We start from the raw sequence: 102,590 nt of genomic DNA, 5'->3' as shown, positions 1-102,590 counted from the left end.
ACAAAAAATTTACTTTTTCAACTTAAATTTTGAAAGTGTTCCGGAAAGTCTGACACTTTTATATATATCTTAAATTATAGCTAATGTAATTTACTTTATTATGCGAAAAAAAAATTTCGGACTTTATTTTATCTTCACGGTGAAAATGGCTACCGAATGCTATTATTGTGTGAAAATTCTCGATTTTATGTTTTACATTTTTAACTTTATTATGCTATAACTTATTGAAAAGTGTATGGATCAACATTATTTTTTTATGAGAAATAATATTTTTTAATAATCCCTCTTACTAGCAGATCATGTAACTTTTGGAATAGTCCACCAATTTTTTAAAATTAAACAGTATCTAAAGATTTGCATCGAAGCGTTTTTTTTTTATAGTGATTTTAATCACTGTCAGATATCATTATACTTGATCCATCTATACCACGTCACCACTGTGCGGCAAACCCCCTGTGCTGGGTTTTTTTTAACTTTATAATGCTATAACTTTTTGAAAGATGTATGGATCAATATAATTCTTTTTTTTATAGATGCATGAATTTTTACCAATTATTTGATATATTTTTTTATAAATTTGACCCTTTACCTGCCCACAGGGGGGGATTTAAAATGACATCTTTTTCATCTTAACATTTGAAATTGTTCCGGAAAGTCTGACACTTTTATATATATCTTAAATTAAAGCTAATGTAATATACTTTATTATGGAAAAAAAAAATGCTATTTCTGTGTAAAATCCTCGATTTTATTTTTTACATTTTTAACTTTATAATGTTATAACTTATTGAAAAGTGTATCAATCAACACAATTTTTTTATGAGAAATAATATTTATTAGGCATTTATAATAGAAATAACTTATATATGTCTTATACCTTTTTTTTTTTTGTTTAGCTTAGAATTATGAAAGTAAAACTCACGTTAAGGAAATTTTACAAGAAATTCAAAAATAGTAGCGTCAATGGCGTTTCTTTAATAAATAACTCGCAAAATTACTACACACAGTAAAAAACATGTAAAAGTCTTAAAAATATGTTATAACTGATTTTATTTTTATTCTTCTGAAAACGCTTATTAGGTTAAAAAAAATCTAAAAATTTAGTTAATTATGCCAAATATAATAATTATACTAGATAACCATTACCAATTATTTTATTATTAATTTCAAATTTAATTTCCTGTATTGTTACGTTTATTGGTTAGGGAAACTAATTTATTCATTGGTTATCAGTTATGGTTTAATGCATTACTAACACTAATTTATATATATTAGATATCTTTCATTTTATTGAAAATCTAATCATTAATTAATGTACTCAGAGAAAACATACTCATCACATCAAAATTTTTGAAAATTTTTAAAAAACTGTCTTTATCAAACCAACAATAAATTAAAGACCATATAATGTACTTTAAGATAAAAAATTTTCAGATATTTTTTTAAATGAATTTTTTAAGTTAATATATTTTTTTCTATTTAATTTTCTTATTATACATCGATTTTTTTACAATTTTTTCATACCTGATTATCAAAGAATATTCTTATATAAATTAAATAAAAATTAACTAACATGAATAATATATATATTAAGTATAGTAATAGTAGGATCTATTTATGAAAAAATTAGTATGCTCAATTTTATAACCTTTAACGGATACTGGTAATAACAAATGTATATAGTAACTCTTTAAATAACATTACCTCCTTTTCACAAACATATTCTACATTGAACTCTAGACGATGTCCTAATCTAAAATATATCTTAGATCATTAGTTTCGTTACCTTTACACATGGATCAAATTATTCGAATTTCATTATCATTTCAATTTAAAAATGAAATTTAATTTAAAATTTTATGTTACAGAATAATGTTTTACTACTCTTCTTCCAATGTTATCTTTAAAATCACTATTTTTCTAAAGTTTTTAATTAATGGTTATGTGTGAAAAAATTGCCAGCAATATTATCAATTAAACAAAATAATTTTTACTTAATATTAGTGTATTTCATACTAGATAATATACCAGAAATCGCTTAATTATCTTTTAAAGTTTTTAATTGTTTAATTTATTAAACGAAGATCTAATATCATTTTTTTTAGATAAAAGTCTACCAGATCCAGTGTATTGCCCAAATAGATGTGGACGTTGTTATAAGGGATTAAGACGAAAAGGAAATCTGAGAAGACATCTTAACAATGAATGTGGTGTACCTAGAAAGTTCCAATGTTATTACTGTTGGAAAAAGTTTGCCCAAAGATATGATTTGAAGAAACATTGCATTTTTGTCCATAAAATAATCGAAAAATAAAATAATAATATTTGTTATCGGTCATTTCAGGAACGTTTATGGTATTATAAACATTAAAATATATATTGAATTGTAAAAAATACTGCAAAACATCCAAAAACGATTTTGTGTTATGGATGTAATATTAAAATTTATTGTTGTTATTTCATATTAAAATTGTCTTATTAAAGTCTTATTAAAAAGAATAACTTATATTAAAAACATTTGCTAACAATAGGTTGTTGAAAATTATAAGAATTATTATTAATATTCATAAGAATTTTAAATTCAATTATTTCAGGTATGATATATTTTTACTTGATACAATATTCATGTTTTAGCAAATATTTTGTCTATAGTGAAAAAAATAATCTAAATTTTATTCTATAGCCAAAATTTATTTTGGCTCAATATTTTTGAAAATACTAATACATAAGTAATGATTATATCATTACTGGCATATAAATTTGCTAGAGTATGTTTTTAATAAATCATCCTCGAACATCAATTCTAATGGGCTGTGAAGATCACCTGTCTTTATTTACTTAATAATGCAATTATCACTAAAAAGGGAATCAAAATAATTAACGATTTGTTGTAGTTTAAAGTAATTTATCCAAGTAGCTATGTAAATAGCGAAATCCATTATGTATAGTATTTCACAGAAAAAATAACTTCTCCGAGTATTTATTTTATTATCAAGATAAGTGTATTGACACAAATATGAAGCTTATCCCCTTCCTAGACGAAGAAATTGTATTCTAGTTGCACCAATCGATATATACACATTTAATATTTAATATTGAAACTTTTTTATTTTATAAAAGTTATGAACTTTCAAAATATGAAATATGTACTATGTACTATTACCAAAAAGTTGATTATCTTCTCAGTTATACAGTGTATACTTATATAAAATGCGTGACTGAACTTGTTATATAAAACTACCTTGTTGAATTTTATATTAAAAATTTTATTATCTATCAATTTTGAAAATAGTAAGTAAAATGAAGCATTATTTCATAAATATTTTTAACTTCGTCTAGTAATAGATACTAGAAAAAAATTAACTTTATTTTAGTTTGATATGATTGATTTTAAGTTAGTTTTCTATTCTAGTTAAAAAAATAACAAGTTAACAGTACAATCCCACAGAAATTAATCAGCTACCTAAATTAATTGAATTAAAACTTAACATTCTAACTTTTTAATGTGTTGATGTTTCAGCCTTAATATTATATTATTAATATGGATATATTTTATTATGTATCATTAACGATTCGACATACAATAATACTTATATCTCTTAACCCTTAAGCAGGCGTGTACCTATTTTTAACGTTCATAGTCGCGTGGGGGTCTATTAGACCCCATTTCTAAAAAAGTATAAAATATGTATAAAAAAGTTCATTTTTTTAAATTCAAAGACATCATTTGTTACCATATGATATATAAATATGGATAACAATTAAAAAATTAAAATTAAAAAATAAATAAATGACAAAATTATGTGCATTACTAAAAATTATATTAGGAAAAAAAAAACTTAATTTTCAAAATTTCATTAAAAAATTTTGGTTTGTAAAAAAATTATTTTAACTGCAAAATCTTATTTTTAAGATGGTAAATAAAAGCTTTTACTATTACAAAATGTATTTTTATTAATTTTTCTTGTATTTCTTTGAGCTCAAACATGGCTTATATTTACTAGTTTTATGTGTATTTACATTTACATAATCATTTTTCTGAATTGAATTTTTTTATTATTAATATTACAATACAATTTAATTATTATAATACGAGTAGGGTCAAGAGGGGTAAATGTGAATAGTGGTAATTGTAAATGAGGCACCGATAATCAATGTGTCCACATTGCGACGGGATGTATTTATTACATGTTTTGTTCGTATTTGTTCCGTATTATCGAGTAGTGGAAATTCTCAATAGATTATTTATTTTTAAAACTTAATTGCACAGAAGGTGGCAGATCCATATAATCCCAATTCCACAATATTATATCGATTATAACATTGCATTTACGATAAAACGATATTTTGAAAAAAATACAAGTCCAAAAAAAAATTATAACGTTCATAATCGCGTGGGGGTCAATATGACCCATTTCAACTTTGATGGATATTTTTAAGTCATACATTTTTTTTTCGAAAGTATTTATTTATGAAAATCTATTCAATATTACTATAAAAACCATCTTCTAAATTTATATCTATGTACACCTTTTATGCAATATAATACATCCGTTTTTATTTATGTGGGGGTATACTAGACCCCCACGCGACTGTTAAAGGGTTAATAGATTGTTCCAATTAGTTGCCATAATTTAATATCAATAAATATTATATTATGATATTCTTTAATTATTAACTGAATTTTAAAAACTTTACTTCAAATAAATGCTACTCAAAAACAATATAATTAATACCTGTAGAGGCTTAAGTCGTGTGCCGCGCTCTATGCGCGAAGCCTGCACCTATACCTAGACCGGTCACATGGCCTTTCACACGCACTCTCCCACTGTAAAATAGGTTAAGATAGTTTTTAAGTTGTAAATAAGTCAGTGTATGTTTAACATTGAGTGAGATGTGTATGTATATCTTTTTGTTAAGTAATTTTTAAGTAGATATCTACTATAAATTTAAATTCCTATTTATTTTATTTAGTTATAATTATATTTTTAAAATTGATTATATATTGTTTTAAGTTTAGTTAAATTTATTGTTTATATAGTTTTAGGTGTTCTTGCAGCTGGTCTATGTACGCACATATCAGCGGTACTGTGAGTTTTTTAGTATTTTATCTATGTATTTAAATTTATAAGCAAAATATATAAGGAGTTTTTAAATTGAATTATTACATAAGTGTTAATATTCAGATTGGCCATTAATCATCATCTAATTCTAGTCATCTCACCTTAGTATTAATAGTCATAAAACTGTTAAAACATATTATTTTTATTTTTTCATGTTTTTCTACATATTTTTTTTATTTTATATTAATTGTGACAAAATGGCAATTAAATTATTTGAATGTGTCAAAGGTACAATTAATATTGAATTATCGCAAACTATTATTGCAGTTAATTTACTTAAATATATTATTATTTATTACTATTGTTTTATTTAATATAGTCTGTTATAACTGCATATAGTTATTTTTATTCTCAATAGTTAATTTACTTATTATTACCTGACTCGCACATTTTCTGTTTCCTGTAGGCGACCCCTTTGGCTTCAATTAACGTAGTGTGAGAACCAATGATCTATATCCACACTCCAATTGATCTTTATTTAGTTTTTCAGATGCCGGGGTAAGCATCATATGGCTTGAGGCACTCCATATACCATAATTTAAAAATTAAAAAAATAATTAAAGATACTTAAGGCGAAGAAGAAGAATTAAAGATTTTTTAAATAAAATATGTATTTATACAATTATCCTTGTAAAGTGTAGTTTTCTTGGGTAAAATAGAGGATTTACATTCTGTTCCAGTGTTTCTGATAAATTCTAAAACTTTTGATCGACTATATATATTTTTTACTTTTATTTTTAAATAATTTTACAGTTTTGGACTACGTTAAAAGTATATTTTTCATTAATAAGAAAAATATATAAAAAATTATTTTTTTCAAATTTCAAAATATTTTCTTACGAAAATTTATAATAGATTGTTAAGAATTTAAGAATAAATATTTATTGAATTACAAGTATTTTACACTGATCTGTGCGTACAACTCGTACTGGTGTATGTGCATCTAAAATATGTTTATGTAAACACAAATATGTTTTAAAGACCGTTTAATAATATTTTTAGTTTCTGTCATTATTTTCTCAACAAAATAAATAAATATACATATTATTGAAACTTATTTACTAGACATAAAAAAATGTTCCAAAAACCATTTATTTGCAAAAAGTGATATTTCGTTCCTATCCTGTTTGTCAAAACAGGTTGGGATTCTGATTAATGTACAGGGCGCGTCTGGCACTTAGAACAGAAAAGATCTAAATGACAAAAATTAATTCTGAAATAATTGAAGTTAAGGATTGAAATTCATATTTTATTTTACACTTATAATTTTTTTATTGTTTACATTTTAAAAACTTTAAATAGCTAAATTTTTCAAAAAATATTCCGTGATCTTAAATTATTTTAAAAAAATTATGGCTTCAATTTGACAACTATTCGGCAACATTTTTAGTTCTATAAACAATTTATATGACTAATAATATGTAATTACATTTAAATTTTTGTTTAGTATTACCAATCCAATAATGTAAAATTTTGTATTGTTACAGGCTTTAAATGATTCCTATATAAACTTGATTATTTATAGAATAATGTGTCTCTAACGCATTATATTTATTGAACGAAAATAAAACCCCGAATCGTAAAAATTATATAATTTTGACCAAATCCCTATTGAATTTATCATTTCTTAAAACACAAGAACTTCTTATAATTTTTACCATTTATGCCTATATTAAAAACATATTTATTTGCTATAATTACTTAATTTAAAGTAATAAAACTCATAAAAATACTTTTTTTTCACGTGAACTTTTTATTTTTATTGATTATTTATTTTGATTGTACTGCAATTTTTTTTGAAAATGTATACTAATACGCATATTTTATAAACTTTAATCCTTAGTTAAATTATTTTTAAAATTATTGTAAGTCTATTTAACTGCGGTCCCCTTTGAAAATAACGATTAATACCATTTTTTTTTTATTAAGATGTAATAGGTAAAGTGTTTAAAAATTTTAGATGTTAAAAAATATACACGTTATAGTTCCTTTACAATGAAAATATTTTGAGCGATAGTATTAAACTATATTATGTTTTTAATTACAAAGACTTAGATGAATTTTTTTTTTTTTTATTTAGAAGATAAACTGGAAAATGATGAGAAGTTTAAGTGTATGATATCTTTAAGCGCAAATGATTGTGGTCGATATTATAAAAGAGTTTATCAAAAAGCAAGTTTGAGAAAACATTTGTTGTTGTAAAGATGTGGTTAAGAAAAAAAGTTTAAATATCATAAACGATTTACAGACAATTGGAGGAAGAAAAAATATTCATTGAATATGCATAACTTAGTTTAATCACCTTTTTTTAGATACAAAATATATTTATAGATACAATAGTATTTCTTTTGTTACAAGAATTTCAGTTTTTTTACATTATATGTTTTATATAAATATAAGTATGAAATTTAAATGAGTTGAATTAACACACAAATATTCTGTAAAAAAAAATTTAGAATAGAATTTTATATTTTTTAAATTTGTAACAATTCTTAGTTTAATACGTTTTAACGTTAATTATTATCATATCAAAACATGTTATAGATTTTATTTGAATAAAAATATAAGTTGTTTCTCTATATGCTATTATCTATTTTATAATTTTTAATAGTCATTAAAAACTTTGTTTTAATTCGATTGTAAAATTAATAATCAAATAATTCTTTCCAAAGTCTTTCGTATCCTTTTTAATGTACTCAAGAATGAGCGCATTGTAATATTTTTATATTTTATCATTCAATAAAAATTAGGTATTTCAATTAAATAATTTTTTATGTAAGAAAGAAATAGGTTGATAGTAAATCTTCTGTGGCTGAATAATTATTAACACATAATAACTTCATTAAAACTATAACACTAATTAAAAACACAAATAATTTAAAAGAACTTATTACGTAGAAAGTAATATAAATGTTAAAAAATTAAAAATAATTGAATTGATTGGGATCTAGGCCCACTGCATAATACTTTATTAAACTAGTAAAATGCGACTAAGTTATAACATCACTTAGAGATTACTTCACAAGGGAGTATTTTTTGAATAATTGTAGAATCATTACAAATATTTTCATTTCATAATTATCTATTTCTGATTTTAATTAGTGAAAGAGACGTTCAGAACTAAAACTTAAGATATACTATATACGTAAGGTGCTTTAATTCTTATTATGAATGACTGATACTTTATTTAACCTTCATATCAAACCTTGATTTTTTTCTTATTGCTAATAATTACTTATTTAATATCTTTCAGATATGAATTGTATAAATATCAAAGGGTTTCTTACTGAGACGTATGGTAAATCATATAAATTCAATCAATTTAAAATTTATTTTAATATATTCTTTTTATAATTCTATTTTAGGACATACTGAGAATCATATGAAAATTCAACGGTACTTTTGTCCTAACAGCTGTGGAAAGAGTTACAAAGCTATGAATAATCTAAATAGACACATAAAATATGAATGTGGGGACACCAGGCTATTTAAATGTCCTTGTTGTTTCAAAACTTTTAAACAAAAAACCGCTATGCAAGCACACGCAGCATCTATACACAAACATCTTGTGCGTTAAAAAATAAAGTCCAAGGAAGATCAGTATCAATAATTAAGAGTACTAATTTAATCATTTTTTTAAAACTACTTAATTAACTTGGTACCTAAATATAAGTTCATTTAAACAATTCGTTGTTAAAATTTGACCAAAATATATACCAATTACTAATTATTATGAATTAATTTAGTTGTGTTTAAATTAAGCTATACTAAGAATATTCGTTTTTTTTTTGTATAAACATAATATGTAAAAAAAATTTTATTTTTTTAAATTTACATTTAAAAATGCCCTTTTTGTATAAATATCTTTATTGAATTTATAAAAGATTATTATAAAATGTTATAATTTACTCGTTGATCTTGAAGTTTTATTGTTTTTGCAGATTTGTTTACAGTTACACTACTGAAACTTAATTAATTTTAATAATATGATATTTTATTATTTAAAACTGTAATATTTTCAACTTAAAAATTTTAGCATTCACAAAAGAATTAAAGGATTTCTATATTTTTACGTTGAAAAAATATAGCAAACATTTATAGAGTCAGTGGCGCTGGAACAATTTTTGAACCGTGGGGGCTGAGCACAGCTACAAATACAGAGGAAGGGAACTGTCCGTGAAGGCTATGCCCTCACAGAATTTTTCCCGTGGGGGCAGTTGCCCCCATTGTTTCGGCGTCCATGTATAGGGTACATAATTTTTTCTAAATCTTATATTAACCATTCTTTAGCCTTTTGTTACAAAAAATTTGTATATTTAACATTTTTTATAAGAAAGCTGTTTTAAAATAAAAAATATTCTTTTAACATAATCCAAAACTGTAATACTCATTTAAAAAAGAAATAACGCAATGTATTTGTCGAATCAAAAGTTATTAGATTTGTCAACATATTGTAGACTTACTCTGTATACGTTTTTGGTATAGGTAAATTTTTGATATTTTTTAAACGTTTATTACGATAAACAGATTAGTAGAAAAAATACAAAACGACATAAAATTTGTACAGTCGTATAATTAGTATAATTTAACGTTGTTTTGAAGTTTATCTACTAATCTGTTTATTGTAATAAACGTTTAAAAAAATATCACAAATTTACTTATACCAAAAACATATACAGAGTGGTCTACGATATGTTGACAAGTTGTATGATTACAATAAAGCTGTAATGAGTATCATGTAGAACTTTAAATCATGATTTTATTAAAATATATATATTCATAATCTTCTACACATTCAAATTCATTATAAATTATTGTCATTGTCATAGGGGCAACTAAAATAAAAATTTTGGGTCTGCTAAATTAATTTATTCGCTGCCCTAAAAATATTTTTTTTGACAATATATGAAATGATTCTTTTAACATTTGCGACGTTTCTTATTTCTCTTAAAAATATACTCTTGTTAATAAAATAATTTTTGTTCTTTTAATTTAATAAATATCTTAATGTATCAATTATTGAGTACTTTTTCAGTCCATCGATAGATACACGTTATTACGGGGTTAATTTTATTTTTTTAAACGGTAACATACATATTTGACCAGCTTATAAAATAAAAAGTGCCTGGTTACGAACAACTATTGAGTGATTATTTTGAAAATTATTATTATTTTGAAATTGACACTTAAGGTAAGGCGAAGGCTGAGAATATTTTTCATTACACACTTCTCGGGCACACTTCTTCTTTAGTCTAATTATAAAAATGATAATAACTTTCGAAGTACTCATCCAAAATCTGTTATTTTCTTAATTAAATACTTTCCTAGAAAATAAGGTAGTTGAATTTGATTCTGCCATTTAAAAAAATGTGATAAACCTATATAAGTTATATAAGATTGATTAAAAAATACATAATAATTAATAAATCAAGAAATATACAAAACTAAAAAAAAAATTTCTTAAAATTATTATTGTAAAAGAGATTGAGAATGGCTAAAGTTAAGGAATCACTCTGTATATATATATTTTTTTAAGTTTTGGGCTACCTCTTAAACTAAAAGGGTTTGACCCCAAGCCCTCTAATTGTGTCTGTGGGCACTATAACTGTTCTTATTTACTCCAGTACTTAATTTGTATTTATAAATATTTATTTGTACTTAATTTAATCCTTAAAAAATCCTTTGATACTTCTCGCTAAACTACAGTAACTAAGATAATATTTTCAATAAATTTTACAAAAAAGAGTACAGGGTCATTTATTTATACAGGAGTGTAATTATAATTTATAATCTTTAATAAAAAATCGTGGTAAATAACAAGCCTTATAATTTTTTATTGGTTAATATTGTTGAATTTATAATATAACAAAAAATTAATTGTAACTCTTATACTTTCAGGGCCAATGAGAGAATATAAATGTCAAAATAAAGGTTGCAATAAAGTTTATAAGCTTAAATCTAGCCTAAGTAATCATTTGAGACTAGAATGTGGTGGTCAGAGACGTTTCAAATGCCTCATTTGTTATAAACAGTTTTCACAAAAAGTCACATTAAAAAACCACCTAGCAATGATCCATCGAATTGTGTCTTAAGTATTTCAACATTACTCTAATTAAAAATTAATAAAATGTCTGTCATTTTTTCAACGAAATAAAACCTTTTAATTCCACAAGTTGTTGCAGTTTTTGAAGTTCTTTAATTATATTATTTTACTTTATTTTAATCTATAATTGCTATATAGCGGGTAATTAACGCTCATTACCTGTCTTAGTGACAAATTATATTAAAACTGTTAATAGTCTTTGTATTTAAAGTTGGTAAATTTTTTTATTATTTGATAAAAATATTATTTTTCCAAATATTTGATTTGTTTGACGATTACATTATAACAAGTACTTATTGTTATCAAAATTCCATAAAATGTAAAAAATATTCTTAGTTTAGCCTTAAGTTACTTTTGTATTTAATAGTTAAATTAGTATTATTTTCGATTCAATTTATGATTATCTTGTAAATAATAATAAATTTTAATTTATTTCCAAATTAAAGCTTTTTTATCATAACTTTTATCACACCTTTTATAAAATATATTGAGATATTAAATTGTATAACTAATGAAATTGAGTTTATAATGATAATTATAGATTATAATTTATGACAGAAGCATAATTAGGGTTTTATTCTGAGAGGGTATACCTGAGATAATATTTGTCGACCCCATCATAAAATAAAAAAAAACCTAGCACAGGGGGGTCGCGGCACATTGCTGACGTAGCATAGTTGAATCAAGTATAATGATATCTGACAGTGATTAAAATCACTATCAAAAAAAAAAGCTCCGATGCAAATCTTTAGATAGTGTTTAATTTTAAAAAAATGGTGGATTATTCTAAAAGCTACATGATCTGCTAGTTCCTTATTAATATCCTGATTAAAGATAAAGTATGTCGAATGAAAAAGGGATTATTAAAAAATATTATTTCTCATAAAAAAATTGTGTTGATCCATATACTTTTCAATAAGGTATAGCATTATAAAATTAAAAATATAAAAAATAAAATCGAGAATTTTCACACAAAAATAGCATTTGGTAGCCATTTTCACCGTGAAGACAAAATAAAGTCCGAAATTTTTTTTTTCAATAATAAAGTATATTACATTAGCTTTAATTTAAGATATATATAAAAGTGTCAGACTTTCCAGAACAATTTCAAAAGTTAAGTTGAAAAAGTTGCCATTTTAAATCCCCCCCTGTGGGCAGGTAAAGGGTCAAAATTATAAAAAAATATACCAAATGAAAGGTAAAAACATCAAGCATCTATAAAAAAAAATGATATTGATTTGTTCATTTTTGAAAAAGTTATGGCAGTTTTAAGTAAAAAAAATTGAAAAAATTTCGAAAATTAGCGCTTTTTATTAGGAGGTTTCCCCCATTCATGAGAAACGAGGGAAATTTTAACATCGATGGCATTTAAAACTACCATAGTAATTTGAAATATTTACAATCAATATTATCATATGAAACGATTGATGCCCAGGACACTTCAACAGTGAAAATTCGATGTGACAAGATTATTTATTTATAAAAACCCACTTGATTACTTGCAAAACAAAAATAATTTCGGAAATATTTTTATTGGTTTTTTTAGTTAGGTATACCTAACTTTTATATATACATATATTATACAGAGTATTCAGTGAGGCTGAATGAGGCGCGAATATGACTATTTTTATTATTGGATAATTCTTGACTACTGCACTTCTCCCCCTGTCTAGTTAATAACTTCTGAAATAATGGTAAACAAATCACTGTGTACTGTAAATACTGCAAATCTAGAAAGCTCGTGAAATAAAAAAATCCCAAATATTACAAATATGTAAACCAGTAGCGTACCCAGGATTTAAAAACATCCTGAGTATATAACTTAAAATAATAAATTATTAACCTACTTATAAAAGAATACTACTTCCAATTGCAAATTTTAAACTAATTAAAAATTTCCTTTAAAAAAAATGTTGTCATGTGTTAGATGTTTTCAGAAGGATTGATTATTCTCAAACGATTTGACATATTCTCGACTGTCTTGCACAATATATTAATTTCTTGACGAATGCTTAGTTAATTAATCAAAAAATGAATCAAGTTATTTCATATTCCTTGTCAGTATTACAAATTTATAATCGTTTTTTGATTTTTTTTTTTTTTAGGGATTCGTCATTTAGCTGAATTAAATTGGAGACCTGAATTAGGAAAATATGTATGCCCGCAGTGTAATAAAATGTATTCACGAAAATCCAGATTAGTATTTCATATCAAACAAGAATGTGGTGATAAACGGTTTATTTGTAGCATATGTTCTAAAGCTTTCAGTAGGAAAGATCACCTTAAAAGTCATCTAATATGTGTTCATAAATTAATTGTTAAATTTGATAATTTTAAAATTCACGGATCAATGCAATTCTGATAGAAGTACATGGTAAAATATTGTATATTGGTAGTAGATATAGATTACAAAATTAATTTTTATTGTTATGTATACTATAAAATTATTATATTTTAGTTTCTCTATGTTAATTTTTTTACAATGTAATAATGTGAATATAAATCATTAATATTATTCTACATTACATTATACTTAATATATTATTAATATAGTCTAATTGTTGACATTCTTTAGTATGACTATAGTAGTTAATTCTCAGCTAAAATAAATTATTAGGTTAGCACAAAAACTCGATTTTCGAAATTTGAATGCAATACTTTTTAACATAGTTGTAAATACATAAACTTTAATAATCTTTTTGTATCCAATATTTGGGAACTTTGACATTTTTAAATAGTAAAAAGTAAATGTAAAATTGTGGAAAGTTTTAAGTTATTTTTGTGTACACATTTTGACCAGTTACATATTTTGAGGAGAGCACAGGAACACTTGTCCTCTCCATTGGCCATAATTTACTGATATAAAAATGTTTTTTTTTTTTTTTAATCATAGTAATTATTTATAAAGCTATAATTAATAATTACCATACATAATTAATTAAAAATCATCTTAACAAATTTTTATAAAATACTTAATACTTGTACGATGTTACATTATTACGAAAACACAATTAAAATACTTTATTTAAATCATACAATTTTTAAAACTACAATGTTAAATAAATTAATTTTTTTATTATTTAAGAATTTATGCTTATCAGCTAGTGTTTCAGTAACTGACAATTTTTTTGTTTTATTAAACACATAAAGATGTAAAGAATTTTTCATCATGTACTGTATTATGAATGAAAAAATTTTTTGAAAAATCAATCTCAAGTTGTTAATAATTTGGAATTTGGATCCCTTCCGTAAAAATAAGATAATTGATGATTCCTTATGTAAAATCTAGTTTTTTTTAATCCGGTGCTGGATATAGGTCAGTGTTTAACAAACTACAAACTCTGTATGGGAAAATATATTTTTGTGCTGACCCCATTTCCTTAACCAGCCTTATAGTATGAGTATCGGAAGATAGAAAGGCTCCTCATATGATAAGACAGATTATATCGTGTACATTATTTTTAAAAAATATATTCTGGATGATGGAGAAATATAAATTTCACCACATGCAAAAAAAAAGATTTAGATTCACGCTGGCGAGTCCAAATTTCCAGTGTCCCACGTGCATGTATTTTCATTTAATACTGTTTTAACAGTGATACCATTTATTATCTTACCAATGCAGTGTGTCAACTAGTTAGATATAAAGTTACCTTCGTTAAAATGTTATATCTATATACCAATCACATTTAACGTTCTTTTTCTTTGTGCTCCTGTTTCGGTGGTAAGAAATATAGCGCAGTATATATATCAAGTACCTTTTATTACACTAAACTTTTTTAATAATTTAGTGTTTTATTAGATTTTATTTAATAATAAATTTATGGTTAAAAAAAAAGTTTGGATTTAACTGAACAAAATCTTAGATACATCCAAGAAGTATTTAAATGTAAGTTAAATGTAAAACATGTTTTCTTCTCTTATATAGTTATAGTTTAAAACAAAACCAACCAAATTTTCATATCTTGCTAACTCGTTAAGTTCATTTTGTACATGGAACAATAATATATAGATACCTTAAAAAAACAATTTTTACAATTCTATAATGAACTTAAAATAATGAGTTACCTTACTTAATGTTTTAACTTTTTAAAACCTTAATGTCTAGCCTTGCCCAAAATTAGCTTTATTGAAAAACGAGGAAAATTTTAATTATATCATATTAGTTTTTAGTTGTATCATATTTAAACAACTTTCTAGTTTGGAAACTTTTAATCTAATTAAAAAAAGAGCAATTAACCAGTAACCTGCTAAGGTAACATAAAATTGATTTTCAACCAATTGATAATGAGTAAAATTCTTTTAATGTACTATTTTTTTATTAAAGATGTCAGCCTGTAATATGTATTCAAATGGCAAATTAATACAAACTTTTCATTTTCGTGGAGATCAAACTTTTTACATAGATTCATTTGGCAATATAAGTTTTGGCAAATATAGACGTAGGTAATTTTAATTAAGTAGAAATATTAAAATATAAATATTGGTTTAGGATTAATGTACCAATACTTAGAAACATATTTTCGAGAACTTAAAGATTTAAATTTCAGTATCTTTTATATTTTTAAACATTGAATGTATATGTAAATAACTGTTTTGTTATAAAAAAAATTGGCGATTTAACAGCATATAATGTTATTTTGGAATTATTCCTAGATCAATATTAATGAATAAGTTTCAATTATTAAACAAATTAAAATTATTTTTTTTTAGTCTGTAAAACTTGTCATAAATTTCACAAAGGTATTTGTTGGTATACTCCAAAAGTAAGTAAATCTGAAAATAATAATAGTTAATTTTTTCTAAAATATTAAGTGCACTAAAGATAAATCTATCTAAAAATAAAAAAGAAATCTAACCAAATTTTATACTAAAAGTAAACTTCTGTTGTTTAGCTCTAGTGTTCAGTATTATTGGAATTATATTCATTTTTAATACTGAATATAGCTTAACAATTAATATTGTAATTTTTCTGTTCTTTAACATTAAATTCTAACTATTTTGTAGTACTAAAAGTAACTAAAATAGTAACTATAATTTTGTAAAAATATTTTTAAGAAGAGGAGGATTTGAATTAGCCTTCTTCAAAATGTTGTTCAACGTGATTATGTTTATAACTTAAATATAATGAAATAACAAATTCAACATTTTTTTTTTTTTTTTATTAAGAATACATTAACTCAGCTATTATTTGTTAAAAAAAATTTGTTAGCTGTTTCATAGACATTTTTGTATTGTGGATTAATTATCAGTGCATTATTGAAGAAAATTACAATAGTGAAAACTTTAATTGTATAGAAAGGTATATTAAAACCCTTATTTTACTGTACAGAAAATTGAAATTGTTGTACAATAACTAATATTGAATTTTTTTTTGTAGCTGATTGAATTTTTGCTACTATAGAAGATATATTTAAAATATTAGTATAGTTTTCTATTGTTCAGTAGCTATTAAATTATTTGTAGGAATTTTGTTTAAAAATATCTAATTGATTTAAAAAAATTACAGTAGATATTGAATCATTTGTTGATGTTGTAATTAAATTGTCTGAATTATAAAACTTTGATGGTATATTTTTTGCCTCGTGCCAAATTAAGTTTGGGTTTTCGGATTCAATAGCCTCAAAAACCGTTTGTGCCATGTCACATAATGAAAGGAGGAACATTATTAATTTCTCCGCTTCATCTCACCTATTAGCGGTTGCTACCCTTTCGAAATTAACAAAGAATCTATCCACGTCCTCCGTTAAGTTTCCTGAAAATGTTTGGGATGTTCTAATTGTGTTTATGGCCATAGTTCCTGGGTTAGTAATATTGGTTTTAAATACTACAGTATCTCTTTGCAAATTATTAGAAGTACCGGACTATGGGGATTCAACAAGTTTTGTCGAGATCTGTAGGGGTGTTGGACTCACTCATTTAAATAATAATTATAAAGAGACATATAAACGTATATAGATTATGTAACTCAAAGACTTAATTTATAGTTATACTTAATTGTTACTATTACAATAAAATGAGCCAATAATAAATAAAAAATATCTAATTTATAAGTTAACCGTGAAAAGCGGTATATAAAAATTGTAGTACACTTAGGAGGATCCCTCAATGAAAATTTAAAATAAAACGGTGAGATCGGCGCCTCTACCAATTATTGCGTCGTTATTTAGAAGTTGAGCCTAAATGCCCGTCAACAGAGACCAACGGGAGATAACTGGCTAGGCTATATCTACCTTAGGTACTAAGGTTTCCTATTTAATTTATATTCCCTTAGAGGAACAACAAGGGTCGCACTACAATATATATATATAACACTCTTGGTTAACAACGATATAAATATTTATTAAGTAAAGATATATTAAATAAATAGTACAACCTGCTGGACACCTAGAGGTGATAATAATCCAACAGAAAGCTGACAGGGACACACACACACACTTTACATGGTAGGTAATTTAAGTTAAGTATAAGACAAGATCAAGAGTATTCATTAACAAGAAGACTGTTAATTAATTTTATTGTATATCTCTGGTCTTATCTCAATTACCGAAATCGGCATTATTATTTCTATACCGTAATAATGTAAGGGACCTTGCACATATTTCTGTGCTATTTTGCCAATAACTGATTATCGTATTTTAGTTCTTAGGATTATTCTTAATGTCTAAGATTTATAGTTAAAATTTGAATTTGTTAAAAGATAATACGCATAGCTATAAAAGTTAAATATAAAAAGATATAAAAAATCAATAACTTGTTAGAAATTTCTTTTTTTAATACACTTAAAAAATTACAATTTTTCATTTTGCCTCCTCAACTCAGTTTTTTTTTTTTTTTTTTAATTATATAATTTTGACAGTCTGAAAAGTTGAGAAACTAGACAATATTTAGTTGGCTATATTTTTTGTTTTTAGTTTCATCTTTATATTTTCAGTAACGAATTAATAATTCTTAAATATAATAGTAATATAACAAATTTTTGCTTAAAAATTATTAAAATTGAAGTTTGGATTTGACTGATAAGTTAAAAGTTAAGTTGAAAAAATCAGGGTTTATAACATAAATTAGTATTAATAATTTAGAAACTCATTTTTAAATTGGTGTTACCAATTACTATGTTATTGCAATGTTATAACTATTTAATATTTTCTTTTATTTAGGGATACAAACTACTAGCAAACAAACGAAAATTTATGAAAAAAAAAATTCAGATAGCCAAAATTAGTTGTTCTAAAGAGCAAACAGTTATCTACACTCCTGAAAAAAAACAATTGGAAAATAATTTATCATTAAACTCCAACAGTAAGTGACACTTAAAAAATTTATGAAACAAAATAATTATACGTTAGATTTAATCAATTTGTCTGTCTGTGTGCAAATTTATCTTATTCTCTTATTTACAACAGATCAATTACATCATTTTTTATTAAACGGTAATTTTTTAGATACCAAAAAATTTTTGTTCAGAAAATTAATAAAATATCATCTATTTCCTAAAAAATTATTTGCAGATCTATATTTGAGTACTCGTTTCTATAATTTAAAAATATTGTAGTTAATTTTTTTTTATATATATATTGTCAAGGATAGTCTAATTAAAGTGTATCAATATGCCACAACTAGTGTGTGTCAATTTGTCCTACTTTGTTTTTTTTTTACTCAACTTTTTATTAGTAATCAGTTAATTATAATAAATATTTAGATACTATAATTTTAATAAGGAATTAAATTTAATATTCAAATACATTTTCCAAAGAAACGTTTAAATTGTAATAGTACTTATAAAAAATATTAAAGCTTATTGGTTTATACAAAGTGGTTATTTCTTATAACCTGCTCAATTACTCACAAAATAATACATTTATATTTTTTTTTTTTTATACATATATTTCTTATTTTATCATTTAATAATTACTTTTTAGCATCATCCCTTATAACTTCTAGAGGTTTTTCCTTTTATTATTATTAAAACCTGCACATTTAACTAGCTTATAAGATAGTAAAATATCTAATAAAGAAAGTAACTAATCAAAAACAACTTTCGAAAGTTATTAGCATTTTAAAATATAGACTGTAAGTAAAGCGTGGTTGCTCCTATTTTGACAATTGGCATTACTTTGTTGCATTCCTCCTCCCACCTATGTTTAATAATGAAAATAACTTCTGAACGACTGGTCTAAAAGTTGTCATCTCTGCAAGTTATACTAAAAATTAACTATAATTTAAAATTAAGTAATGTAATATTATAATATAATATTTGTATATAGTTACATATTATTATCATTATATTTATATTATAAATGGATAATTCTGTATAATACAAAATAATAATTCCATTTTATTTAATTTTTAAAAAATTTTATTGAACTAGTATGCCATTTTTATTTGTAAATAATTATGATAACTGATAATTTTATATTTATATATATATTTTACTTATAATTATAAGCTCTCTGCTTGTATAAATCACAGTTTCTTTGAAATATAGATAAAATAAAAAACCTAGCACAGTGAGGACATGGTATAGTTGGGTACAGTTAGATGATAACTGACAGTGATTAAAATAACTATCATAAAAAACGCTTCGTTACAAATCTGTAGATAGTCTTAAATTTTAAAAAATTGGTTGATTATTCTATAAGCAAAATTAACTCCTATTTTTATCATTATTCCTAATTAGTAGTTGATTTATAAGTATAATTTATGAATAAATATCTATTAAAGCAATTCAACATAGTATGAACTTGATATTTAATAATTTAGTATTGTAATTTTTTCAGAGAATTTATAAAAAATTATAAAGTAGTTATTACTTTTATGGCAAACGTGTATTAAAATTGAAGGGCTCGACACAGAACTTTTTAGATAATAATTTGTTGTTAATTATGAATAAATAATCTGCAAAAAATTTTCATCAGAGTTATATACTTTTATTCAAGACTTATATACTTATTCAATTTTTTGTGATAATTTCAAATCAGCAATTATATATTAATTATAATTATATATTCAGAACATAATTAATTTTAATGATGCGCTTTAACTAAAAAAACCAAACATAATGTCGTTAAAAAATTCTACTCAATTGAGTGAATTAGTTGTGATCATTTGATGTATCATTAAAATTTGGTTAAGTTAGTCAAGTGAGAGCTGATGAAATAAATGAGAGCCATAAAAAAAAAAAAAAAATCACAGTAATATAACTTTAAAATATTAAAAAGAAATGTCTTCAAACGAGGGGGGATTACAGTGATGGGGTCATTGATATTTATTAAAGCTATTGAATTTAAATGAGATAAAAATCAAATGATTTAAAAAGAAATTTCTAAATCAAAAATTTTTACACGAAAATAGCATACAGTTAAACATTTCACCATATTTTCTATTGGTTGTCATAAAAATATTTTATTTGCGTTTGCTCTTTAAAAAGCGTATGTATTTGACGTATTAACTTTTTGAAAACATGAACAACATTTTAATGATATTTCATATAAAAATTATAATCTATACTATAAAAAGAAAGTTATCATACAACACTAAGTTATTTAATTGAAAACTTATTACTGTTTAACTTATTGTGTTTTAGATTACAATAAATCCTACTCGGGCAATTTTGCAATGACTTATTGTGTTGAAAAAGGTGTATATATTTGCCCAAATTGTAATGAATCTTTCACAAATAGATCTGATATTAGCAAACATACATGTAATATTGAAAAATACTCAACATTTTGTCATTGTTGTGGTGAAAACTATGAAACAAAAAAAGAATATAATTTACATCTCTCACAAAAACATGCTATAAGTACTTCATTTGAAGTTGAAAATTAAATCTTTTTTATTGTAATTTATTTAAATAAGGATTATTATTTTACAAGTTTTGTTCAAAAAAGTTTTTATAACAGTTCAAAAGTATTATATATACAATAAAGAATGTATATTTGTATTTTTTTTTTATTATTAAATTTTCATTTGTAGCTATGTATATGCTTTTATTTGAACTTTTCATATACTAAGTATAAAATTTATCATTATAAAGCAAAAATTATAAAATAAATGAGCTAATATTTTAATTAATATCTGTTATTTTTAATGATAAAAATCTATATTTTCAAAATAATATATTTTGTGAATGACTAAACCAATTGGTTGTTCAGTAATTTTTTTTTTATGAATATATCTGGTGATGTTCAATAATTTAGAAAATTATTGGGATAATTGAAACAGTAACATACTCGGGTTATTTTAAGAACCATCAAATACTAAAATCATACTTTTTATTTTTGCATATGACGTGTCTTTGAAGTATTTTAAAGAAAATGCAAAATAAAAATTGTAATAATGATCTTGTTACCTATTAACAGTACAATATCATAGATCTAAAAAAACTGATCAGCTGATGTTTTCTTTAAAAAAAATATATGTTCTTTAAAGAGATATTTATTAGGCACCCCTTTATCGAAAAGTATAGTTTGTTCCATACTATATAAATATTGTTGTATTGAGTAATTCAATTTAACACAGTATTAATGGCGTTATGTCAAATAAAGTAGGTAGGACATGAAAATATAAACATTTAGAAATGCCATCTCTACTTGAAGATGAATGAATTATTAAAACAGCTGCCCTACTAGAGTGTACAGATGGGTCCCAATTTATCATGATTTACAATATTTTTTTAATTATCAAATTTTATATTACTGTAGATGTATTTTGTACTACATTCCTGAACAAAAGATCATTAATTTAAAATTTATTTAAATGGTACCCAACTATTTTATTTCTATATTCATTAGTGTCATAAGATTGCATCTTTACCAATTTCAATAAATGTATATTTTGGAATAACATGCCATTAAAATACGAATGATAACTATGTTCTAATTAGCATATGGCAATTCATTATATTATTACTCGTTAGTTATTACTCAAAAATTTCTAACAATGTAGCAGTCTTTCTATTGTACTGATTCTTAAACGCTTTTATTAATTATTAGTATTTGCTTCATTTTTTTCTAACTGAGAATTTTAAAAATAACTAGCTTGATAATTTTTTTTTAATGAAATCACAGAATAAGACGTAATTAATTATTTTTCAGGATTTAATTTACATAAAACAGTTAACATATCATCGTCATCTACATTTAGTTTAGAAAAAAACCGATTTTTATGTCCTAATTGTGGAAAATGTTATAAACATAGAAGTGGTATTTTACGACATTTAAAATATGAGTGTGGGGTTGAACCAAGATTCAATTGCAAGTTATGTTGGAAAAAATTTGCTAGAAAAGAAGTCTTAGATGGTCACATGATTAACATTCATAAGACATTACCATATAATGTGAAATGAGAGATCATTGAATTTTTACTTATTGTTAAAAACTTTATTTAGATTTAAATGTATGGAAATATTAATTTACAAAAATATTCAAAATTTAAATTATTATCTTTTCTAATACCTAAAATACAATATTATATTATGTCTTTTGCCATTAATACTATACAAATTACTTATTAAATAATTAAATATAATTTAACAATAAAAAATCATGTAATTCTTCTTGATTTTTTTAGGATTTTTCGATATATTTGTTCGCTACTTTAGTATAAGAAATATTCATTGTATCATAACAAAATTACAAGTCAATTATCATTGTTTATAACTTAATAAAACAAAATAATTTAAGCTATGATATTTAATTGAAAAAATTTAAATTGATCGTAAATTAACACTTTTGTGTTAAGCATTTAAAATGTGTCAAGCAAAGCACTTAAAATATTTTAAATTGGATATACGGAAAAAAAGATCAATAGAAAAATGAATAGGACAAATTTTCTTATTTGTTATTTCCCTGGAGAATTACAACCAAATTAAAATTATTTGAAAAGCGACGTAAATCTCAAATTCATGTATGATCATCCATTCGGGAACTAACAGCACTAAGGCGACAGTTGAATGATCCACTACACCCATTCTGAAAACATTACAAGAGGTATTTTTATAAAATTATTTACTTTAAAAATTTAACTTAATATTTAATAGTGTTTTAGACTATCAAATCTTAAAGATTTAATTATCCTCACGTAACAAAAAGTGCATTAACAGTTGATATGAAATTGGAAACCTTAATAAATTAACTTAAAACATTTTAAGTTGTAAATAAGTGTAATGCATATTATTATTTTCATTATAGTAAAACAAAAATATCATGTCACATAATTTTATACTTCACAATAATTTTTATCTTCGACGTAAAGGTAACAATGTATTAATTTTACTCTGATGTATATTTATTTATTTTTTCTGTCATTTTTTCTTAACTCTTACTGGTTTTTATCAATATCAAAACTGTACATAGTTAAAGACAAAACCCTTAAAAATTGAAAACTTTTTCCGTAAACGAGGAAAATCAACAAAAAAAATACGTTTTTGAAATCAGTAAATTATGATACTTATAAAACTTTTTTTTTAAAAAAAAACTCATAAGTTTTTGAAAAATAAATAAATCTAAATGATTATTCTTTCATAAATACTTTAGGTTATTTTTCTTTCATTAGTTATATATTTTTTTTGTAAATGTAAACTTTCACCAGTCCACAGATGGAGATTCTAAATAGCAACTTTTAGATAAAAAGTTTTGAACATGTTTCGGAAATCTGCACCTTTTAGTATACAACATTTATATTAAATTATAGCTTACGTTAAATATTATTAATTAAAAATAAAATTTGTCTCGACACTTTAACTTCTATGTGAAACCAGTCGCTATAGTTAAAAAAATATGCTTTTTTTGTGTTAAAATTTCATATTTCATTTTTTCAACTTATTATTTCTATACTTTTTTAAAAATGTATGGATCAATACAAATTTTTTGTAACTACTTTATACATGTCTCATACATCTAACCTAATTTTTTTTAAATCTATCCATTGCCCCATAAAGAGGTGAGTTCAATGCTTGAAACATATGTATAAAAAGTGTATTTCGTTTTTATACGATTTATAATCTTTAATAACTGCTCCAATCGTAGTAGTTTAAAAACTTTGAAATCAAAAATCAGGTAATAGGATTGTAGATAAAAATTATCTGTTATTTGTTTTTATTGTAAATGATAAATAATCATTTGTAAAATGATGATTATTTTTTATGCATTTCATTTAATAAAAAATATCCATAAGCAAAAAAAATCGTTGAAAAATGTGTTTTGGAGAGTGAAATTGCTCTACTTGCTCCCTGCGTAAATACGCGACTGAACAAAATCATATATTTGGATGTATAATAAACCTTCAATGTGCAAAAAATTACAATTATAAATTTTAATATTCATAGATCCAGAAAAAATATTCATATTTTAAAGTTAAGATATTATTTATTTTGACCTCTTTTTCCTAATTTTTTTATCTATTATATTTTTTTTCCTTAACTGTTTCATTTATGCTTGTTTTTTCCATTGTCCGTTTTATCCGCAAACCGTTTAACTGATGTACTGGGCTTATTTTTGTATATTAGAGATTAAGGCCCAAACCAATGACGAAATAATTGCGTTTTTAAGATACACTTTGAAGGGAGTAATAAAATTTTTTTAAGTACAATATTGATTTAAACTCCTATTTTATATAAATGTTTTTATAAATATGGTAAAGGATAAAAGCTAGATAAACTTAAATTTTAGTATAATAAAATTTATTTATAATTAAATTTTGTTGATTATACTTTTTACTCAATATCACAAGTGGAGTAAAAAAAATTGAATGAGGGCTAATAATAATCCCTCTCCTAAAATATTTTTGTATAACATTATACATAATTTTTTGGAAGGGCCTTACCCCCAAAGTCTTGACCTAACTGTCTATTCTTAAAATAAATAATTTCTTAATGATCAGACATGTTTCCAAAATAAATTTTTTAAAAGATTTAATATTTTCCCAATAATAGGAATTGTTGACTGTCTGGAGACATAAATCAGTTATTGCATTATTATCAATATTCAATTACATAAAATTGATTTAGTAAATAAATATTTTGAATTTTCCACATTTTTTATATTTATATATTTCAAAAATTTACTTGTTGTTTTTTTTACTACGAATTAATTTTTTTAAATTAATGATAATACGAAAAATAGTTGAGGCAGTGTTACGTTTTGACTCGTTACTGAGTTAAAGTATAAATACAATTTTTCCGATATAACATCACAAACCGTTTCATTATTTGATATCAATAATTAGAAACGATAACATTATTATTTTATTAATACTACTCTAAGTTACGATCGAATTTGAACGAAATGGTGTATAGTATACGTTACTAACATCATAAACGACAGAACGCACGCGCAGTTAACATCTGTGCGGTCTCACAAATCCATTATGGCTGTATACCACGGTTTTGGTGGTGGTGGTAGTAGTGGTGTATAATCGTGCATGTGTATACGCGACTGTGTATGTGTGTTTATAAGTGCGTATAGTGAACCGCTCTGTGTGGTGCGTGCGTGCGAGCGAGTGTGTTGTGTTTGGTCCTTTTTTTCATACACATATATATATATATTTTTTTTTTTACATTATCTGTCGTACGGGTTTGGAATTGGTTTTTAAGGTGTGTATGTGTGAGTTCATGAACGTGCGTGTGTGTGTATGTATGTACTGTGTTTGTGATGCCCGGACGGACGAAAATATCGTCGTTGTATAGATCTGTGTAGCTAAGAGAACCAAATTTCAATTGATAAAGAAAACTAGAGAAAACTGAATTCGACATAGCTAAAGTAAATCGTTCGTTGCCGTAATTGTTGAACACCGGGCGTTTTTTAAATTGTTGTCCCCGCCGAAGTGCATTTATTGATAAGTTCGGAGGAATAAATAATATTTCACGCATACACACACGCACGTAAATATAATTCCAATTAGATAGTTTAACTCGCCGCCGGACAGTGGACCAACGCGGACCGTTCAATTTGTATGGTTCCTGTGTGCTAACGAAAATATCGTTCCGTATGTGTTGGCTAGCTGTATCTACAATTTAATATTCATTTTTAAAATTTAAATATCCTTATCGTTGGCTCGGCTACGGTATTTAGTCATGTCCGTAAGCCAGCAGTTCTGTCTACGATGGAACAATCATCAGAGGACCCTGATTTCAGTGTTCGACAGTCTCCTAGAAAGCGGAACTCTAGTGGATTGTACCCTGGCTGCCGAGGGACGATATCTAAAAGCTCATAAAGTTGTCCTATCTGCTTGCAGTCCGTACTTAGGGGTAAGTGACTTATTGTTGTTTAGAAGTTCATTTAAAAGGATCTCATTTTCGCATTTTAAATTAAATGTATGTGTGAAACTCGAAAGTGTACATTCATTCTTTTTGCAAACGTAGAACCAGGATCCTAGTTTTTTGTTTTGAGGGCATTTCCGTTTGGTTTTGGCCTACTTACATGTCGCCGTCGCGCATGTATGCAGTGTCTGCACACGATTTTCACCAGGCGGTATGAAAACCAGTTCCACACCCCTTCACTTTTTTCCCGTCGTTTTCCTGTCCCGTTATTCGCGCGCGTTCACTCATACTAAACATGACAAAGAAAATTTCTCTTTTTTTTCACGTTGCCAAATTAAATGTATTGCGCTCCCAATGCGAGAATTATTATTAAATTGATAATGAAATTACTTCTATTATAGAACTCAAGTCGTGTGATTATTATGTTCTATTACCTTCGTAAAAATAAAGACTATGATTCTTATTAATAATGATATTTGGTTGTAGTAAAATTTATCCCGATATCTCTAAATATGTGATATAACGTTCTAATAAATATTTTAAAACTGATTTATTAAAAGAAAATTTACGTTTTTAGTAAAATATTTACCTGAAATGTGTTCAATACTATACAGTTTTAATATATTTTATAAATATTATAAGTTTTACTTTAGTTGTACGAGTTATATATTTATTTTATTGATTTTCAATCAAAGCTTTGTAATCAATTTTTTTCCTTTGGGTAGCAAAGCATATAACTTCACTATTTTTAAACTTTCTTTTTACATTTATCTTCAAGTTATGTTTTCCAATTTTGAGCTTGTGTATATGAGTTAGTATAAAAATATTTTTTAAATCACATTAATTATTTAATTTATACAATTTTAAAGTATAAGGTACTTTTTCTTTTTTAAATATTCAGGTTTCCTTTCTCCTTTTTTGTCTACCTACTAAAATATGTATAGCTGTGCCCTACCCTTCAAGATATGCTTTCCAATTTCACTTTCTTAAAAATGCACATTTATTGGCTTTCATAAATTCACATGTTTGCATTCTTTTCTAAATATTAATAGTGACCTTAAAATTTTCTCTTATATTTGTTGTTAAAAATTATTATATAAACCAACTAAAACAAAATTTAGAATAAATAATAATTGATAAGTATGCAAGTTTTTGAAGACCCAAAATAAATAAAAATTACAAATTAGAAAATAAAGCTATTACAAAAAATTAACAATATACTAAAATGAGGCCTAATTCATTTTTTTGGATATGCCTTGTGTAGTATTTTAAATCTTATTATTATTCAAGATTTAATATACAGTAGTTGTTTAATTAAAATAATTCTTAAAATCTTAAAAAATTTTGAATTACAAATACACCTCATTAGATTTTAGTTCTTATAGTTTTAGTAATTTATAGTTCTCCAAAATTCTCCAGATATCTAATTATATTTAACATATATTCACCTTATCACTGAAGGGATGTTGAATAAAATAGTATTATTTAAATTAATAACTCAAAATTCAATGTAATATATAATTATGATGAAATTTGATTGAGCAATGATTTATAATAATTGGCATTAATTGTAGTTAAAATAACAGAAATTTTTTTTAAACATTTTATTTTTTAAGAACTATTAAGGATTTCATTATTAGTATGTTTAATTAATATTTTAGATAATATATGTAGGAATATTTGTTGATTTATGATTTTTCCCTACTACTGTCCCTTATCCCATTGTAATTATTTCCTTATAGATTATTCTGCATTTTATATTCTAAGAATCAACATTATATGAACATCAACTTCTTCTCATCATAGTTGCTTTATTATAACTTAAGTATCGATTAAATTTAATTATTATTATTTATAATTATATTATAATATAATTTTAATTCAATTTTACATTGACAATATTAGATAATTTAACTATTAATTCATCTATATATTTTCTTTTTCTTTGTATTATAATATAATTAGGATATTATCCTAATTAAATTAAAATTTTAATACTTGTAAAGTTTTAACACCACATTTTTTATTTTTTTTTAGTAATATATATAAATAAAGTTTACTTTCATCCTTATTATTGATTAGTTTATTTTTATATGTTTTAAATCATATAATTTTATTTCTAGGTTTTATTAAGTCAACACCAAGAAAAACATCCAATTTTAATTTTAAAAGACATAAAATTTCAAGAATTAAAATCCATGTTAGATTATATGTATCGGGGCGAAGTAAATATATCTCAAGAAGAACTTGGAACTTTTCTTAAAGCAGCAGAATCTCTCCAAATTAAAGGTTTAACAGAAAGTGCGGGCATTGGAGTTCGAGAAAATTCTGATTTTGAAGATCCTATTTCAAAACGATTTGATCATAGAAAACAACCTCCTTCTTTATCTTCTGTTAGTTCTAATTCACCTACCATTTGGAGCCAAAATGAATCTACCCGAATATACTCGAGACCTAGAGAAGGTAGTTTGTCACCTAATACAAAAAAGAGAAAAATTCAACGAACAAATGGTCCTGATGATCATCATCAAGATAATGGCGATGATAGCATGACTGAATCTGAATCACATACCGTTGAAAAATCACCAACAAATAATAACAATATACCTTCTTCAGCAAATAAGATTATTAAAATGGAACCTTACAGAAAATCATGTTCACCAGAAAAGGAATTGAATAAGATGACTGAAAATCAAATTATTAAGCCTAAAATAGAATCAATTGCTGGTGACCGACAAGAATGCTTAACCGAAATGTCTTATGATGACAGTGTAGATGATATGACACTAGAAGAAGATGAAGAAGAGTATGATGAAAATGAAGTATCACAACCTGGAACTTCTCAAGGAGATACAAATAATACTGGTAATTTAACTTTTATTGATATTATAGGTATAATAACAAATGATTAATTTTTTTACTTGTAATTTTGGAGATAACAATTGGGTATTTAATATTCTTAGTCACCATACTTTCTCATTACTTACGAGTGAATAATAGATACAGTAGTTTAATTTTGAAAAAGCCTTATCTTAATATTCTATTCAGTATTTATCTAAGAAGGTTATAGAATTTACATGTTCAACTAGAGGGTATTGGATTACCTACACATTTCTTTTATAGAGGGCCATATGTGATATTTTTTAATGGATAGTAATAAAAAAAAAGTTTTAGGAACCATTATTTTTATACTTAATTTCTAGATATAAATAATATGTATTTTTATTTATGTTTATACTAAATATAAAAATATTAATAATTTTTATATTTATCAAGTAGTGTTGTATTAGTCGTTCCAATTTTTTTAACAGTGCTGTGAATTATATACATTTTAATATTAACTTTTATGTAATTAATCTGATCACACTATCAGCCAATACAAATTTGTATTAATTGACTTGAAAACTTAATAATGTGTTTTCTCCGATGTTATAATTTTTAGGGAATGAAAGTTAACCCTCTCCTAAAAATAAAAAATATTTCTGTGTTACTATATAATCCTATGTCAAGTTGCACAAACTTAGGATGCTTTAAAGTGGCTCAAATAAAATTTATAAATACATATAATTTACAGCCCTAGTTATTGACTTATATTATTAACTTCATCATAAATTTTTCATGAAATTTTTTTTTATTTGATCTAAAAGCTACTAATCCATTATCTTAAGCTATACAAATTGTAATTTGTATTAAAAGTTTACAAAAAAAACTTAAGTTTTAAAAGTATAGAATCTTGTAATTATGAAATGTATTGAAAAATTTAAATATATTTTATTTTAGCTATTCTAGTCATTACTAAAACATTACTTTTATTATAGTGAGAAGTAAATTTTTGGCTTGATATGGTTTTGATAACCAAAACCAAAATCAATCAAATCAAGCATTTTTATTAATATAATATACCTGTAATCTCTCTCTCTCTATATATATATATATATATATATTAATATTTAAAATAACAATTAAAGTTTAAAATAACTTACCATATTCTTAATAATATTAAAATAATTTTTTTTTTAGCAATACCAACATCAAATTCATGGCAATTAGAAACAAATAATCAAGATAGCACAAACTCTGTAAACACACCTATGGACTGTAAAGGTAAGATTTATAGATACTTTAAATTATTAGTATCCTACTATACATTTTTAGTGTAAAAACTGACTAATTAAAAATTGTACCTGTATGTTAAATATTTGCATGAGTAAGGGTGTTTAAGAATCAACTAAGTGGATTTAGGTTATTTGTAATGTAAAGTTATATTTACACATATGTGTACTAAGATAATTTTCTTTTTTGGTTATTTTAAACAAAATATAATGGTTAAATCTATTAACGGGAATATGAAATTATTTATATTCTGATTTTAAATAAGGTAAAATTATTTTGATTCTAGAATAGAAGATAATCAAACACATTTGAAAAATTTCAATTATGTTATTAATCTGAATTTTGAAAAATCTAATGTTTGATGTTTTTACATTTTTTTATTCATAAAAAAAGAAACATTTTTTTTTTCTAAAAACTATTTTAGTACAACTTTCTGTTCATGATTTTTTTGTGTTAATTAAAAACTTATAAAATATTTTTAAAATAAAATTAATAATTGTATATGTAGGGTATATACTAAATAGATAAGTTTACATATACAAGGTTTAACAATTTAAAGGTCTAACATATTTGCATGCTTTATGTTAAAGGCTTTATTTATTTGCATGTATTTCAGCTTGGTTTTTGTAAGCTTTACATTTCGATGAGATGTATATTTTTTTGTGCTTCTAATTCTTTTTTTATTTTATGTTTCTTTTTTTTTTTTTTGTATCTGCTAGAAAATTAAGTGGGGAAAATATATACAGGTGAATGTAAGTAAGTTATTATTATTATTATAATCTATCTTATGCTCTATTGAATGATAAATTAAGGTTATCTAGCGCGATTGTCTTATAATATACCATTACCATTTAAAAATCTGAAAATGTATTATAATATATAATGGCTTGAAGATTTCTGTAGAGAATTTGATCAGTTCACTAGTACTTCTTATCTTACACACTATTTAAATATAGACAAGATTATAATTGAAGTTGTATTACAAACAGATCTACTAAGTGTGGTTAAAGTCCAAATAAATAAAAACTACAGCAATGGATAATAACAGATATCTGTATTCCATAGAAAATTATTAAGTCACGTAGTCTGTAATAAAGTAAAAGATATGAATATATCTATATCTATCATAATTACATTGTAATGTTTTTGAAATTTGTATTCAAATGTTAAGTTGAAGATTTGACTAAAAAATAGAATTCTGTATCTCATAGTTTGAATTTTTTAGCCTTATGTTGTATTTTACTTCATTCTTTGAAGAAAATCAATTTAACATTATTTTACTTAAAATACTGTAATTTTCAATTAGTAAATTTAGCTAGATAATATTTTTCATGAAGAAGTTAAGATTAAATATAAAAATAACCCAAAACAGTTATATTTTAAAGAATTATGAAAATTATAAATGTATATATAAAAAAGAAAAGCTATTTTTTTTCTGGTTCAGGATATAATAAAATCATTTCTTATCTTTGGCCTTTTTCAAACATATAATTACAAGTTTATCATTTAGTTTTTTATTAGTTCATAGTTATCCATCATCTATATAAAATGAGTAATTTTTGTATGTATAAACACACTCATATAATTTTTAATTATATATTTATAAACCCAAAAAAAAAAAAATACAAAGTGTCCTTGTATGAATAACAATAAAAATAAAAATTGGTTTTATTTTTAACATTTTCTTAAAAAAAATTTAAAAGACTTAATTCTTTATCAAAATTATTGTATATATTTAAAAATTGTGAATAAATGTATGTTTTCTTTTTCAAATACAATTCCTTATCTAAATTACTGTAGGTTAATTTTTTTAATTCAAGCATTTTTATCATAAACCATTTAACTCATTGTTTTTTCTTAAAGTCACTGCTTTTGCCTTTAGGTTTAATAAAATTATTTTTAAATTACCTTAAAAAGTATGCAAGTTACTACAAAAAAATTTATTTGACTTGTTAGCTCTTATTTGTATTTCATCTTATTGTATTGTTTAAAAGAATTGTTATCAAGCTGTAAATATATAAAATTTTCTAAAACTAATAAAATGGGCATGGTTCTACTAACTTGGTCCGGTTAGATTAAAACGTTATATGTACTTATTATTTTCTGGAAACTCTATGTGGTATGTGTGTTGTGTGTGCTTTCCTTAGCAATAAGCTGTACAAGGTGCGGCCGTCATTACAAGCTGAAGAGTTCATTGTTGAATCATCAGCGGTGGGAATGTGGCAAAGAGCCCCAGTTCAAATGTTCCATGTGTTCATACAAAGCAAAACAAAAAGCTCACTTGTTGACTCATATGAAGTACAGACATAAGATAAACTGCTAAAATTAATTTGAATTATTTTTTAGTTTTTATGATAATCATTTAATTTTAAACATTATGTTAAAAAAGAGTTTATATTAGTTATTTGGAATGAAATAAAAATGCTCCAATTTGTATATTGATGTGGGGGTAGGTACAACAATCATGATATTAATTTATTTTTATTATATAATAATAGACTGATTTTATTTCATCTTTTTAACATTTCCATTATTATTTTATTTTGTTTTTTTAAGTTTGATATAAATATGACATTGCATTTTATATACACAATTATACGATTAGTTTTTTAAATAGTTGGATTATTATATTATAAATATACATATAGTATGTATTAAAGGGCTGTGTCTTGTAAATTGTATTATGCATTTAGTTTGGATTAAAATAATTAATATTTTAGGGAGTTCTTATGTACTTGCAAGATATATTTATATTTCCTTTTTGTACATTAAATTTTATAAGTTGAAAATTTATTTGTAAAATAAAGATAAATCAATATATGACAAATATAAGGTATGTTTTAAACTAAAACACAAAATTATCATAATATATTTTATGCATTTCTGAAATACCTAGTAACTATCTAACTGTTTTTATATAAATATATTATTTTTATAAGTTAAATCTATCATGTATCTCGGCTTAAAATTGTTATACTCTTTGTATTGATCTTATAATGCACTTTGGAGATGTTTAGTAATTTTAATGTTTGTTTATTTATGTATTTTTTATAAACATTTAAAGAAAAAGAATTTATCAGAGGTAATGCACTTTTCTATTTTTACTCATTAACATTTAACAAGTTAACATTAATGCAAGAGGAAGCCTATTGACACTTGATTCATTTTAATTTGCTATCAAAGAAATCACTGAAATGTTTTTTACTCATAAAGTCATTTATTTTAAATAAGTATTGGCATCTTCAAAAAGACATATTTATCTATTTAGTATAACTTAGTTTTTTTTATAAATATTCTAATTTTTCATAATATATTAGTTGTAGGAAATCCAACATTATTGGTTTAAATGTGCAACTGTTGTTTTATGCTTCGTTATTTTTGTATAAACATTACTTTGATAAAATGTTATCTAAAACAAATAACTTCAAACATTATCAATGATAAAGTTGGCACTTAAAGACTTGCTGTTTATAAGTTGACATCTTTAAATTTCAACATAATGTTCAACAAATGCAAAATGGATTTTTCAAATGCACTAAATTATGATTTAAGAAAAATTATATTTTATATGTTTGTTGTTTTTATAATTGTCTATCACATTTCATTGTGAACTTTATGTCTGAAGTGTAAAACTTTGCTGTAAGTCTTAATAAATTACCAAATTTTCTTAGAATACTTAACTAATATTGATGTTGATGCGCTTGGATTGGTTTAACATATCTTCTGTTCTATATCTATCATAGTTTTATTTATATTAATGAAAGAATGTTCTATCTAATAGGCTACTAGCTTGTAATAAGTAATACATCAAAATTGCTGATAATTTTTTAACGCCACGCCACGACATAATCCTAATATTATTAACACTTAAGAGCCTAATTAATTAAAATAATATTTTTATTTGATAAATTTTTTAAAATTAAGAATTTGGTGACAGTTTGTTCTTAATAGTCTTTGAAAAATTATTGTGTTTAAAATCAGAGTTTTATCATTAATGTGCCTAGTCTGACAAAAATCAGAAATACCTAGCATTTTTTATTAGGTTCAGAATACTTCTAAAATTTATATTATTATATAAGTTGAGTAGGTTGGGTTGATATCAAAGAATTAAAAATTATAAACACTTTAAATACTATTTTTTTCTGATAGAATGTCATTAATAGCTTAATGAGTTAAAAGGTTCTTTTATCTGCATTTCTTTGAATTCTAATTTATGATATGCGTAAATATTAATATATAAGATTTAAAAAGATTTATTAACATGATATTTTTACATAGCAACTTCCCTCCTTTGTACTATTGTCTATATTATTTGTCTGTCATGTTTGTTGTTCGGATCCTTTGCAGAAATAATAAAAAGATGGCAAGATGGCGGTGAAAATTGGGATGGATATCCTCCTTCACAACGTTCTTTAGTACCACTATTCAATTCATTTGGTCCAAATGGTCCAATGTCTGCTATCAATTTCAAATTCACTAACTACTACAACAATTGTAAATTCGATCCAACAGCATCAAATGATACTTTGCAAATAAGTAATGCTAGTTCACCAAGTACTAGTGGCGGAGTTGAATGCCCACGCTGTGGTAGACATTATAAATTGAAGAGTTCTTTACGTAACCATCAAAAATGGGAATGTGGAAAAGACCCTCAATTTCAATGTCCATTTTGCAATTATAGAGCCAAACAAAAAATGCATGTTGCTAGACATATTGAAAGAATGCACAGAGAAAAATGCTCTGAAGAATTTCAAAATATAACTGTACCATCTGCAACAGTTGCAACTACAGCAACAGCTATTGCAGATTTAAATTCTTAAGTACAACAGTGTAAAAATCAAACTTAAGTGCCGTAATGTTCACATATTGACTGGTCATATTTTTCAAGTCCATGTAAATCAAAATGTTTTCTATTTTATTTTTTATTATTTATATGTATAAAAGCTTTAAATGATTATTAAAGCATGTTTTTAAATTTTTTAACCTAATTATTAAGTGTTAAAAGTGCCAATGAAAAGTGTATAATATGAAATGATTTCACATTGTATACATTTATTTATTGTACAGTAAATTTAGTTAAAGTTAAGCAATATGACATGTGGCGATTTTAATTAGTCCAATTGACTCCAATGAACAATAATTATTTTTTGCATTTAATTTCTGACTTTTGTTATTTAGCTTTTATCTTTAAAAAGAATCTATCATATTTAATTTTTAAGTTCATTCTTAATGATTAAGAAAAACTAGATCAAGATTTTTTAATTTTATTTATATATACATAACTTAACAATTTAAACTTATCCTTTTGTTTGATTTTTGGGTTTTTAAAATCGTCACTATTTATTGCACTTTATATTTATTTGAATTAAATTATGTTATTAAATGTACCATTATATATTATGAAATCTTATATTTTCCAAGTAATATTAATGAACACTCGCCACCAATCATATTATATTCATAATAATTTTTTTTTATTAGTAATAGGATAATTTAGATCATAGTTATTTTATTAACAAAAGTAATACTAAAAATGTGTGATATACCTCTTTATTTAACAGTTAATGTGAAAACGAAATATTTAGTGAAACATGAAATAAAATCAAAACACAAAAATTTGTTATTTAATCAAATTTAACAACTTCAAAAAGTCTGATTTTTAAATATGTTTTTGTATTCACTGATAATTGATTGTGCCAATGGGCAGAAACCATGTGATAATTGTGCCTTTATATCTATGCTGTTTCAATTTGCATTTATTTTCCTTACTATTCTTTTGTTTGAATAAGTTATTTTTTCCTGACAAAATTGGTTGTTAAAATTATTTGTTTAAAACCTTAAAGTGCCATTCAGAACTTTTATTCGTTTCTTCATTTTTTTTTAAATCTTAATACCATGTATTATATAAATATAAAATATATTTTTAATAATTAAGAATTCAATTTTTGATATTTATGTATGAAATTTCAGGAAATATATATGTTATACATTATTTAATTAGATGGTATATGTATATATACTTTAGTCAACGCACACAACAAATCAAATATTCATGTGTCATATTAATTTGTTAATAAGTATTATTTATTAAGTTAAGGAACGTGTTTTTAAGTTAATTATTTATATTTATTTCAATCATAATTATCCTCATTAGGTTATTTAATTTTTGTTTGGTATTATTAGTCTTTTTGTTTCTGTTTAAGTCTGTATTTGTCATGTTTAACTTCATTAATTATCACATGAGTATTTATGTTTAGGTACATCTTCTTGCTTTTATTGTAATACTTTTATTAAAACGAAAAAATGATTTATTATTTATTTATTTTATTTTATTTAAACATTATTTGAAATAAAAAACTGTACCTTGATTGGATGTTAGGTCAAGTTTTTTTCTCTGTTTTATAATATAATTAAAAGCCGTATGTGTATTTTTAAACTATGTGGTGTAATCGTCATTCATTGTTGCTTGCTCTGCTATGGGAAGTTTCAAACTTGGTTTTTGTCATGATAAATCCGCGGTTTGTTTTTATCATATTTTTGTAAGTGTCAATGTACTAACTTGGGATCAATATTTAATTATAAAAATCATATTTGCTTTGGATTATTATGAACAAATTGTGCTTAGGTATTTGTAAGTATATTCAAGTAAGTATAATTATGTTATTTCTTATTATTTGTCATTTCAATATATTTAATTATTAATACATAAATGATTTTATAAATTCTACAAAATTGGGTAATCCGCGCATGCTTTTGTGGTTGCTCCTAATTGGTATACTTAATAAAATTCGAGTTGTGCCTTTACAGAGCCTCTGGACTTACTAATTTAAAGCTTAAATAATTTAATTTTTACTTTGGGGTAATTTAAATGTACGTGTAATTCAAATTTATGTATATTTCTTCATATTAAGAAAAATTACGTTCCCATCATTTATTCTAAACTCGATGATTTAAAATAATTAAATTACTAAAAAAATGGTGTATGCACAACTCGATTTGTATTGTAGGTGTAATGATGTTTGTTGTTTCCTACAGACTTCATGTTTGCTATCACTGGTACATCGATTGATAATTCAACAACTGTGCGTTACGAGTGTCCTCAATGTAGTCGTACTTATAAATGGAGAAGTTCTCTAAAAAGTCATTTGCAAAATGAATGTGGAAAAGAACCCAGATGTTTATGTCCTCATTGTCCATATAGATGTAAGGTGCGATCCAATCTATTAAAACATGTTCGGAACTACCACAAACCCCCTCCCTCGGTCGTTCAAAATACAATTTATGAAGGATCAAAAATCACACCCCAATAAGAATGCTCAATTTTTTTTTTCTTGTAATGATCTTTTTTAGTGCCAAATTTTACTATGTTATTCTAAGTATTCTGAAAAAATATTTTACTTATTATTTAATATTTATTAATCATTATATGTTTATATATTTATTTATTTTCTATCTTAGTCAAACAAAATAAACTATCTACTTAACGACTTAAACATCTTTGGGACTGAATTTAATTGTGTTGATAGATCTTAATTTTTTTTATTGTGTTTTATGTTTTATTTTGAATAAGATTTAGTTTTAAGTATTAATGTACTTTTGGGTTGTTTAAACATTTGTTAATAATTTCTATTACAAATAATTATTATTGATTGTTTTTTTTCTTTTTTTTTTTTATATACGATGTGTATGAATATTTTTTTGAACGAATGACAAATTAAATAAACATGACAAATAGTGTTTTTTTATATTATTTATTAAATTCCAAAAATTTAGACATATTAAAATGTACTTTTGTTAATTCCTAAGCTTTCCTATAAGCACTTGGAAATTGATCTACTTTTTAAATTTTCTTTCGAGATTTCTCAAGGTAAGTTTGAACACTACAAATGGTTTTTCGTGATTTCTTTTGTTTTTGTATAGATATGATTTTGTGTTCATTTTATTTGCCTATTTTTAAATATATGTTTTAGTCTAACTCAGTAGTTTAAATTGATTACAATCAAGTTTAACATTGAATTTTCAAAATTGATCTGCTTTATAATGTAAGTATAAAAGTATTACAAAAAAATGTTATAATATAGTACGGAAAATATCAAGTAAATTAGCATCTGGATCAATTTTTTTTAATGCTAAGCTCTCATATTTTCTCATTTGTATTATCTTACACCAACTACTTTGATAATATATTTTAAACTTAACCCAATAAAATTATTGATAGAATTTTAATTTGGTTAAGCCATATAATTTTTTAATACATAGTAGTAATAGTCATATAATAATTATAATTATCAAAACTGCTTTATTTCGGACACTGAAAAAATACTCAGTTTTATATATTAGTTAAACTGAACTCTAGATAAACCCCCCATTAAAAAACCAAAAGTATTCCCAGATTTTACTGTTAAAAATTTCTATATCATTCTTGAAACCAATTTTTATTAAGATGTAACAATTTTTTTGTTTGATGGAGATTTAGTGTCATCTAAGCTCTATTGTTCATTTGACAAACTTTTTATATTCGTCAACAATTTAATTATAACTTAATTGTGTATGTCCATTTTATCAATAGTCTTATTCAGATTTTTTCTATTAAAACTCTCTGAAGAAATTAATTGTCTTGGTGTTTAATATGATATCAAATATTTCGTATTATGATAATTTATCATAAATCATTAACAGTATTCTGTAGCATAATAATTAAACGACTTTTTTTTTTTGAGGGCTGAGAGAGCTTCCCATTTTTGTAGCTCTCAAAATTAATGACTCTATACCTTGCAACTTTTATTTTAACTATAATTCAGAATATTTTACAATTTGTAGAAGTTATTTAGTTACAGAAGCCTGAGTTTTGTTTTACTTTGACACTTAATTTAATTTAGCGAGTTTAAAAAATTAAGATTGTAAATACAGATAGTGCTTTGGATCTGTAATGCTACCAACAATTAAAAACATTTTGTCGATAATTATATACTAATACTATAAATAATCATAACATTTAGCACACATAAATGTTTAATCATTAGTGCCTATAGTGTCAATCTTTTAGTTGACAACTAGATTGTTTTAATTTGATAAATCTGATTATATCTTAAAATCTTTAGATTCAATTAACTTCTTTCATTTGAATAAATACCTGAGCATGTTGCTTTAAATACCTTTCTTCTACCCAAAAGTAAATTCAAATCATTTGAGGGGGCTACGGATGTTTTTATGTCCCCATGGTCTCTCGCAAACTTAGCTAATGACGAATTTAATTTGAAGTAGTTAGTTTATATAAATAGGGAATCTCCCTTTAAATTTATCTTTAGAATTTTTTGATCAATAATAATAAACAAATGATTCCATGAATATAATTTAACATAGCATCCTGAAATAACTCTATTCATTAATAATAAAATAAAAATCTATAAATGTTTTATAGAGTAGGTACTTTAAATTCTGTTTTTTGTTATTATAATAAAAAATTTTTTTTAACTAAATGAAACCTAATTTAACAAAAAAGTAAAAAATATAGTGAATATAATATATTATCATAAATATAGTATAAATTTGTAATTCTTAAAGTATAATAGCTTATTAAATTACTTGTTCGTAATAATGCAATTAATACGAATAGTGGTGTTTAACTTGATTTCAGATTCAGATGCATTATCTGAGAAGTTTGAGTGCAAGTTATGTGGTAAGGTATATCAATGGAAACAGAGTTTGAAACGACATATACGCGAGGACCGTTGTGACAAAGGACCACAGCATGCGTGCCCACGTTGCGGTATGAGTTTTAAACACACCAGCCGTCTCAATAAACATGTCATACTATGTCCACACATTGTGTTTGATGACAACACAGCTTCCTCATCAGCATCCACATCAACTTCCTCAACACCTACAGTTCAACGTTTACTTAAATTACCTGCTCCGTGTCCTGATGCATTACCTATAACAGCAGTTTCTACATCCACTACTACTACAACATCTCCATCCCAAACTATATTGGTTTTACACTTAAAAAATCAAAATTTAGCCCAAAATTGGAAATCAAATATCCAAAAGTTAGGAAATTAAATTTTTTCTACGCCAATACTTTGTTGTGGTCATGATTTTTCGTAGTTTTAATAACATATTTTATTTTTTTTTTTTTTTTTTTTCAAAACTGAAATAGAAATTTTTTTTTAAACTCTTAAATTTAAGTAATAATGAATAAAGAAGTAATAATTATTCATTAGTTTAATACGGGAAAAAATTTAAAAATCTTTTGATTAAAAAAATAACTGATTAATTTGTTTTATATTCCACTTACAACACTAAAATAAAAAGATTTTTTTCAAAATAATTTGTCATATTTTATCGTCTATATCTAGTCAAATGTGAAATGATTTAAACTAGTCTCTTTTATTTTATTAAGTGCAATTCATTTAAAATAATTATTTCACCACATTTATGGTACAACATTATATATGTTGTTTTAATTATACAACTCAATAATGTGTTTTTATTAATTATGTTTTAAGATTTTTCACAGCAAAAGCATTTGTCGTCTTTGATTTGGTTCTAGTCATTAAGCTTTTACACAGTGTGTTTATTTGTATGTTTTACTATCGAAACTTAAGTTATACGTTTTATGTATATTAATTAAGGTATATTGATACTTATTTCAACGTTGTTGAAAACCTACTGGTCATTTCTAGTCATAATAAAATTAAATTTGATTGTAAAAAAACATTTTTTAGGTTGACTAAATTTTTTTAGTTTAATTATTTTCAAAAAATGTTGACAGATATATGTCATATCATTTTTGTAGTCTAATCTTTACTAAAAACATTTTAAGTATTTATAATTTATTAATATAAATAAGCGAAGTATTAAGTTAAAATTGAGTAATTTTGAACATTTTTAACAATTTTATTTTTTAACTCTTTATTATTTATTATCTTGACAAAATACGCACAATAGATTATATTTAATATATAACTTTTTATATTATTTAAATAATATTGAAATCAAACTATAAAACTCCTGCATTACCTTATGTGACAATTTCTATGTTTTAATCATTTTGTTTTTAAGTCATGTGTTCATAAATAATATTTGAAAACTTAATTCTTTGAGTCAAAGTTAAATTAATGAATATTTTAGATGCATTTATCAACCTAAATAATAACAATTAAATTATCTATTTTATAAAATGAAATCATATTAATTAAAATTAAATATACTGTATAAAGTAAATTAATTGATTTTTAATCTTGTGTTTGTAATCATTTTTGTGTAAAATGAGTATGCAATTTTTTTTCTAACATACTAATTTGTATTTACTATTTTAATGTTTGTTTGAAGTATGTAACTTGTGTGCAATGAATTAAGATGTATATTTAGTTCTCAATCATTTTAGAACTTAATAGTTCTATAAGGTGTAATTAGTCATTTTTAGCACAAATTGACTCGTATGTATTCATAATGTGGAATTTCAAAATAAAATGTGAACAACTAACTAATTTTTTTCAAACTCTAGTCGTTTGTAGGTAACTACTTATTAATTTTGTACTATTTTTTTTTTCGCTAATTGTCCTGTTTTATGTGTACATAAATTATTTGATATTTAATTTATATATATATATATATAAATATAATATGAATATATAAGTATATATTTATACAAATTATAAATACATATATACAGACAAATTATATTTAATATATTTAGAGTGAGCAATATAAGTCATACATTTTTAACACTAAAAAATTTGTACTTTTTTTTATAATTTCTCCTGATTTCAAATGTTTCAATTAGGTTCCTGTGTACGAGGTATTGGTTTAATGCTTTACTTGCATTTATCAATTATTTAATATTGGTTTTATTTTAAAACCTTATATTATGTTTCAGGATATTGTCGATCATTATGGATTACTAAGTGCCCATACTGTCGACTAGTTATTGCCACTGAATTAGAAGACCATTTGGGCTCTTGTAATGTATTCACTAAACTCAAAATATATTGTGCAAGGAAAAATCCATAAACTAATATTTTATATATCTGTTCTAAAAAATCGAGCAAATTAAATAAATTATGTATACGTAGTTTAAATGTAATGTAATGTCTTTGAAAATTTTTTTTCGTTTTGACTACATCACTTCTATTATTTGTGTTCTTGCTTAATTTTTTCCCCTGATATATGATTTAATGTGTACAAACTATTTAAAATTATTTGTTTTTAGACAAACCTTGGTTATGTAATGTTTGCGGTAAATGGTACAAACATAAGGAATCTCTAAGACGGCATACTAGAGATGAATGTGGGAAAATGCCCAGGCACGAATGTAAAATATGCAATATGTACTTTTATCATAGACATAACTTGAAAACTCATACAATTTCAAAACACAACATTTTAATATGAACTATTGTTTGTAAATTTGATTTTTTAATGCCTAAAAATATTTTTGGAAAATGTTAGTCCTCATGTTTGCAGAAGTCTAATTAATACAGTGAATTATAAATATAAGCAAAGTATTAGATTATGAAATATAAGAACTTTCTAAAGCTTAGTTTTTTAGTGACTCTCTAATCCTATAGTTGTTAATTGTAAAATTGGTATTAGTAAAAATAAATTAACATTACACATATACATTGTTTAAATCAAGCCATATAACGTCATGAATTCTAAAATAAACCTATTTATGTATATTTTAACTTTTTAAATCACTAAATATAGTAGGAACATTTTTTTTATAACTAGAATCATAGTAATTAAACTATACATTTGAGCAAAACAGAAAAAAATTGAATAGCAATTTGATTAATTAAAAAATAATTTTTGATAGCTAAATACATTGAAATTGATTTAATTAAAATTGTTATAAGTATAAATTCTTTATTAAAACGGATTTTTTTATACTGCTATTTTTAAATTGACTAATTTAATATTTTTTGGATTTTTAATTTTCTATTATGAGTTGCAAATTATTTAAAATTATTCTGCTTGTATTTAATATTTAGTTTTATAACACTTTTTTGTTGATTATTTTTTTAATTAAAAAAACAATTGTCACTGTTTAAAAATTACAGATGATCTGGATGAGAAATTACTAATGAATCTTCGATTAGATGAAAAACACACATGTCCTGATTGTTTAGACTCATTCAAAAATCTACCAGCTTTAAACTTTCATCGTTCTGAAGTTTGTGGTTTAGATTTAAAATATGAATGTGTAAAATGTCATCGACGATTTAAACACAAACATAATTTAAGAGATCATAAAAGTATTTGTATAAAACATAAAAAAGAAGCCAAAGAAAATGTAATTATGTAAATAAATATGGTTTTAATTAACAATCAGCTGTATAAATGATGAAGTTGTATTTTATTTATATTATTCACAAAATTAAAATCTATTGCCTATCAAAATTTTGAGGAATATCATTTTTAAAGGTCTGGACGCACTTTAAAACCAGGACCATAAGGCTCTTCTTTAAGGGATGTTAATTCATTAATAGGTTCTGAAGCAAATCTAGTGGATCTAAATAAATAAAAGAAGAATATTAAAAAATAGTTTATAAAGCAAAAAATAATGCATATTTATAAATTACCTAGGTCCAGGAGTAGGAGTTTTTCCATTTTTCAAATCGTCAATAATTTCTTCTACATCTTTAGAAGTTAAATCCTCCTAAAAAATAAAATAAATTTTGAAATACTTTGCACATTTTAACTCATTTTTGTCTCTAATTTAGTTCTATCAAATATTTTTAAATATTCTCGATAAACTAAAAAAAATTGCTTTAGAGTTTTTTTGTTTCATTTATGAATACACAAACAGTTTAAAGTATTTTTTTTTATTATAATTTTAACTAAAAAGTTAAGTTATTGATGTGAAATAAATTTAAAAAATATATTAGCAGTCAATGATATTAATTTAAAGTGATATTAAACTTGAAAATAGGTATCTTTTCATCCCACTAATTACATCTATTATTTAATTCAAATAACTAAAACAATGGAATATTAAAATTAAATATTATCATAAGGTAAGGATAGAATAATTTATATTCAATAGTATTACGTAATAATCATCATTGATTTGAACCATAGGAGCATTCACGCATGCACCTAAGCATTCTACTTCAGAGAGGGTCCATTGTCCATCCTTGCTTGTTTCTCCTACACCAATATTCAACTTCTTTTTAAGACAACTCAATACTTCATCTGATCCTCGCAGCCAGCACGGTGTTGTTGTACATACTTGAACATGATATTTACCAGTTGGTTGTCTCATAAACATTGTATAAAATGTAGCGACCTCATACACACGCATTTTTGGTAATTTTAAAATATCAGCCACTTTGTGCATAGCTGATATGGGCAGCCAACCATGTTGTCTTTGAGCTAAATCTAATAAAGGTATCATTGCAGCTCGTTTATGACCTTCTGGATATATGGCTAGTATAGCTTCAATTCTCTAGTAAAAAAATATAAAAATATAAAATCATCAGATATAATTGTGATTATAAGTATTACTTTTTTGTTTTCATCGTTAAACTCAAATTTAATGTCAAGATTGTTATCTTTAGAATCTCTGTGCTGAAAAAAAAAATTAGTGTTAAATTTAATATTAAAAAAATATTTTTAAAGTTTTGGAAGTTATAATTTTTTCTCAATATATTCAGCTATCTAAAAAGATAACAGGTATATTGATTATTTGAACAAGAATAATATACAAATTTATAGATAGTTTATTTGTTGGAAAACAATTTTAAGGTTGATACATATAATTTTACAAAAGTTATTAAGTTCTTATAATAAGTGACTATGGCTAAAAATGTTTATAGAAGTACATAGAATTAACAATTGATTTATTTTAGACAACAACTTTTGTATAAAATCAATTGTAATATTACTATGATTCATTTATAGTAGAAAATTAAAATACTTACATTGAATAGAGAATCATGTTTAAGAATAACTGAAGTCTGAAAGGTTCTTGAATTTGACATCTAAAATAATTATTTTATTGATATGGAGAATTACAAGATAAACTAATTAGGATAAAACTTACCAGAGATTTTGCAATTTTATTTAATGATAACATAGTTGTATTAATTGTAGAACGAAATTGAAAATATGATTATTATTTATTAATGGCTTAAAGTTTTAATAGAAATTTCCTTAATAAAAATAAGTGCATGAAATTTGGTTTGTTTCTATTACTGATAGCCAAAGATTAACTTTTACTATTTAATTTTAACAGCTGATTTATCAAATTAACATTATAATATAATCAACTTTGATAACGATATTACTTTTTTCAACTTCATTCAAAATTTTCAATTAAATATCTATGTTGGATGTTTAATTTATCTATCTTATGTTCAAATATTGAATTACAAATAAAGTCCAGTCATTATATGCATAAAAAAAAACATGTTTTGATGGTCACAGTTACATCAATCAAGAAATGGATTCCAGTGAAAAATTAGAACAAGTATTTTAAATATTAAATTCATTTTAATTTACAGGAGCTTATTAGAAAAAGTTACAGACAATTAATTGAGTCATTCTTTATAAAAAATATTTTAAACCTTTGTTTAGATGTAGATTAAATAATTTTCAAATTATACAATTTTTATTGAACATAATGCAATTATTGTTCTGAAATAAATAATTGTTTATGCAAATTTAAACTTCTAATATATATATATGCATAGGTGACTTTTTTTATTTACTGATCAAAGTTAACATAATAGTTATGTTGATATTATAATATAATTATTATATTTTGTGCCATTAGAATAAAAAATATATATATTTTTGGCTAGCAAATTACTTATTAAATGATAATTATTACATTATAACTTTCTTTAAAAAATACTATGGTAAGTATCTTATCAATTTAGAGTATTATTAAAAAAATTTCAATTCGATAGTTTTATAAAAAAAGAAATATAGTACTCAAAAGGAAAGAAAATAAAAGTAAATAGAAATTGCTGTTAGAGTTACTATTTTGTTGTTTGATAATGTTATTTCTCGGGGTATCAGTATAAAGGTCGTAAGAAAAATAAAAATATGATTGAAAAATAAATCAATCTATATCTATTCATTTAAAATTTATGGTGATCAATTGCACACTCTTTAATATTAATGATATCACTTTTATTAATAATTTGACGGTTACCAATAATAGGTAGGATTGAATCACCTCATGTGTCTAACCAGAGTAGTATGATGGCTATATATGAACCTTCTACTTAACTCCTGAAATAGACACGTATCAATGATCTTACTCTGCCAACAAACTCCATAAAAACATTATTGATTTATTAAATTTACTTAGTATATTTTTTATTATTGATAATCACTTGATTTTTCTTTGTGCCTACTTAAATTATGTATTTATAAAACTTAATTCTAAATCTTATAGATTACTTGTGAAGTTATTGTTTTCCTATTTTAATGTTTCCAATAAATACTCTGAAATAAATAAACATTCATTTTTCTTATAAAATTGATTTAGGGATACAGCTGATCACTTCTTGCGTATATTATTGATGAGTTCGAAACAAAATGTGAATTGAGTACAACTTAGTGAGTGAGATTGATCAAATGAGTGAAGTGAGAGTATTCTGACCAATATTTAAGACAGAATGATCATTATTTTGTGCTTTTTATATTAAGTTAGGTGATATTTTCAAAGGCAAGAGTGATCACTGATTATACCATTATTCCTTTATTAATAATTTTCTCTATCTCTTTTTTGGTCTTCCTCTACCTCTTCTTCCTTCAACATTAATTTTTACATTGTTGACTTATCAGGCATAAATCCAAACTGGTTTTTAGATACCGATGTCTCATTTCTTATTCTCTTATCTATTACCTTTACTCAAATTTTCATACTATGACTCATAAGTTTTATGCCTCTATAATTTCCATACTCCTGTATGTCACCTTTACCTTTAAATATCGGTACCACGATACTATTTCTCCATTCATTTGGAATTTTCCCTTCTAATAAGATTTTATTTAAAGTTCCTTCAACCACCTTGAATGCCAACACTGCCTAATATTTTCCATACATCTACTGGCACTTCATCTGGTCCCACTGCTTTATTCTTTTTCATTGATGCCACAGCCTCCGATACCTCTTTCTCACTAATTAAATTTACCAGTCTCTCACTCTACGAAATATCCACTAACGTCTGTTTTGGATACGCCTCATTCAGTAATTTTTCAAAATACTTTTTCCACCTTTTTTTCACATCATCATCACTCGAGAGTACCCTATTATCAGCACTATTTATACACCTTATATAATGATAATCTTTAGTCCTTTTCTCTCTTACTATTGCAAGTCTATAGATTTCTTTTTCGCCTTCCTTTGTTCCTAGCCTATCATACAACTCATCATACCTCTTTAACTTCGCCTTAATTACTGCACACTTGGCTTCTTTGCACAAGCGTTTATACTCCATCCAATCTTCTCTCCTTATGCTCTTCTGCTATACTTTGAATTGCTTTTTCTATGATTTTTTTAACGTCCACATCCCACCATCAGGGTTCCTTTTTTCTTGGCATTCTACTCCTACTCTCATCAACAATCTCCTTTGCAATATTCTTAACACAACTAGCAAATCTATTCCACACATCATTTATGTCTCCTTCGACATTCCACACTGTCCTCTCTTTTACTGTCTTGACAAACTCTTTTTCATTTTCCCCTTTCAATTTCCACCAAAGGATTTTCGATTTTTCTCCCGTGTTCCTTCTGTTTTTGTATATTCTTTTCCCGGTACACCAAAACTCCATTATCATCAGTCTATGCTGTGTAGTTACACTCTTCTCTGATATAACTTTACAATCCTTTACTTGCTTTACTCTTTGTACTTTTTCATATCCTCTCCTCTCATTACCTGCATGTCCATTCATATCTCCACCTATCACCGCATCCTAATTGCCAGGTACCCCTTGCATCACCTCATCCATCTCTCTCCAATTACATTCAGCACTATTTCATATTGATTATTATTTCTTGTTTATTTTATATAATTAATATATGTTTTTTATATAAAACTACATTGGTATATTTTTAAATATTCAAAAGTATATATGTAGCTTATTGATATATTTTAATACATGTCATATCATTTGATTTTTTAATTAAAATCTTAAATAGTACATTGTAACAATAATGATATAATGTGTATGTCATAACAGAACAAATACATAAGTACTTTTATAATGTGTTAGTACTATTCACATAATGAGAATTAGATATGCTGTTCATTAATAAATTTATACTTATATAAGAAGTACTTTTTATTCTTTATATTAATATATATTTGACTATTTTCAATTTAAGGAGCGGCATAGTTTAGAATTACTTAAAGAACAAGTAAAACGTAGCAGTCAACTATCTGAAAAAATGGTCGATATTTTAACTTCATTTGAAAATCGTCTTGGTAGTCTTCAACAGACTATATTACCAATCTATAATGAAATGGAAAATTTACAATTAAAAAAAAATAGTATGCAAGCTAAGAATTCTTAATTATCTTGAAATATTTATTGTTTATTCTATTTTACAGATGTAGAAAAAACACTTTTTGAACTTGATAGAGTAATAACATATCACGACGTATGCCCCCAAGTAGAATCAATTATTTTATCTAGACCTAATGGTCCAGATGGATTAAATGAATATTTAGATGCTATGGAAAAATTGTTAGAAGCACAGGTATATTTTGAGAAAAACAATCCACAAAGTGTTGAACTTGAGAATGTAGTACGTAAATTTATTAAATTCAATCATTAAGTAATATATTATGGACTAACTAAATTCTCTATTCATAAAAATTCATATCAATCATTTTTTTATCCTAAAAATACATTATAAATAATTAATGAATAATTAATATATCTTTAAATCAAACCAGGTCTTACTATATTATAAAAAATAAAATAATAATATGTCAATCATATAATCTTTATATTATATAATCTGGTAATCTGTCAATGTCAGACCAAAGCACTGTCTACTTTAAATTAATTTAATAGTTGTTAATTTATGTGATATATAAAAAAAAAAAATAAGATTCAAAAACTAATATAAAAGAGCTTATAATCAGATATATATTTGTTTGATAATTAAAGGAAAAAACAAGTTTCAGTTTCTAAATATTTGCACTCTACTCATTCTTAATTTTATTAAATAACTACTATAACAAAAAATATATATGTATAAAAATAACTGTCTTTTAAATAAAAATACTAGGCAAAAAAATGAATTATGTTAAGAATAAAACATAAGTAAAAACTGATAATAATTTACAGGCCTTGTTTAGCATTGATATTTTTTTTGTAAATTTTATAAATTATTTGAAGTATTATTTTAAATGAAAAACTGTGAAAGTCTGTAATATTAAACTGATAAAAAAACTGTTCTTAAGTTACCATTAGTATGTTGTGTTGAAAGTGAAATGATGCAAGGATAGTATTTGATGAGATACTCCAATTTAATATTAAAAGAAGAAAAAAATAACTATTTTAACTTTAGGGAATGTGTTTGAAAGTTTGTGTTCTTTCTACAATATATAAATTCATAAATTACTGCAAAAATTTAAACCTAGAATCTTTAACAGATACTAGATACATATTTATTCTTTTGTACAGATATTTATCCAAATATTTTTGAACATCTTTCAAAATTTTTAAACTTATTTGCATCTTTCCATAAAAAACATTGCACTTGAAAACTTAATTTTTAAAATTTTGTAACTTTGTCATTTCTCATATTGGTGATTTAAATGTAGATGAATTTTAATTATGCAAATATATTTTATTTTAGTCTTCACTTTTCAAATCTGGAGGAGATACTATTCAAAGAGAATTTAAAGAATTACTTTTAAAATATAGTAACCCAGTTCAACCTGCTATACTTCTTGATATAGCTACTAATGATGAAGGTAAAACCTTAATTTTTTATTAAAAATATTTTTCTGTTTAAATTTAAGTAATAAAATTTTTTTTAATAAATGGTTATTAGAACTATTGACCGATGATTCATCCTCTGTTAGTTCTATTAATCACTTCCCAGAAAATGTTTCATCAGATCTCATTCGCCTAGCAGACTGGTTGATTAGCCAATCACGTGATGAATACATGAATGTTTATGCTAGAGTACGTGCAAATACTTTAACAAAGTCTATAAGTACTCTTAAAGAATATCAAAAGGCTGGTAGTGCTGGTAGTATTCACATGGCTGTTGGACAAACTATGGGATCTCCTGTCATAGTGTGTAAAATTTCACTTAATTTTTATTTTTTATTAATTAATTAAAATTAAAATTTGTATACATTGGTAGAAAACGAAATTTCCACATAAGAGTGAAATCACTGTAACTAGAAAAACTTCAAAACGTATTCAACATGTGTAAGTCAAAAAATTATTATTTTAACTGATTATTATGATTATGCAGGTTGGTAGATTTTGGGTAAGACATTTATTTTCTAATAAATAATTAAAAATATTTTAATTTGTATAGAGAAAAATTAATTGGATAAAATAAACATTAATATTATGTAGACACTACATTATAATTAAATAATTTTATTTTTTTATTCCTCAGGGATAAATTTAATTAATTTTCTTAATCAAGAACCTTTATTTTTAAATTAATAATATGATAGAAAAAATTATAACAATTTTGTTCATATAATTTCTGTTATCCAATAAACTGTTCATCTATTATATCATGCTAAAGTTTAGTAATTTAAGATCATTTGCTAATGATATTTCATCGTTAATAATAACAAAAGTCTTTGTTTTTCCAATTTGTTACTAAAACTAGTTTTTATTGACTAAGGTATTATCCAACATATAGAAATCTTATCCTTAATAATTCATGTCTATTAGTATTCACTTACTTACATATTTGCATAATGTTCAAAGCTAGATTACTATACTACATTGTCGGCAATTAGTAAAGAAAATTTTTATTTATAACAATCATAAAAAAGTTATTTATGGCCAAATTATAAAAGTCTTTGGCATTAAGAAACCCAAATTAGTACAAAAATTTATAAACTAACTTAAAACGTTAAGTTATAATTAAATAAAAAAATGTCTATAAACAAAATTTTTTTTCATTTTTTTTTTTTTTTTTTATCATGTTATTTTTATTAAAAATAGAGGTTCCTAATTATATAGAGTAAAGTTTTTTCCTGATAAATGAAAAAATAATTATTTTACTACATACTCTGTATATAAAAATGTATTTTAATAGTTTTTTAAAAAATTAGTGTTTTACCCAAAATCAATTAACCTGTATATATAGTTTGAAATATTCATGATAAAATATATTGATTTTTAAGAGTGCCCACAATCAAGAATAATAATATAATTTTTTTTAATTAAAATCTTATGTTATTTATTTATTAAAAGTGAAATTAATTTAATAAAAAAAAAAATTTATTAGTGTTTTACATTAGTTCTATTACAATTGAGGGCTGAATTAAGACAAGGAAAGAAGACATTGGCCAGGATTGTATTTGTTATGATTTATCAGTTGGATTTCAAAATGTAGTGCATATCTTCAAAATTTTTATCATGACTATATATATAATTAATATTCTAAGTATTTGTTTGACATTTTATAAATTATATTTTTTAGATTTGAAAGGAAGGCTAATCGAATGTTAATGAAAGCATCCCAAACTATTGGACAATCCACAGGATTAAACTTAGGGACAAGAAGACCCAATCTTCTTGGTGTGTTTTAAGATTACTATTTAAATTAGAATTCAAGAAATTAAATTACCCTAAATATTTTATAGAAAATAAAGAAGATGTTGTGGAAGAACAAGAGATGGAAAACTATTTAGTGTCTGTTATTGCTTTGCAAAGACTAATGCAAGCAGAACTTAACCTCATGATTGGTATAATACCTATTAAACATCATCATCAAGTGTTTCAAATTATTATACAAGAGAGTCTTTCTTCTATTGTTCACGAAGGAGAGGTAATTAATGAAAAATAGATTATAGTGGTTATATAAAAACTTAGTTTATTTAATTTTTAAGTGTGAGGAGAGGAAATAGAACTCCTAGATATTTATGTTTTAAGTATAAAGATAATTAGATATAATTTTCTTTGAGAAAAAAGGGTATTGCATATTTCATTAAATCACATCAGATATAGTAAAAAAATCACCCATTACTTTAAAAGTTTTTATAGAATATGGCAATGCAAAATTTTACTCTCAATAATTATAATCCTAACTAATTATTATAATCTATTATTTTTAAAACTTTACTTAGAATATTTCTACTAGAGCAAAACGTTGTATACATAGAAAAGAATTTGCAAGTGTATTTGTGATGTTTCCTATACTGAAACATTTAACATCTATGAAAATTGATTTTGAACGTACAATGGAAGGATGTGACCCAACTGTAAGAGGGCAATATTCAACAATTATGAATACTTTTCATTCCACTGTAATTATTTTCTCTTTTTTATTTCTACAATATTATTATATATTATATTAATATTCATATTTCATAGTAAGTAATATTTAACTGAATTTGTTTTTAAAAAATAGGGACTTCGAACATTGGAAGAGATAATTGAAAGTGTTAGGTCTGATACATCAATGGGATTACCTCGAGATGGCACTGTTTATCAATTAACTAGTGATGTTGTTGTACTTATGGAACAACTTCTTGAATACATAGATAGTGTTGGACCACTTTTATCTCAAGTTCCTATTTATAACAATATGGTACCACATCACTTACCATTGCCCGAAAAATATAAATTTCTTTTAGGACTTTATATAAGTAAATAATTTTTTCAATGTAAAAATTATGTATTTTTTGATAAAAAAAAAATTGAAATAATTTTTGAACATATATAATAGTATTAAATATAAAAGATATATATTTTTTGCAAAATTATCTGTAAAATTTTAATAAACTTGGAATAATAAAAGTTTTATTTTAAATAATTAACTTCACAAATTAACAACACACTCAATATTTACAATGGATACTGTTTTGATTTATAGTATAAATAATTGAATATATTATGATCTATATATATTATTTCATTTAATACATAGTTAGTTATTTAAATTTTGGCCAATTCAAGTAGTTGGGATTAAGGCAAGGAAAAAAAGAATTAATTATTTAAATTTTCTCATTTTTGTTTTTTAACACAATATTAATTTTAAACTTCTAAATATAATTTATTAATTATCATCTTAGTTTTTAATTAATATATATTGTGTTTTATTAATTAGTAAATAATATTGTTGATGCTTACTGATTTTCAGAAAAAGTTCTATCCCAATTAAATTTAATGCTTGTTAATCGAAGTGATTCATACAGTGAGCCTGGTGTGAAATACTTATTCAGGTTAAATAATTCTCATTATGTTATTAAAGCATTACAACGATCAGCTCTTCTTGATATTGTTTCTTTGACTGAACCTGAGTGTGAAAATACATATCTTGAGATGATAGCTTCACATAAAAAATCATACCAACAATGGTAAGTATAAAAATTAATTACTGTTAAATTATAGATTAATAAAATGTAACACATATTTTATGATGAAAATTTTGTGAAATATTATAGTTGGATCAAAATTATTGGTTATATTACTAATTTAGATGATATTCAATTAATAAATGGCAAACCAAAAGATAAAGATCGCAACTTAATAAAAGAAAGATTTGCAGTAAGTTTAATATATGTGTGATTTTCTCTTATTAAATTATTTTTGAGCAACAAATTATTTGTTTAAAGGGCTTTAACAAAGAAATTGAAGAAATTTTGAAACTTCAAAGAGGATATACAATACCAGATATTGAACTACGAGAGGGACTTAAACGTGATAACAAAGAATACATATTACCTAAATATAATGCTTTTTATGACAGGTAATGTATCCTTAATATGGTAAAGTAACCTAATATGGTTAAATGTAACCTAACTAACAATATTTATAACTTTTGATTCAATCATTATTTTGTTGAAGATTTTTTTTTAAATAGTTTTTTTATTCTTAATCAATGCTTGTAGCATATTATTATTATTATTTTTTTTTTTATATATAAATAAAAATCATTTTTATTATTTGTCAATAATAAGAAAAAATATATAAAAATTAAGATACAAGAATTACTACTGGATAAGTTGATAGATAAATAGGACAAGTATAGATAATATCTGATAGTGATTAAAATATAAAATAAAGTGTCAGGACAAATATTTCTTTAACTTATAGTATGTAACATTAGGGTGTCCCTTATTTATAAAATTTAAAAATTACAAAGTGCCATCCCCTAAAATTATTCGAATACATGAAAAAATAAATTGTACAAAATTTGGAAACTATTGGTCAACTCTAAGACGTGCCCCAAGGGGGTTAAAAATAACCCCCCAAGGGGGATTTTTTAGTTTTTTTTTGTCTATCTCAAAAACTTTAGCTTTTGCGAAAAAGTTTATTTGAACTTTTTTTTAGGTATACAATTTTTCTATAAAAAGTATATTTACAAAAATTTTCGAAAAGTTCTTATTTAGCCCTAAAAAAATAAAAACGTATATATTCTATTCTTACCGTTGAAATTGTTAATTTATAAATCGTTCATTATAAAAACATAAAAAAAAATCATTTAACCGTTGTTTTAAATTTAATTTTCTATACATTTTTAATTCGACATTTTTTCTATTATTTACTATTCAAAACCTACAATTTTTTTAATTTTAATTAAAAAAAAAACAAATCAGAGTAAAATTAATACCGTCTCAGTTTCACATTGAAGCTAAAATAATGTTAACTTACAAATTTGTATACAACCAGAAACTTTATAAACTTGTAATAAAAATACATAATGAACGAATATTTAACTCATTGATTGACAATTCAAATTGGCCCTGAAACAAAAAAAATTATTATTTTAAAAAATTAATTATAAAAAAGTATTAATTTTACTCTGATGTGTTTTTTTTTAATTAAAATTAAAAAAATTGTAGGTTTTGAATAGTAAATAATAGAAAATATGTCGAATTAAAAATGTATAGAAAATTAAATTTAAAACAACGGTTAAATGATTTTTTTTTATGTTTTTATAATGAACGATTTATAAATTAACAATTTCAACGGTAAGAATAGAATATATACGTTTTTATTTTTTTAGGGCTAAATAAGAACTTTTCGAAAATTTTTGTAAATATACTTTTTATAGAAAAATTGTATACCTAAAAAAAAGTTCAAATAAACTTTTTCGCAAAAGCTAAAGTTTTTGAGATTGACAAAAAAAACTAAAAAATCACCCTTGGGGGGTTATTTTTAACCCCCTTGGGGCACGTCTTAGAGTTGACCAATAGTCTCCAAATTTTGTACAATTTATTTTTTCATGTATTCGAATAATTTTAGGGGGTGGCACTTACAAATATTAAAAAAAAAAAAACCTCTCATGTAGCTAAGGGTCACCCTAATGTAACATATATACGTATATACGCTTTAATTTAACATATATTTAAGGATGCAGTATTTCTGGAACATTTTCAAAAACTAAGTTGATAAAGTTCTATTTTTGATACATATATTTCAAGATTTAAAGTCCTCTGTATAAAGGAAAATTGTTCGATTTAAAAAAAAATATGTTGGATAAAAGGGGTATATATAATGTAATTAGAAAAAAATTTGTGTTGATACATATATTTTCCAAAAATGTATAGCAATTTTAAGTTAAAAATATAAAATCGAAAATTTTAATACAAAAATAGCATTTTTTTAAATTACAGCAGCCATTTGTACGTAGAAGATAAGTTGTCAAGACAAATTTTGTTTGGAAATTTTTAAAAGTTAAGTTAAAAAGTCCACTTTTGTAAAAAAGAAAAAAGTTTAAAATGGCAATTTTGAAATTTAAAAATATTGTAAAAAATATATTTTAAATGTAATCTAAGAAGATTATTTTTGAAGAAAAACTTTAACAAAATGATAACTGAATCAAAAGATATAAGTGATATCACTTAGGTTTGAGACACTATGTCTATACATATCTTCTTTTTTTCCTCGCCTTAATGCCAACTACTTGGGGTCGGCCACTATTATTCTAAAATTCCACTTGACACAATCACCCACATCAACTCTGTTTATACATATAAAGAAGTTAATTCTCAATAGGATAAAAATTAAGTGCAGTATATTGAAGTTTTCTATGTTTATGCCATACTTCTTTCTAGTGTAGTTTAAATAATATGATCAATAATTATTTATATAACTCATAAAATGTATTACATATAAACTTGATGATGTATTAATACATGTTCAGCACAAATTTATGTTAACTTACTTAATAAATTATAAATTATTTCCTTTATTTTTTAGGTTTTCACAAACATCATTTACTAAGAACCCAGAAAAGTATGTAAAGTTTACTCCATCTCATGTATCAGCCATGCTAGATAGGTTTTTTGATGTTGCAGCTTAAATACACAATTACGAGTTATTTATGATGTGTACTGATTTTTGAACTAAAAAAATGATTTATTCATGATTTAATATATATTTGAAGTTAATAGAGCTATTTTGATACTGAATGATTTACAAATATTTGTCAGCTTAATAGATACATATTTTATTAGTATTTATAAAAAAAACTCGTGTAATATCTTTTATGAGAGTATTTCAAGTTATTATTTATTAAAAAATATTTTTTAAATGTATTTTAAACGTAAAAAGTTTTATATTTTTAGTTTTAAATGCCCATTATTTATAATAATTTATTTATTTAGATTCAGTGAAGTAATAATATAAGAAAACACACATAATATTTAATATAAGTATTGTGTTATTATCAAAATTTTAATTTAATTGCATCATTAAATTGTTGAACAACAATGTATGGTATGTTGTATAATTACAAAAATGAGTATTCATTGGTCATTTAACATTGTTAACTATAAAATATATAACTCTATTTTTCCAATATTAAAAATTTTATTTTTTTGTACGTTTGTTAATTTTTTACTGTATTTTATTTTATTTTTTAATGAGGTATGTTACCACTATTTAAGATAAATTACTTATAATATAGTTCAAAGAACTTTTTAAAATATAAAAGTTAATTATATTTTGCCTTATTTATTAATTGGGCATATTGATATAACTGTTTAGTTAACTAGTATAGAATAATTAGTTGTATAAATATAAAAAAGAAATTGGAACTTAATATATTAAATACTTACTCATTTGGTGAGTGTTCATTCATTATTCAACATTCTTGTTTATATTGATTCATTTTAACAGAAAATTGTAAAATATACAAAGGTATATAAGTATTTTAGTGAAAAATAATTTGACAATAGTGCAGTCTCAGTTAACTTTATTACACAATAAATTAAATAGTAATTGCTAGACATAAACATCACTAAATCAAGTATATAATCTGTAAGTAAAATCATTAAATAATAGTTAAAAGTATTCCACTACTACATGTCAGGTGTGTATTACATTTAAATATATTCTTCTTCTTAATTTTCCTCGCCTTTATCCCAACTACTTGGGGTCGGCCACCCTTATTCTAAACTTCCACTTGACACGATCTCCCACATCGCACGATGTGTGCGTAGAGTGGTTGTCCTCTATCGCATCAATAATCATCCAAGTTTATTTTCTCTCATCTTATCCACGATTGAAGCTACACATAAACTCCCTCTTATATGTTCGTTCCTTATCCTATTTTTTCTAGTCACTCCCATCATCCATCAAACATTCTCATTTCTGCTCACCCATTCTATGCTTTTCTTGTCAACCGCCCAACACTCTGAGCCATACATTATAGCTGATCTCGCTACAGTTGTGTAGAACTTACTTTTCAATCCCATTGGAATTTTCTTATCGCATAACACACATCAGTCGTCCTCATATCGCATTCAATAACATCTCTCCATCTAATTTTTAGTCTTCCTCTATTTCTTAACTTTTTTAACATTAAAATATATTTAAATGAATAAATATAGAATAATTTAGACACTATTATGGGAAAAGTACTGTCATTAAATCAAAACTTTATAGAAAAATGAAAAATCATCTTGCATGAACTTATGATGAGCGTCCTATTGTTTTCAACTATTTTTATAGAAATAGTTTTATTTTGCCAAGGGACTTAAAGAGTATGTGTTTCCTAGGCTGTCCGTAAAAAAAAACAAAAAATAATTTTTTTTTGAATGGTTTTGAATAATCAGTTAATAATAATACAAAAATATGTATAAATATATGTTTATTTAATCTTAAACATTATGACCATCTACTAAGACCATACACAAACACAAAATATTAACTAATGACGACAATGTACATAAATGTTAGTGTGATGTTCTTGTCTAACGATGAAAATAGTACCAAATATATTACTTAAAAAAAAATAATTAATTTTTTTACTAGTTAAGGAACCCGATATGATACGGACCATACGTAAAACTAATCCCTCGGTGGCAACTCAAGAAGAATCTAAAAAAAAACTCTGTCTTGGATAATGATAAAAATGACGAGTCTTTGTTGCCTATAAGTCAATTAGAGGCCATAAAAGATCAAATCGCTATGAACTTACTCTCCTATAAATTCTATTCAAATGCCAAAAACATTACAAGTTCGGTTACTTCGTCGTGTTCTTCACGTTATGTCAAAGCGAAAGCTGAGCTTCCATAGAATAAAGCGAAATTCATGTCTACGATCCCTGTTAAAATTCCAAGTAGTAAAGTTTTTAATGGTCAGTCAGAACATAGAAGTTATTTAACAGCTGGCGTTTACAATATGGACACCTCTATGGCATCATCAAATCAGAACAATACAAACAAGAAATTTGTGTCTAGAATAACCACAAGAATCAAAGTTTCAAAAGATAAAAAAAATGGTAATAATTCAATTATTTTTATGATGTTATTCATAAATAAAACAAAGTTAAAAAATAATATTTTAATTTTTAGGGAAAAGTTCATTGAAGGTTATAGATCTATTCTTGAACACTGACAATACATCCAATAGGCGTAGTAGATTAAACAACTGTACTTCATTACAATCCAGAGTTAATCATCTCAATGCCGAACCCTTCATCAAAAAAAGAATCTCATATTTTTGAAATTAATGACACAGAAGGATAACTTTAACAATTGCTGTTGTTATAATATTATGCAACTACAGCCTGAAACTCTTGATTAAATCGTCTCTGTTTGAAAAAAAAATGCTACAATATTAAAAACCAGGCTTAAAGATTTTATTTTCAAAAATAATGTTAATAAAAATTTGTTTTTCATTGTTATGTTTGTATTTATAAGTATATTATGATTATAAAACAAATTTATACTGTATTTATAAATAAAGATTCGTGTTACATAATGTAGAACATATTCTTTTCTTCTTCTTCTTTGGCTTTTTACAGGCCTTTAAGGCCAATTGCCGCAACAATATATTGATTCATTATTCTCTATCTTTTGCCTTTTCTTCTGCATTCTTAATCCCAGCATCTTCAGGTCTTCTTTAATTTTATTCGAGGAAAAAGAAGAAGAAGAATTTTTTTCCTCTCTTTCAGCAAGATATCTGCTGTATTTTTTAGATCGTTATCTGTTTCGGCTAATAAGACTATATCGCGTAAGCAACTGCTGTTAGATGTTAATTATCTTTTATTTCTATACCCTTGGCTTGGAACATTACTACCCTCATAACTGATTCTATGGCGATGTTGAACAGTGCAGTTGATAAAGCATTTCCTTGTTTGAGACCAGTTATTACATGAAACTCCTCAGATAATTCTCCACCAAAACTAATTTTATTTTTTGAATTATATATGCACGCTTTTATTAATCTGGTTAACTTAGCTGGTATTCCTAACTGGCCCATGACTTCCCATAATTTTTCTCTGTTGTTTGAGTTATACATTGCTTTTGAAATCAATAAACAGTAGACGTATATCTTTATCGAATTCGTGACTCTTCTCAACAACTTGTTTTACTAAGTGTATTTGATCTATTGTTAATTTCCCTAACATAAAACCAGTTTGGTATTCTCCAATTATTGCTTTTTATATAAGAGTTGATTTGATAAGGATTTTTGTCCTGATTAAACATTCTAAAATCAAATTTTTAGTATGTCCATAATACTATATATAGTGGATTGACAATGCCGCAGTTAATAATTAACATTTTACAGTTATAACAGTAGTAACACAGTGCATTATATGTAACATGCTACTAAGGGTGATAGCCCTCTCTTGTGTGTTAGAGAGTCAAAGATGATTCTTGGCTAGATCAATGATGGGTATTATGATTAGTTTACACCAGAGATCATACACCACCAATGATAAAATCGCAAAAAACATCTCGTGGGCACTTTGGGGATCGAACCCAAGACCCCATACGCCGAAACATACGTTTTTACCTTCAAGCCAGACCAAGCCCATGTCAATATATTAAGTGTATATAAAATAAATATTCTGTCAACATAAAATCAGTGTTTTTATTGTATTTCATTAATAATCAAAACACTAAAGACGTAATGATACGTACTTTAATTTGTATACGCATAATATTACTAAAATCTACTCACTATTTTGTGAGTAGATCTCGTCTTCCAACCTTTAAATTGTTCTCAAAATGTCGAATAAAAATTACATAAATATATATAATATTTATTAATCTAATATACAAGATTAATAAATAATACTATAAAATATTTTATTAATGAGTTAGTTAATGAGGAAATCACAAAAAAACCTTTACAATATGCGTCATGGGTTATACGCGTTCAAATAATTATGGTGAAATTATGCAAAGTAAATATTTATTTTCACTATTAATCACTAGGCATATTTATCATTAAAAAAAAACAGCTGTTTAATTCAGCCATTTGTTAGTACAAAAATGTTTAAACGTTAAAGACGTGTTAACGCTAGGGTAAGTTTTAAATTGTTTAAAATGTAAAAAAAATATAATTATTCTGGTGGATAAATATATGTCATCGTTGTGTCATGTTTTCTCCCGAGTTGGTGTGGATTTTGCGGGACCTATGATCATGAAGGAACATAGATTAAGAAAGGCGAGGGAGTACAAAGTATACGTGGCAGTATTTATTTGTTTTACAGTAAAAGCTAATACATCTGGAATATGTGTCGGATCTATCCACAGAAGCCTTTTTGGCGGCTTTACATCGTGATACGAGTATATACTCAAGTGCCGTGCACACGAAACTAAAATAACGTAGACGACACAGTTCGGGGTTATTTTGAAAGGCGTCGAGCCGTTTATTAGAATAATATTGTAAAGATGTACGAAACCAAAAATAATATTAATACAGAAGATTTCACAATATGAAGCAAAGGACGACGGTACGTTTTGTGGTGTCACAAAGATAACTGACTTCACGTATTATTGCGGCGGGGTATTCGACGCTAGGCATTTGTTGGACTTTACACCACGACGATAACGCGTGTGTGTAACGGTCCGGTTTACAGTCAAGCGGTGGCTGAGAAGGAGCTGATACGACCGCGGGGTGTCAACGTGTGACAACGTCGTGGCCGTGTCAATCGGTTTGTGGCCCGTCGGGGTTTGTCTACTGATTTATATTCTGATTGTGGAACAAACTTTGTTGGAAGTTCTAACTACTTTCGTAATCTACTTAGCAAGCATGATTGTCAAAATAAATTAATCGCCAGTCTACAATGTAACTGGCACTTCAACCCGCCAAGCGCACCTCATTTTGGGGGCCTATGGGAAGCCGCGGTCCGCTCCGCAAAATCTATAATGATACGAATTATTGAAAATCAAGTTTTAACCCTGGAGGAATTTTGTACTGTATTATGCCGAGTGGAGGCTATTCTGAATTCGCGTCCCTTAGTTCCTCTTTCTTCTGATCCTGCTGAAAGTGACTGCCTCACGCCAGGACATTTTTTAATTGGCCGCCCACTGCTTTCTCTCCCAGAAAATGATATACCGGAAACGGAGCGACCCATTATTAGCAGATGGAAACTAATTAATCAAATTTCCCAGTCATTCTGGCGGCGCTGGCGAGATGATTACTTACACACTCTGCAAACCCGCAACCGCTGGACAAAAACTGCGCCTAACATCAATGTCAATGACGTAGTCGTTATCAAGGATGCGCAGTTACCACCCTTAAAATGGCGTACTGCTAGAGTACAAGAAGTTATTCCAGGAGCGGATGGGGTGGTCCGTGTTGTACGTCTTCGTACTAGCGATGGAACGTTAATGCGGCCTGTAGTTAAAATAGTCAAGTTACCTACTTCGTAAATAAAATTTTTTTTTTTTCTATTCTGTATTATTATATATATTGTATTAATTATTAACATATTTATTTATTTAAGTATATTTATACGTTATGTTTAGGTATTGCATCATGTACATTAAAAAAAAAAAAAAAAAAAAAGGGAAAAATCACGGGGGAGAGTAAATATATATTAATTAGTTAGGTGTTTTATTACAATAAAGGATGTGATCGGTGGCTTCCTGCACTTGTAATTAAATTTAAAAAAAAAAAAATGTTTTATCTTAAAATATAGATTTGTTTACATTTTTTTTTGTTGTATTTACGTTATTGATCTAATATGAACAAAGTTTATTGGTGGTTATATATATTGCCATGTATTTATTTATTTTTTTTTTTATATTTATACCATTGTCACCGTTTTATACATTTGTTATCAGTATTAATTGTGTTTGTTATACAGATTCTTTTATATTTTATATTGTTGTTGTTATCTGTTATGAGTTGTCCACTCATGCCATCAAGCTCTGTAAAGCTCTGTAATGCTCTGTACCTTTCATAGATCAATTATCTCAGCTTCAATTGTAAGACGTGGTCGTCTTCCAAGGGGGAGGATGTTCAAAAGTTATGTGTGTAGCCGGTCCAGTTCCAAATAGCTAGAAATCGCATTACCCCTCTCCATGTAATGACGACAATCGTGTCCGGCACTTCCGGCACCTTGCGGGCACTACGTCGGTGTACGCGATTGAAGTCGTACCGCATCTCTTGAGTCTGATGACTCGTGGCCAGTGAGCTGGCGTGTTTTTAATTTGTTTCATTGTTTTTTGGTTGGTATTGGCCTGTTTAGGTGACAACCAACACTTAATATTACCAGTTACGTGCTATTACTCGAGTGCTCAACGGAAATAGAGCAGCGGAGGTTGACATTCCATACGCAAAAGGAACAATTACTTTGGGAAGCGTTTTGGCAGTCGATTCAACGTTAATTGCACTATGGATAGCTGATGGCTGGGTGATGTTTCGTTTTTGTTTGTTTTTTTTTACTATTATTATTCTAATGTTAATATATTGATATATTGAATATTTATTAGTTTATATATATATATATATATGTATAATAAAGTTACTGTTTGGAATTGATATTATACGATTGTCAAGTAAAACCCCCCGATCCGTCATTTATGTTAAGATAATTAACTTAACGTTAAAAGTATAAAGTAGTGAAATAATTTACTCTGGGAAATGTAAGGTTCATTTCAATATATTTTTACATTACTCTCTAAACTTTTTTAACATGTAATTAATTTTAATAATTTCGCTATGAATAATATAGCGAACATCAGGAAATAAATACTCATCTATTTATAATATCTAATCTATTTTGTACATGCTAGCATAGTTTGTATAAAAAACCAATTATTTTAATAATTAATCACTCAAGCATACTGTATGTCTATGTCAAATCCAATACGAGCTCAAAAAATATTAAGGATTTGAATTATAACGTACCCTATATTAAGCTTGAAAATTTTTCCCTCTGATAATGGTGCAGATATATTGAGGATCCATTAAAGTAATTACTCTCTAATCAGCAATTTATTATTATCTAATAATAATAATATAAAATTTATGAATGTGTTAAAGCTTTCATGGATTGTCTTGTTGCTTGAAGTGATTAAGGATTTATCTATATTTAAATCCACTTCAAGCATTATAAAATTTGTTTAGACTAAACAAATCTCCTATACTAAAAAAAATACACCTCATGATATTTGATATAATAAAATGTCTCTATAAAAAATTTCTCTTAGAACTGCTGAACATTTATTCAGACTTGATTTGCTAGAAATATATTTTTGATGTCAAGAAATAAGTTATTAACTAAATTAAAAATAGTGTATCTTTGCATTTTTTAAATAAAATTATATTTCAATTTTAAGAACCACTTGTTTTTATCAACTTTTATTATCAGTATAGTTGTTATTATTCAAACAGTTTCCATTGAAATTAACTTAATAATAGTAAACCCTATGATTTCAGGAATTTATATTTAAGAATTCCATGAAAAATAATAAATTTTTTTATGGCGACATGAATTTGATTTTTACTTTAACCAAATCTTGAATGTCGTATTATGGATTTAATTCAAAATTATGGAGAAAGTGATGATGAGCAAGAGTAATTAATGCATTGTATATTATAATATTCAACATATTGAAGTTCATAATTTTCCTAAATATTTTAGCAATGTTCAAGCCAAATTACCTATCCCTAATACTATTATTTCAATGTTTGATGGCCAACAGTTTCATCCAAAACCAACAAATAATCCAACTGCACATCAAGGACGTACTAGATTGTTTGAACATGAACGTGGTAATTGGGCTACTTATATTTATATACCTTGTAAGTTTATTTAGAAATAAAATATTTTATAATATTATTTAATGCTGTATTATTTTTAGGTCCAGAAATGGAATTAGTAGAAATTGTCCAAGAAAAGTTAAGTGAATGTGGTTTAGAAATTATTGGTAACCCACATGTTAGTCTTACGCGTACCATTATTTTACAGTTCCATTGGATTAATCAATTTATAAATGATATTAAGTCAAATCTTAAATCTATTGAAAAGTAATTAAATGTATTATTAGTACCAGTTAAGGAAAACATTTAGGTTTTAATTAGTATATTTATTCTGTTATTATAGTTGGATTTGTCGCACTAGATTTAAAAATTTCAAATTCTATCATTAGAATTTGTTTAAATTAAATATGTTTTTTAATAGTTTTTAACAAATTTTCAAAAAATACAGTTATCTTAATAAAATAATCTTAAAATACAGACATCTTCATTATTTCATATTATTCAGATTGCACATTTATTGGCTCCTTTTTTACTGGCACCATTTTTAAATTAGATATAGTGCCTTTCGCAGTTAAAGAAAAATGTTAATTTTGATAAAAAATTTGACTAATTAAAAAAAAAAAGCTATTTTAATTAATTACCTAACCCTACCCTTTGTTTAAAAAATAGTTAAAAACTATATTCCTATCTAATTAATTTCACACATTATCCTACATTTGGAAATTTAAAAAAAAGAAAAATGTTATATAGATATGAAACAACTTTAAATAATACATTTACAACTTTTAATCTAATTAAAATATAACAATTTTTTTACCCTATTTTATTAGTATGAACTACATTGAAAATTTATTATTAAAATTTTTTCTATTTCATAAAATATAATTTCTTGTTTATATTTTTTTGAAGTTTTCAAGGTAGCCATATAGTACACTAGTTTTAAAGAAAAATTACAGCAGAATAATTTTCCTCCTATTAAATGATAAGAATTTTTTTTTTATTTTTTAGATTTACTATTTCTTTAGGTAAATTGGAAGTATTTTGTAATGATAACTGTAGTCGAACATTTGTTGGTTTTATAGCTCAACCTCAAGATTTGTTATTACAATGTGTACAACAACTTGATAAAGTTTTATTAGGTTATGATTTACCAATTTATTATAAAGTAAATATATAACTTTTTATTTAAAATATATGTATGACTAACAATAGTTTTTTTACAGAATCCAAAATTTCATTTAAGTGTAGCATGGTGTTTAGGGGATCAATCTAGTAGTTTACAAACTAAATTAAAATCACTAGTTTTTGAATTTGATGTCTGTAGCATGTTAAGAGTTGAAAAGTTAATTTGTAAAACAGGAAATAAAAATTATAGCTTTGATCTCGTTTAATTTATGTTAGTTTTCATATTGTTACCGTGACAATAAAATGTGTAATTTCTTGTTAAATCCTAGTTAATGATAGTCATTATCAGATTTGAGTTTCAACATTTAAATGAGTTGCTTACATCTTAGACTTCATTTTAGATATCTATTTTATGCGACAATTTAACAAAAAAATTTGAGGTCTAAGGCCTAAGACTCTTGGATTTAATATGTATTTGTTCATTATAATATTTTTTCCGATGTAAAATCTGAATTATTTTATCCAGATAAGTATTACAAAAACCCATTTATTATATAAAAAGACCTTTTTATTATGTTATACTTTAGTAAATTTTTTGCTTTCTTCGTAAATTTTTATAAAAAAATTTGAGAGATTTTGTGATAAAATTGATTTATAAACCAATGAACGAAATAAGTATTTTCTAAACGTCATTTTGGGTAGAATGGAATATCAAATAGTACAATGATGAATAAGTAATTTCATTATGTAATACATTTATACTATACAGTTCCAAAAAAAAAATCAATATTTTAGATAGTTGTTTAAATGAGATAAACAGAAATAAATAATACAAAAAAAAAAATTATTAAAAACACATTTTTAAGTATTTTGTTGTGGTCGTGGTCGTAGTATTAATTTACCAGAATCATCACAAGACATATTGAAATCAGCAAGAACTTGTCTAGCTCTAGATGTAACTATAGTTGTAGCTATTACTTTTTTGTGAATTCCAGTTAAAAGTAAAATCACTAAAAATAAAAATATAAGATAAATTACTATATCGATGAACAATTTTTTGAATATTAAATGTTCTTACTTAGCATAACTGATGACATGGTAAATAATAAATGATTGTATAAAGATTGAACAAAAGATACTTTTGCTGTTTGGGGATCTGTAAGCCAGTAATAAGCTCCTATAGATGCACATATGGTTGAAAAGGCTAAAATGGCTGCAAATGAAACAAAAATATTCGTACTATTGAAATAATTAAAATTGTAACAAAATGTCTCTTACTTCGCCATCGGTTAGTTATTGGTTTAATAGAAGCTATTACTTCAGTTAATCTTCTCTCAAAAGCTTTAAGATCTATGAAAAATGTATACAATGTTACAGTTAATAAACAGCAGTAACCTTTCAAATTAATCGTACTAAAATTCATATAATAAAAAAAAAAGTTCTTTTTAATAAGACTAATAATTATTGCTAATAACTATTGATATAATTCAATTAATTAAAATTAGTAATTAATTTTAAAATTTTATTGACAAGAATATATATTTTAATATCTTTCTATAAAATAAATAGTTATATAATTTATGTTGATTTTTGGTGTTTTTTACAATTTTAAACAAGAAAATTTGTCTTTATTAATAATATAACTTAACATAATGAAAAGAAATTAATATATTTATTACTTAATATTAAAAAAAAAAATTTTTTTTTAATAAAAGTATAAAATATTTTTACAATTCTTTAAAAATAATAATAAATTGTTATTTAAGCTGAGTTAAAGGATTAGTAAATTAATAATAACTTTTGTATCGAAGATTATTTACCATCACAGGCAGTCTGTTCGAATGACATGTTAATATTCAGTCTTAATTTTAGTTATCTGATAAAATAAAGTTATTGGTATTAATGTAAACCTTTAACTACAATCTGATAGTTTTAATTAAAAAAAAACTTTAATTCTAATTATTTACAATTTTTTTGAAATACTTTTTATATGATAATAAAATATACAAATTATATTGACTATCATAAAATTTCTGATAACGTATCTGCCATAACTGTTTCGAACTTCAACAGAATCCTCCATGTGAAATTTTGGTTATGTTCATAATACTGTAAACAATCATCATAACTGACTCCAATTCCGCCTTTCAAAGTTGAATGTGATCTTGATTGATCAATAATCTGTGTGTATTTAGTTGCTTCAAATTATGTCATTATATTGTACAATTGCCGTTCAAAAATTTTTGTGTTGGACATAATATAATTTTGATTGAATATAAATCCTGCAAAAATGTCTGTAAGTAATAATTATTTTATTAATATATAAAATAAGTTAACAAAATTAATTTCATACAATGAAAATGTAATGTCTTGTATTAATTAATTAATATACTGTATAAAATTATTGTATATTTATTGAACTTATTTTTTGCAGGCTGCTGCTATAGCTAAAGTACAGGAAGTGCGAGAAATTTCTCGTGTAGAAAGGATTGGGGCACATTCTCATATTCGTGGTCTTGGGCTAGACGATAATAGGGAACCAAGAAATGTCTGAGTCAATATATAGTTGTTAAAATTTTCGTTTTTCAATTGGTAATTTTTATAGGTTTCACAAGGATTAGTTGGTCAACTAAAAGCCCGTAAGGCTATGGGTGTTGTTTTAGATATGATCAAAGAAGAAAAAATTGCTGGAAGATCTGTTTTATTAGCTGGTGAACCTGGAACAGGTAAAGTATTCATTTGAACCATTTTTTTATTACATACCTATAAGTTATTAAACTAAATAATAATTGTTACATTATATACATAATATTAGAATTTACTATTATTGCAATACAAGGTGATTGATTTACAATGCTCATACAATATCTTTGAAAGTATAAAACATATCATTTTTTTTTTTCAGAAGTTAATCATCCTTAAAAAGAATAAAGGGATGGTAAGACCAAATACTTTTTTTGAAAATTTACTCAAAAAAAAATATAATATATTTTATACTTTTACAGATATTGCATGAAGTATAATTAATCAATCACACTGTATTTATGATAAAGATACATCTAAATTATTTTTTTTATCATCTAATTATTGCAAAATTATAATTTTGATATAAAATGAAATATAATTGTGGAGTTATAATTATACTTTATAGAGTTTTTAGTAAGGAATCAGGTCAATTATTACAATTAATAAGAATAGTAGAAACCCATTTTCTTACTTACTGAACATCCCTATATATTAAAAGTTATATAAAAATAATACAAAAGCAAACCATTTTTTTTATATTAATTAAATNGAGCGCCTAAAATTCGATTTCAGACCACTGTGCGACGGCGGCGGACACTCTTTCCGATTTTTGACGCCTTATAAATAACATACATTTTTTCACGATACATTTATTATTATTTTTTTTTTTTATTATTTTTTAAGCTTCAANTTTAACATTTTTTTTTTTTAAGCTTCAACTTCTAAGGTTATTAGCTTGAACAAAATTAAATTATTTGGTTACATATAATATTATACAATAGTATTTCTTAAACTAGTTTTGCATAACATTTTTTTATCAAGTACTATTCCACAAATCAAGAAACAATGAGTTATAATGTTTTTCTTTTATAAATTTATTTTCTATATAAAATATATTTTCATTATAAATGAAGTATTGAAATATTAAAGGTATCAAGTCCAAAAATAATCAAATGTTCATCTTTTTTGTTTTATATAAAAAATGTAATAAATATAAATCTTAATAACCTGATGAAAAAAACTAAACAAAACTTTTAGATTAAAATAGGAATGATGTTGGAACTAATAGATGTTTATCATAAGTCTATTTGTTTATATAATTGTTTTTTTCCTTTTCCTGAAAATTAATTTTTGAGACTTAGTACCTTCTTCATGATGTCATACCAATCATCTTAATTCTTAATGTTTTATACATTTACAGTATTTTTAAAACTTTTTAGGTAAAACTGCAATTGCCATGGCATTAGCTCAGGCTCTAGGCTCTGATACTCCATTTACATGTATGTCAGGATCAGAAATTTATAGTTTAGAAATGAGTAAAACTGAAGCACTAACTCAAGCTATCCGTAAATCAATAGGTGTACGAATAAAGTAAATATATTATTTGTATTTTATAGTATACTAAATTTTATTTAAAAATAAACTTATATTTTAGAGAAGAGAGTGAAATCATTGAAGGTGAAGTAGTAGAATTCCAAATAGAAAGGCCTGTGACTGGAACAGGATCTAAAGTAGGAAAATTGACTATGAGAACAACAGATATGGAAACAGTTTACGATCTCGGGAATAAAATGATAGAAGCTTTATTAAAAGAAAAAGTGATTTAATTATTATTGATTTTTTGTGAAACAATAATAATTAAATATATTTTACATTTTCAATCATTTAAGGTTTTGGCTGGTGATGTTGTTACTATTGATGTTGCTAGTGGTAAAGTCAATAAAATTGGACGTTCATTCACCAGATCTAGAGATTATGATGCATCTGGACCACAAACTAGGTAATTTGTATGCTATATATTTTCATATTATTTATATACTAAACTTTTTTTTAGAAGTCATTTTTTTGTCACCAAAATAGTAATGTAATTCTTAAAATAAATATTAATTCTAGTAAATTAATTAAATTTTGATAATTTCAATATTGTTAAAAGTTTATTCTTTAAAAGTTCATTAATTCTACAGCAATAACTAAATTTTTTTTGTAAAATTATAAATATTAACATAAGTAGTTTTGCCATGAAGCCTGATATAGTTTAATTTAGAGTTTTGTAATTAACTTCTCTATTTTTTAAGATTTGTACAGTGCCCTGAAGGAGAACTCCAGAAACGAAAAGAAGTTGTACATACAGTAACATTGCATGAAATTGATGTCATAAATTCTAGAACTCATGGATTTTTAGCCTTGTTCTCAGGTATTATTTCTAACATTAATTATTATTATGTAAAAATTGGTGATAAATTGTTAGTATAGATCAATTAAAAGGTGAACTTATATTTAAGAAATAAAACATTATATTATATTATTATTAACTATTAAAATTCATTTGAAAAATTGTTGCTTATGATATTGATAGGTGATACTGGAGAAATTAAATCTGAAGTAAGAGATCAAATAAATTGCAAAGTTAGTGAATGGCGAGAAGAGGGTAAAGCTGAATTGTTGGCAGGTGTTCTTTTTATTGATGAAGTAATTTATTTTCAAACTACATAATATATCAAGATTATTTAATTTTATGATATGTTTTTTTTTTGTAGGTACACATGCTAGACATTGAGTGCTTTTCATTTTTAAATAGAGCTCTTGAAAATGAGATTGCTCCAATTGTTATTACAGCTACAAATCGAGGAGTAACTAATATTCGGGGAACTAATTATAAATCACCTCACGGTGTACCACTAGATTTGCTTGATCGTATGGTTATTATAATGACACAGCCATATTCAGAATCAGAACTAGAACAGATATTAAAAATTAGGTGTGTTTTTATAATTGATTTTTAATTAGTAATATCAAAAGTTTTTTAGTTTATTTTAACTTAAAGATATTTTGATTTTAATGACATATACAGAGAGTTGATTTATTGTTGACCACTAAATTTCTCGTTCAATAATAATAATTTTGAAGAAAAAAAATGTTTTACTTTGTTTAGTGTTATTTATTTCTCAATTTTAAAGTAGTTAAATATTTTTTAGGTTTATCCTATATAAATATAGGAAATTTATTTATTTTTAATAGGAACATACATATTTTAATAGATTAAATATTTGAAAATGATCAAACTAAGAAATTGATGAGTTGATAACACCTTTTGAACCAGTATTTTTTACTTAAAGTTGTTAACATTTTTAAAATGTAAACTAGAGGTAAGGTATGGGTTATGTTGTTTTTATAATTATAGATTTCTCTACTGCGCTAATCCTTCCACCTTAAATTTAAAAATATTTAACTACTAGTTCAAAAGTTTTTATTATCAACGAGTAATTTGCTTAGTTGAATAATTTTATATTACATAAGATAGTTAAATATATATGTTGCCATTGAAAAAAATAAGTTATTATATTAAGGATAAGAGTTGAACCTAAAAAGTATTTAATCATTTAAAAATCAAGAATAAAACACTTCTTAAATAATAAAAATAAATTTTTTTTTTTTCAAAATCATTATTTTTTTAGAATAAATATAGTAGTTAATAATACACCAATCATCCTATATATTTATATTAAAGACAAAGTAAGAATCTGTCAAGGTTTGCTTTTGAGTCTTTTCATAATGAAGTACTAAGGTGCCTAATGTTTGCAGATTATATATTATTGATTAAATAGAGTAATGTTTGTGAATAATAAACTTAAAGGGCAAAGAAAATTATTTAACAGTAATAGTTTAAGGGTTAGTAGGATTAAAATTGGGTACATTATGTTAAAATTTTGACTTAAATAAAAGGGTACAAAAAGCTAATTGAAATAAGTATGTAATGAAAATGAGTAGGCAATGTTGAAAGTTAATCTAAAAAATTAGATAATTAGAAAGTATCTAAGATCTGTACTACAGATGAATAAAGTATGTGAAATTATTATTATACATAGAATTAAGTACAGATATGCAAAGTAATAGAAGAGAAAAGATTATGTAAAATTAATAAAGAATATTTATGTATAAGAAAAGAGAGAAGAAAAATGGTTCTACATAAATGCATTTAACAAATAAATACATCTTCTCAGCACATCATATAAATTAAAGTTTTTTAATCAAATGAAAGATTACAATGCAAATCCCATATTTATCAATATAGAACCTCTGATAAATTCTTATGAAAAGTCATGGAAGGAAATAGAATTAATATATCTGTAAAATATTTGTAAAGATATATTTTAGTAAAATAAAATTTGGTTTTAAAAAAACTTGTATAACATGTTTTTTTTATTTAAAGAGCTGAAGAAGAAGATTGTGAGATTTCCAAAGATGCATTAGCTATTTTAGCCAAAATTAGCAAATCTACATCACTTAGGTATGGCATTCAATTGATTACTACAGCAAATTTGGTTTGTAGAAAGCGAAAGGCTACAGAAGTTACAATAGATGATGTAAAAAAAGTATACAGACTATTTTTAGATGAAGAACGTTCAACTCAGCTAATGAAAGAATACCAAAAAGAATATATGTTTGATCACTATGCTATGGGAGGTAAACATTTATTTATTAATTAATGGTTTCTAAAATTTGGTTATGTTATGAGGAGAGAAGAATCAGAAGCATTTATTTATAGAAATAAATGTTGAAGGAAGAAGAGGTAGAGGAATGAATGTGTTAAAACTTTCATGGATTGTCTTGTTGCTTGAAGTCCTTGAGGATATATCCATGTTTACAGTTCTGAAGATGGACTCTGCAATGAGTCCGAAACGTCAGAATTCAACTGTAAACATGGATATACCCTCAAGCACTTCGAGGTAGAGGAAGACAAAAAAGAGATGGAGGGATGCTATTGAATGGGATATGAGGACAGCTGATGTGAGCGTAGATGATGTGGGAGATTGTATCAAGTGGAAGTTTAGGATAAGGGTGGACGACCCCAAGTAGTTGGGACTAAGGGCGAAGAAGAAGAAAAATAATAGTTTCTAAATACATAATGTAACAAGATAAATATTGGCGTTTTCTAGTGCTTTGTTATTGTAACTATTTATCTTAAAACAATTTTTTTGTAGGGTTTTCATCGCTTCTTTATTTACCTTATATAGTGTTATTTATTAAGTATATTCTCCTCATTTTTTTGTAAACGTAAAATGTATAATTTTGTGTCACCTTTATGTGTAATAATTATTATAAAAATGATTTATTGCTAGTTTTAAATAATTGATTTTTAATTTTATAGACTCTGAAGATAATGAAAATGATGATACTGAAGTTATGGACGTTCAAAATAGCAGCTCTTAAGATTTATTTTGGTTATGTGAATTCTTATCATATTAAATACCACCTCATTTTTTATAAATCAAACCTTCAAATTTCAATGAATTAATAAAAGAATGTATTTTTTATGAACTTAAAAATAAAATAAAATTGTAATCATGTGTAATAATTTTTTTTTAATAGATATAAAAGTTGTACATTTATATACAAAAATATATAATCTCTTAAAACTATATAGGTCTAAAATCTATTTCAATAGTTATATTTTGACAAAAAGTTTTATTAAAAAAAGTAATGAACAAAAGTCAATTTTTACTTTTCTTTGTTTTTTAATAAACAATATAAGTAATTAATATCCGCTGTCATTTGCGTAAGTAGTTTTTCTATTTTAATTTAGTTAGATACGTATGTCTACAGGTAACAATATTTTGTTTTTATGTCTTCTTAAAACTAGTGTTAACTACTTACTTGTACCTTTTCTTATAAAAAATATCCATGTAGATATGTTGAATATAATTACCATAAAAATTAAGACAAGTGTCAAGTATTTTAATAAATTTACCATGAAAAATAAATAGTATTATATTTATAGTAAAGTATTGGTTTAATTATATAAAAATTTGTATTTTAAGGAAACTAAAATCGCATGAACTTCTAATTAATTTCTGTTAGACACATTTGATTCAGGTGAATATTTTTTTGACTATTTAATGCATATAAATAAATTTGAATGTATTTTTTAAATATTTTATTTTTCATCTACATTACTATTCAAGTATAAATACATTTCAATAATTAATGAAATGACTAAGAATAAACAATTTTAAAACTTTTTTTAAGTGAAATGTATTATTTAGAAATCTATTTGAATAAATTTTTTTTTTAATCATCAAAGAGATAATACTTGCATTTTTATATTTAAAAAATAGTTATCTTTAAGTTATATAGTTGTCTATAAGATAGTATCTGAACAAAATACTGTAATTTAGCCAATATTTCATTAGCATGAAGCACAACATTAAGTGTAACAAATTTATTTTTCTTAAACTATAGAAATTATAGTAGGTTAGATTTATGGTTTGGTAAGATAAAAATAAATAAATAAAAATTCAAATAATGGGCGATTCAATGATATCCACCCTCCCATAAATAATGATGCCTCCTACGTGTACAATTTTTGTTGGCTGTCAAGTTGTCAAAACATCCCTCTTATTTGTGCTTTTAGAAACATTTATATTATTGATAATAATTATATCAACATTAAAAACGCTTTAAAGATGTAACGTCACAAATTCGAAGGTGGACCGTTTATAATTTTTTGTTATGTCTACTTATTTATTTTATCGCGCAAACGAACCTTTTTCTGACACAGCTGTGTCAACCACTCATTATTTTGCCGCTGACCGCTAGGTAAGGCGACAAAAGAGAATAAATGTAATTAAAATCGAATTGCTTATCGGTATTGATCATATCTGATAGGTGTGACACCTCGCCTAGGTGGTGGCGACACTTGCCACCGTACCTAGTCGTTGTGCAAGTGGCAAACCACGTTGTAGTTGCAGGCCAATGGAAAGCCCACTTGCAAAATATATTTTATTTTTTGATTGTAAGTAAATTAAGATATTTAGCAAAATGAAATGTATTCAATCATTTATAATGCAATAAATTAAATCATATAAATTATTTTGTTACTAAATAATTGAAAAAATTGAGTAATTTATATTAATAAATTAAATGGATATAATTAAACAAATTTGTTGAAATACCTTATAATAGGGTGACATTACAATCACAATACAATTGTGATTGTAATGTCAATGATGATAATTTTATTGTTTAGGAAGTGGTGCCCTGAGTAGCGTCACCATTTTATCCTCATTTATATTGGTGATTTACGATTGTGCTACCAGGTGCATAACAGTTAAGCATAACTGATTTGATTCCGGACGTCGGACTCAATGAACACCACACCGACTAGTTAACACTAAAGCGTGTTACCAAGTGAGCGTATCATCGCCGTTTAAACAAAAAAATGTTTCGGCGTAGCGTCACTAGTGTTTCGTATCAAAAATGTGTTGGTATGCAATTCTGTGACGCTGGCAATATATGCTATTTATATGTCTCGGCATAAGTCATTGTAAAAATCAATTGGTTAGCGTAAAATTTAACTTCTAGAATTAGTTTGATAACAAAAAAAACGCATAAACGTAATCGGTCAGAAAGTCATGTAATTTAGAAGAAATAAACAAATCGAGAAACGGATAAAAATGAAAAAAAAAGAAAAACTAAATTGTTTATTATTAGTATGTAGTGGTTAGAAATGAAGTTTTAATAATTATTAAAGATTATCAGAATTTTGTCTATTGAATTATAAAACTGGTGATAATTTATGTTTCCGGTGTTATCAATTTATAATTCTTTCTATGCTAATAAGTCTTAGAAGGACTTATTTTGATAATTATTACATTTTACGGGGAACTTCGTGTGAAGGGAGACAAGACATATATTCTCATATTTCAAGAGATCAAAAAGTTACATGTATAATACATAGAAACGTATAGTTTATAACTTTTTTTGATATTCACTTAAAAATAAATAGCTAAATGACCATGAATGTTTATCAGTGGCTCCGCCATGAAATTTCCGATAAAATGATAAAAAAAAACCATATATGAAATGGATTTGGAATAAATTCCTCAAAAAAAAAAAAAACAAGCACATACTCGGGGTTTTAATTGGAGAAGCATTAACGATCAAAAAAAAAAAAAATTCTAAAATATGAAGTTTTGTAAATATTATTTACTATACACCCCTTCACAAAATTCGTGGTTTCACTTCATCCGTGCGTACTCGTAACACTCACAGATTTTTTTTTGTGTCTTTTACCACTTACTTACTTTAAGGGATATAGACCTAAATAAAAAAAAATAGTAATAAAATTATGTTAATACTATTAGCTTTGATGCGAACCTGAGAAGATATTGGTTTTACTATGATATATTTTTTTTTTTTGTATCTGTTACCACTTTTTCTCAGCTCTCACCGAACCGATTTCTTTCAACAATGCGTCAAAAAATCACAAATCGTATCTAGTCGAAGACATTACCCTCAAAAATTGAAAAAAATTTCTTTGTTCCCCGTAAATGAAGGAAATCTCCAAAAAATTTACAAATTTAAAAATCGCTAATTTTCCTCATTTTTTTCTTAAAACTGCCATAATTTTTTTAAAAATCAATAAAAAAAATTTTTTATAGATACATTAGGTATTTACCTATCATTTTGTATATTTTTTATTATAAATCTGACACTTTTACATATATCTTAAATTAAAGCTAATGTAATATTCTTAATTACGGAAAAAAAAAAATGTAAAATAATAAAAAAAATAGAACTTTATTTTGTTTTTATGGTGAAGTGGATATCAATCAAAGTTAATAAAAAATACTTCTATAACTTTTTGACCTTCAACTTTTATACACGTTTTCCATATAAGTAAAATCTGCTTTATAATTTCTCCATAAAAATTACAATACTAAATTATTAAATATCAATCTCATACTATATTTAATTGCTATAATAAATATTTATACATATACTACACTTATAAATTATAAAACTTGTAATCAGGATATAAATAAGGAAATAGGTGATCATATTGCGTTTGGAATAATCCACCTATTTTTTAAATTAACCACTATCTACAGATATGCATCAAAGCGTTTTTTATGATAGTAATTTTAACCACTGTCAGATTAAATCTATACTGGACCCAACTATGCCACGTCTCCACTGTGTTGGATTTTTTTAGAGTGTTATACGAATAGTTACAGTGAATTTTATTTACAATTAATTAGCTAAACCTGTGTTGATAAAAAAAAGTCATTTGACTTTTTCAGTGTTTTTCGGTAAAGAGTACTTCTTATAATTTTAATGGTATTTGAGTATTTTTGGCAGTCAGTAACGGATATGATAACATTATTTTAAGATAGATTACTAGCAGTTGAATTAACTTTTATATCTGTTGTATGTTTATATTGTATATTATATTTTTTAATACATGAAGATTAAAAAAAAAAACAACCTTTCTATTTTTGTTTTTTACGGAATTAAAATTACTGTGATTATTACAAATATACATGTCAAATACTTAAATTATTTTTTTTCGAAATAAACAATGCATTAGGTTATACATTTATCGCCATTCTTTGATTCAATCTTAATATTTAGTCTTAAAATAATTAAATAGAAATGTTTTTTTTTTTTTTGATAATTTTCTATGTTAAATAATCTGTTGTATTTGTACTACCGAAAGCGTTTTTTATACTAAAAACATTTTTTTAAGAACAATTAATTTTAAACTTACCATTATTTCTATAAATTTGTTTATAAAAATTGTGGGATTGGATAAACCATAATTTTTAGTAACAATTAATTAAGAGTTGTATCAGACAATATATTTGTAATTCCGCCTATGGGTAATGACATCCATGATCTTACAATTTAACCGTAGCAATAAAAAAGGGCAAATTTATCTTTATAAAAATAAAACTGTGATATGCATATGCATATGGTTAATAATATTTGTCCTTCTGTCTCCTCTTACACCACTACCAATAATATATTTTTTTCGCAAAAATATAATCGTTTTAACTGTTAGTAAATATTTTAATTTTTGGTTATTTTAAATAACATATTTTAGAAACTAATTATTATATCATTATTACACAAAATTAAAAAAATTCAATAAAAATACTGGAAAAATAATAGAACAACAGTAAATTTTTGGTGGGCTAAAAGCTTATAAATTAGTTAAATAAAGTACATTTATGAGGTGTAATTAATTGTCATCAATTTTTGTCCATTAATATTTCGAATCTCAGATCAGTATGAAACATAATTAAATTATATAATTATCATTTTTTGTACTATTACTACTATATGTGTGTATGTTTAAAAATTCTGTAATTTTAATAATTTACGACTAACAAAATGACTTTTTTCCTTCTTTTAGTTTAAAGTCGAAATTAGCAAAAATATTGTGAGTGCAAGAACCAATTGGCACCTCTATATGTGCTTCTATCAGTTCTATACTATTAAAAAAGAACAGATCTATCAGAAACTTTATTGGATGTTTTTTTATACAGCGATATTATCGAACTAAAAAAAAACCGATACTAATAAAACTGATATCAATTAAATCAGCTGATAATTAATATTGAATTCCACAGCTCTAATTATTATTAAATTTGATTGTTTCGGTAAAATTCGGACTATAATTTTTTTACTTAAAATTTGTGGCTGGGTTTTGTTTAATGTTATACTAGATGACATTTATTCATTTTAATTCTTAGATATTTTCTTCTACATAAATTTTATTATTTATTAATTTACATTTAAAGAAGTTATTTTCTAGAAAATTTAATTATCTAATATATTGAATAGAATTCAATTACAAATCATTTCTTCCAGTGTAGATGTTTTAACTTTACAATCAGATTTCTTAATAAAAGTAATGATCTTCAATTAGCACTCTTTGTTTTTTAACATTTATATGGTAATATATTGTGTAAGGAGAGTAGCAAAGAGGGTTACAAAAAATAATATTTTTAAAATTATATTGTAATTTTTATCTTCATAATAAAAACTTAGAGCAACCTTGAAATTAGTTTAGTTTCAATTAATATGGTTGATTAAATTATGTATTCTTAGAGCCTCATTTTTGAAAGGAAATAAGAATTTCAATTTTATTAAATTTAAAAACACCTGTTTAAATGGTAGATTTTTTTTATGTTGATTTCATAACACTATTTTTTTTATAGAAAATAAAGTACAATCAGCTAATACTTAATGAGTTATTGAATGTAATTCCTAGAGAAAAAATACACAATTCGTTTTATTATTACTGTTATTATAACATTGATTTAAAAAATTAATATCAGTTTAGTCACAAAAAATATTTTAGGATATGAGATATATTTCAATTTGTTAATTGTAGTGTCTCTATCTCTGAACTTCTGAAGTTTTCGCTGTAACATTTATTGACACGGCCACGGCTATATACAAATAGGAATTAATAAGATGAATGCAATTAAATAAGAAAATGTTAATTCATTTTTTTTTCGTTTTTTGAAATACAGAGTGATTCCCTTAACTATGCATCACTAAATATTTTTGAAAACATAAGAACTCATTATTACTTTTTATTGCAATAATAATGATTCTTTGTTGAGCTTTTCTACGAGAAATATTAAATTTATAATGTTATACCTAATGTCTTAAATTGTCATCAATTTTTTTTTATCAAATGCCAACCCTATTCTTTTTGTCATCATCGAATAAAAAAAAATATTTTTTTGTGTCTGGTACTAGTTTTTCTTAGGTCTCTCAAGACCGTATTTTTTCAAAGATACGTCAACCCGTATTTATTTTTTTATCAGTCTGAATATTATCTTTTTTGAACAAATTTATAGGTTTTTCTTTTTTGTACCCTTAGAACTTGTTAATGAAAAACTCAACAATTTAACGTACTATGAAAAATGTATAACTTCGTTTTTAATTGTTAAAAAAGTAATCATGGATAAAGCAACCCTTAACGTCGCCGATGTAGATCTCCGCCATATTTCCGGTAAAAAGGGGACAAGCGACATAATCATTGTAGACTCCACCCAGCGCAAATCCAATAAAGGTCCATTAGACAATACAAAGAGTAGTTGTTGCGATAAGTATTTCTATAGAATGTCAAAAAATAGTGTTTTCGGCTGTTAAAATTGTAGGTTTTTTCATTTAAAAACTTTTAACACACAACTATTATATGTAAAGCTAAACAATTATGATCATCGTTATAGATTTGCTGGTTATCGAAGTACGCGACAATATATTCAAATAGTATTAAGACTATATCTAAACTAACTGGATTCGTATTTTTATACGATGCACCTTGTATGAAAATTCAATAGAATCATCTGAAAATGTTTGATTGATAAATAATAATTATGCTGAATGTAAAAGTTCTATAATATTTAAAATTTAAATGGTTCATCTTCGCCGATTAGTACGTTTATATATAATAGTGATATGTACGTTTAGAGCGTAATCAATGTATATTTTCTATCTATGATAAAACAATGTGTCTTGTATTTGATCAATAACTTATGGATACATCCTGATGTTTTTTATTTAATATCACTATTGAAGTTGGTTGACAACTGAATTACGCTAGTTTTTTCATAGGTAAAAATATTAGACATTTATAGATGTACAAAATTATCTGAATACTTATATTATAAAAATGACAGTTAGTTTTATTAGACTTTATACGGACATGAAATCAGGATTGATAATAAACATGTTTGAAAAAACCTATTTTAAAGACAAGTAAAGAGTTTGAAACGTAACAGCTTGTATGAATTTCAATAGGATCATTTATTTTTAGATTCACGTTTACAGGGGAAAATATTTGGTTGAAAACTCCTAAAATTATCAGCGTTAATTTATAAAAAATATGTATTTTTACTCTTACAAGAGAGTTAGTTAGTTAGTTTTAATTTCAATTGAATTACTAACAATGAACTCTTTGAATGTTTTATTTCTAAGTAACTTAATATTATTTTGGATTTACATCTTTGCTGTAACTACAGCAAAATGTGCATTAAGTTTGTTTAAATGCACACGAACGCCTATATTGGTTAAATGAGTTGTTAAGGTCATACTTTGGTGTTAACGACCTCCTTCACTAGTGGTGAGTTAGTTACATTCGGTCTACTCGCCGAAACATCTTTCGCTCGTTTTTTACAAGTGTTCACGCCCATAACTTAACATGTTGGTTATGTGTTAGTGAAATCGTGTCAATTAGTTGCTTGACGAAAAAATTGGTTTGTTTTGCGGGTCCATTGGAGGAACAAAGGCTCGTATCGGATGCGGGGTGAATACGAAGTGTGGTTGAAATCTTAATAAAAACAAAAAGAACAAGTCTGCTTGCAAATGGGTACGCCGAATATTTTCACCCGAGGAAATGTAAACCAGTTTTCATCCTCATATGTGTCGCAACGCATCCCTAATCCTCAACCATACACAAGCGAACATAGCTGCTGGATCCTATTGTATGGTATAATTTTTTTTTAATCATTTTCGTTGTCCTGTATTGAGCGTGTAGAACAAAAGCCCACTCTTTCCGTAATTACACAACCCTCATGGTACGAGCTAGTTCAATCCCTTTATTATTGTTTAACTATTATTGTAATATGTTCGGCCAGGTAAGCGTACCACTGCGCGTGGACACAACCGGTTGGGTCGGTCGTCAGAGGGGTCGGTCAAACGCAATTCGTCGTTCACACATGCAACTGCTATTAGTGTTTTTTGTCTCGTGCTTATTTTCCATAATTGTTGCATAGTCCATTTTTTCAATCAAATCATCCAGTGGTTATCTGACTACCAAAGATAGTGGAAGCTTTTTTTCGTACAAGGACTGCTTTATTATTAGAATCCGAGTATTAGAAACTTGAACCATTTAGCGAGCAGATCTCATGAGTTCTTTTTTTGTGAATGATAATTTTTAAAAAAAATTGTTCGGGGGTAGTGATATTAAATGGAAAAATACATACTTGGCTGTCAATGTCGTCGTAAGTATTAAAATTAGGTTTGTGAAATTACTAGTTTATTAAATTTATTTTACGATACAATTTGTTTTTCCAAAATATGCAATTGACATTTTTTTTGTTTCGTATTATTCATATAGTTTTGCGATTTCAAAAACTGTATACATCCAAACACAATTTCTTAGGAATTAAGAAATTCTTTGTTTCTCTTCTTTAAAAGTTATTTTTATACTTTAATTATTCAAATACTTGGTGTATTCTATTTTCGAACTTTCAATTATTTAAAGATAGGCTTCTTAACCTACCAGTTAAAAGGTCTATGAAATGCACACTATATAATGACTACTGTTAATAAATACTAACTCTCACATTTCTATTTAAAAATAAGTACAAACTTATTTCCAAAAGAAAACTTCAGAATATGGGATTAGAATTTTGTTAAGTTTTCAGTGCATATTTGTAGTCCTTGGAAATAGCATATTAAAGACAACTAGATGAATATTTAGAAATTATGCAAATTTTTTCAAATTATAATTATTACACAAACGATCTAGTAATAAATAAGATTTGACAACATTCTATAAATTTCTACACAGAATTACAAATAATTTTCTGTATTTATTATTTTTCAAAGAGTAAATTATCATGACGAATTCTTTATTTGGCAAATGATAAAATTGAATACAGTACTTTTAAAGGAGACTTTCAAAGGCAATTTCGATAAATACAACCGCCCAGGGAGACTGAGTTTTCTATTGGTTGAATACTAATGCGAATGATAGGGTGTAAGAAGTATTTTTCCCCTCTGCTCTTTTCTTTTAATTTCAGACGTTAGTATAAAGTTGGGGTAAATATAGAAACTTTAATGAGCTCAAAAAAATGTATAGATATATAGAATGAAGAACCCTCCTGCGTGCACCCTGTCTCATTTTATATATTAACATAATTATTTTTGAAAGTTGGTAAAAAAATATATTTCCCTCGTCTCTTTTAATAATCTTATAAACTACTCTTGAAGGGTTCATTGATTATTATTTATCAAACAGGGAATTTTCATCTAGAGGAAATCCTCTTGTCTTAATTATTCGAATAAGTTGATTCATTCCTTTTTTATTTACTCATAATTTAAAATGTATTTAATTTTTCCGAAAAATCAATATTTGTGTTTCTTAAACAATAAGAAACATAGTAAGCTTGAAGAATGATTAAACAAAAATAAATGTAGACTGTATTTTATTAATTAATTTATAACGTAAGTTTTTATTAATTAATGTTAGTAACATAAAGTAATTATAAACAAATGCAGAGATATAATTGCTATTGGAGGTAGGGTATAAAATTTTATTAAAATTTAAAGAAGATACTTCGGTAAAATTTTTTATCGTAAATATATGAATGATTTTTCTAGTAGAATATTAATATTCTATAAGTTAATATACATAGTTAACTTTAACTAATTTAGTTTGGTTAAAAATTATAGAAATAATTTTTTAGTATCTTAAATGTTAAATCAAAAATTAGGCATGGTTGTTTTTTTAGAAATACGAGGAACAGATTTTTTTTGTTTAACTGAAACGTTCAGAAAAATATTTAACAACTAAAAATACTATAAAGATAATTTATTTCCTTTGAAATGAAATACAATATACACATTATATATTTGTATTATTTAATAAAATGTACAGCATAATTGTTTTTGCCAAAGTGAAGTTTATAGGATATAAACTTCTTATAAATAATTCAAAACCATGTGCTTTGTAAATTTTAGTAATAATATTCAATCTTTCTACTTTTCGTATATTTTTTTGAAATTAATGCATAATTTAAAAATCATCATAGATAAACTAAATAAATTATTTTGAAAATATATTACTTTTAATGATAAATATCTCTATTTACATTATACTAGTATTATTATTATAACATTATTCACTGTATTAATGTGTGTGACATTAAACATATTGACTTTTTTTTATATATATTTTTAGCCAACTATACAATTTTTTTTTTTTGCAGAATCTTAGAACTCATTTTAAATTTTAGGTTTTAATAGTTCTAAAACTTAGTGTATAAAAATTTTTTATACGCTAATATTACATATTTACACATTAAATAACGTCGAGTATCATTTATTTAATTTCTGACTATACATACGCTACAATATAATAATAATTTCAGGGGTGGTTAAAAAATCGAAATTTTCCTGATTAGCCCCTCGGTTTGTTATAGTTTATTTTATAACTAAAGCTTCCAACTTTTCATTTAAGTTCGTTTATAAATAATCAAGGACCTACAATAATTCGATAAAAAAAATGTTTATTTAATTTTTTTAAATATGTGTAGTAAAAATAAAACGTCTGAAATTATATTAATTGAGTACTGTAGTGCTTCAAAATTGTTTCAGATGACAAGGGGTATATTAGTTATCTTTGATGCTGTTATTGTTTGCCTTAAAATTAAAGCCTTGATTGTCACAATTATTCTAACAAAAAGTTTTTTTTAGTTGAAGTTTGAATTGTTAGTCACCCTATTCCATAACACAAAATGGCCCATTTCAAATATATTTTTATGTATATTATTAAAAAAAAAAAAAACTCCCCGTTGATGTCCATGTGGTATTCATTTAAGTTCATTTAGTTTAAAAATATAACGTTAATTTAATTTAAATAATGAAAATTAATTTTAATTTAGAAACATTATTACCTGTTATTAACCGTTGAAATTATTGTTTGCTTTATAAAGATTAAATTTAAAAGTTATCTAATACTGTTGATTTTTCCTAAATATTTAATTAATGTTTTCAAAGAAATATTTTTAAATTTGTAAAAATTTAATATTTCAGAATGTGTTATCAAATACTCAGTGTTTTTTTTGTTTTATAGTCACTCGATTTCTTTTAAAATAATACATTTTTTTAGAAAATTAGTTTTGATATATTTTAGTTCCATATATCTCCCAATTCAACAATTATTCGTTACTTTTTTAATTCATCCCTTATACCTTATAAAAATGTCAACTTTATTAATTTTTTAACGGCATCGCATGTATAACTATTTCATATAATAGAAAACTATCCAATTAAGGAAATATCTGGTAAAAAACAACTTTTGAATCAGTATATTTATACTTTTATATCTGGGGGGAAAGGTGCGGCCAAAAAGTGTCTAATAATACATATTATTATACGCCCATCTCCAATCTATAATTTAAAATAAATAACTTCTAAAATATGTGTTAAAAGTTGTTATCTACTTCATTATTGTTAAAATAACTATCTTGTATAATAAAAATATTTTATTGAAATAACGTCGTGTACAACGAAATACAACATGAGTACTACTTTCTTAAGTTAAATATTATAAAATATTTATCAATTTCTATTTCCTTTATTATCTTTTGATTAAAAGTTTTATGATTTATAAAGTATAATACAGTAATTAATATTTATTATATCAATTAAATTTAGTATGATAATAATATACGATAATTAAGTGTAGTAAAATTTATGAAGAAATTATATTACAAAATCTGTTAAATTTCACAAAAATTTATCTATATATAATTTCTTACTCAAATATTCAGTGCTCATTAAATATTTGCTTATATAAACATTATTCAAAATTTAAAAGTTTTTTGAAAAAGTTGTGATTTTTTTTTTTTTGCATTGAAGTCCTATTTTTCATAGTAGAACAATTGTTAAAAAAATTTTTATTTTAATATGTAGTACACTTCAAATTTATTAATTTAATATAGGTTGGAAATGAACAGACTTTGCGGACTATTCTCAAAAATTAAGTTGAACAAAATAATTTTACATACTAGAGTGGTCATTTTCAAATCTTTTCTCTACTTAGGTTTTTCATAGGATTTTAAAATCATATCAAAGAAAGTTTATTGTCCCTAATATATTCTATACAAATTTCATAACAATCAGTATTTTCAAAAAAAAGTTATATCAGTTTTAAAATGCAGAAAAACAATTTTAAAAATGTAATTTTTTACAAATTTTTCAAATTTCTAAAAATTAGGGGCTATTTCATATTTTTAGTGTTAATAGATACAACTTACTTAAAATTTGATTCTTTAAACGTATTGATATTTAAAATGGATTCAGTGAGATCTGAGAATTTTCATGGACAGACATAAAACACATCATCACAAAACCAATACCATCTCATGTTCGTGTCCAAGCTAAAATGTATAAGAAAATTTAACAAAAAAAAAACCTTCAGTATTTATAAAAAATTGTTTAAGTTTTCCATAAAATGTTCAATAAGGTTAATATTTCATAAGATTTTATGAATGATTTTTGTTTACTGAATGGAAGTTTTATTTTTAAAAAATTTAAAGTTATCAAAACAATATGTTTTTGTAAAGTTGTTTTAATGTTAACTATAATATTTATAAAGTAAATAACAACACAAGGTGTGTAGTAAAAAATTTAACTAAATCATAACATTTTAATTTAATTTAATAAAAAATATAAATTTTTTTATTATAAATCTTAAAATTTTAAGAAATTGTACAAATTTGATAAAAAAAAAAGAGTTACTAATTGACAAAAGCACACATAAATTTTCAATATTATTTATTGTCTTTAATGTAATAATATAAATCACTTAGGTAACATGGCGAAAATTCCTCATATTGGTGAAATTAGTATACTAATAATAGATAAAAGTTATATTATATGTAAATGTATTATAAAACTTAAAATTTATTTATCTTCACTTCGGCTGCATACAAAGGGTAAGATGACAAATCATATTTCTCTAATGGAATATGACTAATCATAAAGGAATTTAAGACATTTTAATAACAACGTACACAATTTGTTTTTCAATGAATCATTATATTAAAATAAAATATTCTTCAAAAATAAAAGTGACGGCTGTTTGAACAATCATAGAAATTTGAAAAATTAATAATAGAAGTTTCATTTCTTAGCTGAAAGGAAGGAGAATAAGAGAAAAATACCTAAATGATGCTGCAGGGGGAAATGTTAATGAAAACGCCGGCAACGGAAAAGCCGCACGCGACATGGGTCTGGTGTTAATTGAAAAACGTAAGGTGGCGAGGGAGTTGCGGGTTTTACGCTTGGGAGACCTATCTTGTGTATTATTATTATTTTCCAAGTATGTATTGGGGTTGAGGGCTAAAAAATACGAAATTACGCGCAGAATAAATAACAACATGGGGCGCGATTGAAATGGGTGGCGGCGTGTGAGGGCGGCTGTAGTAATAATGATTACTCAGTAGAAAAAAATCAACGGGGAAAAAATGAAAAAAAGAAAAACCCTACCCTTTGACGAATGGGCGGAGGCCACCGCCATCATTGCTACGATTCGTCTTTATCGATTTGCTCATTGATGAGTGCACGAAGGCACCCTAACTGAGTTATTAAAAAAGAGCACTAGTCTTGTGAATAGAGCGATAAATTAATGTAAATAATACAATACCGTCAAAGATCGAAAATCTGACGAAGACAGCTGAGTTGTTCAAATAAAATTGACATTATAATAAAATGTATGTACGTTGATATCGTACGCTAAACTCAAATCAGTAGACTTTACTAATAATTAAAAAAAAAAATCCTAAATTAATAATCTAACATCATATTAGATTGAAATGAAATTTTCTTAGTTATTTAATTTTGATTTTTCACTAATAAATTATTAGTTAAATAAAATATATCACATTAGATACCACGTGGCTCAAAAAAATAAAACCGCTAATAATTATTATACTTGTACACCACAATTACTGTGGAATCTACATATCTATAATGAGTTTTATAACATTGACAACAGTATTATTATTAGAAATATTATTTTTGATTATAATAAATGATGATATTTTTATCACGACCCAATCAATTTCGAGAACATTATTTTTGGTTACTCTTAGTTATATATTTTTCTCGAATTATTGCTATATATTACTTTTTAAGTTCATCTCTCATGTTTTGTAAGGGTATCGTTTTTATTTTTTCAAATGGAAACACATATTTTGATTTTAATGATATGTATGAGGCTCTTTATTTTAATAGTAAATGGTGTTTTTAACAGAACTTTTTTCGTTGATTAGATGTAAAACTTTAATTTTTCGAATTACATCAACAGATATGCTTCGAATTATTCAAACAATATCAACAGATATACTTAAAGTTTGTTAGTATACAAGGCACAATGTTGCGTGTTAACATAAATACACCAACTGACAATGCACAAAGCTTATCTATCGTTAAAGTCATAATTTAAAATAAACGCTACGTGTCTATGAATAGTGACGTCGTAAAAATATAATTAACTACCTGTTAAATTTACACCTTGTATACTGTACATGAATTTTAATTCAAAAATTTAAACTTTAAGATGTTTACCTAATCAACAAATAAATTTATGTTAAAAATTCAAATGACATTTACTATTGAAATAACAACCTAAAACATTATATTAAATTCAAAATATGTGTTCCCGTTTAAAAAAATAAATTTGACATCCTTACAAAGTATAAGTTTTTTGTGCTCATTTAATACATATTATTGTACATATTTATATTAAATTTGATTATTCTTTAAATATTTTTTTCTATTTATTATGATAAGTTTAATACTTTATGTACTAAGTTCTTTTTATTAATTAAATTTATTTATTTTTTTTTACAAACAGATGGCTAATATTTAAACATACTTGTATTGAAATTAAATTGAGATGTAATAAATAAAGAATTAAAAGCAATCAGTTGACAAAATAAAATTGTCTATCAAATGTTTTTATAATTTAACTTTAAAAACTAACTAGATATAGGACTGTATACCTGTTTTAAAATTTAAGTAATACAATTGAAATAAAAATATGGCTTCTTCTTATAAAAGTTATTATATTAAATTTTATTTATCCCAAGTTCGATTTCTACTATTGATCATTAATAAAAATACGTAAGGTTAATACTAAGTATGATAAAGCATAAAAAACAAATAATTAGAAAATACATTTAACAAATAAACGAGACGCTTTCATTAAACAAAAATCGTTTTTCACCCTTCTTGTACCAAGTAAACCAAATAAATTAAAACCGGTTAATTCAATTTTTGTCACCTATAACATTTTGGTGCCGAATTTTCTCACGATGCAACTGAGGTCTTTTTTTTATACTTGGGTTTAAAATCAAGAGGGTCGAACCCTAAGACAAAAGATGTGCTCTTTTCATCAAACCGGTCACCTATTGTTTTATCCGTTACCCGAATTGGATACATTTGCCCGACAACGCAGCGTCTCATTTGCATACGGCCCCTGCTTTTGTCTTCGGGCCGAAATTATTTTTTCAGTTTACATGCTCATATTTTTTCACTCTTTATTAGGTTTTGTTTCAACGCTTTCATCGCGAACCCGCGTGAAGCGACAAGGTAAAAAATAAAATCCTCTACAACAAATGTGTTACAATGTCTTCACCAATATGTGCCACCACCTGGACCGTAACCGGTTCACTTGTCCAAAACAATAATGTCATTGTTTTAACTGACGAACAATGTCGACAGCGAAACTTCATAGAATACCAAATTAGGGTGCAAACCAGATGACCTTAAAGCTGGTCGGACAATCGCTCAACGTATATAAATGTTAATGCTAATGTTATCTTTTTATCAACATTTTTAAATAAATTGAATTAATATAATAATATCCTGTTATTCTTGCTATCGTGAAATATTATTATTTCCTATGTTTTTACATTTCAAATAATAAAGTTATAAGTAATTATTAAAATTTGTCAACACACATTTAAAATAACAAATATATTTTAACTTCTTGTTTACAGAAGTTTACATATTGAAATAAATAAACGTATTATTAACAAATATTCGTTTATTAGAAGAATATATATTGTATATTTCAATTTCTTATTTCATAAATACTTTATTGAAATAATTTTAATTGAGTACCTTACGGTATAAAAAATACAACTTAATTTGTTAAAATGAAATACACCAGTTACTTGAACATTTATTTTATATAAATATTTGTTCATTTTTTTTTTATTATGAAATGCGTTGATTTTTATTCGACCAAATAATTGAAAAGGTCTACTAATAGACGAAAAACAAATATACATTATTCAGCACTTGAAAAATACATAATCTTTCTCTCTCTCTCACTCAAAAAAAAAAACGAGCAAACAATTACGCGAATCTTTCACCTATAAATTAAGCATTTAGAAATATATTTTTGGATTCACGACAGGTATATTAACCTTAAAATTTTGTAATTTTAATAAAATAAATAAAGTTTTTAAAATCTGATTTTTACAACTTTTTTATTTGAAGTATGATGAAGTCAATTTTTTATTTAATGACAGTTTTTTACGTCATTTCTAAAAATGCTACTCTTTCGAAAATGGTATGTAAATTTCAATTAAAACACTTTATACAGTAAAACCTTTGAATAGGTCACACTACAAGGTTCACTAGGTAACCTAAATTTTGTTCACTATTAAGATTAATAGTAATTATTTATTACTATTAATTATAGGGGTAATTATTTGAAATTCATTAAGGAGCACATGTATATTTTAATAATACGTATATTATAATTTATTTTAATTTTACATGTGCAAATACAATTTATATATTTTTTTTGCGTTAAAAAATCGGTCAGATTAATGGTCTACTTATAATTATACAGTCTCTTAATTATTTCATTAGTAAATTCATTTGCCAAAGTTATAGTTGAAGAATATACAGAGTAAAATTTAGTTTTAAACTCTCACTTTCAACTCCTATAACGTTTAAAAACATTAACATTTTCTTTTTGTTGGTTTTAATACTTTATGCATAGTTGGACTGCGTTGTAATAATATTTATTATTATTAATAATAATAAAACAATTTTTCAATTTTAAAATAGCTAGTTATTTTCTATCAAAAATTATTAATGAATCAATAAAAAATTTAGAACGAGTAATAATTGAATTACAAGCATTGCAATGCATAGATTGGGTATGGACACGAATGTGTACAGTTTTTTTATTATTTTTATTATTAAACACAAATAATAAATATGATTTTAATGTAGTCTAAGAATACATAAATTATTTTTAAAAATATATTTCGAAATGTTGAAAAGTGAACAGATAATTGTGGTTCACTTAGTATTGTACTGCTTTCAACCTCAATTGATGAAATGTATAGCTGTGAAGGACGCAGAGCAACCAACGCGTTAAACTAGTTATTTGACGTTTCTTCTCCAGACTCGCATTCTTTCTCATTTGCAGTCGTTGCTATTGTTGCTGTTTAGATTGTCACGGTGGAAATTATTTCATCCAATTTAACATAGGTGTTAACCTCAACACTGCTATCAATCAGTCCGACGAATGGATACTATTTCTTTATTATCTATTGTAGATTGTTTTTCTGAATGTTTTGATTATTCACCGCAATAAAGCGACTAAAACCATACCACAAAAAGCACAGTTTTACAGATTCAAGCTCGACATGCGTTTGTTCATAAGCCACACTGCGTCTAAAACATTAATTACCCTTCAGTATAAGAAAAAAAAATTAGCATAGATTGTTATTAAGATTTTGTAATATAGCCTTTCAGCTGTAGTCCTTTAGCTTTGACAAAAATTAGGTTTTTCTCATTTCTACTGAAAATATAAGTTTAATAAGAATACGGTTAACATTTTATTTGAAGCAAAGTTGATTTATATTTTATGTAATTTTTAAAAATAAACTAAATAACTTAAAATTCCGATTATCGATGATCAAAATTCTAAGTTAGACTTTTTTTAAGACCCTTTTCTTTTAGATGAAATAATTTTTTCTCTCAATACTCGCAGAACTTTTATAGAAGAAAAAAGTTAAAAAAAAAAAAGACCTTTAATACAAATTCAAATTGCTCACTCAATAATAATGTCAATAATCGCAAGTTTTTTATATATTATACTTTCAACTAACTGTTAATGGTGAAAAAAAAAATCATTTTTGATTATTTTGTTTATACTAAAAAACTTTAAAAAACGATCGTTCTTTGGTTAACAATCGACCATTTTAAACCTAAGTTAAATTATCATAAAGTATTTTTTTCTTCTAACTGTTTTATGTCATTATATAGAAAGGTTTTAATTCCTCTATTTAAGTTTTAAATGTTAACTTTGTAAACGCTTGATTCAATTTTAACTCTCTCCTGTGAGTGGCCAAGTTTTTCAAAACAATAAATATATTTAAAGAATGATACATATTAGGGAGCCTCTTAAGAAAATTGGTTTTCGTATGTGCACATACGTAGTTAACATTTTTAACATGACTTATTATATTATGTCAGAAATTTTGCGTCATTTATTAATAATTTAAAACTCTTACTGTACAGATTTATTTAGATAGTTTCTGATCAAGTTTTGTTTTTTGTATTAAGTCATAAATTTATTGCGAAACTAAAACATTAACCATGAAGTTCATACAGTTGTTTCTCCATAAATAAAATATAATAAATTTTTCGTTCAAAAAATGAATGATTAATTTATTAAATTTTTTGATAAATGTACTTTAATAATAAAGCAAATAATTTTATATTTATTTTGTAGACAAGTAACTCTGCTAAACTATATGATGAAAAATGGGTGGAATTTTTAAATCAAATAAAGTTAAGAACTTCACCAAAGTTGAGTTCAAAGCAAATTGATGAAATTAATAGTGGAGATTCAATTTCTGAAAAAACTCTAAGAGATTACAAACAAAGAATGAGAGAATTGAAATGTGGTTATGGTATTATTGTAAAATCGATGTTTGAATATATTGAAATACTTATTGAACAACTTATTGAAAATCTTGAATTCAAAAACAAAATTGTGGCGGTTGTAAATAAATTTAATAGTTATCTTGGTAAAATTTTTTCAGCGTTGATCGTTGCTAACGATAACACAGCTTCATGGATGTGGGAATTTTTTATGATGTTAAACATAATTAAATTTACTGATTTTGATCGTTTGGTTTCAAATATTAGTGAATTTAAAGTTTTAAAATTTCAGATAGATGAGTTTGCAAATACTTGCAGCTGTTTTAATATTGAAATTCCCCAAATAAAATCATCGCTATTAAATAATATAAATGAAATCCTAAAGCCAACAGTATTACATTTACAGTTATCAAATAAAGACAAAAGATGGTCTTATATATATCAATACGCCAATGAATTTGAGATTACCAAAATTATAGTGATAAATTTTCTATTGGATTCCAAGTTTCAAAATTCACAACAAAAATTCATTAAAGATATCAATAATAGTTTTTTTTATATTTCAAAAACTCCCATAAGTGATTTATTCACATATCCGATCATTAATGTTGTGAATCATCATAATATGATAGCTGACCTGATAAAAACTTCTGTTGCCCACCATGTATGGATGCATTTGGAAATGTACAAATTAAACGAATGGAAAAATGACTCATTTTTGTTTGCAATTCAAATTCCGTTAGAAAAAGCTGTCAAATTTTTGGATTGTTACAGTGATGAGTTTTATTTTGATTTACTTAATAAATTAAATAAAAACAATTTTTCTTTAACTCCTATTGAGAAAATTGTTGATGAAGCTAAAAAAAATTTCTGCAAAAATTTTTTTTCATTAAAGATAGAAAGTAGTACTGATGAAAACGTTCGACGAATAGAATTAAGATCAGTGGAGAATTTCATCAATGCTAAAGATAAACATCACGCAAATAATTTGAATAACTACATTGATTTCTTAGAAAAAGATTTAGGTTCATTTATTTTCGTTATATTCAATTTTGTTAAACAAAGCATGAATGAGAGCTGGAATTAAAAGTAGAGACGAGTATATTTGAAAAATATTATAATTTATATCGTTCGAAGTATGTTTTATAAATTGTGAAAAATGTAAATAGATTTAAGAATACTTTCTTTCTATAAAAACCCTGCAGATGTATTTGATATTATTTATCTATTATTATTTATTTGAAGAATAAAAAAATATACCATATTATTGATATACCACCATTGTTGAAATTTATCAGGTTGATTTGCCTTTTTTGCAATCAAAATATAAGCGAAACTACGGCTCATGGCTATGGACTAAACCATGTTTTAGTATTGAGAGCCTTTTCCATTTGATCAGAGTTCCACAGGAATAATGTAACGAGATTGTTAAATTTAAACTATCATGATGAAAAAACTTTATATGAGCCAAAATAATAATAATAAGGAAAATATCCTAAACAATTAGAATATGCGCGTAAAATTTCTTACCTATTTGTAACACAATAGTTAATAGTTTCTCATTTTATCAATGTAAATTAATATTGCAACCACTCCCACTAGTGATCTTATAAAAATATCGTTGAAAATCGATGACAAATATTCAAGATTCCATCTCCTCCTATGGACATTTTATACTGAGATAATTAAGAAATATTTACTGGCATAACTATGTAGTAAACAATTTAGGAGGGCTAATTTAATTTCTTTTTTTAATATCCTTCTCCGACTGGTAGAGTAAGTTTCCCTAACTTCACTAGAATACGAAAAAAAAAGAAAAATGCGACGAGTAAATGAGAGTCTTATCCTTAAATAATCATCTTATATAATAACTAGTAACTTAAATTTGTATTCATATTTATTTTAATTAAATTTTGTATAAATAAATTTTATTTAAATCTATTGTGATATTACGAAATTCATAAAACAAGACATATTTGATAAGCGTTCGCAGATACCAGATTTAGAAATTGTTAACAATAATCAACCTAAGATTAATTGCGATGACCATTTCATTAAAATTTATAATATTTATGAAATTATCATTATTATTTGCTCCTCTCACCACCATATAGATAGGTCTAGGAATTCGGCTGTTTTACTCCGAAAATCGCGTTAATAATTGAAAGAAATTAAAGAAATTGCAGCCGAGTTGGCAAACCGATCTATTAGTGATAGACGATCGAATAATCATTAGAATGTTATTATACTCTACTAAATAGTTTTAGACTATCAAAGTATCGGATAAAATATTCGATATTTTTTATTCAAATAAAATCATTGAAATTTGCATAACTAAATAATTGTGATACTGTACTACCAGATAAAATATTCAGTAATTTTCATTTGGATAAAAATTACTGTTTCTTTTACTTAGTCAAAGTATTCAACCATGCAAATTTTCATTCAAATAAGACATTTATTGTTTCATTTTGTTTTATTAACAAATGAATTATTCGTGAGTTATAGACTACCAAATAGTTCAGTAGTATTTATTAGGTAGTGTTCATTATTATTATCATTACTATATACGAGCACAGAAGTAGGAAAAAACATACTTTTCAAATTTTCAATAAAATATATTAGGTTGCATAAAATTTTCAACTTTAAAAAATTGTATGTAAAATATACCAAATTTAAAACTCCAATAATACTTATGGTATAATTAATTTTTATATTTTTTAATAGATCGTAAAAATAAATTATACGATTATACAACTATACGATTGCATTGTTTATACCTACTAATGAAATTTTTTTAAGTGGATCAATCTTGAATTAATAAAAGTATTATAATAGATACGTTAGAAATATAATATTAATTTTATATAGTTACTCTGTGTAGTCATTTTTTTAAATTATATCATCGGTAGGTATATATAAGTTCAAAAATAATGTGACTAAGATTTTTTTTAATTAGGTATTTATTTAGAACAAATAATCATAATTATATTTTATACTACTATTTATTGAGTAGAATATATTAGTGTTCTTTCTCTTTCCACTTATGGTACACTCCTTCAAAAAGGTTTTTTTTTGTTTGAGGTACCTTTCAAAGTTATGTATTACCTTAATATTCGATTCAAATTTGAAACTTTGAATTTATTTCTTGAGTCGGAAGACTAGTTAAATATTGTAGAGTTTAAGATTTTATGAAAAGGGGCTAAAATTAAAAAAATAATACATTTCTATGTTTTTTTGTTTAAAGAAAGGTCATTCATGTTCTTAAATATAACAATGACCGTAATGAGTTCTTGAATTATATTGATTTTAATACTTCAAGCAAACTTAACAAAATGGACATTAGCTTAGATATTATTACATTAAATATAATCAGTTTTATATCCTCCTATTTCCCGCACTTAATATGCTACAGATTATATTCTATATTTATAGATTTAAAAAAGATAAGAACAAGGGTAGTGTCAGCCACGCTCTATTTTTCCATTTCATAGTGAAAAGAATTATTTTCATGTTGTATGTTTTTCTCATCCAAAACTAAACATTATATTAACTCAAAACGTAATGACACAAAACTGGTTATTGACCAGTCAAAATTGTATTTAGACCATTCTACGTTTAAGTTAGTAAAAAAATAATAAAAGGTTCCCATTTAACTATCATAAAATACCCCTGAAATTTATCCATATAAATAATTTTTTCTAACAATAAATTTGATGTTTAATATACTTTATACAAATAAATTAAATTTTAATGTACAATTTTATCAAAAAACAATTTTTTGTTAGTATGCTTGATAAATCACAATCGATACACAGATAAACATGTTTTTTTACAAAGACAGATAGGCGCAGGGAACGATTATTTTGGCGGGCTAAGTTCAATTCTCCTCCTCAAAAAAGTAATTCTTACAGCAATGCATAAAATTTTGTAAAATTTCTAAGAGGAGATCAAAGACCCCAACTGATTTATATTTAAAAAAATATGCGTTGAAAATTGTGCGTCATTACTGATCAAAATTTAACCAGTTTTTATAATGTTTTATATGATTTCTGACAAATTATATTTTTCTCCGGTAAAAGTAAAAAATATATTTATTAAAATTATTAAAACAAAATATAATTAATTTCAATTAATTATTAAAAAATCTATTTGGTACCATTTTTTCAAAAGCAAATACATTAATTTAATAAAATATTTACAAAACAATAACTTATTTATAATTTTTTTATGTTAAATGTTTTTTTATAAAGCTCCATGCCAACCTTTTACGATTGAAAAAAGCTCAAAATAAAGAAAGTGCCAAAAATATAAATTATTTATTTTAATTATACAGAGTATACCATATGTGTAAACCGTGTAGTTAATATACAGGCGCACAAAAAGTGTTGATCTGTATTTAAATATACAAGTGTACCTAAAGCGTAAATCATATATTTTAATATACAGGTGTGCTAAAGTGTTAATCGTATTTCTATGAACCAGTAGCGTTTACCGATATATAGGATAATGTTACCGTAAATCATTTATTTTGTTTTTTATAAATATTTAAGGTTAATTTTTACATAAGATCTAGTAGATTAACACATTTTAAGAAATTTATATGAGATTATTTCTATATAACTCTTTTTGAACTTTCAATAAAAATTAATCAATTTAAGTAATTATTATTACTTATTGTAATAAAGGATATTAAAATATCCTGGGGATACTTTGGTTGTAACCTCTGAATAATATTCCTAGCGTATCTAAAATTGTATTCGCATTAGGATTCGGGAAAGCATCGCCTACTGTAATGCTGTTTAGTTTTTGAACAGCATTACGAATAAACAAAGGGCTACTACTTATAACAGATACAGAGTTGGCTTGTCGCGTTATTTAATTCTGGTTTTAATTTTAATACTGGTTTCCTCTAGTATCAATACTTCGCCTTTTCCTAAATTAATTACAAGTCTATAGTCCATTAAGAATGGGTTACCGATAATACCGTCTGGAGGAGTCGGAAATGGCGATATAAAACACGAGATTCGAAAGTACGGTTATTTGTGCCAACATTTATTGTCAACTGGGTAGAACCGATTGTTCTTGTCTTTGAAAATACCATCAAAATTAATATAAAAAGTCCAAATAAGTAGTTTTGTACTCGGGCGGTCAGTCACTCATGCCCTCATAATCTCATTTCTCTCACTTGCTCACAGTTATTCTCAATTACGATCAGTCGTTCACAGTTCACACTTCGTTTTGAATTCATCTCTTAAGTATCAATAATCGAAAATATGTACAAGATGTGATATGCCGCATCCATGTGGGGAATATCATAAAAAAAATGAACGCGTATTTATTTCAGAGTATTTACTGGAAACATCAAGATAGGAAAATAATAATCTGACCAAAAATCTATAAGATTTAGAATTAGTTTTATGAGTACATAGTTTAAGTAGGAACAAACAAATATCAAGTGATTATTAATAATAGATATATATTCCGTATTCGTTATATTTTATTTTTTGACATGTATCTCGAAATCCTTCAGCCCCCTTTGCGAAACGACACTGGTAAGTATTAAGATTGGTTTTCCGACAGTTACTACAATAGTTTGAGTTTGTTTTTGCCTCTGATTTATTATTGATAATTAATTCCTGGAGTTTTTTTTCTAGACTTTCTTTGATTGCTTTTTTTAATGATACTAAATTCTTATATTTAATTACATGTCTAATGTTCAAATATAAACCTTCAATATAGCAAGTTAAAGTTTTTTTTTCAATATAACTTCTGCTTCTGACGTCCTTTTTCCGGCTACACTTATGTTGAAAACATTTTTTTAGACGTCCTGCATATTCTTGAATCAAATCTTCCCCCTTTTTGACAGGTAGAGTTAAATTCTCCTAGTAAATAACATGACATTTGAACAAAACACCGTCTCGAGTAACGATTTATAACCAGCCCAATCAGTTATCTTCTTATTCTGAGTAATCGCGAAAGCTTTACCGCTTAGTTTCGTAGTTATTTTTTCTACTAAAACGGGTTTGAAATCTTTTTGACAATGCTTCATCACGAATTTGCTCGTGTTTATAAACGGGTAAATTCTTCATCTACTTGACCATTAAAAAACGGAATTAATTTAACAGTGGTTTCTTAGGATATTCCTGTCATTGTATATTGCTTAGTAGTAAAAAGATGTACTAAACTATTTAGGGACTTGGAGAATCCTCCAAGGTACAAGAGGATAAATCAAAATAATCGTACAAGTTGTCTCTAAACTTATAAGGACTGTTTATTTCGTATTCGAATTATCTATTTGTGTATCTGTAGTCTTGTCTAAAGCAATTAAATTAGGTGCTGTGACTATCTCAAGATTTAACCTAGAACGTGAACGGGTTATCCGATAGTTTGATATTGTATCTAAATATTTGACTTATTTAAGATTTTTATAATTGATATGTTTAAGATTAACAAGACACATAAATGAGTCAAAATAAATTACTTTTATGATTTATATCTAAATATACATCTAATTTACGTATAAATTTACATAACTATTCTTTTGGATTTATCAATACTGTTAGTTTTATAAATAAGAACAAAATTTGTACAAAATAAAAAATAAAATCAATTATATATATATATATATACAGAGTGATCACAATCTGGTAAGACGTGATGATAAAAAAAAATTACGAACAATAATTTCAGAGAAATAAAGGTTTTACTAGATTTCAATCACACTTTATGTATGTGTGTTTATTAATTTGTAATTATTTTTATGTATATATCAACTCAATTAACAAAACTAATACGTTCCAATAGTTTAAATTATCTTTAATTTTTTTTATGTTACCTTGTATTTTTTTTTTTTAATTACATTAATTAACTTTAATTAATTAAATTAATTAAGAATTACTTTATTCTTAAATAAATATGACGTACTTAATAACGTACATTTATTTGTCGTTATGTACTATCACTTCTTTACAGAAAGGAAACTGTATTTACAATAACTGTACTGAGCTGTACTTAGCGTATGTTATAAATAGCTATTATAATAATTACCTCACCTAGATATAATTATGTTAATATTTACATCTAGGTGAGAGGAAGAGTACTGCCGAGGAATGTTTAGTTATAAAAATAGCAGCACCCACAATTCACCTCTAGTAATTACTTTAAATTGTTAATAACGACGCTTTAGGAGTTTTGCCATTTGAGAAATTAAATTTGACAACCTTATAAGGTATAAGTAATGAACATAAAAAAACTTTATGATTGACAAATTGAGTGAAACATTGATCTAAAAGAAACAAATAAAAAAATATTATTTTTATTTTTCGATTAATTAAGTAGTTTGTGATAAGTGAATCACTCTATATATATATAAGTTTATACAAGACTTGAATCGTATTGACAAACAATATTAGTTTAGAGTTATTTTCACTATATCAAAACAAAACACAGGAATACGCTAAGGCGTCGAATAACTATAGAGGTGCATAAAAGGCAAAACCAAAATCAAACGACTGGTTCATGTGAATGTCGAAAACGCAACAAGTTCGTTAAAACGTCTGAGATTTTCAGTCGACAGCCACCTGAGGTTTGTTGTGATGAAAGAGGAAATGCTCGATGATCACCAATTGTCATGTTAATATCTAAACTGGCGAGTAAGACATGGTAAGGTATCAATACGAATATTATGGGACCAATTTTAACTTATGAAATATGCCTGATAACAATTTGAAAAAAATTTAAGAAACTTTGAGAATAAAGGACTATTTTTCGATAATACAATAAATAAAGACATAGAAAAGAAATCCAAAAATATAGAAAATTATCAAAGTACTTCGGATAACAAACTATGCGAAGAATCAGAGAATTTAGTGGTTTGGATACGTAATAAAAAGGGAAAAACAAATGAAATAAAAAGTCAATCGAATACAAACCTATATGAAGAAAAGGATTCAGGATCGTAACTATTAAAGGTTGGTGACAGTGACAGCCAAAATTATTTGACTCTCTTTTTAATCATCCGATAAAATTTGTTCAAAGAATTTTTTAGCAGAAGTAAATGTTTTATTACAACATGAAATAGAAGATTCCATAGGTTTATTTTAATGAAAATAATGACATGAGTTTTACGAATATATTAATAGATTTTTGTAAATTATAATCATTTAGAAAATTTGCAGCATTGAGTAAACTCTTTTTTTTATTAACTAAATTAAACTACAAATTAATCAATCTAACTAGTTATAAAGTTACATTACTTTTATAATAAAAAATAACCTTCATTGTAATTAAGTTTCTTTTTTTAACATTTCTTTGTTAAATATGAAATTTATTTTAATTAAACCCTAATACAAGTAATAATATTCTAATGAAACTTCACTTAAAGGACACGATAAAATTATTAACACAAACTACCATAACAACTTTTTGCGACCATTTTTTATTCATTTTGAGCTAATTATGAGCCAAAAAAAGAGATTAATAGTGTTTATATTAGCATAGCACAGTTAAAAAAGGGGACACAGACCTTTATGCTTTTTTTAAATACGTCACTGATTTCTTAATGTCATTTAATCAAACTGCAAAATACAAATATATAAGTCAGAAGAATGTAAAATACATTTATATTACAATAAAATAAACAAGCACAATACATTTGAATACTATTATTTGAGTCTAGATGTAATCTTTAAGCGTATTTACGGGGAAATCGCCAGAAAACCTAGGAAAAAAATTTGAAAAGACCTAAATTTGAAGATAATAAGAAAGAGATAATAAATGTTTTTTTATGTCCAACCTCAATTATAAAGTTCTAAATATACCATTAAAGTACATGGTAAACTTTAAGTATAAATTGATCAAAATAGAGTAACGAATAATTTTTTAAAAATTATTCTTAAATAATTAATTGTCATTAATTAATTAAAAAAAATAATTAATTAAAACAAATTTTCATTTAATTTCAATAATT

The 102,590-nt window shown here is 24.9% G+C and overlaps 9 protein-coding genes and 1 long non-coding RNA gene across 26 annotated transcripts; 8 read left to right on the top strand and 2 right to left on the bottom strand.

Moving 5' to 3' along the window:
• The first annotated feature begins 3,872 nt into the window (after window positions 1-3,872).
• On the top strand, window positions 3,873-7,649 carry LOC126902685 (uncharacterized). Its single transcript, XR_007703297.1, has 3 exons — window positions 3,873-4,898; window positions 5,042-5,090; window positions 7,204-7,649. It is a non-coding gene; the product is annotated as an uncharacterized LOC126902685 (long non-coding RNA).
• Window positions 7,650-14,392: 6,743 nt separating this feature from the next.
• Window positions 14,393-22,742, top strand: LOC126902677 (gastrula zinc finger protein XlCGF66.1-like). Of its 5 annotated transcripts, none has more exons than XM_050680240.1 (6): window positions 14,393-15,115; window positions 15,400-15,481; window positions 15,554-15,668; window positions 15,940-15,992; window positions 18,387-18,528; window positions 22,326-22,742. In XM_050680240.1, exons 3-6 carry the CDS (start codon window positions 15,554-15,556, stop codon window positions 22,574-22,576), a joined length of 561 nt encoding a protein of 186 aa, XP_050536197.1. In that variant the 5' UTR covers window positions 14,393-15,115; window positions 15,400-15,481; the 3' UTR covers window positions 22,577-22,742. The 5 variants fall into 5 exon arrangements, with proteins under 5 accessions (XP_050536197.1, XP_050536195.1, XP_050536193.1 ...); XM_050680238.1 differs by having other exon boundaries at window positions 15,335-15,481; XM_050680236.1 differs by having other exon boundaries at window positions 14,394-15,115; window positions 15,393-15,481.
• A 288-nt stretch (window positions 22,743-23,030) lies between these two features.
• LOC126902672 (longitudinals lacking protein-like) lies at window positions 23,031-43,953 on the top strand. Of its 9 annotated transcripts, none has more exons than XR_007703295.1 (6): window positions 25,670-26,476; window positions 28,612-29,353; window positions 30,509-30,592; window positions 40,239-42,566; window positions 42,816-43,049; window positions 43,666-43,953. XR_007703295.1 is itself a non-coding variant. In XM_050680218.1 (4 exons), the coding sequence occupies exons 2-4, from the start codon at window positions 28,687-28,689 to the stop codon at window positions 35,419-35,421; spliced, it is 1,224 nt and encodes a 407-aa protein (XP_050536175.1). In that variant the 5' UTR covers window positions 23,031-23,219; window positions 28,612-28,686; the 3' UTR covers window positions 35,422-36,969. The 9 variants fall into 9 exon arrangements, 5 of the variants coding, with proteins under 5 accessions (XP_050536175.1, XP_050536174.1, XP_050536173.1 ...); XR_007703294.1 differs by having other exon boundaries at window positions 40,239-42,571; XR_007703293.1 differs by having other exon boundaries at window positions 40,239-42,685; window positions 42,816-42,917.
• LOC126902152 (replication initiator 1-like) lies at window positions 42,377-43,945 on the top strand. The gene is made up of 5 exons (XM_050679179.1): window positions 42,377-42,404; window positions 42,483-42,566; window positions 42,816-42,917; window positions 43,666-43,860; window positions 43,938-43,945. The coding sequence occupies exons 1-5, from the start codon at window positions 42,377-42,379 to the stop codon at window positions 43,943-43,945; spliced, it is 417 nt and encodes a 138-aa protein (XP_050535136.1).
• Window positions 43,903-45,806, bottom strand: LOC126902676 (probable NADH dehydrogenase [ubiquinone] flavoprotein 2, mitochondrial). The gene is made up of 6 exons (XM_050680235.1): window positions 45,651-45,806; window positions 45,529-45,588; window positions 45,113-45,175; window positions 44,658-45,053; window positions 44,188-44,264; window positions 43,903-44,117 (listed from the first exon to the last, which is right to left on the bottom strand). Exons 1-6 carry the CDS (start codon window positions 45,681-45,683, stop codon window positions 44,024-44,026), a joined length of 723 nt encoding a protein of 240 aa, XP_050536192.1. The 5' UTR covers window positions 45,684-45,806; the 3' UTR covers window positions 43,903-44,023.
• A 99-nt stretch (window positions 45,807-45,905) lies between these two features.
• Window positions 45,906-57,846, top strand: LOC126902668 (exocyst complex component 7). Of its 2 annotated transcripts, XM_050680162.1 has the most exons (15): window positions 45,906-46,076; window positions 48,948-49,113; window positions 49,174-49,370; window positions 50,433-50,550; window positions 50,631-50,878; window positions 50,949-51,016; window positions 52,257-52,354; window positions 52,420-52,604; window positions 52,903-53,082; window positions 53,187-53,424; window positions 53,919-54,135; window positions 54,223-54,325; window positions 54,394-54,527; window positions 56,398-56,458; window positions 56,984-57,117. In XM_050680162.1, exons 1-14 carry the CDS (start codon window positions 46,050-46,052, stop codon window positions 56,453-56,455), a joined length of 2,037 nt encoding a protein of 678 aa, XP_050536119.1. In that variant the 5' UTR covers window positions 45,906-46,049; the 3' UTR covers window positions 56,456-56,458; window positions 56,984-57,117. The 2 variants fall into 2 exon arrangements, with proteins under 2 accessions (XP_050536119.1, XP_050536118.1); XM_050680161.1 differs by lacking the exon at window positions 56,398-56,458 and having other exon boundaries at window positions 56,984-57,846.
• Window positions 57,847-64,858: 7,012 nt separating this feature from the next.
• On the top strand, window positions 64,859-66,902 carry LOC126900480 (U6 snRNA phosphodiesterase 1). The gene is made up of 5 exons (XM_050676216.1): window positions 64,859-65,050; window positions 65,118-65,278; window positions 65,338-65,503; window positions 66,245-66,401; window positions 66,460-66,902. The coding sequence occupies exons 1-5, from the start codon at window positions 65,007-65,009 to the stop codon at window positions 66,625-66,627; spliced, it is 696 nt and encodes a 231-aa protein (XP_050532173.1). The 5' UTR covers window positions 64,859-65,006; the 3' UTR covers window positions 66,628-66,902.
• Window positions 66,903-67,088: 186 nt separating this feature from the next.
• On the bottom strand, window positions 67,089-68,359 carry LOC126900482 (nuclear envelope phosphatase-regulatory subunit 1-like). Of its 2 annotated transcripts, none has more exons than XM_050676217.1 (4): window positions 68,182-68,359; window positions 67,640-67,711; window positions 67,440-67,574; window positions 67,089-67,371 (listed from the first exon to the last, which is right to left on the bottom strand). In XM_050676217.1, the coding sequence occupies exons 1-4, from the start codon at window positions 68,207-68,209 to the stop codon at window positions 67,223-67,225; spliced, it is 384 nt and encodes a 127-aa protein (XP_050532174.1). In that variant the 5' UTR covers window positions 68,210-68,359; the 3' UTR covers window positions 67,089-67,222. The 2 variants fall into 2 exon arrangements, with proteins under 2 accessions (XP_050532174.1, XP_050532175.1); XM_050676218.1 differs by having other exon boundaries at window positions 68,160-68,299.
• Window positions 68,360-68,450: 91 nt separating this feature from the next.
• On the top strand, window positions 68,451-74,454 carry LOC126900479 (ruvB-like 2). The gene is made up of 11 exons (XM_050676215.1): window positions 68,451-68,657; window positions 68,796-68,909; window positions 68,967-69,087; window positions 70,327-70,477; window positions 70,542-70,704; window positions 70,777-70,886; window positions 71,182-71,300; window positions 71,463-71,575; window positions 71,644-71,864; window positions 73,317-73,570; window positions 74,256-74,454. The coding sequence occupies exons 1-11, from the start codon at window positions 68,652-68,654 to the stop codon at window positions 74,315-74,317; spliced, it is 1,434 nt and encodes a 477-aa protein (XP_050532172.1). The 5' UTR covers window positions 68,451-68,651; the 3' UTR covers window positions 74,318-74,454.
• Window positions 74,455-82,607: 8,153 nt separating this feature from the next.
• Window positions 82,608-94,915, top strand: LOC126900717 (uncharacterized). 3 transcript variants are annotated; one of them, XM_050676634.1, is made up of 2 exons: window positions 82,608-82,911; window positions 93,468-94,915. In XM_050676634.1, exon 2 carries the CDS (start codon window positions 93,624-93,626, stop codon window positions 94,704-94,706), a length of 1,083 nt encoding a protein of 360 aa, XP_050532591.1. In that variant the 5' UTR covers window positions 82,608-82,911; window positions 93,468-93,623; the 3' UTR covers window positions 94,707-94,915. The 3 variants fall into 3 exon arrangements, with proteins under 3 accessions (XP_050532591.1, XP_050532592.1, XP_050532590.1); XM_050676635.1 differs by lacking the exon at window positions 82,608-82,911 and adding an exon at window positions 91,128-91,354; XM_050676633.1 differs by lacking the exon at window positions 82,608-82,911 and adding an exon at window positions 91,128-91,283 and having other exon boundaries at window positions 93,468-94,913.
• The last annotated feature ends 7,675 nt before the right edge of the window (window positions 94,916-102,590 follow it).

The sequence above is a fragment of the Daktulosphaira vitifoliae genome, unplaced genomic scaffold (assembly GCF_025091365.1).
Source record: "Daktulosphaira vitifoliae isolate Bord-2020 unplaced genomic scaffold, ASM2509136v1 Scaffold_3, whole genome shotgun sequence".
Lineage (NCBI taxonomy): Eukaryota > Metazoa > Arthropoda > Insecta > Hemiptera > Phylloxeridae > Daktulosphaira > Daktulosphaira vitifoliae.
Note: the sequence above shows the minus strand (reverse complement) of the source record. Positions and strands in the feature narration are given on the sequence as shown.

Bases quoted from the DNA above. Each gene is read 5' to 3' on its own strand.
- LOC126900479 (XM_050676215.1), top strand. The intron at 71,576-71,643 runs GTAATTTATTTT...TTTTTTTTGTAG, and splicing joins GTGTTCTTTTTATTGATGAA to GTACACATGCTAGACATTGA. The intron at 71,865-73,316 runs GTGTGTTTTTAT...TTTTATTTAAAG, and splicing joins GAACAGATATTAAAAATTAG to AGCTGAAGAAGAAGATTGTG.
- LOC126902676 (XM_050680235.1), bottom strand. From the start codon at position 45,683: ATGTTATCATTAAATAAAATTGCAAAATCTCTG. The intron at 45,176-45,528 runs GTAAGTATTTTA...TTTTTTTTTCAG, and splicing joins AACATGATTCTCTATTCAAT to CACAGAGATTCTAAAGATAA. The intron at 45,054-45,112 runs GTAATACTTATA...TTTTTTTACTAG, and splicing joins TTAACGATGAAAACAAAAAA to AGAATTGAAGCTATACTAGC.
- LOC126902677 (XM_050680240.1), top strand. From the start codon at position 15,554: ATGTCAGCCTGTAATATGTATTCAAATGGCAAATTAATACAAACTTTT. The intron at 15,669-15,939 runs GTAGGTAATTTT...ATTTTTTTTTAG, and splicing joins AAGTTTTGGCAAATATAGAC to TCTGTAAAACTTGTCATAAA. The intron at 18,529-22,325 runs GTAAGTGACACT...ATTATTTTTCAG, and splicing joins TTTATCATTAAACTCCAACA to GATTTAATTTACATAAAACA.
- LOC126902668 (XM_050680161.1), top strand. From the start codon at position 46,050: ATGGATTCCAGTGAAAAATTAGAACAA. The intron at 52,355-52,419 runs GTGTGTTTTAAG...AATATTTTATAG, and splicing joins AAGAAGACCCAATCTTCTTG to AAAATAAAGAAGATGTTGTG. The intron at 53,083-53,186 runs GTAATTATTTTC...TTTAAAAAATAG, and splicing joins TGAATACTTTTCATTCCACT to GGACTTCGAACATTGGAAGA.
- LOC126900480 (XM_050676216.1), top strand. From the start codon at position 65,007: ATGGATTTAATTCAAAATTATGGAGAAAGTGATGATGAGCAAGA. The intron at 65,279-65,337 runs GTAAGTTTATTT...TATTATTTTTAG, and splicing joins TACTTATATTTATATACCTT to GTCCAGAAATGGAATTAGTA. The intron at 66,402-66,459 runs GTAAATATATAA...GTTTTTTTACAG, and splicing joins ATTTACCAATTTATTATAAA to AATCCAAAATTTCATTTAAG.
- LOC126900482 (XM_050676217.1), bottom strand. From the start codon at position 68,209: ATGTCATTCGAACAGACTGCCTGTGATG. The intron at 67,712-68,181 runs GTAAATAATCTT...CATTTTTCATAG, and splicing joins CGAACAGACTGCCTGTGATG to ATCTTAAAGCTTTTGAGAGA. The intron at 67,575-67,639 runs GTAAGAGACATT...TTTCATTTGCAG, and splicing joins AATAACTAACCGATGGCGAA to CCATTTTAGCCTTTTCAACC.
- LOC126900717 (XM_050676633.1), top strand. From the start codon at position 91,212: ATGATGAAGTCAATTTTTTATTTAATGACAGTTTTTTACGTCATTTCT. The intron at 91,284-93,467 runs GTATGTAAATTT...TTTATTTTGTAG, and splicing joins ATGCTACTCTTTCGAAAATG to ACAAGTAACTCTGCTAAACT.
- LOC126902152 (XM_050679179.1), top strand. From the start codon at position 42,377: ATGTTTCAATTAGGTTCCTGTGTACGAG. The intron at 42,405-42,482 runs GTATTGGTTTAA...ATTATGTTTCAG, and splicing joins ATTAGGTTCCTGTGTACGAG to GATATTGTCGATCATTATGG. The intron at 42,567-42,815 runs GTAATGTATTCA...ATTTGTTTTTAG, and splicing joins AGAAGACCATTTGGGCTCTT to ACAAACCTTGGTTATGTAAT.
- LOC126902672 (XM_050680216.1), top strand. From the start codon at position 26,303: ATGTCCGTAAGCCAGCAGTTCTGTCTACGATGGAACAATCATCAGAGG. The intron at 26,477-28,611 runs GTAAGTGACTTA...TTTTATTTCTAG, and splicing joins CTTGCAGTCCGTACTTAGGG to GTTTTATTAAGTCAACACCA. The intron at 30,593-34,948 runs GTAAGATTTATA...GATCCTTTGCAG, and splicing joins CACACCTATGGACTGTAAAG to AAATAATAAAAAGATGGCAA.